At 37.7% G+C, this 113,315-nt stretch overlaps 3 protein-coding genes across 8 annotated transcripts; 2 read left to right on the top strand and 1 right to left on the bottom strand.

Annotated features, from left to right (window-relative positions):
- Positions 1-6,948: 6,948 nt before the first annotated feature.
- On the bottom strand, positions 6,949-94,961 carry LOC129246175 (45 kDa calcium-binding protein). 6 transcript variants are annotated; one of them, XM_054884761.1, is made up of 5 exons: positions 94,723-94,961; positions 26,274-27,915; positions 18,088-19,140; positions 9,196-9,880; positions 6,949-9,065 (listed from the first exon to the last, which is right to left on the bottom strand). In XM_054884761.1, exons 3-5 carry the CDS (start codon positions 18,738-18,740, stop codon positions 8,991-8,993), a joined length of 1,413 nt encoding a protein of 470 aa, XP_054740736.1. In that variant the 5' UTR covers positions 18,741-19,140; positions 26,274-27,915; positions 94,723-94,961; the 3' UTR covers positions 6,949-8,990. The 6 variants fall into 6 exon arrangements, with proteins under 6 accessions (XP_054740736.1, XP_054740760.1, XP_054740769.1 ...); XM_054884785.1 differs by having other exon boundaries at positions 26,421-27,915; XM_054884794.1 differs by having other exon boundaries at positions 26,471-27,915.
- On the top strand, positions 70,611-71,276 carry LOC129235595 (jerky protein homolog-like). Its single transcript, XM_054869512.1, has 2 exons — positions 70,611-70,925; positions 70,989-71,276. Exons 1-2 carry the CDS (start codon positions 70,611-70,613, stop codon positions 71,274-71,276), a joined length of 603 nt encoding a protein of 200 aa, XP_054725487.1.
- Positions 94,962-98,105: 3,144 nt separating the features above from the next.
- Positions 98,106-100,953, top strand: LOC129253515 (BRCA1-associated protein). Its single transcript, XM_054891925.1, has 6 exons — positions 98,106-98,427; positions 98,501-98,864; positions 98,929-99,099; positions 99,181-99,347; positions 99,409-100,027; positions 100,085-100,953. Exons 1-6 carry the CDS (start codon positions 98,361-98,363, stop codon positions 100,386-100,388), a joined length of 1,692 nt encoding a protein of 563 aa, XP_054747900.1. The 5' UTR covers positions 98,106-98,360; the 3' UTR covers positions 100,389-100,953.
- The last annotated feature ends 12,362 nt before the right edge of the window (positions 100,954-113,315 follow it).

Genomic DNA, 113,315 nt, shown 5'->3' with positions numbered 1-113,315 from the left:
ATTTTCCACAGTGGTATAGCCACAAAAATAGTATACAACGCTCTCAAATTATTTTTCGACATTACAGCTCATATACAAATCACTGAATGGGGGAAAAAATAAAATAAATAAATAATTGGCACGAACACTTCTGTTAGATGTTTGGCCGAGGTCCTCTCGTACTTTTGGCAAGCGTCTTGATGTTGTTCTACAAACGGAGGGGCCTACAGTTTTAAGCCGACTCCGAACGGCAAACGGTATTTTATGAAGAACTGTTTCATGACAGAAATACACTCGGAGGTTTGTCATTGCCTGCCGGGTGACCGCTATTAGAATTATTATTTACCTTTTATACGCATCAGATAAAGTTCTGCTACTATGCCTATCAAACTGCTGGTAAAAACTATGAAGATGTATGTGTTGATTTCGATCTTTTTCAGCAAGCCTAGCGTAAATTCGTTAGCCTACCGTTGTTGCTTAACAAGAGAAAGTGGTGACAGTAGAAGGCAGGAACTCTACGAGTCTAATTCATTTGAGATTTAGTGAGAGAAGCGTGAGTAAGAGTAGGTATTTAATTGACACCATATACACCGAATTTTCGCAAGCTTTTGACACGGTCTCGCACAAAATTCTCCAATGGAAACTTGAAAATCTAGGCTTCCACTTTCCTTTTATGGCTGAAATCATACCTGACAAATAGAATCCCATTTGTTGAAATTGAGAATACTAAATCTGAGCTTTACAGGTCCATGTCGGTGCAATAAATTTTAGAAATGATGCGTAAGAGAAGATTTTTGAACCGGAAAAATCGAATTAATATTGGGATATATACATTTTCTCTTGAGCATAAATTTACGAAGTTAGAACAGCTGAAAATTTGATGTTTAAAAGTGCAGCACGCAGGAGAGATGTTCTGAATTATAATTTCCTAAAAAAGTAATATAAAATAAATTTACCTTTAATCTCTGCTATTCAAAAGTGTGAAAGCTTATACGATTACTCATCGATTTCCAGCAAATCCATAATTCTCTTCTGCTATGGTTTCACTAAAACTATTCACCGAATTGATTTTTTCGCGTCGTATATTCAGTCACGTTTTATTGCATTCATATTACCGGAAAAGGAAAGGGATATACATCCTGCAACAGTGAAATGCAATTGCATATCTATGGAAATATCCATGGCTGATGTATGATTACCATTGTGTATATATGTACGTATGGATGTGTGTATGTAAATGTTGCTGCGTGCGTCAGTTGGTGAATCGTTGAGTGGAAGTTGATGTGCGTGTGTAAATTTTCATTTTTATAGTGGCACGTGTAAATTGCCTGCAGCTACAAAAGTAACAGTAAAAGCGATAGCAATACAAATGACAGTACAGCGCACAGTACAATACACATAAATGGCAATGCAGCGCAGCAGCAACGCTGGAAACAGCAGTAGCAGCAGCAGCAGCCAGAGCACTAGCGTCGGAAAGAAGGGGGGAAACGAGCAAGAAATAAAATGCAGCTTGCATTTTCGTCATCGCAATAAACTGACATTGGAGCGAAAAAGTAATATGCGCTGGTGGCATGGAGGGGGTTTGGTAGTTGGCGTCAGTGGCTGGTTGAGTGCTGAGTAAAGCTGAGTTTGAGTGCATTCGCTTTGGTTTGATCCCAAAATTGTGTGGGTGGCTGTCTGGTTTTGCTTTCTTTTCAACTCTTCCACATTCTGCATTTGCTTCTTCGCTCACGTTTTTTTCATCTCTCATTCGTCATTCATTGCTGATGAAATGACATTGAGCTGCGAATTGCATTTGATAGCTTCGGAATTGTTTGTGCACTATAAATTTTTCATGTATTCAATTTCGCTAAAACATGAGTAAGAAAATTGAAGCGCACCCCGTTGATGAATGGAAGAATTGTGTTTGTTGTTGTTGTTAATTGCTTGAACGAAATTGGCAAAGTTTTTAAAGGACTTTTAAACAGTGGTGGATCTTTTATTTAAAATTCAAATGGAAAATTGGCGTTTCGTGGCAAATCAGTGGCATTTCGGTACGCAGTTTATTTTATATTTCTACGAAAATATGTTTTGGTTTTAATTTCCTAAATTTAAATTGGCGCGTACACACTTTTTTGTGTGGTTTGCCGAGGAGCTCCTATTGTAGTGTGCGTTTTGATGTTGTTTCACGAATTTTAAAAATTTATAATTCATAACTTATTAACTCAGTAAGACGAAGTATTTTCCTTATGTTTAAAACTCAATTAACGCTCAATAATTTGCTTAATTAATGTAACTAATTTTCTATTTTTTTCTATGAATTTTTAAAGATTTGTTATTTAGATTTTTTATGAGAAAATAACAAATGTTAACGCCCAGAAAACCTGGTAAATTATAAAAAAATTCTCATTTTAAGGTTCTGTGCTTAACATTTTTATTATTGAAAACCTAGCTTCCTAACATATCGCACCCTAAATACAAAAGGGTCACAACTCAAAATGTTCCTTCTGCTCAAATATGAACGAGACGTTATCAATAAAACGGTCCGCGGGTGACATATGGCAAAAATAATTTTTTTGTTTTTTGCTAGGAATGTTATAAGCTTACATGGCAAATTTCAGCGTGATATGTCACATAGTTTGTTTTCTGTGCTACTGTAAACAAGTCAAGCTCGAGTGTGGAAAATTTTGAGTTGTGACCCTTTTGTATTTAGGGTGCGATATCATTTAAAATTTGAAATCTTTTTTTTAATAAAATGTGTTTATTTATTTATAGCAAAAAGCGCGAAAAATGTGCAAAATATATTTTTTTTCTATGAATTGGTAAAGATTAAAAATTATAAACTTTTCGAGAACTTGAAGATTATTAAAAATATTTTTTCATTGTCCAATGCAAAGAAATAGTTTTTAAAATTATGGTTTTAACATTTTTACTGTAGATAAATAGTTTTCCTATATATCATTTAAAATTTAAAAAAAATCTATTCAAAAAATATTTTTATTTACAATATTTATTTAGAAAGTTTTTTTTACAACTAGCAAGTGCAGCACTCAGACATGAATTAAGTCCATTGTACTACACTTGGATTCCCTTTTAATTTTCTTTAAATCTACCCGATCTCCGAAGAAATCTGAGTAGATCTTGTGGTGCCAAGGAACCAAGATGGTCGCTTCTTAACACATCAGTGCCAAAGATCTCAAACCTGATTCGAGCGAAGGCGGGGCAGACGCACAGGAAGTGGTCCGCCGTCTCATCCTCCTCTTCACAAGCTGGGCAGAGTACACTGTCTGAGATGCCCAACCTTTCCATGTGCTTCGCCCACAGAAAGTGGCCCGTCATCAGTCCAACCAGCCGTCTGCACTCCCCTCGCTTAATGGCAGAAGGGTTTGCGACATTCGATCGGACATGACAGGTACCATCAGTTTAGTCCATCTGCAGCCTCTCTCAGCCTGCCAAGCTCGCTTGTGTGTGATAGTTACCCATTTGCTAACCGTGGCTGTGATGGTTGCAGAAGGGAGTGGCAAAATGGGCTCTGGGCCAAAAAAGTTGGCCTCAGAGCCCATCTTAGCTAAGGGCCTGAAGTAGTCGGAAAAGCTCCGGTGCAACAGATGGCCACAGTGCGTTGTAGTCTCGATAAGGTCCTCCTGACTCCCACGAGAGAGAGTCTACTCATCCAGACCACTGATGCATAGGTGATAATAAGTCTTATCATAGCCGTGTAGATCCATAGGACCTTGCTAGGAGAAAGACCCCACGTTTTCCCAAAGACACCTTTGCACTGCCAGAAAGCTGTCAGTGCTTTGGATGTCTTTATTTCAACGTTTGATTTCCATAGGAGCTTAATATTGAGGATTACTCCAAGATATTTAATTTCCTGGATTGTGATTCCTTTTAGCTTAGGCAGAACGAGTCCATCAAGCTTCCTCCTTCTGGTGAAGAGGACAATACCAGTATTGGCGGGATTTGCCAATAGCCCATTCGCACAGCACCAAGTGTCAATCATATCCAGAGTTTTCTGCATCTTCCTGCTGATGTTCATAAGCGAAGGGGCGGTTACCAAACAAGCAACATCATCCGCATATGCTTGTGCGTAGACTCCCGAATCGTTTAAGGTGGTGAGTAGAGGATCGATTAGCATGCACCAGAGCAATGGATGACACCAGCAGATCTTCATCTGCTCGCACCGGGACGATTCTTTGGGCCAGCATCGAACGAATCCAATTTACTAGTACTCGGTCTACGTCGTGCCTACTACTAGCAGAGCTACCCATACTGTCAAAATTGGCATTATCAAACGCCCCCCCCCCTATGTATAAAAAGATGCCCATAGCGTAGTCCCTCCTGTCGATGGCCAGTTCTATCCTAGCAACAAGGTTTTGCAGTGCCGACTCGCAGGATTTTTCACTTTGATAGGCATGCTGAAATGGAGACAGAGATTATTGATTACTAAAGTAAAAGAAATAAATAATAATTAAATATCTAGAGAACTTGCCAAATTATGAATTCTTATCTTAAAAAAAAAAGTAATTTTATTAAGTTTTCAAAGTTAAATTAAGTTACTTTCACAATTTTGGATGGATCAAATTAATTTTATTGTAACCACAAAATGTCACCTGAAAACTGGCCCGTCGCAATTCTGTGCAATTTTATGCCATTAAAATGTTCTTTTTTTTAGAGTTCAGAGCCGATCTTAATTTGATGCGATTTTGAAAAGGCTTTTGACAACTTGCACAGAAACTGCCTGTGGGTTGCCCTGCGCTGCTTTTCCGCAAAAATCATTTCAATAATTAAAACAACTTATTTTGAGGCTAGATGCCATGTGCTGCCCAAGGGTAAGCTATCGGTTGCATTCGAAGTATCATTACATTAAAAAACAATATTTACATTAGTTGAATTATTTGAGTTATTAAATTACATTACATTTATGAATAATTAAAATTTTTGTGGCAGGTCAATGGGTACATATTTTTTAACCTACGTGGCATGTTGGCGTTGGGTAAGTTGGATGTGCGTGGATTTGGATGAGTAGCAAGCCGATTGTTGTATCTGCGACTAATAAAACTGATTTCCTCACTTATAGTTGGAACCCTTAGATCATGGTGTAAAATTTCTTTGTTGACAAACCAAGGTGCATTGGCACACATGCGTAGCACTTTCGACTGAAATTTTTGTAAGATTTCAAGGTTTGAGTTTGAAGTTGAACCCCATATTTGGATTCCATAAGTCCATATAGGTTTAAGTATTGACTTATATAGAAAACTTTTATTCTCCAGTGATACTGCTGATCTAGAGCAAGTTGCTTCCGATTTAGGAATATGTAGGAGCTCCGCGTAAATCGGCGATCACAGCGAACACCTAAGTATTTGGCTTGATCAGTTTGGGGTATTTGGCAACGATTTAGTGTTACTGGAGGGCAAGAGTCTCTGCGGAGTGTGCATGTGAATTGCATTGATTTTGTCTCGTTAGCTTTTATTCGCGATCTATTTAGGCAAGTGCAAATCTTATCAAGATTAGTTTGTAAATGCTTAGAAGCTACAGGAGCATGTATAATTTTGGCCATTATGACAGATCATCCGCGTACGTAGCTGCATATTCATCCTCAGTTGTTGGATGCAGGTGAAGTATCCAGTAATCGGACGAGATGGCGCAGTTGTTGTTGGTGCCCTATGCCCCGTTAGGGATTCACGAAAACAATGATGATGAAGAAATGTGTTCTAATTTTAACGGCGGATGCCCGTTACACAGCGGACTAGGCAAACGGTGACTAATTAAGATTTACGAAGAGAAAAACGTTGACAAATGAGAAAGATCCGTAGGCAGCCGAGATTAAGGCGTCAGAGCTTTTCAGGTTTAGTTAAAGAGTAAGAACCGAAATTCTTAAACCTATACTTTGCCAAATTTCGAGATGATTCCACTACATCATCCGTAATTTTTTTATCACGAAGATATTTATTTTACTAAAAACTATACAATACTTTGCCGACAGCTCTGCATTCGTTTGAGTTTCAGTGTGGGGTTTTCTTCTTACAATGACTCAGTTTAGAAATAAATGAAAGTAACCAAAAATATAGCTGAGAGCGATTCCAAAATTGGCTTATGAAAATGCTTTTGAATGCTGATGAATAGCTCAGAGAGAAAAACGAACCAAGGATAGCGGTAACTGAGCTCCCACTTTTGCTCGTAGGTTTGTTAGCGCACAGCCATGTGCTACAGCTGAACACCATTTGATATATTTGTTGAGCCTTATTGCTCGGAGACTTTTGGAAAGAGTTGCTCTTACTGCGAGGAGCTTCTTGATGCGAGACGTTTGTGCATGCCTGCAGTATACACGTAGTGCACGCTTTCCATTTATCCAAGCCCTTTGAGAGATGCAGGGATCTGCACGGCAAAAGTAATTAACAAAAACGCAGGTTCTTGCATCCTTACAGGCGTGAAGGAAATTAAAAGCAATTCGCTTAAATAAGAGGAATAAACGTTGGGATACGTGTATGAATAATTAAACCTTTTTTGCTTCATTTGCCAATTATGCGTACTTTTTGAAAGGAGATATTAATATTTATTTGCATAAATACAATAATTGAAACGCTTCTCTCTAGAACAGTGGTCGGCCATGCACAAGGCACATTCATTAAAGGTGGTATCACTACCAAAGTATTGGCAAAGTAGAAAACAAGTAATGAATTCGCATTGTTTCATGCTATACTGACAGCCACATGGACACGGCGAAAGAAAAAAACAATCAGATGATTTGCCAGTACCACCTTGAATAGATTCGCCTTGGCCATGCACAATATGAAGAAGTTGAAGGGTTGTGACAAGAAATTGGAAAAACAGATTAACTTGTTAATGTTATACATTTTGTTTATAATGAACAAATTATAATATTGAATTTTATTAAGTTAAAAACTCCTTTATTTAAAATAAAATATTCTTTACAATTGCAACTAAGTTCGAAGAACTTAAGTTTAATTTTATACTTATCGAGTATTATTCAGAATTGCAAATAAAAAAATGTATAACAAAATTGTCGCTCAATAATATTTTAGTTTACAATTATCTGCCAATTTTATTGAACTAATTTCTTAAAGCATAATATCACTAATAATGCCACATTTCTTGTAATATTTTTAATTTAGTAAAACTAGGTTAGCAAGAAAGTACTTTCTGGTTCGAAAAATACATAGCGAAAGATTTTTTTCAAGGCGCAACCATAAAATGCTTTTGAAGTTTTGGTATTTTGAATGTCAAAATTTCAATCAGAATGTGGATCTTCTTCATGGCAGAAATACACTCGGAGATGTCCGCAGTTGAGGATTTTCGAAGCCAAGATGAAGTCAGATTATCAGCGGGAGTCCGATTATGGGACCAAGAATATGGACAAAGCTATACAAATGGATGAAAAATTTGCGAGGGGATGGAAACAGGTACGTATGGCTACAGTGCTAAGCTCTCCTTTGGGAAGGACGTGTTGGCCCTTTTTGATTCCAGCTAAGACTCTAGAAATCTCAACCTGCGCCATTACAAACCCAGAAAGCCGATGATAAAATACACCTTTTCTAAATATCCGGTCTACACTGGTTGTAGATATATCTTTTTTAGGAAAAGTGTAGCTGATTCTATGAATTTATAGATGCGGCTACCAATTAGAGATGATGCTTTGAAAGTTGGAAGACATGGAATTTGATGTCGGGCTAAACAAATTTCCAAGACTGCAGCACTCCCTGTTTACGTTAATGCCAATATCTTATATTACCTTATCTACTTTCTGTAACCCCTTGTTATACACACATTTCACGGTGTCACCAAAGCATCAATCTGCTGATGAAATTCACCAGGTGCGTAATGTTTAACCCTGCTCTAACCGCAGGTGTGATGACTCCACCTCGTCCTACAAACAGTGTACCTGTATGCCCAGGGAATCCCAAGGCTTGCCGAATGGGCACCCTCCAAATTTGAGAGCTGCGACTTTGTTAGCCTCAGAATTTCCCTCGATCTAACCGTGACCAGAAGGATCTCGAGACTTTGCATGTCTGCGCACTAAGCCAGCGCTCACTGAGTAGACGTGAGGTTCCTCTTTCCAAGTGCAGACCACAGGTTCTCAAGGGAACCCCAATCCACTCATTTTGCGATGGAACCATTTCTAGGGTCCTCTGTCTAGCCAGTTTATCAGTGACCGAAACCCAAAAGAGTATAATTCCAATATTCCACGACTTATTCCGAACGCATAAGTAGTAAATTTCTATTTACTATTTTAGCCATTATATTTGTGATCCTGACCTGGACTCATCAGCTTACTGTTTATTCCGAAGTTTGCAAAACTCTTTGAGTGGCAGAGCTTTCGAATGATGAGAAACTGGTACCGAACTTAGTTCAGTTTTTTCTGCTGAAGACTCAGATTACTAACAACGCGGAAACTTTGATTTATCACAAGCATGACAAATATTCAACGCAGCAAATGGTGAATACGAAATTCGTTTTTTTATAAAATAATCCGTTTTATTTGACACTATAAACCCGAAATTACTTTCTTACCAACCCAATTTTTCCTTACAGAACAGTACACATTTTTTATACAAAACAAATGGTTTTTAATAAAACTATTATAATAACAAGATTTATTTAAACTTTTCCTATAATTTCATTTCGTTTTTTTAATATTAATTTGAGTATTTTTTCTTATTTGTGGTGCTAATGAATTTCAATTAAATTTTGGGTTTCTTCTTTGAAGCGACCACAAATTAAATTTTCAGTGTTTTTTGTTCTCCTTAAATAATCCATAGATAAAAATATACATTAAAAGCTAAAATTCATGATTAAGAAAAAAAAAAAAAATTAATCGACACTTTTTCATCTACAAGTAAATACTGTGCAATATACGAGTATAGTGCTTTTCGATTGCTACGAATTGACTTCTGTGAAAATCATTTGTGTTGTTGTATTGCAGTGTTGTATTTTCTTTACGCTCAGTTCTACGCTATGATCGCCTTTTTATAAATACAAATACTTATACAGTTTATGTATGTGTGGTGCACTTAGAATTCCGTATGAAAACTGTTAGCCGCGTCCATCATTTTGGATGTGAGGAAAATCTCCGCATTCTCAGTCAACTGAAAAAACAAAGAGCAATTAATTACAAAAACAAAAAATACAACAATAACTGAGAGAGTGATATGAAATCAACTTAACACTGAATCTTTTTTTCTCTTCTCAAACAAAACATCTCCCCAGCTCACTCACCTCATTCAAAGTCAGTCGCCCGTCCTTATTCTCATCACACAAACTGAAGAGTGTCGCTGCCTCTTGTAGCGCATAACGCGGCGTCTTCGGATTCACATAGTTGAGCAGCTCCTCTCTATCTGCCTTACCGTCGTTATTCTTATCAATGATGCGTTTAAACTCCTCTCTCCTCTCCACCACCGTCTGTGAGATAAGCGACTTTCTGCGCAAATCCTCATCATCGTCTACATTTACTTCGGAGAACTCCTCGATCGTCAGCTGATCATCACCATCCTGATCGAATTGTCGCAATAAATCATCAACTAATTCGAGTAAATTTGATATACTCGATTCGGGATGTCGAAACGAGAGATATTCATCGATCGTCAAGCTGAAGAGATCGGTGCGCGCCGCTTCCGACCAACGCGCTTTATCGCGCATCATATCTTCGCGCGCTTTCCTATTCAATGCAGTGTGTTTGATTTCATTGTGCTCATCGATGTCTGCGTCGGTCATGCCGTGCTCTTTGAGAAAGAAATGGTGGTACTCCTCCCAAGTTATTAATCCGTCTGCGGGCGCTATGTCTACGCGCTGAAATTCGCGTGGGTTATTCTGTATTGCCTCCTCAATGTGATCGATGATCCTTTGATTGATGTAGACGGCGAGTTCTTGTATTGACAGCTCAGAGTTGTGATCGCGGTCGGCACTAAGAGTAGAGGAGAAATAACGAACATTTAGGGGGGTTATTTTAATTTATTTAAGAAATGAGGTTGGATGTGTACGACTTCTTAGTACTTTATAACAACTGTAACGAGTTGCCAGTCACATAAATAAGAACATACACGAGAGAGAGAGGGTCAAAGTAACAGTGAGGTAACAGTTTAATCACAGTCATATTCATTGCACAGAATTAAATCAATCGCGTATTACCCTTTTATAATTACACCTACCTGCGGCCACTGCAGCCGAATGGTTGGTGCGTGACTACCGCGCGTAAATTCGAGTCTCCGTGCATGAAAAATCGAATAATAGAAAAGTTTAGCGATCGCATCACGGCAGGCAATGGCATACCTCGAAGTGTATTTCTGACATGAAAATGCTGCTCATAAAAATCATTTGCCATTTGGGGTCGGCTTAAAACTTTAGGTTCTTCCATTTGTAGAATAACGTCAAGACGCACACCCCAAACGGGAGGAGGTGCTCGGCCAAACAGAAGTGAACGCGCGAATTATTTATTTATTTATTTATTTTAGTTATTCCCACCCATCACTGCATCGAAAGATTCAGAAATTGAATTCCAGAGCCTCACATCACTCATAAAAACATTCTTGACGAGGACAAGTAGGAATATTTGTGGAAAATCAGACTTTAATCCCTATTAGATCTAACCAATCCTGATTTTTCGTAAAAGAAGGCAAGGACATATCCTTGCGGTACACCGGAGCCCTAAAAACGAGACGTGCAGGAGCTAGTCTTGCATAAATGTACCTTTTGAGTTCCTCTTTTAAGAAATCTAATCATAAGGTTGACAGAGCTATCAGAAAATCCAAAAAAGTGTTTAAGCTGTTTGCAACAAAAGTCGTGGTTTACCGAATCAAATAATCTACAGAAATCCAACAGCCAAAGGAGGAATATGTATGCCACAATTGTCAAGACGTCAAGTACTTTTAACATAGTCGTAGAGCAGCAATGCTTAGGTCTAAACCCTGTTATAAGAATAATAAATTATTTCCTGAACAAATGGTGAAATTTGCCTTGTCATCTGTGATTCGCTTACCTTGGAACTTTTCTGGAACTGGGAAATGCAGTTGAAGTGCTGAGGAATTATTATTTTTATTTAATTATGCTCGTTCACTTGCTGAAGTTGCCATAATCGGCAAAATTGTGTTTAGGTCTCGATTGCCCAAATAAAATTTGTCTACACCGCGGCAGTTAAATAAACTGTTTAAAGTTACAATATAAAATTTTTAATTTAAATATCTTTTTTTTAATAAATCTATTTTGATATTAAAGCTCATTTAAAAACCTTTCATCTGATATCTATATTAATCTATTAAATTCAAGTAAAATGTGTGTAAACTTTTTGGTTTTAAGATATAAACCATGTAGTAGCACTAAATAAAAATATTTTTTTATTAGAGCTTGTTTAAGCACTTTTCATCTGATGTTTATGTTTTAATATTCAAGTAAAATGTATCTCAGGTTACAGTTCTTAAATAAAAACCATGTGGCAACTCCAAATAAAAATATTTTCTTATTAAAGCTTGTTTAAACATTTTTAATCTGATATTTGTAATTTAATATTCAAGTAAAATGTGTCATAAGTTGCTGATTTTAAGAATAAAAATCATGTGGCAACACCTAATGAAAATAGCTTTTTATTAACGCTTGTTTAAAAATCTTCCTCTTGATATCTATTTTCCATATATCTTAATATGATATTTAAGTGAAATTTGGGATAATTTGCAAATTTTGCAATAAAATTCAGTTGGTAACGCTATTAAAAACATTTGTTTTTGGAACTGGACTTTTATTAATAATTGCTTTGATACCAATGCTGTAATACTTATGTTTATTTTTTATTAAATTACTTTTTACAATTTTAAATAGGTGGCAGCACGCTGCGAAATTCAGTGTATAAACAATTTTTAAGTCGAGGTACTCGTAATACGTTTTTTTATATTTGGAGATCCAAGGACTGAATTTTTAAATGTAAATATTTATTAAAAAGATCGATCTTCACTTATATATCGAGGGCTGAGTGGAAGATTGACTTATTTCGGCAGCCTATTCGAAAACACTCTATATTAGAAAATGGTCCAAGAACGCTCTATTTCAGAATTTAGTTGAAGACGGGCCTATCTCCAACCAATAAAATTCTTCCACTCTGCCAACGATATACGAAACGCGTATCCCGCGCCTTTTCCCTTACTTTTATTCTTTTTTGATAATAAGTACTAAGTACTTCAATTTAAACTGTTAATTGGGCTAGAGATACTCTTGTTTCCAAAGGTACTTTCCAAAAATTTAAGCTGACGTTGTACAGTCGCTTTAAAAATTGCAAATTTTCCATTCAATTAACGCAAAGTACCGTTTAAAACTTTTTAACTTGCCCACTAAAACACATTTAAAGCTCTGCTCTGCTGCTTACGAGTTCCTTCGGAAAACTTCATTCAACCGAAACTAACCTACAACTATGTAAGTATGTATGCCCCCACTATATATATAATATATATGCACATACATAGGCAACTATTTTCAAGCGCAAATCTTTAAGATTATCACAACTTTTTGGTAAAGAGCTCATTTCCCTCCCACACATTTCGTAACTTGGTATATTTCTACAAACATACATACCTACATACATACAGAGGGCATAGGTGTATATGTATCGGATTTATACAAGTATATTTACATACATAGGTACGGGTATGTATGTATTTGTGTGTATATGTAAATGCATGCATTGAGCAAAAATTGTAGAAAATAGAAACTTTTCATTTGCTTTTTAATGGTATCAAGACCATTGTTGTTGCTACTTTTTGCTCATTCATTTCTAACCCTGAGGTGTTGTGGGCAGGTTCTGCTCCAAATTCAGGCGCATAAAACGTTGTAAATTTACATTTTAAACGTCGCAGTGCAGAGTGGACCCGAGTAAATATAAGCAAAGCAAAAGTTTATTGCAATATAAATACATACAGATGTACTCGTATATATCAACGGGCATCACTGTGCTGAAGTGAACTAGTTAAAATGTGAAGCTTAGTGAAGAGATTTGCAGGATTCTCCTTTCATTAATTTTACGGCCAGGGCTTTGGAAGGCCAGGGCTTTGGAAGGTCGCTCGTTTAAGTAATCTGGACCACTGCGCTATTGCGACGGTTAGCATTATCTGATTATGTTTAGAACGAAACTGTATATTTTGTGGTAAATTGGTTTAAATGCCGGCCGCCTATACCATTGATAGACGTCACATCCATGAATCGGGTACACCTGATATGTCTAATTGGTCACTGTGAATACATAAGGCGAAACTATTAAAACTGTCTTAATAAGGAGGCCCTATATTATATTACTAAAATAATACCTAAGGTAGCAGTTAAATTTACGTTTATCTGCAATTTCCTATAACACAATTTAAGGGATTTTTCTAATAGCTGTAGCCCTTCGGCAGGTAATGACAAACCTACGAGTGTATTTCTGTCATCAAAAGGCTCCTCATAAAATAACCAATCTGCCGTTTGGAGCGCCCTCCATTTGTGGAACAACATCAAGACGTACATCACAAATAGGAAGAGGAGCCCAGCCAAACGCTCAACAAATGAAGTATGTGCCAATAATTATACGGGGTAGTCCTACAAACATAAGGAATTTAATTTAATTTAGCTATAAATAAAAGAGGCATAAAAAGTTATCAATTAATTTCTTCAAGCTCAGTTTCATTGAAATGACCGTTTCGGCTGAGTATTCGGTTGTCGTTGCCCGATATTCGTTTTCAAATTCTCTCACTTTGTTCAAGCGTAAACTATCCATCTCGGCTCTTACTCCAGCTACCAAAGCCAAAAAAATTGAAAATTCAAAATTCATACGCTCAACTGACTACCCTGTATGCATACCCTCATATGCAAATGTAGCGGAAGTAAAATTTGATTGATTTTTCTGTTGCAATAAATACTCTCTAAACTGGTGGTGATAGCAGAGAAAGAGGAAGTCCTCCTCTGTGTTGGAAAGATCAGGTGGAAAAGGACTTGGCTTCACTTGGTATTTCTAATGGGCGCCGGTTAGCACGAGGAGAAATGACTGGCGCATTTTATTAACTCGGCCAAAATCGCGTAACCGGTTATCCCACCAATAAAGAAGCAGAGGAATCCAGGAATACCATCTTGGTTAAAAGGTTCCCCGAAAAACCGCCAGGTGTTGTTTATTTGTTAGGTGACACATCTTTGTGTGATCATTGTAAGAGTTACGCCGCCTCGAGTAAATTTATCTCTTTTAAAGAAGAGTTTTAAAAATTGATTTGAATTCGAACCAACATCTTTGTATTAAACTTTGCGTTCAAAATGTGAAGCAATTCGCCAAAAATGAAAGAATTTGAGGGGATTCTGCTCTATGATAACGTACCGTCGCACAGTGCCATTATTTTCCGTGGATTTTTTACCAACAACGACACGAGACTTTCCTACCGTCATCGAATTCACCTGATATGATCGCCTGCGATTTTTTTCTGTTTGATCGAGTCAAAAAATCGCTCGTTTTAACAGCTGAGAGGAAATAATGGAAAGATCAAAAACGACTCTGTTGGCTATACCTAAAATAGAGTTTCAGAAATGTTTCGAGTGCTGCATGGAACGATGGCATAAGTGCATTGCAATTGATGGGGAGTACTTTGAAGCCAACTCGTTTTTGGAACTGCATGATTAAGACTTTGAGCGCCACCTTCAATATCTTTGAATCGAAAAGTGTCAACAATTTACCGCAAAAAGTAGCCAAAAAATTATTAAATTTTTTAAGCCACACAGGTGAGGATTTGACGCTTTTTCTCTGTCTAAAAATATTAAGGCGAATCTATTAAAATCGGTAAACCTACTGTTTTGTTCGTTTTCTTTCGCATGCCCATCTGGATATCAGCATAAAATAAAATGACTAAAAGCGTCTCCATTCGCACTATCGTCGTATGTTTCTAGTTTCAACTTCAGGCTGGCTGCGCAACATAGTTCGCCCTTTTCTTTTTCTTTTCTATTTTTTCTACTTTTCCGATAACAACAATCATGGACTTTTTTCATAAAAAATGGATACCGCGCCATTTAATTTTTCTTCGTTCTTATTTTGTATTATTATTTTGTACATTGCATGACGTCGATATCTGAGCCAATGAAAATTTCAAGTATCTACCATCTCATCAGAAAGTTAATTCAACAATGATTGCAGAACTAAGAAAAAATAAAACAAACCAGATAATGCAAAATGTGCATCGAACAAGAAAGTCAGTAAAAAGCGGTCGAATAAAAACTTTAGAAAAATTTTAGCTTACTTAATTTCTCTACAAGGATGTATTTTTAAGTGTAATGAAGCATTCGGATGCAGAAAAAGTAATACATATGTAAATAATTTCTGTTTATCCGCATAATCTACCGAAATACTGCGCCAAAATACTGCCAGAGGCGCATGTGGCAGGTGGCACATGAAAAATTATAAATACATGCTTTTCCCTTCGTATTCTTTTATTCACATTTTTAATAGCTTTTCCACCGCTCTCACACGCTATGAATGCTCAAATTGTAGAATTTGAACATGAATATTTTTAAATGTATGAAGCCCCACAGTACCTCCGCTAGGGTGCGGTTTTTGTGGAATAAATTAAAATTTTATTCCGTTTAGGATTTATTCAGCAGCAGAAGTAACAAGAAGGGAGGTCGGATGACGGTCGGACGAGTGCCACTGATGCTGTTGATTGTTCACGCAAAGCGAAAAATATAGAAAAGCCGAAAACCAAAAAGCAAATGCCAAATGGCAACAGCAAAGAAAGAAGAAAGGAAATGTTGAAAATGTGGTTGTGACGCGCAAATAATACTTTTGATAAGTAGGAATGCGGGACACTCATACGCCGTGTACGCTGAAAAGGAGCAAATGAAAATGCCAGCAAATATTCACACCACATGCACATACACACACGCGCATCCTCATGCAATTTTAGCTTTCATATATTTTTTGTGTAGCGGCTTTATTTACTTGCGCAATCACATTGTGTGCGTGTGTGAGTGTGCCCGTGAGAGAGTAAGTGCAAAAACGACATAATAATTATGTGCTCACACCCGCAGCGCCAAGCCGCAACACTCGATCACCCCCGTTGACACCGCCCGCTGTTTGCATAAGCGACTAAGTAATGCCAGTTGAGTGCAAGCTTGTTTGTGTGCCTGTGTAAAATGCAAAATCGTTTTGGGTACTTGTGTGCAACCGCAGATTGTAATACAGCAAAAAAACAGCAACAACAAAAAAACTGAAATAAGCGACTATCGGGAATACTCGCACTAACATCCACATGCATTCGTCATAACTCAAACCAATGGATGGGCTTGGGAATTTGAGTTCATCGATTTCAACTTGTCTTTGGCGATTTTGTAACCCTGAACAAAAGTAGTTCATATCGTTTGCTGCCCCCTAGCGTAATTTTTTCTGCAATACGATATTTGATGAAAGGATTAAAAAGCGAAATCCTATGGCTGAGTATTGGAGGCACATTCTGTGCAGAAGTCGATGGTTGGTGTTAGTACGGAATTAAAATATGAGGTTTAAACAATGGTGAGGATATCGTGAAAGTCCCAAAGACCGCAAAGCTTGGTCATATTACGCACATAATTGACGATCGCTCTCAGAAATCAATCGTATCAAACCAGCCCGTAGCACCTAAAGCCCGAAGGCGTCCAAGACTAAAATTCTTAGACACTGGGTGTTAGAAACTGGAGAACGGTTACCGAAGATCGAGATGCATGGAAATGAACTGTGAACGAATCTAAACCTCCCACCGTGCTGTAAAGCTGTCCGATGATGATGATGACCCCAATATAAAGGGGCTCTCAGTTTTTCCTTCATTTGAGATGGTTTGAGATTTTTACCTTTGGTAGGATTACCGAGATTTAACCGTTTTGCTCAAGATATTAAATGTAATCGAGTGAAATTTTTTACCTCGAAAGTATGGGACTTTGAGAGTACTTCTACGCGCACCAGTTCCACGCCAACCTAATCCCGTGTTCCAGAAAGCTTTTCGTCATCCTGATACTCGTAGCTTCTTAATAACCTCGTAATTGATTTGGAAGTACCTCTCCGAGTTTGATACCAAACGAGACAGACAGGCTGACTCGCTGTCGCTGTCCAACCTGATGTTGGAGAGATCGTGTGAGCCGCAAAACTTAATCACTGAGGCTCGATTTTTTATAAGAGCGTACAATTGTTGACGTATGCCGAATATATTGATATTGTCGCCTTAACAACCGCGCTTTTAGTTCTGCCTTTTCCTAACTAGATAAAGAAGTAAAGCGAATGGGTTTGGAGGTGAACGAGGACCAAACGAAGAACCTCCTGTCGTCGAACAAACAGTCGGCGCACTCGCGTATCGGCACTCACGCCACTATTGAGAGTTATGATTTCAAGGTTGTAAGATACTTTTTTATACCTGGGAACCAGGATTAACACCGATAATAATGTCAGTCTTGAAATCCAACGAAGAATCTCTCTCGCTAACAAATGGCTAATTTGGACTAAGTAGACAACTGAGTAGTAAAGTCCTCTCTCGAAAAACAAAAGTAACACTCTACAAGGCTCTCATCATGCCTGTCCTAAAGTATGGAGTAGAAGCGTGGCCGATGACAAGCGACGCTTGGAGTGCTTGAGAGAAAGATTCTGCGGAAGTTTTTTAGACCTTTGCAAGTTGGCAACGGCCGAAGATCGTTCGAGTGGACATAAACGCTCGGATTCTGAAATTATTCGATGCGTTACCAGCTGGTGTTAGCAGAGGAAGAGGAAGACCTCCTCTGCGTGGGAAATATCAGGTGGAGAAGGATTTAGCATCACTTGGTGTGTTCAACTGGCACCGGCTGGCCCAAGAAAGAAAATATTGCTTTTGTTAAATTCGGTCAAAATCGAATAAGCAGTTATCGCGCCAATTAAGAAGAAGAATTTATTGTCTTCCACTGCAAAATACTGTATGGCAATTTGCCCGGATTTGGCGACATTAGACCTAAATATATTAATGATAGCGTTTAATTACCACTAATAATTTTTTCCCCTCTCTGCTCGCTGCTCTCATTTGCTTTTGTGAAGCAGATAAAGAAAACAATTAATTAAAACAAAATTCTATTCATTAGTCCGCTTCGGTATTCTTGTGTGCAGGGATGGGTCACCCACAAGGCGATACTCACCGTTTGAATGCCTTCTCGAGAATTTGTTTCTCGTTTACGGAGCTCGCTGCTAAAATAACAGTTTCCGGTTCGCTAGATTTGCCGTCTCGCTGCCGCGTGCCACTTCGATCCACAGCGACAGCTGCGCTGTTACTCACAACGGTACCAACACCACCTGCCCCTGCATTGTCGTCGCCTTCGTCGTTTTGTTGCCGGAATGTTGTAGCCGGCACGGCTTCCGGCGGTGTATTCAGCACATTATTTCCGTTCGCTGCGCTCGACTGCTCCAGCATCACTAACGCCGCTGCTGCCATAGCCATCTTTTCCGACCTTGACTCTGAGTCCGTTGCCACCTTCCCCTCTTGACGATGCCGCAGCAACAGCATCTCTTTGGCTCGTTTGCTTTGCTGCTGCTGGTTTTCGTTTTCTACTTCTGCTTCCATTGGATACTTATATGAATATTCTTCTGTTTGTTGCTGTAGATGTTGTTCCGATGACTTGCCTCCCTGCAACGTGGTGCCGCTACTCCCCTCCGATTTGAGTGCATACTGCAATTTGTAGGTGGTGCTGTGCAATATCAGTCCAATGAAGAACATATAGAAGAGTATGGCACAAATGGTGGACCAGCGTAGCCAACGGAAAGTCTTGCTGAGTTTGCTGACAAGTGGTGACATGGTCGACTTAATGGCGTTGTTGTTGGAAGAGGACAATAGTCACCAGTATTGCCAGCCAGTTAGCTGTTGATGAGGTCGCAGCTGCGGTGGTGGGGTTTGTTGTTGTTTCTGTTGCTGTAGATACTTTATATTTTTGGTCTCTTTGTTTATAGTCAGTTTTTTTAATTTTCCAGGCGTGCAGTAGCACAGCTTGAGCGTTTTGTGTTTTTAATCGTTTTGTAGTATTGTTTTTGCTTTTTTTGTATCGCTTTTGATCGGTTTTTTACCATTGCGTCACTATTGTGGCCCGGCTGCACTTTTTGTTGGTGCTGGTAACACTGCCACTATTTTTCATATTTTTTGTCGAGTTTTTTTTTTCAGAAGTCTAGTGTTAGATTATGCGGGAGGCGCAAAAACGATGCTGTTTTGAGAAGAAAAGTGAGCCATAGAGCAGAATCATCATTAAAAAAACTATTGTAACAACAACAAAGCCGGCAAAAAATCACTGAATGTTGTCAGTCAAGCGACCTACGCGTATTGCAATTTTTCTTTTGTGTTATTGCAACAGTCATTTTTGGTATTTATTTTTGTAAATATAATATACATACAAGGGTCGCTATTTAAATTGTAAACTAATAGTAAAAACTTATGGGTTCATTAATTCGTCAGTTGTGTTGATCTTATAGACATAAGACAGATAAAAGTATGGCACTAAGGCAAGACCGGTGGTTTGGCGACGTCTCTATTTTGCATACCCTGAATAGTCACAAACAAGAAATGGACTACTCTATTCATAGACTCACCTTCGACAGACTCTTTAAGGCGGGCATACCGTCAAAAAGAGAGTGACCAAAACCAAGGTCATGGGAGAGGGGGGAATTAAATTTCTGAGCTAAACGATAGGTTGGCTATGTATTTTCGAAGGAATTACGGCCTATTAAATCAATGAATGCGGCTATACTAAGATCGAAGGTCGATCGAAGATCGATTAGCTAGTTAGGAAAAGTAATATACTACTTTTCAACTGCTTAGCGGTAGAAGGACCATTGGGAAAGCGAATAATTAAAAATAACTTTATCAAAGAGGCCAATTGTGGCCGCAAATATATACGAAAAAGGCAAAGAACTGCGTAGCTTTTCACGAGAGGATATCTCGAAGATCGTCTCTTGAAGCGGAACTAGGAGAATCGGTGCTCAGGAGATTGGTAAGTAGAGGTACACCGCAAGGTGGAGTCCTCTCACCGTTTCTATGGAACGCAGTTGTAAATAAACTTCTGTTAATACTGGAATCGGTAGGCTGTAAGGTGATAGCTTACGCCGATGATGTTGTCATTGCTGTCTCTGGTAAATTTGTATCTACATTAAGAGACCTATTACAAAATGCTCTAGAAATACTTTCTAGGTGGACAGGAAAGTGTGGTCTAGGAGTCAACCCAGACAAAACACAACTTATATTGTTCACTAGGAAACACAAAATCCCTCAACTAAGTCCAATTATGCTCAAGGGGGAAGCTCTTGTGATTTCGGAAGAAACCAAGTACTTGGGACTAATCATAGATAGGAAACTGACTTGGAAGTCAAACATCTTAGAAAGAGTCTGGAAAGCGAACCTAGCTTTTTATGTCTGTAAGAGAGCTTTAGGTAAGACCTGGGGAATTAAACCTAAGGCTGCTCATTGGCTTTACACTGCTGTCGTCAGACCCTTTCTTCTATATGGAAATGTTGTCTGGTGGTGTGCTATGCAGAATAAAACCTATTCTAATTTATTAAATAAGGTGCAGAGATCAGCGGAATTAGCAATATGTGGCGTCATGAAAACCACGCCATCCATGGCTTTGGATATCATACTACATCTGCCACCCCTAGATCTCTTCTGCAAACACTTAGCGGCCTGCTCCGCTGTAAGGCTCAAAGCGAGCTCACAATGGAAGACTGTCGGACAGGGACATTCAACCATCTTAGATTCCTACACGGATATACCCAGTGACTGCGATTATCATCCTCCCATTCTCTGCTTCGAAAGGAATTTCCTAATGAAAATCCCTTCTAGACTGGAATGGTCTGAAGAAGATCCAACACCCAACACACCCGTTAAGATCTACACGGACGGGTCTAAAATGGATACCGGTGTAGGATCAGGGTTATTTTGCGAAGAGCTTTCTATTAGTAAATCCTTTAAACTACCGGATCACTGTAGTGTTTTTCAAGCGGAAATAAACGCTATTCATGAAGCCTTAAAATGGCTAAAGATAAACAGAATATCATCAACGGATATCTGCATTCTATCAGACAGCCAAGCTGCCCTACGAGCCCTGGATGCATTCCAAACAACATCAAGGAGTGTCTTACGTTGTCGCCAATCTCTAAATGAGATGGCCAAACAATATCGTATAATCTTGTGCTGGGTTCCAGGCCACAGAGATATACCAGGGAACTGTAGGGCAGACCAACTTGCAAGAGAAGGTACCTGTTTGCCAGACATAAGTAATTTTATGGAGATACCTCTCGCAACTTGTAAGCTTCTCATTACGGACGCATTAATCAGGTCTACAAATCAGAGATGGATTAGCGTTAACACCTATGAAATTGCTAGGCAAACATGGCCAAGGCTAAACGTCTGTCCAAGAGCATTATAAAACTGAATAGACTTCAAATCAGGATCTTAGTAGGGGCCCTCACAGGACATTGTCTCATAGGAAATCATGCAAAGAGATTAGGCGTTTACACGCAAGATTTCTGTCGTAGCTGCAGAAATGAGGAGGAGTTGGAAACAATTCAACACCTTTTTTGCACATGCCCAGCTCTAGCCAGAAGCAGGAACCGATTTTTAAAATCCTACTTCTTAACGAATATAGATAATCTATACATTTTAGGTATCAACAACCTTTTACGCTTTGCCAAAAGCTCAGGATGGTTTAACATGGAGAGGGAAATGTAGCTCAGCCCCCGCGGCTTCACAACGGACCCATTTCGTGGTCTAAGTGGCATCGTTGTCTCTATGTGCGATGCGGCTGCCAAACCTAACCTAACCTAAGCTTTCTTACCCTGTCCTCTACCCTGTCAGAGTTGGGATAAAGAAAATATTTCTTCGGGATTACAATTGTGCTCTGTGTGTGTGAGTCCGTCTAAACTAATCAGACGATTAAGCTATTTTTTGCAAACAACAATACAATGTTTCGTTCCCACGTCAGTCGTTTCTATGTTACCGGAACGCCCCGGATTTATAACCGGCCAAGGACTGTCACACCAGCAGCATTCCCCGTATATGTATGGGAACATGTTTATGTTCCGGCCTCGGTAGTCCGCGTAAGTGCACTAGCCTGCTATCCCAGAGGTAGTGCTTTCGAATCCCACTTAAAGCACGGTCCTCACACTTTTCCAAACTTACCTACTATCCTAGTTTCTACACAAAAAAGAAAAAAATAATAATTTTATTCCTCAACCCCAAAAACCTTATCCTCCCAACCCTTACTCCCGCACAAAAGTCAGCGCATTACTTGCCTTACTTTACAAAGAAAAAGACACTGTTACATATTGCATCAGCGGCACCAGCAAGAGGAAGCGGGCAATCGCGGTAATAGCGCAGACGCACCAAATTTAGCGTAGTCCTCAACCATCTGTGTGATCTTTCTGTCAGAAAAATGTGACACACAGATGGCGGTTCAAGCAGTGAGAAGGCGTTTTTCCTAAGCAACGGCAGGTGGGCATTCCCACTAGTTATGACTGGTAGCGGCAGGCTGAGTCTTGTCGGGACCCTATGCTCCCGAGTGGAGTGAACAAGGAAAAAAAAATGAAAAATGTTTATGTTGTTACAACACGCAACAACAGCATACAATATTTAATGTGTGCTGGTGGTATGCCTTCAATCTCACTATATTGTGCTTGGGTAAATAGTTTTTGCAACGCATTACGTTTCAACTCTCAATTACGTTTCTGGAACAACTAATTTTGGACCTCGATCGAGGATGTCCGCGATTAAACTTGTTTCGATAGCGTTTTAAGGTGCTCAAGTATAGGATATCATCATCAGAAGTGGAGGGAAGTTCATCCCTGCTCACTTGACAGGATAACACAAACTTTTTTAAGAATTCGTTTTATGCTTACCGCCGTTGCCGAATGGGTTGGTGCGTGACTACCATTCGAAGATGCACAAATTCATCAAATAAAAAAAAAGTTTTTTGAAATAGTGGTCGCCCTTCGAGTGTATTTCTGCCATGAAAAAGCTCCTCATTAAAAATATCTGCCGTTCGGAGTCGGCTTTAAACTGTAGGTCCCTTCATTTGCGAAACAACCTCAAGACGCACAACATAAATAGGAGTAAGAGCTCGCCCAAACACCTAACAAAAGTAAGCACGCCAATTATTTGTCTTATTTTTAGTTCTATGTTTTTGCTGGCACATAACTATCAAGTAACTCAACTTTCCAGTGGAAATATCAACGAACAGCTAACAAGACTTAGAGGTGCAAAGGGTCATATAATAAATGGTGCCCCTCGTAAGGAAAGTTGCTGTGTGGCTAAATTTTGTAGTCTCTGTTGTTTTTATAAATGTAGTTGTATTGAAGCTGAGTTTATGGTAGTCTTATTCCACATTTCCTGCTGCGCGCCTAGCAATTATTTCTGCTATGGCTGCAGTAGTTTATAATTTTTTTTTTTCGAAAATAGTATACAGTCCTCACAATAGTTTAAGCAACGGCTGCAACATTTTCTTGTTCATGTTTTGCTGTTTTTGAATGTGTATTTATAGTTTATACTGGACCTACTATGATACAATTTGAATTTTTGTTTTGTTGATATGTTGGCTTGTGTTTAGCAATTTTGTTTTTAATGGTGATTTATTATTTTATTATTTGCTGTTCTTTCTGAAAAACATTGTAGTTGTCACTTGCAATTTATTTGAAGGAAGGTAAGATGAGCGACAATAAACGTGACTGTAACAACTGTAGGGGTATCTCTCTTCTAAGCCCGACCAATTATTCATCAACATACTCGTCGACAGAATTGATCCGGTGGTAGAGGATATTCTAGGTGAGTATCAATGCGCAGTTAGAACCAATAGATCAACCAAGGATCAATGCTTTGAAATTTTTCGGTGAATATTCTAGGTTTGTCCGTGAAAAAAAATTATATTAGCTTAAAAGTTTTTAAGTAGTTGGGGGATGATTTCACCTCTTAAGGGGGCTGGAAATTTGGGTACTTGCCGGGATCTATTACCGTTGATTACATACATACATACATGCATACATAATTGGGGTTAGGTGTTTGGCTGAGCTCCTCCTCCTATTTGTGGCGTGCGTCTTCATGTTGTTCCACAAATGGAGGGACCTACAATTTTAAGCCGACTCCGAACGGCAGTTATTTTTTTATTTTGTTTTTTATGAGGAGCTTTTTATTGCAAAAATACACTCGGAGGGGCGATCTCTATTAGAAAAAATTTTTCCTTCATGGAGATTCGAACCTACGTTCTCCGAATGGTAGTCATGCATCTGGCTACGGCCGCCGCTGTTAATTAGAACTACAATAAAAATATACCAAACCGAATTTGAATAAATACATTTTTTTTATTTTTAATGTTTTTCGGAATTTTTCACAAAGATATCCCTATTCAAAGGAGTGATTTGATATAATAACAAAAATTTTAAATTCGCGCCTAGAAAATCTCTTTCAAAATCACTTACGAGTATTTTAAGAAAAAAATTATTAAAATCAGTCAATGATTGCCTGCTCTAAATATAAATGCGATAAATTCCTATTATTCCCCGCGAAGTTTATAATAACGCGAACGATAGTAAGAACTAACATCATTTGCGAATGATTTATGGATATCTGTAATTTAGCGAACTTTTGACTTCGATTATTTCCGATTAGTTGTAGAAGTTTTATAGTGACGAAATTTAGTGAAATAAGATTCAGCGACTTCATTGGATATGGAGTTAATGATTTGGGTCTGCGTCGTGTTGCTGCAAAGTTGTTCCCTAAGAAACTGAATTTTATGCAAAAAAGGGAGCGCGTTGATATCGCCAAATACATGATTTGCAAGGCTGCATCCGACTCAACATTCACGAAACACGTCATTATTGGAGACGAGTTGTGGGTTTATGAGTACGGCACGTAACCCAGACATCAGGCGAGTGAGTGGAGAGCTCCGAATGCATAATGTCCAAAAAAGCTACGACGTTTTCAGCCAAAAAAGACATTGATGCTCACGGTTTTTATGGATTACAACGATATCGCACACCACGATCTTTTTCCAGAAGGTAAGGCAGTTAATAAAAACTATTATTTAGGCATTATGAGAGGTTTATGCGAAGCAATTCGAATGAGAAGATAGGATTTGTGGGAAAATAATTCGTGGATTTTGCACCATGATAAGGTACCGTCACACAGTGCCATCATTATCCGTGAATTTTTGACCAAGCACGACATTCACCAGACATCGAGTTCATCTGATATGACTCCATGCGATGTTTTTCTGATTGACTGAGGCAACGGGGAGCGCGTCTTAGCAGCTCAAAGGAAGTAATGGATAAATCGAAGACGGCTATGATGACAATACCGAAAATAGAGTTCCAGAAATGTTTCAAGCGCTGGATCAAACGCTGACATAAGTGCGTTGCAGTTGATGGGAAGTACTTTGAAGGCGACAGTATCACTTTTTAATGAATATTTTCAAAGAACTTTTTCAAATCATTCGTATCGTCATCTGCTTGTGGTGGGAAAGGCTTCACTGGGTATTTCAAATTGACGCCGGGCAGCGCGAGATGGAAATGAGAGGTTTGTTGTATCGAGTCTTTTATTGAAAAACAATGGAAAAATTTCAATAAAACTCCGATCATGCCCGCTGAAAGTACCGCACAGTTTCAAGCTGACCGTTTGCGCAACGCCTTTACCTTCGTCTTCGGCTTCGCTTCCACTCTGTCTACAAACTTAGAATGTTATTATTATTACTCGTATTAGGCTACTGCGCACTGCGGTCAAAATAGATCTATTGCTGATGTGCCCTATATTTTAAAGATTTTTAAAAATTTTAACACATTCTGGGGATTATTGTTCCATAATTTATATGTGGGCACGACAGTACCACCATGGGTTTCTCCCTAGTGCAGGTCCTGAATTTTCAATGTCCATTTCACCGAATCGGCAGATTTTGTTTAAGTGGTACCTTAGGCTACAGTGGCCTGTGAAGTAACCAGTTAGAAGTCTTAAATCTACACTGCTGAGTGAAAGTAGCTTATCAGAAATTCCTAAGTCCGACGTTAGAAATTGTTTCCCTTGTCGCTTGCCGATAGAATTTCGCCAGTGACCAACGAACTTCTTTTCTTCCGACCTCAGTCCACAGCAAGCCATTTAACTTAGATTGTTACGGCGTTAAGTAGACGAAAAAAACTAAAAAGAGTTGCCACAAGTAGGAAAATTTGCCTCAATAATAAAATGTGCTACAGAGCAATACGCGAAAGGTTGCTTAAGTTATGGATATCGAAAGGAGATAAGTTGAACAATATAAAAAAAAAAATATGTCAAAACTGGGTTTTAAAATGCGCTCGTGTTTTTTATTACCAAACTTTCTTTATTTGTTGTGTTTGTGAATTTATGGTTGCACTTAAATCACTTTTACAGTTACAATTGCTACAATCTTGCTGCTTGACTGCACTTTAGTCTTTGCTGTTGTTGTTGTTTTGTTATCACTTCTTTTTAAGTACGCACTTTTAAAATACTTTGAGAGCTTTTCGCAAATTGCGCCAACATTTCCCCACCTTTCACATTAAAAACTCTCGCCTGGCTGTATTGCCCCTGGCGCTTGCCACATTTACACATACACAGATATATCTGCAATTGTATATAAACGCCAGCAACTTGTTTGCTGTTATTATTACTGTTGTTGCTGCTGCTGCCTCGCATTTAAATATGCGCCCACCAGCAACCCTTTACATCTGCTTCAACGACAATTGTCGCCGCAATTCACTTTCAATGACTTAAAACACAAAAATTTAGTAATTTACTCAAAATGCTTTATAATTGTGTCTGACGATGAGTTGTTGTTATTATTGTGGCTGCGGCTGCTGCTATACACGCCATTCATTCACATTCACTCACTCCCTCAGTGTAACTGACAGACTTAAGTTATACCGCGACATTTGTATGCGCCCGCACGCTGACTCGCTCGATGACTTACTGACTGACTTTTTGGTGTGTGTGAGAGTTGTTTTGTTGTTTGTTTTTGTTTTTGTTTTTTGTGGCCGACCTCAATGGCGTTTGAGATGGTTGCTGCTATTGAGTTTTTGCTACTGCTATTGCGCTTGTGTTTATTTGTTGTTGTTGCTGTGGTGCTTGTTGCTGCTGGTTTAACTCTTGCTTTTTAGCTTTTTTGGTGGTGTGGCTGCTTGTAAAAGTCTTTGTTTTTGTGGTGGCCACTGCTGCTGCTTATGGTTGTTGCTTTTGTTGTTGTCCTCACCACTCACCTCTCGCCTTATTGTTGCTGTTTTTTACATCACGGCTGCTGCCTCGCAGATTTACGTTTCATGTAATTCTTGTTTCTCAACATTGCTTGTTATTGTTGTTGGCTGCCTTGCGTTTGCTTGGCGCTTAGTTAACGCCACTATTATTATGATTATTGCTCTTATTGTTTTCTTGTTTTTCCGCTCAAGTTGGCCATCCACTTGGAAAACCAGTTTGTTGTCACTGTTCGCTCTTCGCCTTTGCTGCACTGCGCCATAGAAACTTTAATCCACAAAACCCCAAAGCAGACAAACACAAGTCCACCTCAACGCTCATTTTTAACTCGTACTCTGATACATCTTGCCCGCCACACAGCCACTCACCTCTTGCCCCTTCCCCAAACGTTTGCTTTTGCCGTTTATACACTTTCAATTTTGTTGCTCTCTTTTTACTGCTTTTGACTTAAAATAATTTAAATGTTTACTTTTTCTTTTGTCTTTCTTCTCTTAGTTTTTAGATTTGTATTGGTTTTGCTAAATGTTGACTTTTGTTTTTCGTTTGCTGTTTAAGTCAACTTTCGGTTTTTTCTACAAGTACGTTGTTATTTTTGTTATACACGCATTGTATTGTTGTTTTTGCATTATTCGCTACTTTTTTATCGTTGGTAAATGCTTTTGCTAGTTTTGAACTTTTTCCTTTGACCAAAAATGGCTTGTTTTGCAACTGGTTTTAATTGTGCCCTCAGCGCTTACAGTGGGACGAGCTGCAAATATAAGATAGAAAAATATATATATGTAGAAACATTTTATGCTAAGTACTCGTGTTTAAGTAATATCAATGCAAGATTGCAAGAATATAAATACATATATTAGCAGTATTTTTTATTTCCCAAAATGCTTTGCTTGATTTAATATAATAAAAGATGGAGTAGGTTTTTGATTAAATTACGTTTGGAAATAGCTCGAAAGTGTAAGTGATGGTATTTAATTTAGACTTATGGGATTATTGGACGCTTACAGCCTATATTATAGCAAGCCTTCGAAAAACTTTTACTAAATCGGCTTAACCCTGTAATTGTACTAAGAAATCCGTACGCATCAGTTTGGATTCAGGAAACATCATTCCCCCATCGAGCAGATCAACTCTGATTACGATTTCGCCTGCTACACAAACTAAAATGAATGTTCCTCATAATTTCTTTCAAATACTCATGAAAATAGTTATACGTCTACTGCTTCTAATCACCTTCAGCAAAACCTTGACAGCTTTAGCCCAAGGCTGAACGAATGGCGTATAAATGTCAATGTAGCGAAATCTGCGCAAATAACTTTCATGAGGACGATTGTCTCCCAGTGCATCTTAACAACTGCGAGATACACCAAACGGACCTATGCTAAATACTTAGGCATTCATTTTGATCGACATCTTAGTTGGCGATATCAAATATTTTCAAAGCGGAAGCAGCTTACAAAAAACTTCATACCCTTTATTGGTTGCTTGACCATAAATCAGAGCTTTCGCTGCAACAATAAGCTGCTCGTATATAAAGCAATACTGAAACCAATATGGACATACTGAGTGAAAATCTGCGGCTCAACTTGAAAATCAAATCTTGACATCATACAGAGGTTCCAGTCTTTCCTTTCGCCTGCCAGTCCTTTACCATCTTCGACACAACCAGTTTTTTGAAATTTTTTCATCAACCTTTGAATTGTCGGCTCATTCAGACGATTATTTCCACCGAAAAAATCACGAATTTTGCGATATATTGTTCTTAAAGGTCGGCAATTTTCATAATGAGTTTTAGTAATTTTAACGACTTGTAGAGTAAAATTGCACGTCTGCCTACTTGACAAATGTGAAATATGAAATGAAAAAGGAATTATTCACCAGTGACGTCTAGGTGTCATTTTTGAAAGACCATTTGTTATTTACGTAGTACATTATTATTTTCTTCTATTATAATTAAAAAAATGTTTACGAGTAAATACAATTTTTACGCAATAAAAGTATTTCAAAAAAAAAATTCTTAAAAAAATTTAAGTTAAAATTTAAAGTTTTTTTTTTATTTAGTTCAAATTTTTTTTTAATTGACTTAAATATTTTCAAAACTTCTTATTCATTTACGTTTTGCCGTCAAGTGTCATATACCAGGAATTTAATTCAAAAAACAAATTTTTCCCAAATCAGTTTCGCTTGGGAACTGGCGAGTTTAATTAATAAAAAATTGTTTTTATTTATAAAACTAGGGAAAATTTGTAAGGGAATCTTTCAATGAAGTGATTAATTTTGTTTTATTCTGAACCGGGGGCTGTAACTGTTATGCTTTTTCAAAAAATTCATAAATAAATGAAATTTTCACCGATAGTTTTCAGTAAAAAAAAGTTAAAATCTAACTTTTATTTTTTCAGTCTTAGCCCATGTAGCACATGTAGCCAGGGCTACCAAATGGAGAATAAAGCTAAAGAAAAGCAAGTCAGGGCATATGAATAAAAAACGCTACTTACAAGTCAATATTCATCGATGAGTCGATAACCCGAGACGTTGACGAAACTCAATATCTGGGCATGACACTTCCAGCTTATGTCACGAAAAAAGGGAAGAGGTTGACTTGAAATTAAATAAGCCATATTACCTTATTGGTACGCTCTCAAGCTTATCAATCCGTAACAAATTACTTATTTACAAACAATTGCTAAGACCGGTTTGAACTTACGTTATACTATTTTGGTGATGCGCTAGCCAAAAGTACATCACCTCTATCCACCTCCTGCGGATCATAGTAAATGCGCCATATTGTATAAGGAATAGCGACCTTCATGGTGCTCTTGGCATACCAACTGTGACTGAAGTAGCGAAACAATTTGCCGTAGCTCACAATCAGCGAATAAAAAATCAATCATTTATTTATTTATTGTCTTTGAATGGATACATTCTTACAGACTATATTAAGCTAATGTACAATAGTTTAGTAGTTGCTAAGAAAATAACGATTTAAGATGATTGACTAAGATGCCATACGGCCATGTAAAATCAGCACCAGAAGAACTGAAAAACATATTTAAATCTGCACATGCCCTAGGAATCGGAGCATTCACCCCATAGTTGGTTCTTGAGAAGCCAATTTTAAAGGTTTCGTACTGTCGGAGCCTCATATTGGGTATATTAAATTGAATTTTACTTAAAAGGGAAGGACAATCAATAGATCCTGAAATGATACGAATAATAAATGAGCACGATAGAATAGGTCGTCTGCTATCAAGTGGTTTTAGGTCAATTAATAAACATCGAGAGCGGTACGATGGTACGTTAACGTTGCAGCATCCAGCTTACTTCGGCTGAATTCTTCTGAAATACGTTTAAAACCCATAACTGTAGCTCAAAATGCTTCTTAAAACAAATCCAATTATCAAATGGAAATTACTTATTAGCAAGTACACCTACTGGACGCAACTGTACAACACTTCTATGAAATAAATAATAATCGTTCATAAAAAACAAAAGGTGGTCATTGCTGGCAGTCTTTTGAGGGGGAATAACGCAAAGGCCTTCGTGGACTTTGTGCCGTAACTGCAAGACTGTCGGAAGTGCGACTATTCCTCCCCGTGGTGGCCACTGGAAACAGGATACCCCAGCACGGTCATGTCTCTGTTGGGGTCCTGGCTAATATAGTCGGGCGGGAAGAGTAAACTTCCTTGGATAAGTATAAATCCCCAATCCAAGGTGGAACAGCATACGCCGAGGGATGCTTGGCTAGAGGGGGATCTAGTCGCTAGTATGCGGACTTGGGGCGCCCTGGCGAGGCCCCATTTCAAAAATGCCTTCCTGCGCTACCGGGGCACTGGCGCAGGTGACCGATATACCCCTTTACTCGTGGGAACAAAAATGAATACAAGTAAACAAAAACAAAAAAATGGCGGAAGGGGCCAAGAAGGCTTCAACGAAGAGGCTAGCAAAAAACCTCAAAAACCAGAGGCGGTCACACCTCAACAGAAAGAGGCCACCAAGCCTCAAGCTAATAAGGAGGAACGGTCCGCAGTTGAAGGCGTGAGAACTGCCGAGACGACTCCAAACACCGATGGCGAAGGGCCGAAAACGGAACAGCCAAAAAGGCTCAGTGGTGCGGGCAAGAGAAGACTTGCACACTTTCTAAAAAAAGGGCTAACCAGAGAAGAAGCTTATGCTAAGGCTCTGGAGCCCATATTCAAAAACACAGAAAAACCAACGACGGGGCCGAAACGACTAAGGTCGGTTGAGGACACACCACCCGAAGCAACAGCAAAAAAGCGGCCTAAAGATGATGGTCCGTCCACATCGAAAGACGCAGCTCTAAAGAGCAAAAAGTGGCAGCCCACTGCCACATACAAAGACATAACAACAGGAGTCAGGTTGGCAGTACTTGCTAGGGACTACCCCAACACGGTACTGACAACCGAACAAATGGACTCCATCCAACAACTCCTGTTGGACAAAATACTGGCGGGAAAAAACATGGCCACAAAACCAGCGCTCTTGGGCACTACTTACAAGGCAGGATACCTTGTCCTGCATTGTAAGGAGAGCACCTCGGCGGAATGGGTCAAGGCGGCCATTTCTAATGCGTCGCCGTGGGAGGGTGCAACACTGTGGGCCACAGAGGAATCCAAAATTCCTCACTCTCGGATCGCAGTGGGGTACTTTCCCAACTCAGTCAAAGTCGAGACAGCCAAGATACTGGACTTTGTGCAGGGGCAGAATAAAGGCCTCAATGTTGATTCCTGGCGCCTGCTAAAAAGAGCCGAAAGAGGCTCCAACGTAACGCTAGTCATAGCAGTAGACCAAAAATCAGCCGCCAGCCTGAAGGAGTACAATGGTAGAGTAAACTACCGTTTCATACAAGTGAACCTCAGGCTGAAATCTGAAAATATAACAACCGAGGAGTTAGTGGACCAAATGGAGGCAGTGGAGTTACAAGAAGAGGATGAAAGTCCTCCCAAAGACTCCGAAAAACAACCGGCGAAATGAGGTGCCTCCAGGCAAATCTTCACCATGCTAAGGCTGCCACCACTGAGCTTAGCAGAAGACTTGCCGGAGGTATCAACATAGGGCTGATCCAAGAGCCCTGAATCTACAGAGGCCGTCCTCAAGGCCTCAATGTCCAAAACACACAGGTAATTTATGACAAAAGCGCTGTCAAACCTAGGGCTGCGATAATCATAGATACCAATATTAAATTCTTGCCATTTACAGAATTCATGGATGGCGACACATCAACAATACTGGTCGAAGCGGAGTCTGGCGGAAGCAAGAGAGAGGTCGTAATCGCCTCAGCTTATTTCCCCGGAGACGCCGACATAGTACCACCAGAAAAAAATCAGAGGCCTAGTGGAGTATTGCCAAACCCACAATCTAACCTTCGTAATTGGATGCGACGCCAACTCCCACAATGTGGCATGGGGAAGCACGAATACAAACAACAGAGGTGAGTCACTCCTTGAATTCTTATTACTTAGTAATATAACAATAGTAAACAGGGGCAATAAACCCACTTTTGTAAACGCAATACGACAAGAGGTACTCGACTTAACTCTAATTACTAACAAATCTTTGAATATGATCAGTAACTGGAGAGTCTCGGATGAGGACTCAATGTCTGACCACAAACACATACTCTTTGACCTAAATGGGGTGGTAAAGTTCTCCACATTTTACAGAAGCCCAAAAACAGCAAACTGGAAAAGATACAATGAATGTCTTTCAGCTAAGCTTAATAACAGCGTAAGCAAAATAACATCAACAGAGGAACTAGAAGAGGCAGTAACAGAAATGACTGACTCAATCATGGCCTCATATCAAGACTGTTGTCCACTAAAAATGAAATCCTCCACGAAGAGGGTCCCCTGGCGGAACAACGAACTTGACAAACTTCGGAAAGCAACGAGAAAACTATTCAACACTGCAAAGAAAACAAACAAATGGGACGAATATAGGAAATCCCTAACTAACTATAACAAAGAACTAAGGAAATCCAAACGAAACTCTTGGAAAAACTTCTGCGAGGATCTAAAAGATACTCCAGCAACAGCTAGAATCCAAAAATCACTTTCCAAGTCCCATAGGCACACTAAAAGGTCCAAACGGAACTATTACCAACACATTCGTAGAAACACTAGAGCTTCTTCTAAAGACTCACTTCCCAGATTGTAAAAGTCATGACCCATCAATCGACAATAGTCTAGACATGGTAACTCACCATCAACGGAGATCTACGGTCTCATTTGTCAATAAAATCGTAAACTTCGAAAGGGTAGAGTGGGCAATTAACTCCTTTAAACCCTTTAAATCACCAGGGCCGGATGGAATATTCCCAGCACTTCTATCCAAAGGCACTGTGGAACTGATCCGAGTCATGGTGAAAATCTTCAGAGCTAGCCTAATATTGGAATACATTCCAAAGATATGGAGGAAAGTGAAGGTAATATTTATTCCTAAGGGAGGTAACAAGCCCCCTGATTCTCCAAAATCTTACAGACCAATCAGTCTATCGTCGTTCATGCTAAAGACAATGGAAAAACTACTCGAATACCATCTAAGAGAAGAAGTAATCTTCAAAAAACCCCTTCATAAGCTGCAATTTGCTTACCAAAAAGGGAAATCCACAGTCACAGCACTGCACACACTCGTTGTCAATATAGAAAAGGCCCTAAATCAAAAAGAAATAGCCCTATGTTGCTTTATGGACATAGAGGGAGCCTTCGACAACGCAAATTACAAATCCATGGAAACAGCACTCGAAAAAAGAGGTGCAAACCCAATAATAACTCACTGGATAAGCCAAATGCTTAATCAGAGGATTATTAAAGCCTCGTTAGGCCAAGCTGAACTTAATGTCACAACAGTAAAGGGATGTCCGCAAGGAGGAGTTCTTTCTCCACTCCTATGGTCCCTACTAGTTGATGACTTGGTGCAGCACCTAAACAACAAGGGATTCATAACCATTGGTTATGCAGATGACATATCTGTTATAATAAAAGGCAACCATGAAAGGACACTAACGGACTTAATGCAAAATGCCTTGAACGCAACATGGGAATGGTGTAAAAAGGAGGGGCTGTTGATCAACCCTAACAAAACCACAATAATCCCCTTCACAAGAAAAAGAAAGTTAAAGTTTCCTGCATTGAAACTAAATGAAACAGTGATAGAACTAAAGGAAGAGGTCAAATATCTAGGTTTAACCTTAGATAAAAAACTCACTTGGGAATCACATATAAATAATATAACAAAAAAAGCCACGAAATCCTTGTGGACAACCAAACAATTACTAGGGAGATCCTGGGGCCTCAGCCCTAGTATGGCCCTCTGGATATACACCCAAATGGTTAGACCAATCATACTGTATGGGGCACTAGTATGGTGGAGCAAATCTATCCAACAAACAGCGATAACCAAACTGGGAAAAGTACAAAGGCTTGCTTGACTATGCATCACAGGGGTTATGAGAACTACCCCAACGGCTGGCATGGAAGCACTCCTTAATCTCCCACCAAGAGGAAGCAGCTACGCAAGCACTCATGCTACACATGAAAGTAAATTTCAAATTGGGCAACCTCACCGGTCACCTAAATATCCTAAACAAAATCAAAAACACCATAAGCATGGCTCAAGTTTCAGACCACATTGACCCAACCATCTGTTTCACAAAAGGATACTCAGTTACCTTTCCAGAGAGGATAGAGTGGAAAACAAACCCGAAATGGATGAATGATGATTCACAAAAATGGTACACTGATGGATCAAAAACACCTTACGGTGTAGGAGCAGGTGTAGTGGGGCCCAGAATCCACAAATCATACACTCTCACAAGGGACACCACTATCGTCCAAGCGGAACTATACGCAATAATGGAAGCAGTAAACATCATGCAACGCAGAAATCACAAGAGAGTAAGGATTAAAATACTCTCGGACAGCCAATCAGTCCTAAAAGCTCTAGATAGCTATACATACAACTCAAAAACCCTCTTAGAATGCCACAAGGCACTCAATAATCTGGCATCCAAAAACAATGTTTCATTAATTTGGGTACCGGGACATGAGGGATATGACGGCAACGAAAAGGCAGACGTTCAAGCCAAAAAAGGGGCGGATGAAAACTTCATCGGACCTAGTCCTATGTTCGGATTCAACAAAAACAACCTAAAACAAAAAATAAAACACTGGGCCAAAACTCTATTAAATCAGCATTGGAACAATGTAGAGGGTCTTAGACACTCCAAAAAGTTCCTAAGTTTCAACGCTAAAAGAGCCAACATGGCCCTCACGTTAAACAAAAAGAGCATTCGCACTCTCACAGGCGCCCTCACGGGTCACTTCACCTGCAACAAACACTTACATAAATTAGGCATAACTAACACCAGCACCTGCAGATTCTGCGGCGAAGATGAGGAGTCTATGGAACATCTCATTATCGAATGTCCGGGGTTGACGCATAGAAGGAAAAGGTTTTTAAACAAGTTCATGCTTACAGATGAAGACCTTCAATCACTCCCTCAGAAGGAGCTGGTACAATTCATAAGCATACTTAACAGTCAATAGACAGCATAGGGTGCACAATAGATCAATATGGTCGCAGTGCTAAAGGGCTACTCCTTAACCCTTTACAACCATTAACCATTAACCATTCAGTCAAATAGAAAAGTTAAAGATCAAAAATAAAAGATTGGCATTTACGAGAATTGTTCATCAAGTGCCAGCGACATAAATACGTGCAGAATGCGCGTTCTCAGTTTGTCCGAGCATAATTTTGTAGCTATATTATTTGTGAGGTGAATAACTTAATGTTCAAATTAAAGAAATTAAGTAATTGTCTCGGATATCTATTTACAGAAGATGGAAAACTGCAAACAACATTTTTTTGACTATTCATTTTTTTTTTGTATTTACTTATTCATGTAACTTAACAATTAGTAAAAAGTCATAATCACTGCACATCATTAAAAAAGAAAGTAAGTAAAAGCGGACCGGGGACAGATCCTTATCGAACACTAGCATGCCCCCTCCAAGGCTGGGATATTGATTTACTTGATTTGATTTTTGCGTTCTATACTCAAGATCGCTGGCTGTATGCTTAACCCAACTGTATAGTATTTCAGCTTCATACAAAGCAAGTTATGGTCCACTGAATCAAACACCTTAGAGAAATGAAGTAAACAAAGAAGTTTTAAGTCGTCACTTTCAAAATCAGTTCGAATATCATTGCTGTCGAGCAGCTATGTTTTGGTCTGAAGCCTGATTGTAATGGAGAGAGTAGGCTGTTATTCTGTATAAGTACAGAAATTAGTGTCGTCATTAAATTTTCACAAGGTTTTGAAAAGGTTGGCAATATACTTATAGGTCTATGTCACACTTTTGAGGAATATGCATTTTTCACCTTGATTTTTTTTTTAATTAAAACTGGCTTATTATTTTGGAAATGTGAACTGCTATTTTAGATCGAAAAAATATAAGTCAAATTTTAACTTTCATTTTTCAGCTGAATTATATTTTATATTTTTCGCCTGAGTTAAATTATAAAACTGCTATTTTCAATTGCAAAAATGTCGGTCAATTGATAAAAAAAAAATCTAAATCCTATGGGATTGGCATTCGTTGGCTAACAAGCGTCACATTGGTACAGTGGTGGCCTTATAATTAGAAACGATGTGCTAAGAAAAATAAAATCACTGTGCATATTTTTGGAAGACGTGCACTGTGAATTATGAGTACCGTTATTCTTAGAATAGGCGATGAACATTGTAATTAGAAAAACACGTTGATATTTGATGGTTGATTCCTGAAAAAATTCACATTGTTTCTCTGATTGTGTTTCTTGGCTGGCCACAAAATTAGAAACGCGCAGTTTTTTCTTAAATTTTCTATATTTATCTTGGAGTTAGTGTTAAAGTAAGTATACTGAAAAAATCCGTAGATTAGATTTTCTAATTTTAGTTCATCTCAATTGTTAGAATGGGTAAGAAAAAGTCATGCTCCCCGAAATTGAGGGAGCTAATTGTACAGTGTTACAAAAAGGAAAAAATTTCAATGTCGGCTATCGCACAAAGGTGTGGCTGCTGCAAAAAAATGGTATTCGGAGCAATTCATTTGTATAAAAAAACGAGGAACTTTGAAACCCCAGCCAGGAAGCCTAGACCTCGAAAAACAACTCCAGCGGATGATAGGCATATTTGTAGGACCAGCAAGAGCAACCCTTTTAAAAGCCGAAGCTGCAGAGCAATTAAACGTAGAAGTCTCCGCTCGGACGATAAGAAGGCGCTTACAAGAGGCGGGACTACGTGGGTGCATCGCACAAAAAAAACAGCATGTGTCAAAAGAAAATATTATGAAGCGGTTACGATTTGCTAAGGAAATGCTCAAAAAAGATTCAAGATTCTGGAATAGAGTTCTCTGGAGTGACGAATCGAAATTCAATTTATTCCAATCTGATGGAAAAACATATGTGAGGCGTCCTCCAGGCAAAGCTTTGGACCCCAGGTATACTGTGAAAACTGTGAAACACGGTGGCGGATCTATTATGGTCTGGGGAGCATTTTCTTTGCGTGGCGTGGGCCCAATTGTGCGCATTGACGGAATCATGGACCAACATCAATATAAAAGCATTCTGGAAAATGTAATGGAACCATATTCCTTTGAGAACATGCCGGTTCACTACATTTTCCAGCATTACAATGATCCAAAGCACACTTCACGGTTAGTAAAGCGTTGGCTTTTGGATCAAAATATTAATGTTTTGGACTGGCCACCGCAAAGTCCTGATCTCAACCCAATTGAGAACTTATGGGCAATTGTGAAACGAGATCTCAAGGACAAAAGTCCGAGAAATAATAATGAATTGTTTCAATTGGTGCAGCGAAGCTGGGAGAGCATATCTGTTGAAAGATGCCAAAATTTAATACAAAGCTTGCCGAGAAGACTGCAAAATGTTATAAAAAATAACGGTTATCCCACAAAATATTAAAATTATGCTAATTTTGTTGAACTTTTTGAAGATATTTTTAAGTTTTCCTTGTCGTTTCTAATTATTTGACCAAGATAAATTTGTGTTTAGTATTAAGTTTATTTGTTTTTTAGGATTGTAGTAATGGTGAACATTTTTTATGTTAAACTGAAAGACTACTTGTTTTTGTATTATTTCTAATAAAAAAAATGATGTGGCCAAATAAATTTTAAAATTGTATTAGTAAAATCAAATGCTGCTATATCGTTTCTAATTATAAGGCCACCACTGTATATATAAATGTTAAATAGACAAAGTCTTTTCGACTTTTTTAATTCTGAGCACAATTAGGCTGGCGAACAAACATACATTGAATTTTTATACATTAGATATATGAATGTATGCGCAAACGTCACTAACTTAACTTCATACGAAGGTTTTTATTAAAGATAGGCAAATAAATATAAAATAATAATTTTGTAATCAAAATTGGATTCCCTGCAGTTCAAAACATTGCAAATAAAGATCAATACACTTTTGCATGCGTTTGCACCAATCGCAACCAACTAAACTAAGAGTCATTCGCCGCGAGCCCGTTTGAAGCGATTGCCAAATTGTGATGTGTCCAATATGTAAATAAATCTTTATGGCGGCCAAATGCGTGAGTGGAGCTAATGCCCAAGCTTGCCTCAATCTCATTGTATGCCATAAGGCGAACTTGGAATATCAGTTCATGTCCAGCATCGTTTTTTTACACAACAATCAATTTTGGACGAAATTCGTAAATTCAAAATAAACACCCCTTTTATTTATATTAAAAGTTCGTTACCTCTCACCACTCCTTCTTTGCTTACTTAAACTAAACTTAAAATTCTTTCAACTCCAAACCTACAGTGCGCCCTCCCCTAGCAACAGTTCATTTGCACTACTTATTTAACTTAACTCATGGCGCGCGCATGTGTGCGTGCCTTAATAAATAAAAGGGGAGCAGTAGAGCGCTATTGATTTCAAATGCAGTCCTCTCTGTACGCGATCCTACCGATATAAATACCAAGCCACCCAACCGCAACCAATCGCTGTGCTATTGCTTTTGTGTTATTGGCGCCATTTTCATATCTATGCCAGTAAGTGTATTTGTTTTCGGTTTTACTCGTGTGCTTGATTGTATGGAAACGTGCGTGATAGCAGATGTGTATTTGTTGCTAGCAAGCAAATTACTTGCGCACACAGACCACGAACCGACCAACTGACCGACCGATCAACCGACAAACCGCTCCACCGCATTTGCAACAATTCGCATACCGCAACAGCAATACTAACAAGCAACAACAACGACAACAGTAGTTGAAATAACGTTACCTGAGCAGGCAAGTGTAACACTTGCAGCAAGCCACACAAAAGTTAACGAAATACAAAATAACAAAAGCAAATGGGCTAAAATGGTTGTTGGTGGTTCAATAGAATGAGTAGCAAAGGCAACTGTAGTCCAATGAGCAAAACAAATAACACAAACAAATAGCGTAATAGCAGCAATAACAACATACTGCATATAGCATAGAGTTAGCAGTGGCAACCAGCACCAACTGTTGGCTATAAAAATGAAAAGTGCAACAAAAAAGGAACAAAAAGAAAAGAGCAAACACCCAATGGCAGCAGCAAATGTAAATAAGAGTAAAATGAAGTGAGCCGTTGTAAAGGGGTGGTGAGAGCTGCATGACGATAAAGTTCAAAAGGTTGGCCAGCCGCTGCAGCTGCTATAACAACAGCATTAACAATTGTTGCTGTAATTGTAGATGAAGCGCAGTTAAGTGTGAATTGTGCTTTGCAGTACAGCCAGTTAACAAGCATAACTGTGAGTGAGATGTAGTGATGGAGCAAAGGAAGGAGAGTTTGCAAATAAGCGTTAAGTTAAGGAATGAGAGGTGCTTTTGTGCTGAGGTACGTACAGAGAGCGACGACTGAGGAGCGCAATAAATGCTGCTGTTATAGTTAAATGCCAAGTGTGTAAAAAACATACATGTGCATGCATAAGTGAACTTCTGCTTTTGAATTTACAAATATAGAAAAGCTTTTGTATATCGGAAAAATTAGAGTCACACAGCAGAAGAACTCAAAAGTTAGCCGAACATAAATGTGTACATATGTATATTTGTGCTGCCGCTGTGTACAAGTAAATTATGGATATTTCGAACAATTCTTGCAAGCAATTTTGTGCACAATTTCTTACTAAAACTTTTTGCAATAAATTCTTTTACTTTATTTTATTGAATTCTGCATCGAAGTTCAACGACAAAAGCGCCTAAAGTAGTTTAAAAGCTTGACTTAAACTTTAAAATTTGATTTTGTTGCCTGGAACAAATCAATGACTGCCGATTAACTTTCAAACACAGAAGAAACTGGATACTTCCGACACATTTTTTTTTCATACTTAGTACTTGCGACATTAGATATTTTTTCCTCGATACTTGCAACATATTTTGTTTTGCCTTTATCTTTTGCTCTTTTTACATTGTATTTTTGAGAATAAAGCTCGGGGAAGTACCGTCGATGACAATTTGGTAATGAGATTTTTTTAATTGAATCAGCTGAAGTTTCTTTTGCTGACAAAATGACAGTTTTGCGTTAATTTTTGCATGGTGTGGTGTGGCAAAGAGAAATTTACGCTGCTTACAATAAAAAAAATTGACATTTTGAAGAAATTCTATACGGGAGTTTCCATTAATGCATTAGCTAAGCATTTCACGTGCATAGAACAACAACAACTCGTATTAAAAAAATATTAATAGACCATAAAAAAGTTTGTTACGCGATCTGAATCCGGTCCCGGTAAAAGGAAAACTCTTAAAATTACCGAGTGTCCAAAAATGGAAAAGGCGTTGTTCAGTTGCCAAATAGGCCAATAAGTTACCAGTTACAAGTGATATGCTAAAAGAGAAACCTAAGTTATTACCTGCCAACATTCAGGAAAAGCCTGGAGGCTTCCATTGGTTGGGTTGCAAACTTTAAGAAGAGGCATGGAATTCGATGGCTAAAAATTTGCGGAGAAAAAGTATCAAATAAGAGTGACTCCCTCAGCGCATTTTTGGGCAAATTTAATGAAAAGTTATGGATTTAAGTTTCGCAAAAAATGCAATGGTTCTGCCAATTTTAACGTATGGTTAACTGGTTTGGTGGGAAGCTCTCCGGAGGGGCTATACAATCAATAAACTGGGAAGGGTGTAAAGGACTGCATACATTCATATCACTGGAGCATACAGAACTTGCCTCAGTGCTGCCCTGAATGTCGTTTTGCACTTACTTCCCATCGACTTTTCCAACAATATAATCAAGGAAAAGCTCAGGAGTGAAGATTAAGTTAAGGGATGGGGCTATGACAGACGAAATCTAGCGCGGAGAAGGTTGAGAAACCTCGGCCAATCGCAGCCAAAAGAAATGTACCAACGCACAATCCAACCCAGCAATTCTTCTTTCCTAGTAACGCAATGGGAATTCGTGTGAAAGTTAACGGCAGACCACTTACCCCATTACAATGCTAAATGTAAACACAATTGAGAAAACATATTTTGCATCTTACAAATCCGCCAGCTCAGCATTATGCTGCTGCGTAATAAAAATTAATTGAAAATGAAATTGATATCTTCTTTGACCAGGCTGATGCAATGCCAAACCATCATTGTGAAACACATAGATTTAAGTAAACAAATTGTAAAGATATAAATAAGGGAATTTATAGAATAAAGTTTAGTTTTTACTCCGTCTTCAACTGAAGCACGTCTTTTTTTAAAAAATGTTATTCCAGTAAGGAAAAACATAATTGGCGCCCAACGTAAAGGGCCTTGTTCTCCACTTCCAGAGCGTTTAAAAGTGATCGCAGTGCAGGCATCGAGCTCCGGTTCAACTAAGCAGCTTCAGCGAAGTTACCAACAGCGACTCAATAGCAAAGAACAATAACAGCAACAATTTTGCCATTAACACCAGCAGCGGCTTGGCTTGCAGCTTTTGCAGCAACTCCCCGTGATAGAAACGACAAGACATTTTTGCCCGATTTGGCAGCGCTCCTTGTAGCGAGCATTTTCCTGGCGCAGCACGTTCTTCGCAGAAGAGGAGACACAAATGCACCGAAGATAAAGAATTATATATGTAAGTTATACCATATACATATAATAAGTAAATGGGGAATACTCCCAGTGAAATAAAATATTCAAAATTATTATATTGTGAATATTGTAGTGGGGATCATAGAATTGAAAAGTGCCCTATATTATTTAAGAAAAATTTTAAGAAAAGTGAACAAAAGAATAAGATATAAAAATGGCTGATTTAACAGTTGATTTAATTACAAGATTGATTGCGGAGAGCACAATAAATTTAAGGCAGGAAGTTGAACGATTACGATCTCAAGTTGAGATAGATACTCGTAGGGTGACGGATTATGTGACTGAGTCTATTGACGAAAATATACAGTGCCAAGAATCTCTTGATGTTGTTAAATCCCTTCCAGATTTTTCAGGGAAATTAAATTCTTACGTTAGTTGGAGGGAGGCAGCACATAATACTATGAGCCTGTATATAAGGAAAAGTAGAAGATACTTTGCAGCCCTTACTATTTTGCGAAACAAGATCACACAAGATGCGAATGACACGCTCACCAATCATGGTACGGTGTTGAATTTTGATGCAATAATTGCGCGATTAGATTTTGCTTATTCAGACAAACGGCCGATACACATTATAGAACAGGAACTGAGTGTCTTACGCCAGGGATCAATGACAGTTGTCGAGTATTATAATTTGGTCAATAGAAAATTGACCTTACTCATAAATAAAACAATAATGACTCATAGTAGCTCATCCGATATAGCCAAAGAACTTAATAAAAAGAATAGGGATCATGCCTTAAGAATATTTGTAACTGGTCTCAATGCACCTTTAAGAGACATAATATTTTCTCTCAATCCTCAGGATTTGCCTAATGCTTTGGCAAAAGCACAGGAACTAGAATCAAACAACCAAAGGGCATTATTTGCTAAAAATTTTGCAAATGAAAGAAGCAGAGCTAGGACAACAAATTATCCCAATAATAATTTGAGGTTCCCAACAAGGAATAACGTACCAAAACCAGAACCAATGGACGTAGATCCATCAACTCCTAAAATAAACAATTTAAATGAAGAACATTTTTTAGGGAAAAGGTGAACGACCTCCCCTACATCATAGTTTATGATAAAAAACTCAATAAAGGATTGAAAGCACTGGTAGATACCGGAGCAACTTCTTGTTATATTAAGCAGGGAGTATATCAAAATAGAAATGAATTAGCCATTTATAAAAGAGTGAGAACTGTAAATGGTTATTCTATTATAAAATATTACCATATAATAAATTTATTCGGAGTTCGACAAGTATTCTATGAAATAGATAATTTGGATTCGGACATCATTTTAGGATATAATTTTTTAAAGAAAATAGAAGCACGTATCGATATACGTAGCACCAAATAATTTACAAAACAAAATATGAGAACGAAAAGGTGGATGAAAGTATGAATATTAACATCCATAAAGAAAGAGTAAACTCAGAGAAAAAAGAAAATGTTAACCCCTTGGGACAAAAAGGTCCTAAGGCGCCAGCAGATGATAGTACCTGCAACAAAAAAGAAAAGTATGAAAATAAAAATGAGAAAAAAGAAAATTTTAACCCCTTGGGATAAAAGGATCCTAAGGCGCCCGCCGAAGAAAATACCGGCAATAAGAAAAGAAAAAATATATTAATACAAAAATAAACACTGTGGATCAGAAAATTTCTACAGCATATACCGAGGGATTTACCGGTAAAAGTATGCCATATAAATGTTTGTCTTTGGCACCTGAAGATCCTAAAGCAATAGCTGATGAATATTCAGGTAATATAAGGGATAACTATTCCATGAAAATTGAAAAAGGTTCAGATCAGGCAGTCAATGAAAGTTTTGATGAAAACAGTGAAGACTCTCACTTAGTAAGAGCTTATAAAACTCCAGAAAGGAGAAATCAGGGTAAAAACCTTGAGGAATTTAGAATTTTAATAAAGCAGAGAATAGTGGAAAAACACGCAAATATTGATACAAGTTTTCCGTTTAGAACAGATGTAAGAGCGGAAATACGAACAGAAAATGAAAAGCCGATATGGAGTAAACAGTACCCATATCCTCTGTCTGTGAATTCTTTCGTAAATAAAGAAATTGGAAGATTATTGAATGAAAATATTGTAAGGCCTAGTAAAAGTCCTTATAATTCACCCATTTGGGTGGTATCAAAAAAAGGTACTAACGACGACGGTTCACCAAAATTTAGAATGGTGATAGATTATAAAAAATTGAATGCTCATACTATTCCCGATCGCTATCCCAATTGCAAAGCCGTTGACAAAATACTTATCCGCAGAAAATGGCAGAGTCTCTAAAAATATGTCAAAAAAGGTATTAGTGAAAATTGATGAAGCAGGGATATCTTCTTTTAAAAAGCTAAAGAAAAGTTTAGCATCAGCAATGGAATTGACGCAACCAGATTATTCAAAAAAGTTTGTGTTAACTACTGACGCATCGAATGTTGCAATAGGCGCAGTCCTTTCTCAAGAAAATAAACCCATTACTTTTGTTTCCAAAACTCTTAATAAGACAGAAAGAAATTATGCTACAAATGAAAAAGAGTTGTTTGCGATTGTATGGGCACTGAAGAATCTTCGTAATTATCTTTATGGAGTAACTAATCTTGAAATTCACACGGATCATCAACCGTTAACATTTGCATTATCTACGCGCAACCCGAATTCTAAAATGAAAAGATGGCATGCTTTAATTGAGGAGTTTTCTCCAAAATTTGTATATAGGCCAGGCAAAAGGAATGTTGTGGCTGATGCATTATCACGCCTTGAAATAAACAATTTGTCAAGTGAATCATAACATTCAGCGGAAAGTAGCGAAAATGATCAAATACAGGAAACATACAAACCTGTAAATCAATTTAAACAACAAATTATATTATGTAAAAATAGGTTCACTATACATGAAATGATAGAAATTTTTGGAAGAAAAAGACATTTGATTGAATATGATACAGTTGAGAATCTACTTACTATTTTAAAAGAATACATAAAACCTAAATTGGTAACAGCAATACACTGCACAGTAGAGGATTTGTATGAGATACAGCGGCCTCTAAAAGAAACATTTCAAAATAAATTTGTATATACTAAGCTATTTCCTATGGACATTCCCAATAGGGAAGATCAAGCAGGTATAATTGAGCAAACCCATAACAGAGCGCATCGAAATTACAATGAAAATATAAAACAGATAGAAAAACTATACTATTGGCCAGAAATGAGAAAGAAAATGAAGGAACAATAGGAACAAATATGATCGACATCCGAAAAAAATTCCAATAAAAGAGGCTCCAATTCCAGAAAAAGAGGGAGAGCAGCTTCACCTAGATATTTTTTATGCTCAGGGGTTGAAGTTTATCACATGTATTGATGCTTATTCAAAATTTTTAATATTAAAAAATATAGAAGACAAATCTAATATTGAGGAAAAGGTTTTAGAAATTCTTCAAACTTTCCCAGATGTGAAACGAATAACGTTAGATAATGAGCCAAGTTTTACAACACCTCAATTCAAATCGTTAATGCAGAGATTAAATATTGAAATATATTTTTGCAATCCAAGGCATAGTATTACTAATGGACAAATTGAAAGAGTTCATTCTACGATAATAGAGATAGCTAGATGTATAAAAGAGGAATACAACATAGTAAGTGATTTAGAAACAGTTCTAAGAGCTGCACAACAATATAATATTACAATACATTCCGTTACAAAATTCCGACCAACAGATATTTTTCATAATAAAATAGATCATGAAAAATTACATGATACTCTTGAGCAGGCGCAAAAGAAAATGCTTGCGATTCATAACAAAAATAGATTAAATAAGGAATACCACTCTGGTCAGGTAATATATGAAAAAATTGTAGGTGAAAGAAATAAGTTAAAGCCCAGATATAAGAGACAACAAGTAAAAGAGAACTTAGCAAATAAGGTAGTAATTAATAACAGAAACAGAATAATACATAAGGATAACATTAAAAGTTAAAATTTTTTATATATTATTTTACAAAATATTTTGCAAACTATTACATTAGCAAAAGGAGGAATATTAAACTCACATATACTTCATACAGATGAAACAAGAGAAATAATTCAGAACGAATTGCAAGCAGTAACCTTGACAGACTATTAGACGTTTCAACATTTAAAATCATACAAAAATCAGATCTAATTATATTGTATATTAAATATCCCAAAATAAATAATATTTGTACGTTATTTGAAACCAGACCAATATCACAAAATGATGGGAAATTAATAATTGAGAATGAAGTAGCATTATGTAATAACACATTTATATCTATTGAAGAATGTAAAATTGAAATAAGTAATATTTTTTGTAAGCAAAAATTACAAAATACATGTTTTATAAATTTGTTAAATAAAAAGCCAGCTAATTGCACTAAAATCAAAGAAAATAATAAACAAATAGATAAAATAAGAGATGGGGCTATATTAGTTTCAGGGAAACATACAGTTAATAAAATTGTAATAAATGGTACATATTTAATAACTTTTAATACAAGTGTGAATATAGATAACAAAACATATGAAAACCCCACAGGAAAAAAACAAAATCATTTTAAAAATTATGAAATACTTGAATTTGTAAACTCAAATGACGACACTTTAAAGTTCACTAACATAAATTTCTTAGAAAAAATTGGAAATTCGTATATTGAAAATCCCAAATCAATGTCATTATTGACCTTCATGTCACTGGCAATAATAGCATATACAGTTCATAAATTGATATTGTTTATACAAATGAAAAAGCAAGAAAAGTTCCAAAGAAATCAAGAAAAATTATATTTTGAGTTGCAAAATAAAATAAATATTCTATCAAAAGAAATCGTTGAATCAAGGACGATTCATTTTAGAGAAGGGGGAGTTAACGGCAGACCACTTACCCCATTACAATGCTAAATGTAAACACAATTGAGAAAACATATTTTGCATCTTACAAATCCGCCAGCTCAGCATTATGCTGCTGCGTAATAAAAATTAATTGAAAATGAAATTGATATCTTCTTTGACCAGGCTGATGCAATGCCAAACCATCATTGTGAAACACATAGATTTAAGTAAACAAATTGTAAAGATATAAATAAGGGAATTTATAGAATAAAGCTTAGTTTTTACTCCGTCTTCAACTGAAGCACGTCTTTTTTAAAAAAATGTTATTCCAGTAAGGAAAAACATAATTTGAACGCCTAACTTAATAAATAGTTTTCAAGCCTTGTTTCTGGTTAAAATTCCTCTACTACCTTCTAATACAAGGTGGCGCAAAATGAATCACTCTTTCAGAAGACTTATAATTTTTGCAAATGGCGTCGTATAGTACGTCAATCATATTTGACATTTGTGAACTGGGCAGCTGTAGTATACAAAGATACAAGCAATGCAGCGTAAAGGTCAAAATAAATTGTCTTATTTAGTAAAAAAGTTACTTAAAAACAAAACTGGATGATTAATTTCTAGCGTGGAACAAGTCCGTTAAGGTAGGAAAGTCATTTTAATGCTTTACTTTCCATTTCCTTTTTGAATATTTTTAAAAATAAAACTCGAAAATAATTTCCGAAGGCGGCAAAGGCTTTCGGTCAAAATTTATTTCTATCGAACGTAATTTTCAATGATTAAATACAGCGCCGTCAGAGCACAGTTTTTCATTTTTGTGTCTCTCTCGATATTTGGGTTTGGTGGGTGAAACTGCGTAGATCCATGCGTACGTGGAAGTGTGCTCGCTTGTCTATAGAGGATTTACAAATGCTAAACATGCACATTCCAGTCACTGAAGCTCTTGGTCTGGCAGGAATTGCATACTAAGTGCTAGCACAGTAACAATTTCGTTGCAAAAGCAACAACACCAAAGCAAATGTTAACTAGCAAAAGCTCGCTAAAAGTGTCTTAGCTAACAGCAAGCAGCAGAATGGCAACACAGTAAAGGATATAATGGAAGCAAAAACAACAGGAACAACAACAGCAATAACACGAAAAACATCAGCAACAGTAGGAAAAACAAGAACAAACGAAAAGTGCAACTTCGCCACTTTGGCACACTTCAAATGCCAAGTGGCATACGTGAGTGCAGGATTTCAAAAGTGTGACTGCAAACGTGCTTACATTCATACATACATACATTCATACACACATACACACAATGGCTAATACACCCGGAATGCATAGGGGACTTTCATTTTGTTACTATTTGTGATATATCCAAAAACGTCAGATGTTAAAAATTTGTGGTTAAGGCATTGGAAAATCTGCTTAATTAAAAATTTAGTTTACATGAGGGGGTACAATTGTATTACGAAAATGGACTCTCTGTGCAAAGTTTTCATCGAGCGATCAGGCCAACTTTTAGAGTATACAACTGTCCTACCGAACGCACTATTCGACAAACCATCAGCAAAATTGAGAATAATTTCCCTTTATTGGATTATACTGGATGGATTAGACCACGGGTTTTGCCGAAGGTCCGAAGAATCGATTCGGCGCCGATCTCAACAACTTGGCCTATTTTATGGCATTACTTGGCGGATTTTACGCCAAGATCATGGTTTGAAAGCATATAAAACAGCGCTAGTCCAAGATTTGAAACCGGTCGATCTTCCAAAGCGTCATAATTTCAGTCGTTGGGCTACTGAAAAAATTGCCGAAAATCCGCATTTTGGAACCCGAATTTTGCTCAGCGATGAGGCGCAGTTTTGACTTAATGGCTACATCAATAAGCAGAATTATCATATTTGGGCTGAAGAACACTCCAAGCCATTCAAGAACAGAAATTACATTCATTGAAAACAACCGTTTGGTGCGGATTATGGGCTGGAGGAATCATCGGCCAATTTCAAATACGAGACTGGTGCCAATGGTAAAGTAATTATCTCTAAAAATTAAATGTCATGAATGGTTCTACACAAAAATAATAAAGATTGCCCAATCAATTTGAATTTTCGTTCTTTTATTTCAATTTAAAATCCGATACTTCTAAATTGATCATTCATAATATGTACAATGAAAGCTATGGCTTTTAACATCAGACGGACAGAAATTTAGCGCACTACGAGCTTGTTTACACACCTAACACCTCTCTCTCTCTCTTGATCCAACTCGTCGAAACAGCATGGTTCCTGGGCCTACCCTTGGATGATATAGACGATGACGATTGGTTACTACACCGCACTGGTAAAGCTTGATGAGCTGCTACAACAACAACAACGAGACTACGTATCTACCGAGATATTCTTAATGCCAGAGAACCCCGGCTGCTCATTTTGAACTGAAGTGCTCATCCTCTAAAAGGGTATATAAAGTTCGGATCAGCCTGAATTTTAATACATATACATACATTCGCACATAAGTACATATGTACATGCACCTACGTGCTGCTAATAATATTGTAAAAAGGAAAAATTTGCAAGCGCATTTTAATGTTTTTTGCTACATACTTTGAGTCTGTAAAGAGAGTCACTGGGCTCTTGGTCCCCTAGGACCACGTCTAAGTAAATGCATATACCTGCATACGAGGTGTGTTCAAAAATTATCGCGAATTTTGAGTTTTCGCAGGTTACGTATATTCGAATTTCGGTTTTTTTGTGGCGATATGTTGGTACTCATGTCTCTTACTCATGCCGACGAGTTCGGCCATTTTGAAAGATGGATTAAAGAACCTGTATCAAATTTTGTGTGAAAAACGAAATAAAGTGCGCGGATGCATTCCGAATGTTGACTCAGTGCAGTGTCATACGGAGAAGCTACTTTGGACCAAACCAACGTTTATCGGTGGTAAAAAATGTTCTCAGACGGCCGAGAAGTTGTGAACGACGAAAAGCGTGTCGGACGCCCGAGCATTTCAACAACAGACGAAAAAATTGATGAAGTGAAAAAAATGGTATTGGCCAATCGTTGCATCACCGTTAGAGAAGTTGCTGAGGACCTAGACAAATCGATTGGCTCGTGCTATTCGATTTTTTTTTCAATGATTTGGGCATGATACGAGTCGCCGCAAAATTCGGAGCAAACTGCTCAATTTCGACCAAAAGCAGCATCGCATGAACATTGCTAATGAGATGTTGGACTCTGTTCACGCCAACCCAAATTTGCTCCAGAGGGTCATATCTGGTGACAAATCGTGTGTTTATGGTTATGACGTGGAAACCAAATCTCAATCATCTGAATGGCAGCTGCTGCACGAACCAAGACCGAAAAAGGCGCGCCAAGTTCGGTCGAATGTAAAAGTTTTGCTTACCGTTTTCTTCGATTGCAGGGGCGTTGTACACCATGAGTTCTTGCCACAGAGTAAAACGGTCAATAAGGAATATTACCTGCAAGTCATGCGCAATTTGCGCGAAGCAATCCGCCAGAAATGCCCGGATTTGTGGAAGAACGAAAATTGGCTCTTGCGTCACGATAACGCCTCTGCTCACACATCGTTCCTTGCGCCACCGTATTCTCCAGATCTGGCCCCTGTGACTTTTTCTTGTTCCCGAAACTGAAGAGGCCCATGAAAGGACGACGCTGCGCTCCGATTGACGAGATAAAGACGGCATCGAAAGAGGAGCTGACCAAGATAAAAAAATGATTTTTTGAAGTGCTTCGAAGATTGGAAACAACATTGGCACAAGTGCATAATATGTATCTCATGGGGATTACTTTGAAGGGGTCAAAATAGATATTAATGAATAACTAAATAATTTTTGAAAAAAACACGAAATTCGCGATACTTTTTGAACACACTTCGTACATTTGTACTGTGCATGTGCTATTGAAACAATATGTAAATGACACGCGTTGAGTGGAACAAGTACTCGCATTTATATAAATTTGTTTGTATGTATGTCGGTAGAGCTGCATATTTTCCTTTTTTTATTGTCGCATACTCGTATGTAAGTGCGTTTTATGCTGTAAGTAGTTGTTGGTGTTGTTAAGCTGTGCGAATGTTCTGTTTTTTGCTGTTCTACACTTTCACTTGTGACTCAAAGCTCCGTGTCTCTTTGCTGGTTAAACATTTCGCCTACTGCATACGAATGCATTTTTATTTTTTGTTACTTTTGCCAATTTTTTTGTTTTCGTACCCTCTGGCCGCACTTTGAGTTGCTTGGCATTTGATGTGCTTCATTTCATACTTGGTGTTTTTTCTGCTGCCGATTTTATTGTTGTAATCACTGCTGGCATTGCTGCAGCCAAGAGGCCGGTCGTTGCCTTTGGTGTGAAGTCATGAGTGTTGTTGTTGGTATATTTTTCTGTGTGTATGCATACATGGCAGTGCTTGTGCATGAAAGTGAAAGTGCATATTCGCTCATACTCATCGACACATTTTCCTTTCAACGTCGGCAAACCGTCACTGACGCTCAATTTATGCGAGTACTCACTATATGACAGGTGGTGTCTGTCGAAAAGTAGGCGCGGAATACCATTCACCTGTTTGACACATGAATATGTGCTCAATATGACAAGACTGATGGAATGTTCTGTCGGAGCTATTTTGTTTTTCGGTAAGAATATGGATATGAAAATCTGCTTCTTAGTTGCTGGGTGCCTAAAAAGTAATCTTTGCGACTGAGAAATCTCTAAACTATAATTCATTTAAAGTTGAGTTGGGTCTCGTAATTTTAAACGACTTAAGGGCTTAATTGCTTTACTTCGACAACTGCCATAAAAGAAAAGAAATGTACTGTAATGCGTGAAAATTGGCCAAAAGGCAGCTTTGCTTCTGGTGTTTGAATCGCTTAAAGCTTCGAATAGCGCAATGTTCTATTTGACAGGGGTTTTTCGGTCATTGACATTTAAAATTGTACGCGTCGAATTGCGTGAATGGTGGCTTGAATATTGTTAAGTGAGTTGTAAGGCAATTGGAAATAAGGATCGATGACACCGCTAGCTCTCTAAGAACTTCGCCAACAGATTTCTTTTTTTTTTTTTTTCAAAGTTAATTCCCACAATTCTGACGTTAAACGAATCGCAATAACTTGCCGAAACTTAAACTGAACACTGTTTTGCATCTATCAGCTGGCCAAACATAGTTATCGATATCGATAGTTCTCATGCAGTTAATAAAAACCTTGTATGTATATATTCTTCGCATATGCTTCCATACCTTCCAGTAAGGAAAATTTCTACGAGATCAGCGAGGCTTATAGTATGTATATGAGATCTGAACTGATTACCTCAGCTAACAAAATCTAACCAAAGTTTTTACTAAGAAGTAGGGATCAGAGTAGATCAGATATCAGATTTTGTCTTCCCTAAGGTTGAAGCGGTTGTCCTGTGGGACACACTCAGGCTCATAGCCCATTCCCTAAAGGAGAACATTATTTATGGGTGTGAACATTTGTATAAAAATCAATGCCATTAATCACAAAATTAATTTTAATAAAAATATAATATCATAGTACCACATTAGTTTTTGAATATAAATTCGTGTCTGTGCGCCCCGAACAACCCATGTGGTTCGTTGAGAATAATATTGATGATCGAGATGGTACGGAGGTCCCACGTGCAGCTGATCAAAGCTCACAAAGGCCTGTCCTGCCAAAGAATGATGATGATGATGATAATGAATTACTATGAATTTCGCTTCCAAATGGTCCAATGTTTACATATCTCTTGTTGCCCACTAAAAAATCAAAACTCTATAAAAAGATCGGCAATACGTATTCAGGAGTAATCAGTAAGTAGACAACATCTGAGAAATTTTCAATTTTATAAAATTAACGTTTTCGTAGGCCATCAAAAACGTAAAAAAATTAAAAAGTCGAAATAATTGGAAAGCCATTAGCAACGAATTAGAGAAACTAATTGCCCTCGCTTGGTGATTTAGATTATTCCCACGTTCTAGTTTAACAAAATTGTCCCACTGCGTCCCTCAATTTCATAACAAAAAACTTGTCTTTATGGAATAAATTTCATAGCACCAAAGCACTGCCTTCGAGTGAGTGGTTATTTCACGCACACAGACGGTCAGGTTGCTAACTGACTAGTTGTTTAGTCGGTTGGCAACGATAAGCTGTGCTGTTGTTGCTGTGCCGTGCTGTGCTGGCGACAATGACCACAACAGGTGATGCAAATGAGTTAAAAGAGCAAAAAGTCAACAAGACGAAGTAAACAAGGAAGGGTGTATAACAACACCAACATTAAGAATAGCAAAGTTAAAAACAAAAACCAACAAAAAGGCGACCAGAAATGAACATAGAAGCAACAAGAAGGAGTACTACCACTACAAAGCCAACAACAATCACAACAATAACTGGTAGTCGCTTTCGTTACATGAATATGAATGAAGAGAAAAAGGCTGCATTCCGATTTGAGAGTCAACGGAAAGGAAAACTGTGTATTGTTGTTGCTGTTATGCAGTTTCTGAGGAAGGTTTTGAACGATTTGAGGTGAAAGGAGCGTAGCAAAAAAGTTTTGCGAATTGATGTTCTATGAAAAACTTTGTTCAACATTTGTTCCATCTGCTATTTGTTGCCGTATTTCTCCCTCATTAGGCGTATTTACTGAAAAGTACTAATAAATGTTGGATTTTCGATTTTGTGATGAGTCTCTATACAGTCCGAAGGAGAGAACATGCAATGAACTTTCCTTTCTTCAATTGTAATTGGCCGACACAAACTCCATTTGCTAAATTTACTTAAAGCTTAAAAATAATATTTTTTGTCAATAAATTTTTTCAATAAACTGTAGCACCAAAAAAATTATTCTGAATGGTATAGAAGCAATAAAATCATTTTTGGAAAGACCTTTGCGCCAATCTTCTTCCAGAATTAAGGAACTGAACGATCTTTCACTGAAAGCTGAAAGAATTTACCGAGCAGAATAAAAGTCAGGAGGCATTAATCACATAATAAGTGGTCTTTCAAGAGTAAAAGAGCCCACCCTCTGCGAATGTGTAGGTCTTGCAAGACGAAGGTTGGCATATCTAGGTGGCGTAACTCTAAATACAAGGGGTAATATGATCTCTATCTTGTTATATGCCGCTTTCCTTTGGACCCAACCCCGAGAAACACAACTATGAGAGGCCAGGCAGGTTTATAGGGTGACTGCTTTGCGAATAACCTGTGATTACCGGACAGTATCGGAGGATGCATGATGCGTGATTGCGGGAAGAACTCTACTGGATATCCGAACACGTGAACTAAACCGTCTCTATCCAAGGCAAGGTGCAAAACCAACATGGGACCAAAATTTGGAACAGCGAATTACTTCACTTAATGAATGGCAGCGACGATAGGATCTTTCTTCTAAACTGGACACACGAACCTTTCTGCGTGGTTACGACGAAGACACGGAGACGTGGATTACTTCCTCTTTCAGATGCTGAGCGGACTGCTTCCATTGCATAGGTTTGGTCGCTCCGCTTCACCAGGACCTGCTCAGAGAAATTTTTTCAGACGCGCGACACCTACTCTTCTACTGTCCAAGATTCGCAAGAGAACGTGACGAGTTAGCCACGATTCTTGGAAGACAGTCAAGTGAGACAAATTTAACTGGCAGTATATGCATTTCAAAACATTGCTGGGACGCCCAATGCAAGTTGCCAAGCAAGTATTGCGTTGATATCCATAATAACGGCTCCACCCTCGATGTAGTGCAAATGCGGTCCCGAGGTGGAAGTCAGCCGAAGAGGGCAGGTCTGTTTTAGTGGGAGCATGCCTAACATATCATTGGCGCGACGGCATCAATCGAATGCTTCTGACATTTTTATTCTCCCCATCCCAAAAAACAAAAACAAAAAATGGGAATATGATGAAAAAAGCCTATTATATATATATTTGCTCCTTTTATTCCTGTATGGAAGATAGGGCATCCGGGATTACTAATGGGAGAGATATGCGTAAAACACAGCCACTGCGTCTATCTATCAATCTCGCCTGTACGTGACAGCCGAGAATAGGCGGTATAATATCTAACGCACAGAGGGAATGCTTAAGCAGAACCTATCTGAGCACGCAGACTCGGGCGTGGTAGGCCAATTACCTGCTCGCCTTAAACTCAATATTATTGCAACTGCAAAAGAGGCAAAAGGAATAAGAATAAAAACCGGTACCTGATACCGTTGACGAACTTTTGGAAAAAGCCTGAGGAAGTGCTCAAATGCATAAGAAGCATCCAGTTATAGGTTACAATCGACAATGGCACAATAGGCGTTATGACCCAATAATATAATAATAATAATATAATAAAACCTTCATCATTGTGCAGCTCTACAGCTCGGACTGAGCTTTAGCTTCGTTCACGCTTCGTTTTCATGCAGCTCGATCCTCGGTAACAGATCTCCAGTTTTTAATACCCAGTGTCCTCAGGTCCATTATAACTTCTACGTGGCTTAGGCGTTGCGGGGTTGTATGATACGATTGATTTTGTTAGTCTCTAGATTATTCAGACGATTTTCATCTTTATCTGATGCTACTTCGTTACGAAACTCTGCATCGGGAGCTGAAAAGAAATCGCTTTTTCGACTTCAGTGATCCAGCAGCATGAATATTAGGTTCATATTTTCTCTTTTTTCAACGATTACACATTGCGTCATCGCTTCTGCTGCCCTTTTGGCTACGTTTGCCAGGAGGTTCCATAAACCGTACCTTAGTTCTATCACACAGCGCCTTATAAACCTTTCAGAAAGAGTTTATTTTTTGGTTTACCTTGCCTTGTAAATTCATCGGCCATATCACTTTTCTCTATACTCGAAAGGCCTGGGACTCTTCTTTTCAGGCATCTCACTCATATAAAAAGACCTGTCTTCAGCTGATGTAAGTACACTGGTCTGCCACGAGGATATTTTCTCCGACACTTGCTTCTAAACTGTAGGCCCCTCCATTTGTGGAACAATATTAAGACGTACATCACAAAAAGAAGGAGGAGCTCGGTCAAACACCCAAAAAGGGTGTAAACGCCAATTATATATGTATATACATATTTAAATGGAGGGAAGCACCTCACGTATTAAGCCGCCTTTCCCGAATTCTGTTTACGAACAGTTTCCCCTTGAGTGTGCTTATGCGTAACCGAGTGAGTTTATGCGTGACTACTGTTTGGTTGCTCCCGGGCCCAATTTCCACTGTGGGCATAAATACTGTAGATTTTGTTGTATACCTTAGGTAAGACTAGATAAAAAACAAACCATAAAATTGTATTAAAAGTTTGGCTGAGCAACTAAACAAGTAAGTTTCTAGATGTATCAGTAGTCTCACAAAAAGTCGCCTCAGCTCCGGCCCCGGCTGTAAGACAACATCGCTCATCTCAACTGGTGAGACCAATGCTGCTGAGCTCCTTTCGAATATTTACTCCTACTACCGTCGTTAGAATCAAAGAATTCCAAGTTACCAAGATATCAAAACAACCATCTTCGTTCCTTGTCAGGTCTTCTTGTACTAATAAGCAACATCCATTTCTAAGAATGGTTTTTCACATCTTCCTCTTCTAACTTAAAACTTCTCTCTGCGTGCTCAGAGTGCCCAATTCTCCGTATTTTACCACCGAGCTTTTTTTTTAATTCTTACAATTAGAAACTCGAAACTAAAATTAACTTTTGTTTCTCTCCGACAATCAACGCAGCGAGAATTTCTATGCACGAATGTGCGCGTATGTGTATTTGTTCAAGTATGCACTCCCCGCCTATCCATGAATATGAGTTGAGGTGGAGGCGAACAATGCAAACTTTCATTCACAGAAATACTTCACCTACTAAGATTTATAGTTGTTGTTCTTTCCTTGTTAACAGGAAGCTTAGAATAAGTAAAACGCTAAGGATTGTTCGCATTTTTCCGTTGACTTCGAAATGAGTGTGTGAAGCAAAAGGAAAAGTAAGAAATAGACGTAGACGCTTGAGTTGATGAAAAGGAAAGAGGAAGGGGGCCTCATTAGGTCATCCGTGGAATGGAAGGCAAAGGAAAGGGAATGTGAAGGTAAAAAGTTAACTAAGAATGTCAATCAGGTGAAGTGGCGTCGTGCGTGCGAACGCATTCATTTGCGTGATGCGGGCGGAAACATACTCGTACAGCAAACAGTTAGCAACCCAACAGGTTAGAAGGCATTCATACACAGGCTCAGCTCGACCCCAAACATTGTTAAAGTAATTTAGAGATAAGACGAAAACGTGCCGGAGCATGGACGAGTGAGCGATAAGCGGCGGGAGGCAGGAGTAGTGAGTAAGACTTCACAAAGCCAAGATGGCTGTTGGGAATCATAAACGTTTGTTTGCTAAAGCCTATATATATGTGTATGTACATATATATTTGTGTTGAAAGTTGAAAGGCAATGGCTGCATGTTGCGATTTTTGTACACTGAAGCTGTAAGTTCACCGATTTATTTATATTTCTTGTTTTTGAAGTTCTTAGACGCCTGTATTTATACATTGTTTGGTTTTTATATTTTTTTTTTTTCTTTTATTGTATTAAGTCAGGCAGTCTGCACTTAAGAATGGTTGATTCGGTGGCCATAGGGGACCTCTGTCGTATCCAGGGCAGATTTTCACAATCTTGTCATTATAAGTTATTTAGCTCTCCCGTTCTTTTAGCGAATCCTGCTACTTCTCTCAACAAAACTATGGCCAGGTTCTGGAAGAACTTATCTGCAGAAATCTGAACAGCCTTCTTCAACTGCTCAAGTGCTCATCTTTATAGTACCTGAAAAAATATTTATTTAGGACTTACCATACCTACCGCCAAATGTCGCATGTCCCATAACCTGCGAGTAAAGAGCGATATACGTATTTGTTTTTGCGATACTCAGTAGGTTTCTATTTTTCGTTCGTTGCGTATCGGCCTAAGTGAAAGCAATACTCTGCAAGTGTGCAGATTCGTCCATTTGAGAGCAGCGGTTTTCTAGTCTTTTCCTCCTCCCAGAAGGTATTGAGTACTTGGACTCTTAGATTAGATTCTATATGAGGTTTGCACTTTGACTTAATGGTCTTTTATGACCTCTACTCTTAAGACATAGAACGAAATGAGAAAGCTGATGAATTGGCAAGACGAGTCCGAAGCGATAGAAATAGACTATCCCTAAGGCATGCGCAGAGGAGAGATCTTCTCGCTATTCCAGAAGTAGATCGTTGACAGATGGATTAACACGGATACCTACAAAATAACTGAACAAACGTGGCCCAATTAACACAAATCCAGAACTGACGAGTTGTTACGAAAGCCACGAGCAGAGATATTAAAAATTACGTCAGGCCTTTGGCAGACCATACTAGGAAGATGGGGTGGCGGTACAGCGATAGATGCAGGAGCTGCGATCGACAAGAATCTAAGGAAACAGTCTTTCACTATCTGTATGAGTGCCCAAGTCAGGGTGCTTTACGACACAGAGAAAGAAAGAATTGCATAAAGGAAAATAGATAACTTAGTAAGATTTTGGTTTGGCTAATAAAAAGAAGTGGTTCTACAAGTTGTGTAGCAAAATGGCATCTTTTGCATCAGACCTTTTGTTCCCGCACTAATCTGGTTCCTGGGTTTTTGCTTTTTTGGAACACCACCACGTTCGATGAGAGATTGTATGTCAAGCCAACTTTTTTAATTCCGAAAATCGTTCTTGGGCAAATAAATTTGGCTTACTCTTCTACCCAAATATTACAATCTGTCTATTTAAAAATTTGAAAGTTAAATGGATTACGCCCACCACAGCTGAGAGTTGCTGAAAGTAATCTAATATAGACATCTAATAAAATATACTCATCACTTATAGGGTGGTATAAATATTGGTATCTTATGGATCATAGGTTGTTTTAACACTCAAAATTTCTTTCCTTCACAAAATATCGTCTCCGCAGAGGGATCAAAACGGTTACGCTTGAAGAAATAATAGTCGGACTGAGTGCTTATTGAAAAGAAGTTCTGACCAAAATGAGGCATCCTTCACGCTTTTTGTACTAAAGTTTCTCCAAAACGTTCATTAGGTTGCTAAGTTAGGTTAGGTTAAAAGCTTGCCAGAAGAAATGCTGGATGTATACTCAGCAAAACTTACGACTGCCAACGTCGTCCAGCGTATTATTATTTAAGCTTCAGGACTCCACAAAACTTTCCAAACATTCTATTTCTCGACATAGGTCTCAATGCATTAAACGATTTCCAGTTTCACTGCGAGTAGTCCTATGCCAAGCCATCATCTATCATTCTTTGCGGGTTCCAGACGGAGTCAAGACGGTATGCAATATTTTATCGTCAGGCTTTCGCCGAGTATGCTCTGTACATTATTTCTTTGTTGAAGCTTTTTTGGTGTGTAAATCTCCAAAGCTCTTGGCCACCACATCTTAAGTATGTTACGCAGACACCAGTGCATATCGTTGAGACTTTATCCGCTGTGGCCGATAATGTGCAATCCAATCCAGAAACGCTGGCTTGCCACCCAACTGAACGATTCGCGCAACAAACTATTAAGAATTTTTGGCAATTACTGCTGAAGAGTTGCTTGCAAAATCCAATCGAAGGCTATGGACTATCCGCCCCAAATCACCTCTCGCTTCGGACTTCAGTAGGGAACTGCATTTGCATTTTCATCAGAAAATAAACTTTCCGCGTCTAGGATTGGAAGCCTTAAAGTTCTCCTCTATGATCGAAAGATTAGATGAAGAAGGACTTGGCTTCACTTGGTGTGTGTTCACTGGGGCGCTTTGTTAAACTCGGCCAAAATCACTTGAGCGGCTATCGCGCCAATCAAGAAGAAGAAGAAATATCACGCGCCCCCTCAAAAAATCGATCGTCAAGTTTAGTAATAATAATAACATATAACAAAAAAATGTAACGGTCAACAAGGAGCTCTACATTGCCCTGCTACGCCGTGGGAGTGAAGCTATTCGACTGAAACGACCTGATCGACATGTTCAAACCATACTCGTTCACGGCAACGCCAGGCCCTTGTTGGACAATTCGTCAAAGTCGCACTCCAAGAGTTCGAATGAGAGGTCCTTCAGCATCCACCGTATTCTCCGGACCTTACAGCGACCGTTTACCATCTCTTCTGCTCCCTGTCAAACCATATTAAGGGCGTTACCTTCGATAACAAAGAGGTCCTTAAAAACTGGCTCAACAACTTCTTTAACACCAGACCAAGCGATTTTAGGCGGAACGGCATCAACGAATTGGTTGAGAGGTGGGAAGAGGTTGTAAACAGCAACGCTGATTAACTTATTGATATATCATAATAATTCTTTTAAGTTTAAATGAAAGTCTTCGGTAAAAACGCTACGAACTTATGCCGCACCAGGTCCATATTTTGTTCTTGAGTTGGTAGAACTGTAAGACACACATCTGCGATATTTTACCGCCATCGGATCATTAGTGTCTGTCTGATGACTGTTCACATCAGTCAAACAATTCTTGGATTTTGCAGGATGATAATAATCGCATCGAGCCCAAATTGTGCTGGATTACTTGACGTGTGACTTCTTTTTATTTCCCAAGTTGAAGTTACCACTTCGTGGAAGCAGATTTTAGTCGATAGAGGAGATAAAAGAGAGTGCCACGAAGGAGCTGAAGGCCATCCCTTCGTCGGCGTACCCGGCGTGCATGGAGGACTGGGTTAAACGTTGGCACATGTGTGTTGCTTCAGACGGGTCATATTTTGAAGGAGATATAATAAATTTGCCATGTTTTATTTAAACATTCCCGGTACTTTCTGATCATAGGGTTTATATGTATATATTGTATATATGTATGTATATACTATATATTTTTATCAGTTCAAGTAATGCTTTCAGTTCTATCTCTTCAAGCCTTTCAGGTTGTTCAAGACATTTCTCACCTCTCACACCAAAATCACCACCTTTAAATTCTTTGATCTGCATATAAATGTATGTATGTATGTATATTTCCTAATTATAAATTTAATATGTTCTGAAAAGTTTTGTGAGAAATTGGGCACCCTATAATGACGGCTGCCTTGCGTTGGGATTTCTTTGTAAAAAAGGCATATCCTGATTTCAGGGGGTCACTTGAGGGTGGCTTCCCTCACAACATACAAAAACAAACAAAAAATATGTGTAAAACAAAGTATGTACATATGTGTGTGCGCTTTGTTGTTATACTCATGAAAATAGTTCAAAATATACGCAGAGTAATTTAGTGAGTTGTTTTTACTACATATCAGCTTTTATCGCATTCCACGCTCTTATTACTTTTCCGCGTAGCATTACGAGCAAAAACATTTGCACACGCGACCAACACATGCTCATTCATACATACATATAGTACATACAGTTTGTCGCATAATTATTTTCACAATGTAATATTGTAAAGTATCACTAGATATGTCCTTAGTAGATTCGAGCTGGCGTATTACTATGAATTCCCTTTTTATTATAATTACTCTAAAGATAAAAAACGCAAGAAAAAAATGTAAATTGCGTAGAAAACAAGAATTGGTTATAGTTAAAACACGACTGTGGCAGACCAAAAAAGCTCACTCCACTGATGGGAAGTTCAATAGTGAAACAAATTGACGAAAAACCGCAGTGCAGCCTTATAATGTGAGCATCAGATTTGGAAGACCACCAGGGTGTGAAAGGTGAAAGTAGGTCATGAAACAGTTCGAAAAGTTCTCGTAGGAAAGAAAAGAAAAATTACATAACTATTGTAAGCTAAGGTTGACAAATTACTTTCTTTTGCTCTAACTGCCGTTTCGCACTCAGTGGAATATTTGGCATGACGTTTGTCATTTTCTGATGAGACAGAAATAATGCCATATAACCTCGCTGGACGCAACAAAGTTTGGAGAAAGCCGTTACCAGCCCTTAATAACAAGAACATTAATCTCACAGTGAAAATTGGGAAGCTAAGTGTAATCGTTTGGGGTTGTATTTTTGTCAAAGATGATGGTGAAATAAAAATTATTCAAGACAACAAGATAAAATAAATCTATTTAGACATTTTACGTAACAATTTGAAACGAAGTGTGAAAAAATTTGGATTCACCGATCCAGAAAATCCAAATAAATTGTTGTTCAAATTATACCAAGGTAATGATTCTAGGCGCAAGTCTTACATATGCAGGTCTTGGTTGCTACATAATTGCTGAAAAGTGCCAGATACGCCTGCCGAATGCCCAGATATCAACCCAATTGAAAATTTATGGTCGCATTTGGAAAAGAAAGTGACATGTGTCCTACATGCAAAAATTTTTAAATACGGTGCATCGAAGAAGAATGGAAGAATATTCCATAGGAAGATGGTCTGAAAAACGATTTTCATCAATGTCCAGGAGCTTACAATCGGTGATAGTTGCAGCAAACTGTCGTCTCAAATAGGTATTAGCATAAAATTAGTCAAGTCTTTGCTCTTGTTTTGTTGATATGTGAAAAGAATTTGCGACAGTGCCGAGTATAACATCTTTTTAATTGCTTTTGTTCTAAATCGCTTTAAATAAATAATTACTTTTTTTCATAAATGGCGGAACAATTTAATAGGCTATGTTAGGGTAAATGGCAGCCCTTGCCTTGATTCCATATAGGGGGAGGGGGGGAAGAAGAAGGAAACGAACCAGACAGGGGAAAAAAGGAAGAAGGGACTTCGGATTAGAGGATGACGAACAAGAGTGGTTAATTACGTTCGTATTAGCCGCTTCTTTCTACTAATGAATTTCACGAGATGTGTGATATTTAAACCCGAAAGGATACCTACCATATTCGCAAGCTGCGGCTTTGTTAGACTTAGAAGTTCCCTCGAGCGCCCTCAATCTACTCGTGGCCCTAATGATATCGCATGTTTGCGCACTAACCCAGCCCTCGCTAGTTGCCGTGAGGCTCATCTTTCCAGTTGCAGACCACAGATTGCCAAGGGTAAAAACAGGTAACTCATTTTGCGATGAAACTGTCATCAGGATCCCCTACCTAGACAGCTCATCAGCCCAGCAGTTCCCCTTTAAGCCGCTGTGACCGGAAATCTAAATGAGCCTAATATCGATATACTCGAATGCAATCGAGAGGGAAACCATGCATTTCCCGACTAATTTCGAACGCATAAAAAACGAGTCCAAGGCCCTAATTGCCGCCTTGTTGTCGCAGTAGCTATTTATGTACCTCAGAACTAAGCAACCAATCCACTGCTTCCTTAATTGCGGCTACCTCCGCTTGGAAAACACTAGAGTGGTCCAGAAGCCCGAATTTGATGAGGAACTCATTGCAGATTACTCCCCAACCAATTCTTCCGTCCAACTTCGAGCCCTCCGTAAACTTGTTTGTCATGCCCTGCCTGCAAATGTTGCATTCCGCCCACTTTTCCCTTAAGGGAGTATGAATGGAAAAAGTTTCGCTCGGACTTAGCAAGGGTGTACAATAATACAAAATATAATAAATTTGTTTTGTTATAAAAATAAATAAATAAATACCTGCATTGCTTTCCTTGTAAAATATTTTCATATCAAAAACTCTATGAAACAAACTGTATTTGTATGTGTTTTATATATTATATGTTATTTACATATTTACATAATTTAAGTTTGCTTTTCTTTTTTCCACTTAACGCACCAACAACACTTGTATGTATCCAGTTGTTTATGTGTATTTTTATAGTTTTTTTTACCATTATACTCATCTACATTTACATTTTTTCCTACGTTCTCATATACGCATGTCTTTTCTCCGTATTCTCTTTCATGTTTTGCTTGCGTGCTGTGGAGCTCAATGTTTTCGGTCCTTTTTTATGGCTACTTATTTGTTGTTTTAATTATGTTTTACGCATACGCATCCGCACACACGAAACAGCTGGGCTTGTACCTAAGTTCATACACATTCATAGGCACGTAAACATTTATATGTATATGTATCATGGCTACCCTGTAAGATAATCCAACAGAAGCAAAAAGTGGGTTTACAGTTTACGTAATATTCAAGGGGAATCTTTCTTTTAGGCTAATGATTGCTCGGTCCTGATGATCTGCTGATAATTGACAACTTCAATGTACTGTTAAACATCCAGCTAAGGTTCATGTTTGGGGCTGTTTCTTCGAAAAAATTTGGTTGTTTTTTTATTTTTGTTTGCCGCCAATTTGAAAGCAGTTTTAATGAATAAAATTTACCAAAAATCATCATGGCCATCAAACCTATATAGCGAATTGTGGTGTCTATAAAAACTGAAACTGCGGGTAAAGAGAGTGAAAAACTATGTAAAGAAATCAAAACATTGGTAGCGGAAAAAAGCAAAAGCACATATGCAAACATGTTAAAACTCAACAGTGACCCAAACAAAACAAAGGATATACCAGAATTAAAAAAACGTATGCCTATTATAATAGAACCAAAAACAAAACAAACAAGTGATAAAACAAAACAAGACTTGAATAATAAAATTAACCCTAAAGAGCTAAACTTTGCTGACATAAAAACACGTCAAAATGGGACTATGATAATTAATAGAGTGAATAATGAGAAAAGAATAAAATTAAAGCAATAATGTAAAAAAAATAAGTGACCAATACGAGATTAAGATCCCCCGACCACTTAAGCCAAAACTGATGATAACAGGTATGTCTTTCGAAAAGAACAATGAAGATTTAGTAGAACGCTTGAAGAAGCAAAACAAATGTATGGAGCAAGGTGAAATAAAGGTCTTGAAACAATACGCGGTCCAAAAAAAATTCAATTTGGGTCTAGACGATACCCATGTGTATACAAGTAAACAATGCCAAGTGTATATAAGACATTTAACGGCAAAAACAACAAAAAAAGGGTATTAGCAGTCAAAAACTATTGAAATGAATAATCCTTCAGAAGGCAACGGGAAACCACTGAAGGTACACTCTCCCATGACAATTACATACAAACAACACACAAATAATAGGAGTAAAAATATTATAAAACACTTAAGGAACTTAAATATTGCGACATGGATTATTTAGACAACACAATCAGTGAATTTAACAGATTGGAACTTGACTTTCTTGGTATAAGCGAAACATGGTGGCAATCAAATGGCTGCATAAAAAAAGACGTAAACTTTTACTACTCAGGAAATGATTCTTCAAGACATAGAAGAGGAGTAGGCATTATGATCGCGAAAAAGCATTGTGGGGAAGTCCAGTTGATTTAAATATTATCCAAGTATATGCTCCCAATGCTGAATGTACTGATGACGAGATTGAAAGTTTTTATAATGACCTTAAAAAAATTCTAATGATGACTAAGAAACATGATATAAATATAATCATGGGCGATTTCAATGCAAAAGTAGGAAGAGAGGAGACAACAAATGTGACTGGAAAATTCGGTCTAGGAGACAGAAATGAAAGAGGAAATAGACTAGTGCAATTTTGTCAAGAAGAGGAATTTATAATTGGTAACACGTATTATAAATTACCAGAGATACGGCTGTACACATGGAAATCACCACAAGATGGAATGAGAAATATAAAATGTAATCAAATTGACTACATCTTGATTAACAAAAGATTTAAATCATCTATAATACGGGCAAAAACACTACCAGGCGCAGACGTTCCTTCTGATCATAACTTATTGCTGGCAACGATACGACCTCGATTAGCATCACGGAAAACAAAACGGAAAAAATCCCATATCGATATACAAAAATTGGAAAACGACGATATTAGAAATGACTTCCAAAACAAGCTAAATGAATTATTGACAAGTTGCAATACTGGCGAAAATCCGATTAAATGGTGGAATAAGATAATGCTGACAAGATAAGAATACTGAGAACTAATACACTAGGAACAAAAATTAAGTTAAGAAGAAAATGTATGAATGATGAAATTCTGAACTTGATGAATGAGAGAAGGAGATATCGGAACATAAACATTGACGAATATAAACGTAGAAACAAGGAAATCAGAGACAAAATAAGAGATACAAGAAACCAATGGATGGGCAGGCAATGTGAGGATATAGAGCGATTGGAAAAGTTACATGACAGTTTTAATTTACACAGCAAACTAAAGGAAATATGCAACCTGAGAAGATACAATGCAATTAATACATTATACGATACAAACGACAAAGTTATAACAGACGAAAACGAAAAACGCAATATTTGTGTACAATATGTCCATTAGGGTGGTCCAAAAAAAATTTGTATGCTGCCGCCCCCCAAAATAGTAAAGAATGAAAAATAAAAAGACCCGTATTTTTTTTTTTTTAATCAGACCATATTTAATGGTGCCGCCGGGGCTTTGAAATATCCCATGTATTTTGCATGGGGAAAAAAATACTTTTTCGTAGATTTCATGTAAAAACCTGGAAAATGAATATATTTTAACCGGATAACTCAGTTTCTCTTCATAATTGGTCAGGGAATAACAACCAATTATGAAATAATTAATTTTTTTTGTATTAACTATTTTCATAAAAGTAATAATACTAATATTGTTTTTCGATTTTTTCTTAGATTTTCGTTTTATGGGGGCTTTTTGGGGTTCTATAAAAAATAGTTAATACAAAAAAATTAATTATTTCATAATTGGTTGTTATTCCCTGACCAATTATGAAGAGAAACTGAGGTATCCGGTTAAAATATATTCATTTTCCAGGTTTTTACATGAATTCTACGAAAAAGTATTTTTTCCCATGCAAAATACATGGGATATTTCAAAGCCCCGGCGGCACCATTAAATATGGTCTGATTAAAAAAAAAAAAATACGGGTCTTTTTATTTTTCATTCTTTACCATTATGGGGGGCGGCAGCATAAAAATTTTAATATAAATTTTTTCCCATGCATTTTTGGACCACCCTAATGTCCATGAATTATTCAAAGACGATTCAAGAGATGTAAATATCAGCACAAACGACTCTACAGATGATCCAATACTTAAAATAACTATGTCTGAAATAAAATATGCGATAAAAATATCAAAACCAAAAAAAGCAACAGGCTGTGACGAAATCTCAGCTGATATTCTCAAACTTATAAATGAAAGTGGAAAGCCAACCCTAATGAAAGTGTTTAACTACATATATGAAACTGCTAATTATCCAAGCTCATGGTTAAAATCCACGTTTATTGTGATATAATAAGTCTAATGAGCTATACGCTAAAAATTTTTCTTAAAATCATTCACAACAGAATTTATCAGCAATGTGAGGCCGCTATAGGAACAACACAATTTGGCTTTAAGAAAGGGTTTGGGACCAGAGAAGCAATATTTAGTCTTCAAATGCTTACACAAAAATCACAGGACGCCAATCAAGATATATGCATGTGTTTTATAGACTACGAGAAAACCTTTGACAAAATACAACATAACGAGCTATTTGAAGTAATGAATGATTTGGACATAAACAAATATGACGTCAAATGTATACAAAACTTATATTGGAATCAGAGTGCAGAAATCAGAGTAAGAGACAGCACCACAAGAGAGACAAAAATCTACAGAGGAGTGAGACAAGGTTGCATTCTATCGCCACTATTATTTAATGTGTACGCAGAAAAAATATTTGAAGAAGCAATAAATGACGCAGAAGTAGGTATTAAAGTTAATGGGATATATATTATATAAATAACATTCGCTACGCAGACGATACAACGTTAGTAACAAACAATTTCCAGGATCTCCAAACTATTGTAAACAAAGTTGAAAAACACATCAAAGACTTCGGACTAAACATAAATATCGATAAAACCAAATTTATTATTATAAATAAAAGCAGCAGAGAGTATTCCCTAGCGAGACTAACCATAGGTGGCAAAACAATAGAAAGAGTAAAACGTTTCAGGTATCTGGGTGTATGGCTGAATGACCAATGGGATCATGATCAGGAGATAAGAGGTAGAATAGAAATGGCTAGAGCGGCCTTCATGAAGATCAAAAAGATACTGACACGCCGGGACATACCAATCGGGTTAAAGACAAGATTTTTAAAAGGTTATGTATGGTCAACACTCTTATATGGATGCGGGGCCTGGACATTGAAAACCGTAAGCATACACCGACTAGAATCTTTCGAAATGTGGTGTTACTGAAAAATGTTGAAAATAAGCTGGAATGACAAAATATCAAATGACGTAGTGCTAAATAGAATGCAAACCGCTAGGAATATGCTTACGGACATAAAAAGGAGGAAAGTCACTTATTTCGGACACATAACAAGAGGTGACAAGTATGATATTTTAAAACTGCTGATGCAAGGATAAATTGAAGGACAAAGAGGAATTGGTAGGAAGAAAATGACATGGCTAGACAACATCAAAGAGTGGACAGGCCTCAAAACAATCGGCGAACTAACAGCAGCAGCGAAAAACAGACAAAATATAATGACATCATTAATAATATGACTTGACAACCGTACGACTAAGTTTACAATGACGTTTGCATCGCGAACATCCTGCATGGATACGCCGATTAAGAAGATAAATTTTATTGAATATATTTCGTATTATAAAAATTATAAGCCCATACAATGCAGTTTGTTTGAATTGGATTGGTCAAATAGTTTCGAAGTTATGGCTGTCACGCTTTTGTTAGGCAGACTATAGAACCAATACTGACTCTTGCTCGATCCCCCTTTCTATATGTATACGTATAAATGTAAGTGTATGGACGGGTTTCATACGAGTTATTTAAATTATTAAATATAATTCTCCATCGGTTGCCTTGAACATTCAAGAGTCACACGAGTAGTCCGAACGAGTTGGATTACTTGTATGAAAGACTGGAAGGCACTGAAAAGGCACTTATGCCATCCTTATGCAGGTCATTGGATTCATTCCTTGAGGATGTGTAAGAAACTAATCGGCGACACTTCTTGTTACTTCAATACTTCGACTAAGAATAATGGGGCATTTTATGACAAAAATTGAGGCATTCCATTTAGACTTGCAATACAAAGTGGCACAAAATTAATCATCCACTTTTTTTGTTGAGCAACTTTTTTACTAAGTGAAAACTACAAAATTATTTTCAGTGATGGAAATCTTTATTTTTACCTCCATTGTTTGTGTGTTTGTATATTGCAGCTGTCTACTTCACAAGTGTCAAATGTAATGGGATTGACTTCAGACGTCACATGCAAAAATTATAATCTTTCGATAGAATGAATAATTTTGCACCACCTTATATATGACGCACCCTAAGTATGAAGAATAATATAACATCACTAAAGTCTCCCCTCCGCGTAAAAAGTCATAGTCAACTTTTGAATCAACGACCGTGCCGGCTGAACAGGTTTTGGCTTTTACTTGATAACTTTGCTTTGGCAAGCGAAGTGGCACTCTGAGCGAAATGGTTCGTAATTGACGAAAAACTGCTGTGGCTATGAGCGAATTTTTCTGAATTTTAATACCTACACCTATATTCCACGAGCGGTTTCCAGCAGTGATTTAAAAAGCAGCTACTAAACTGAGTTCGTTTGAGAACGTAAATTATTTGCTTTCAAATTTGAATTTGTTTGCTTTTATCAATTATAAAGAGTGATTAATTTGGAGGTATCGGCTTTTAAATTGAAATAAAACAACGAAAATTCAAATTGATTGGACAATATTTATTATTTTTGAGTAGAACCATTCATGACATTTACTTTGTAAAGATAATCGCTTTTAAATGTTGGCCGTAACTGCGCCGTAATTCTGCTTTCCGTAAACACCAATTTTGAATGACTCGCTGGAGGACTGCGGTCGGGATCTCGTGAATAGTTTTGGTAATGTTGGCTTCCAATGCCAAAGCATTTAAACTTTCCGGACTCCCACAAATAAAAGTCCAAAAGTGTGTATCACACGATCTTGACACCCAGTCCACTGGTTCGAGACGAGAGATAAACTGCTCACCGAAATGACGACGCAGAAAATCCATTGTTTCACGAATGTATGGCAAGTAGCGCCGTCCTCCTTCTTGTTGGAACCAATTGTTGTGGCATCAAAAAGTGGTGTATCATGGCGCGATAGCATTCGCCTTTCACTGTTACATTGGCGTCTCGTCTTTGAAGAAATATTGGCTGATGATGCATCCAGCTCATAGAACGTACCAAAAGGTTGTTTTCAATGGATGTAATTGCTGTTCTTGGATGGTTTCAGGTTGCTCTTCAGTTCGAATACGGCAATTCTGCTTATTGACGTAGCCATTAATCTGTAGCCACTTTTCACAATCTGATCACTCGTTACCATATGTATGTACAGTGCACTCGTGAAAACGTCAACACTAGTTTACGTCAACATCCCAAAACGTCAACCCTTAATTATCCGGTTAATGCATTAGCGCTCAAACAAAAGGCTAAAGAGATTCATCTAAAAATAAAAGAAAAGGAATGTTCTTTTAACTCAAGTGATGGATGGTTGCAAGGTTTTAAAAAAAGATATGGAGTTCGCCTGCTTAAAATAACTGGAGAAAAGCTATCTTCACAGCCTTTGCTGGTCGAACCATTTAAAATCAAACTTAAACAAAAAATTGAAGAAATGGGTCTTTGCCATGATCAATTGTACAATGCTGATGAGTCTGGCTTATTTTGGAAAATTTTGCCAGAAAAGTCTTACGTATCAAGTGCCGAAAAAACTGCTCCGGGCGTAAAGACAGAAAAACAACGCGTTACTTTTTTATGTTGTGCTAATGCTTCCGGAAATCATAAGCTTAAATTGTTGGTGATTGGGAAAGCAAAAAATCCACGCATTTTCAAAAACTTTAACTGCCCAACTGAGTACAAGAGTTCCAAGTCCTCATGGATGACATCAGCTATTTTCTACGATTGGTTTCACAAATCCTTTGTGCTACAGGTTAATATTTGTTCTGCTACAGAAAAAATATCGCTTTTAATAGCTAAGATTTTCTAATTTTAGGTAATAGATTTTCTTTTGAAAAAGGACTTGCCAGTTAAAGCGCTCCTTCTGATAGACAATGCTCCATCTCATCCAAGTGAATTAGAGCTTAAAACAGAAGATGGAAACATAGTTGCAATGTTCTTTCCTCCGAATCTAACCCCACTTATCCAACCAATGGATCAAAACGCAATTAAAATAACGAAGCTGTATTATAGAAACAGTCTTCTAGCCATGGTAACAGCAAAAAAATCAGATCTAGTAGATTATATGAAAGCTGTTACATTAAGGGATTGTGTATGCTTTTAGAAGCCGCATGGAGCAAAGTTAGCAAAGATACAATGGCAAAATGCTGGCAAAATGTTTTGCGTTTCACGGAAAATGAGACAGATCCGGAGGAAGATATTCCGTTAATCATATTGAAAGAAAAAATAAACTCGGAACTGCAACAACAAATGGAGCTCGCAGTTGATCTGCTTTATGAAATAAACCATCAGGTTTGTCGCTTTATAAAATTATTTTAACGACACGACCAGTAACTTTATACATTTTTTAAGGTTGACTATACAATATCATCCATTCAAAAGTGGAATGAAGATTTTCTACTGGGTAATGTTTCTAATTCGTGTGAAGCTGAGGAGTTAGAAGTGACCGATGATGATGACAACGATTTAGATACGAGTACAAATGTACAGACAATAAAACCAAACGAAGCTGTCGAAATATTTAACCGGGCTTTGGATTGGGCTCAATGCGAGAATGTTGAGCAAAATGACCTAAATGTATTAAGACGTTTACGAGAGAAAGCTCTCCTCCAAGTATTGGAAAGGAAAAAACAACAGAAAAAATAACCGATTTTTTTTAGATGCATAAGTATGTATGTGAAATGTGATCTCTTTTGAAATGCGTTCCTTTAGTTTTAGTTAGGCTGAAAGCCTTTTTTGTTCTTTTTTTGTTTAGTTTAAGTTTATAGTCAATAAAAACGTTTAAAGCACACTATCAATATGTTTTTTTATTAAAAGTTTCTACATTCATAAACGTCAACAATTTGTCAAACGTCAACACTCGTGGTTTTAATTAGTTGACGTTTTCCCGAGCGCACTGTATACTCGTATGCAAAAGAAATAATTTGGTGGAGTCTTTTTTACTGTTTTGGAAAGTATTAAATGTTGTGCCATTCCTTTACGACTACTACGAAAACTGCTAAAAAAAATTGGTGCAATTTTACGCTCACTCTAATAAATTTGCCAGTTCAATTCATGTTGAAAAGTATGCTAAAAAATAATTGAAATACTCGTATTGTATTTACTGCATGACCGACAATTTCCAGTGACTTAAAATTTTTCTCCATTTAGGTAGACATTTATAGGAAGTTGTACACAAGCCTAATCGTTTCACTATTGCTTGTTTTCTCTGCAGGGTACGCCTACGCATACATGTATGTATGTATGTATGTACTTGCATACTTATACAGATGTCGTGCTTGTAACCCCGACTCAAGAGGCCCTTCATTTAAGTTGATGATAAGTTTTTTTCTTGTGAAGTCAACAGGCTATGCATACATATGCGCACATACCCTACATTCATACATGTGTACATATTGTAAATAGGTACATGGTGCAAGTAAAGTATGAAGAATTTTAAGACAACCAAATCAGAAGAGAATATTCTCAAGAGACTGACAAGATTTATACCCATTTCGGTTGTTTTCATTTCATTGTATATAAAATGTTGGGGAAATATTTTCATCCAACTATGTATATTTCGTCATTTCTGCTTTTACTTTATCTGCATATGCATGTGTGTATAAGTACATATGTATGTATGTATATAAAATGGCTGTGTTGCAGAGGAGAACAATATTGCCAAGTAATTAATTGCAGGCAGTTAATAAATTAAAAACAAAAATTAAACTTGACAGTTCTCAGCTTTAGAATGTGTGACACTTTAAAGCCTTAAATCGAGATACCGGGTGCATGTGTGGGGATGTGTACATACATACATATATCCTGTACCTATACATTACCATACATTCACCATGCACACTAAAATTTCATGGGCTAGAAAGCTTATAAAAATTCTTGATTATATAAAATTAAAAACAAGTCTGGAACTATGACACTGTTTTTATTGCAATGTGAACCATATTTCAAGAAAAAAAGATGTAAGCCCTGAAGGCATTGCCAAATTTCGGTTTTCAGTACCAGTCTTTCTAAACGGCTGGACCGATTTTGATGAAACTGTGCGTGTGTGTTTGGATTGGCCCGTATATAATATAGCCCGTATATATAATTTTATTTTGTTCATAATATTATATTATCCTTCATATTATTTGGAATATGTTTTAGCAATAGAAATAGAAATATTCTGGAAAAACTTTACCGCTAGGTGGCACTGAAGTCGAGTTATAATTAAAATGCGTATTTATGGTGATTAATGCCAATTTGACTGGTATTTGGAATAGTAACAAACCAAAATAATTTTGCAGAAAACTTTACCACTTAGTGGCGCTGGAGTCAAGTCTGTTCATCTATGCAGCTGAGGCATTGACGAAAAACGTTGTTCATCAACTTGCATTAATATAAAAATAAAACATACATTCTGTCAAAAAAGTACCGGGAATTGTTCAATATAACGCAAAATAATTGTTTAATCGTCAAAATTTATTTTGTCGCCTTCAAAATAGGCTCCATTCGAAGCAATACACATTTGCCAACGATAAGTCCAGTCATCAAAGCTCCTTAAATCAAAGGTGGCTATTTCAGGGTATTTTATTCGAACTATAAAATACCCTGAAATAGCCTGAAATAGCGTAAATTTAACAGTACTCTAAGCTCGTGAAATTTAACGATTCATTTCCTTCCTCACCTTAAAGGACCCACGAGCCTTTTTGTAAAATATTTCTATCTAATAAATTTTGGCGGCGGCCGTGGCCGAATGGGTTGGTGCATGACTACCATCCGGAATTCAGAGTGAGATCGTCGGTTCGGTGAAAAATCAAAATTAAGAAAAAGTTTTTTCTAATAGAAATCGCCCCTCGGCAGGCAATGGCAAACCTCCGAGTGTATTTCTGCCATGAAAAAGCTTCTTATAAAAATATCTGCCGTTCAGAGTCAGCTTGAAACTATATGGAGGGATCCCATTTGTGGAACAACATCAAGGCGCACACCACAAATACGAGTAGGAGCTCGGCCAAACACCCAAAACGGGTGTACGCGCCAATTATATATGTATATATTATATATATAATAAATTTTAATTTATGACTCTTAGCTTTTCATTTTCTCTCGCCTGTACTTTCTTTTCTTTTCGTTTGTTTGTTTTCTGTACTGATGTCCCGGCCCTGAGATGGCGCAATCTTGTATTCTATCACTCTTGTGATTTACCTATACTTTCGAGTTGCAGTAGGTGTTTCATGTTTTCAACTTTAAGGAGTAAAAATTTAAAAATAACAAAAAAATTCCTATTGCAAATTAAAAGCTCGTTTTTGCCTATAAGTGTTATTTTTTGGAAGTCCCTTGAAATGTACTGAAGGAATGGAAGCCTCCAATTTACTAGTTCGGATTAAGAAACTTAGTCAAGCTTTCAATAATTCTAAAGACGAAGAATATACTGGTCAATGACCAGCTGCTTGATGTATTTAGGAATCATATTGCAACACAGCTGCATGGAATCTGAGAGAATATCAGCCTCCAATGACTTATTTACTTTACTTATATTGTATTATATTGACTGCTTGAGCTAAAACTCCCTTCTGACTAAGGTAGAAACGCTTGGCGTTCATTCAAATTCTCTTAAGTGGCTAAGAACCTGCCTAACAAATATGAAGTTGGATGTAAAAATCGATCAAAGGTTTTCCAAATCCTCAGCCAGCTCTGTTGCTTTTTTTCTATTTTTTAAATGCTATTCAATATAGTCAAAATTTTTGCAGCTACTTAATGTATTCAGATAACTTAAAGCTATTTTACAGAACTTGTGATCGCTGCGATTGCTTTAAATTGCTGCAAGTTACTCCTTAGTTGTTAGTTAAACAGCAACAGCATGCAATTGAATTTTTCGAAGTGCAACATCATAATTTCTCACGGAACAAGATTCTTATACTCCATGATTCTAATTAAAACTGCATATGTATTGGAAAATGCCTGGGTCATATGAGATTCAATCTTGAAACGCATTCAAGGAGATGCTATACCAGCTTATGAACTTAGATGTAGGCACCTTAGTTTTACAAATCTTGCACATTCGGCTGCACTTATGGCGCTCCACTTGAGTTGTTTATAAAAGGTGGCACAGAGTAAATCACCAATCGGAGTTATTTCAAATGGCATTGTGCGTCAATCATATTATGTTTGAGACTTGTGAAGTAGGCAGCTGCAGTGTAAAACAGACAAGCGATGGAGCGCTTGAAGGTCAAACTAAAGATTTCCATCACGGAAAATCATTTTTATTTAGTAAAAAGTTATTCAAAAACAAACCAAGTTGATTACCCTTTATAAATGTAGTATATCTATTTGGGCATATTCAAAGCTTTAAAGGCATCAAAGTGAAATCAAAGAAAGAATTCAATTAACTTTTCAACCTAAACTCACAATAAGCAATTATTTTTGTTATTAAATTATGCCAGCTTGGCTTGAGTTTTTGGCTCCTAAGCAAATACCGAAATACCGCAATGCGGTTATATAGTATATTATGTAAGTATGTATGTATGTATGTATGTATGTGATATTTCATTGTAAGCAGAAGGCAAATAAAAATCGATTATTGCGAAAAAAACGTAAACCTGATTTATTGGAGCACATACTCTGCACTCACTTATCTTCTGTATTCTGTGCTTCTAAATCTGACAAATAAAAAATGGAGTGCACATAAAAGTAAACATATGTATGTATGTATGTGCATATAAAAGTGCCCTCCAGTAAAAAGCCAAACTTGTATGAAGACATTCTAGTTCACTTGCTGATATTTAATAGAAGAAATTCTACTAGTTCTCCATTGACCAGAATAATACCAGTGGTAAATTTGTCTGAAAATGAGTTGGTTTTCTTTTAGATAAAAAAGTTCAAGGCTTGTCTATGGATGCAACGCAACTTTAAGGAAAAATATACTTTTATATGAAATTATTACTATTATTTCGTATGATTCCAGGGAGGAACAAAGGATTGTTTTTTATGAAATACTAGGTTGTTCAATAAGTTTCAGTTTCGATAAGAAAATACAATTTTGATATTTTGAAAATGGTTTGAATTACACTTTATTATTCAGTAGGTATAGTCTCCCTGAATATCAATACACTTGTTCCAATGTGATTCCAATTTATGAATTCCATCCCTGAAGTGAGAATCGGGAAAGGCTACAAACTATGCTTCCACAGCTATTATGTCCTGATCATTTGATGAAAAACGCTTTCCACGCATGAATTTTTTTTAAGTCTGGAAACAAATAGGTGTCGCTAGGGACCAAATCTGGTGAATACGGTAGATGCTCCAATAATTCGAACTTTAATTCATGGATTTTAGCTATTGTCAAAATGCTCTTGCGACACGGTGCATTGTCTTTATGAAAACGAATATTTTTCTTTGGCAAACTGGGTCTTTTTCACGAATTTTTTTCCTTTAACTGGCTTCAAAGATTACAATAAAATTCAGAATTTATTGTTTAACCATTTGCAAGTAATTCATCAACAAAATTTCTTTCGCATCCCAAAAAACTGGTGCGAACACTTTCTTCTTCTGGACACTCATTCATTTCGAAGCCGAAGAACCAGGTTGACAACACTCTTTAGCCTCTTGTTTAGGATCAAGGTAATAGACCGGGTGATGAGTCGTCACACAAAATCCACCTTATTCTTTCGAAAACGCTCGAAATGAGAAAGTCGCATTCGAATGTGTTTTTGTTCCGTTGGTAGCGAATGCGGCATCCATTATGCACAAAGCTTTCTGAAATACCTTTCTTCAGTCAAAATATTGCTTGCACTGCCCAATGAGAGGCATAGGGCTTCTACTAAATCTACCTCAGTCACTCGACTATTTTCCAATATGATATGCTGTATTTTTTCTACGATTTCTGGTGCTATTGCTACTCTTGGATGTCCTTGACGTGAATCATCTTCAAGGCTTGTACGACCACGTTTAAATCCGGCAACCCATCTCTCTACTGTACTAATTGATGGCGAAAAATACTTATACACTTTCGACATTCGTTCATAAATTTCCTTTGCTTTTAAACCTTCCAAAAATAAAATTTCAATCACTACTGATACTTGATTTTATCCATTGTAGAAAATGCGGCTTGTAAACAAAGGATGAATTGACATATTTAAATGAAACTGCACCTATATTCATAAGAACAGTTTACAAACATAATAAACAAAAATTTAGGTTAGTAGGAACGCCCTCTCTTATGGAACCGCAAAACTTATTGAATAACCTAGTAGGTGTAATATAAAATAGGATATTTTAAAACGTTGGAATGGAATGGAATGGATCTTTGTTTATTTTATATTTTAAATGGTCTCAAACTAGTTCTTTTAGAGATAAATATGTTCTAGGGGCATATTTCCCTAGAATTTTTCTTGGCCTGGTATGAACTGGTACTTTGCTGAGGCATCACAGGAAAATTAAAATAATTAAAAATACTACTGGCGAACTGGGGGGGGAAATAGAGCACGAACTGGTTGGGATGAAAAAAGAACTGGCAGAATTCTAATTCAAAACTAGTATTTTTCTTTACAGGGTAAATACGAGTATGTGTATGTAGGTATGTAATTATGTGGATTCAAAACCTCGAAATTGTAAGGCGAATTGTTCTCGAAACCAAAAAAACCAAAAAAAAAAACAAAAAAAAAAAAGGTTTGAAAACGATCAAAGTTATTGGCCAAATAGAAAAATGGTTTGTGGTAAAAATAGAATGGCGAAGCTATTCAGCAAACAAAACGAGATATTTTATGTTCACTAATTGGATGAATACATATCTGCGGACTTTTATTAAAACAAGCCACTTGACTGTGGTGGTTACGGTATGTGGACACAAAAAAATGGAAATAGGAGATTTTTATTATATTCGGCTCTGGCTGAAATAAATTTTTAAAATTTAGCTGTGAATGATACAAATTTCAAGTTTTGCAATAGAATAAATTAATTAACGTATTTTATAACATTTTATGACATTCGTGTTTTTATTTAAGAGTATATTGCGCCTTGATTATAACCAAGTGTTCGTTATTTTTATCAGGCCGAATACTTAAATTGGCACCCAAATGTCAATCTTTCAATAAAGCAACCATGAGCCTCTTCAATAATTCGATTCGAAAATAAATTTACTTTTGTACTTGCTAACTTAATTGTCGTATTTTCAATTTTTTTTTTTCGAATAGTTCATTCGAAAAACGAAAACTTACAACTATATTCTTCGAGTTTTCCAGACAATTTAAAAAATGCAAGTATTTTAATTACTTTTAATTAAATATTAGTTTGAGGGGAAAATCCATTATTTTCTCGGTAGATGACTGTAGTGATCGATATCTCGAGAAGTACTGGTCAAACAATTTACTCACAGTTTTTTTCACACTAAAAAAATTCTTTTGCTGTTTTTCATTCAATTGTTAGTTACAGGATGTTAACAATGGAAGTCAGCAAAGGGAAAATTCGTTACATTTTATACCATTTATTTGATAAAGGCGATCTTCATGGTGCTGATACTGTAAAAGCTATTTACGTGCAATTTTGGTTTCGCCGATTCCGTTTAGGCATTTTTGATGTTAAAGAAAATGCCGATGATGTCGATAAAATCACAGAGATGATCGAAGTTTACTGACACGTTACTAGTCGTAGCATCGTCCAGGAGCTAAGGATCAACCATAAAGCACCATTAGACCATTTGCGCAAATATTTTACGTAAAAATAATGGATGGGGGAACCCAAACTAATATATATGTACCTACATAAGTTAATAATACATATATATCGTACGTGTTATTGTATAGAATTAATGTTAAATATTTCTAACATTTCTAACAGGCGGCCGCCGTAGCCGAATGGGTTGTTGCGTGATTACCATTCGGAATTCACAGAGAGAACGTAGGTTCGAATCTCGGTGAAACACCAAAATTAAGAAAACATTTTTCTAATAGCGGTCGCTCCTCGGCAGGCAATGGCAAACCTCCGAGTGTATTTCTGCCATGAAAAAGGTCCTCATAAAAATATCTGCTGTTCGGAGTCGGCTTGAAACTGTAAGTCTCTCCATTTGTGGAACAACATCAAGAAGCACGCCACAAATAGGAGGAGGAGCTCGGCCAAACACCCAAAAAGGGCGTACGCACCAATTATATATATATTTCTAACATTTATTTGAAATATACCCCCCTGTGCATTTTTATCTTAGACGAGTACACCAATGCTCAAATATAATTCTCTACCATATGTGCGTTGGGTCTTTCCCAGTTGCGAATCTATGCGTTTATGCAGACATACATATGGATATATGTTAATTTTGTGCGTAAAGCCAACGAAAATGGAGCAATAATAGACTACTTGACTGCAAAGTACGCTAGGTCAGCCAAGACAGCCGTGGTAGGTAAGCAGGTGAGTGGTGCAATGCTGATGATAAGTGGAGCGACGACGTCGCTGAGTGGCGTTTGAATTATACACAGGCCTACAGACATATCAGCGCACACAGTATATAATCCACAGTCTGTTTGACTGTTTAACGGACTGACGAATTGCGAAGCACGTGTGTCAAATGATGACTAATACAAATGCAAAGAGAAAATACTTCTAAGTATAACGGCTCTCATGTAGTTTTAGATCTAGTGCTGATGGCATTGCAGTACTTCCGCTGCTAGCTCGACTATACTTGGCTGCTCTCCCTCCATTCTGTCGTCATGATGGAATGACTGCCTCACTTACTGACTGTGTTGCAATTTGTCTGTCGACCTGACTGTCCTTCTAAGCACCTAACTGTGCCCGGGAATATGTGCGTGGCAATTCAATGTTAAATGTTTTGGTTGAAGCCAGAAGTTATTACTCCTTAAAAGAAGACTGTGAAACGGCAAGTTAAATGAGTAGTGGAAAATATGCCATTACATAAATGTCAGAAAGTTCGAAATCAAATTTAATGAACACGCGCCGCATGTATATGAACTTTGCTGAATAGTTCATTCAATCAAGGATATTTACTTACAATGGTCAGTATGGATCTGGCTATCAACTTTCGCTGCTGAAACACTATGTTCTATAGTAGTTACCTTGATGCGAAAATATCTCGCGTTTCATAAAACATATTGTTTAGTTTAGGGAAAGTAGGAGAAACGGCGATTGAGGAAGTGTTACCCAAGATAATTTATTGGAGATTGAAAGCTCGTAAGGTTTGTTAACGCTTGCCGGTGGGCTGCGGCTAAAAACGTTTTGATAAATTTACTGAGCCTTGTGGCTCGCGAACGGGAAAGATTCACTCTTATTGGGAAAACTTTCATGATGCGACAAGGTTGTGCATGCCTGCGGATGTTTTTTGAAGAGCTTGAGAACTTTAAATGATAATAGAACGCACAAATATTGTTGGAATACATTTTTTTTATTATAATTTTGTAGATACAATAATTTCATGGCATTTATTTTTTCATATGACATCCAATACATGTATGTCCGCCTCAAACCGGTTTTTGACTCCTTTTTCCAATAAATATGATCGTATGGCGTTAATGGTGACTTGAATATTGCAATAAATCGAAGTTGCGCCGTCTTCTTGGAATCAAATGTCGTCGATGTTTAGCTGATTATTTTTTAGAAACACGAATTTAGTCAGCATGGCTCGATAGCGCTCGTTATTCACCGAAACGGGAGCTCCTCCATCGTTTCGAAAGAAATAAGAGCCGATGATGACGCTAATGCTCTATGAACTTCGCATACAGATTTATGTTTCAAAGTAGATTTCCACAATTTGGAAGAGTTGTTCTGGCGTTAAACTATTCATGATATCACTGAACAGAAATGTCAACACAACATAACAAAAATGGATGATTCATTTTGCGCTGTTCTTCAATTCTCAAAGCTTTTCTCTATTTTGTTTGCATTTTATTGTTGCGTTTAAGGGAAGCGAAAACTTAAATGTTTTGAGTCACTCATTGCTTATACTTTGTACTAAACTTAAAATTCACGCAGATAAGTACAAAACGAAAGTCAATTTTTGATACAAGAGTTTGAATTCAATTAAGTTTTTACATATCAACTCGTGCTTGAGCTAGAAAGAGTGGGACGCAGCGTATGCTGAACTTTTAAGCATGAGACCTATTATTATTATATTGTATTGAACAATTTTTAAAAAATATTTTTTGCCCAAGTACCAGACAACCCAATTCCTGTGTAAAATCAGGTGCTCAGTCCGAAAGTCTATATAAGTTTTTATCTGCCATGTATCATAGTTTTTTATATGTCACTAAGTAACGGCTTTGGATTAAAGAAAACCAAAAAAAAGAGCAAATACAGTGACAAGCTTCCAAGTATATTTCGTGCATAAAAAGCTTCTCATAAACGCCTACTGGAATTCAGAACCTACATATATACTATTTGTGGAATAAAATCAAAAGGCACACCGAAAATTGAAGATTGGGAAGATTGGAAAATTAAAATTGGCCGGGCTTCAAACGCTTATCACTTGATTTAAGACAGTTGATTATATATATATATATATAAGTGGCGCGTATACCCTTTTTGGGTGTTTGGCCGAGCTCCTCCTCCTATTTATGGCGTGAGTTTTGATATTGTTCCACAAATGGAGGACCTACAGTTTCAAGCCGACACCGAACGGCAGATATTTTTATGAGGAGGTTTTTGGCAGAAGTAACATCGGAGGTTTGCCATTGCCTGCCGAGGGGCGACCGCTATTAGAAAAAACTTTTTCTTAATTTTGGTTTTTTACCGAGATGCGAATCTACGTTCCTCTCTGAATTTCGGCCATTGATTATATACCTATTTTTACTGAGTGAGCCAATATCAATCACACAACATTTTGCAAAATAAGTTTTTCGAAATAAATTGAAATAAAATATTCATTATTAAAAACTTCACGGAAACCATTGTTTACATATAAACACTGTCTTACATCTATTTCTTTTGCACAAAGCTTCAATGATAAATCTTCCGACCGTCGACACCATAAATTTTCGACACGAAAGTAGAAGTGTTTTCGACATCGTCTCTATAATTTTCCTTTCCTTTAGTTAAAAACCTTTCTTGAAATCATTACTTGGGTGGACTCTTTATTGAATCTAAGCTTCAAGTTCGGTGGATGAATTTATATATGTCATGCCTTCCTCAATAATCAATTAAAAAGCCCTGCTTACCAAACCAAGCATAATATGCGTTTAGCATAGGCAGTTGGGCTTGAGACCTCTTTGAATACGGTATAACCCGGTAATCTACCTACATCTCTATATTTTTTTAATGTATTCCATAAAGTCCCGTCATCAGCTTTTTCGATGGAAATTTATTCATTGCAAGACATATCAATAGCATCTAATTCATTTCCAGAAATTATCTTCGCTTTTTTTATAAGGAACTACTTAACGAATATTCTCTTACTACTCACAAATTTAGTGCTATTGACTTCCTCCTCTATTTCATTTTCATTAACAAATAGTTCCATATCAGTGGCATCCGCTTCATTATCTGAGTGGTCTTTCCTTATTTTGGTTATTTTTTTTAGCAAAAGGCAATTTTTCCAATTTTATAGCAATATCAACCCTACTTAAATAGATGTAAAATATATGTATATAGATTGAAATACCTCTTTCAAATAAATATTGAAATTACCTTGGTGGATCAAATTTTTGTTGCAAAAAATGGATTCTATAAAATTATATTATTTCTCTAAAAAGTATGAACAGAACATACGATATCGTCCCCTTTCTGTGTTAACCTCGTAACTTCATTTTTTTCGAAATTGAGATTTTTGGTGAAAAACTCTCCTGTTTATAATGATTATAGAATTTTTTTCAGAGCGTTTCGATTTTCATCGTATCTACATGTTCGAATTCAAAAACCTCGTATCTACTATAAGTATCGTATAAAATATATTTTAAAATTTTTTAAGAAGTTAGTAACTCTATACATTTTTATCGATTTACTGAAAATTAAATGTTGTAGATACGAGGTTAACACAGAAAGTGGACGATATATAGAACGGAACGATGAAAGAGTTCGGTAAATAATCTGATGGAATGTATACATGCTTCGAGAGATATGGCTCACTAAACATTCAGAACTACTTACTTCATTTAATATTGGCCGTATTTACAAAATTTGAAAAGTCTTTAAATTTTTACTGAAGAAAAAATGTATATTTATAAGTTGCGAAATAGTTCTGTATTTCTGTCGCGTTACTTATAATAAATCTCTCATCCAAAGCGTAGCTCAATGTATATAACTCATACTCAATTTCACTTAAAATGTCTCTTATAATCGTTTTAAAAAATATCTGCATGTGTTTTAATAAACTAAAACCATATTTATGTTCATGAGGAAAATTTATGTTGCCCATAAATGTTATGCGGAATTTATGGAACAAAAGACCTACTACGAAACAAAAAGAAAATAACACAACCAAAAAAAAAACGAAGAGCAAAGAACTGCAGAGAGTATAATAAAAATGAAGGAGGCAAGAAATACCAGCCAATGAGTAAGATATTTGTATGCCATGGCGTATGAGTGACAGACAGCGCTAATAATAGCGAATGGGTTCATAACAGAGTATAACACCCAGCACAAATACATACCTGCTTACTCAAAGGCACAGATGACATGCTTGTGTATGTATTACGAGCTTATAGCATATACTGTATCACGCCAAATATTAGAAGATGGAGGTAGCAAAATGAAAAATAAACACGATTTTATCTTTTGCTACAATAGCAATTTTCACATTATATTTCTTGGCTAACGCTCGATAAGGCGAAAAATAATAAATATTTCAAAGTTTCAATGTGGTAGCAATTGGACTATTTTATTGCTTCTTGTCTACCCAAAGCATACAAAATAATAAAGATAGACTTTTATTGTCAGCGAAATGGGTGTATCTAAGGCCAGCAGGGCAAATGTCGTTATCCAGTGTTTTGATCAGGAACGAAATTACCTATCAGTAATCTCATAAGTTATTTTAAAATCAGCAGGTTTCTTCACCGATAGATCCTCTGAGTTTAGCGCATCATTTGTATAGCTTACCGTCTGCCCATCAGTGCATACTATTCAGAGCTAAGTCAAGATTCAGCCCACTTTTTTGAGTTCGGCCGCCGTAGCCGAATGGGTTGGTGCGTGACTACCATTTGGAATTCAGAGTGAGAACGTTGGTTCGAATCTCGGTGAAATATCAAAATTAAGAACACGTTTTTTCTAATAGAGATCGCCCCTTGGTAGGCAATGGCAAACCTCCGAGTGTATTTCTGCCATGAAAAAAGCTCCTCATAAAAAATATATCTGCCGTTCGGAGTCGGCTTGAAACTGTAGGTCCTTCCATTTGTGGAATAACATCAAGACGCATGCCACAAATAGGAGGAGCAGATCAGCCAAACACCCAGAATGAGTGCTCTACAGGTATCTAAATATAGACATAAAAAGACCTAAATAAAATTTAGATTAAGTTAGGTTTCTGTGACAGTCGGTTTAGAGTAGCCAACTCACTTGTACCATCTAGGTTCGTTGTGCTGCCACTATGTAACACGGGAACCTTATGGTTATTTATCACGGAACCATTTAGACGACCTTATGTAGCGCAGGATAGGATCTATCCCCATGCCCTCTAGTTCCGTAAAAGAGTCAAAATAGTAGTTTTCTAACAAACTTGCGCTACTCCTAGCAAGGACAATTACAGAGGAGGTGTTCTACTGATTCTTCCGCTTCCTCGCGTCTATAACATCTGCAGTATTCATGAGAAAATACTCCTAGCTTAGAAGAGTGCCTACATAACAGCCAATGACCAGTGACTCAAGCCACGGGCTTCGTGATGTTCTCTGTTGAGAGGTTAAGCAATTATCCTGACCTTTTTTTATCTGTTGCGCCCAAATTAGCCTGGTTGTAACACAAGTATTTTCATCACTCTATGACCTACTGACCTCCTAGAGAATATTATTTTTTATCCTTAGTTTGCAAGTTGCCAAAGGAATTGCAACATTGCTCTGTTTTCAATCAGTAGAGGATTAGTACCCTTTCAGGCTAACTCATCGGCATTGCAATTTTCTTCAATATCTCGCTGTCTCGGAACTCATATAAGATTGACCTTGAAGATAGCGCCAATATCATTTAGAGCTGCCAGGCATTCCTGAGCAACCTTTGAACTTAGTATAACTTCATATAATTATTTTATTTAATTAATTTTATAATAAATAATATGGTTAAAAAATTTCAGTATTTCAAAGTATTTCGCTTTTCTTCTGTGTTTATAATTATTGGACGTCATACTGTATTCTCTCTATATACAACATAAAATATGGTAGGAGCTGCGTTGCTAACAGGCTGCTGGTACTTCAAAGCTCAGAATTTCGCTTGCTAGCCCGCAAAGCGACTAGTTGGGTGTTTCCCTATTCTGACTTGATTGAGTGGCTGATATAGCGTCGAGTTTGTAGTAGGTAGTCTGTAGTTGGTAGTGGGTAGTGAGTGGCATCTGTTTGGCGGCTGATTAGGTGTGATATGCTGTTAAAAGTCATTTGTCAGGTCATTTTGGTTGGCCTTAGCTAAAGCTTACACAACGACGGGCGAAAAGGCATTGCAGAGAATGTTGATCGAAATAACCATTCAGTGTATGTAAATTTACGCAAACACACAAACACAGAGGCGTCAGAAGCATCAAGTTGCACTACAGTTAATCTTTCATTTACATAAATACATATTTACATACTTCACTTGTATAGTGTATTCGTGTGTATGTATTTTTTGCGCATACTGTAAATTTGTTTGTGTCGAAAGAAAATCAATTGCGGCGCCTGGCTAACCTCGACATGCTGCCTGCACCGACAAACTTCCCTTGGCGAAGGAAAGCTGTTCAAGCGCAAAATGGAAAAGGTAGGAAAATCCAGCGACAAACAGCGATGAACATTTGTTACAGGTGCCACCATATGCCGCCACTTGAATCATTGTGGCACTTCATACTTTCCAGTTCAGTCGAACAAGCTTTGCATATTTTTATTACACTGGCGAGGTTGAACGTACTTTTCTCGGCACAGACAGGAATAAGCACATATTATACAAGTATATGTGTGTATGTTTGTGTGAATTTATTTAAGTATGCCGTAATCATTCTAATGCAAGGGGTTTTAAACGGTTTTAGGCCGAACTTTCACTCTAGTTTTTTTTTCTACATTTAGATATCCTTGCTCCTTACGCCAGTCTTGAATGCGAAAATACACAAAAAATATATGAAAATACAATAGTTTGCGGTTGGCTCACAGAGTGCGATTGCTAAAGGTAATTTCTATAAATTTCCTGTTTTGTGGCCGCAATAGATCGAACTGAGTTCTTTATTTTACTCACAGATGTGGCCAAAACACACAATGAGCTTTGATAGCTGCATACACATACATACGTATATATGTACAATATTATACATACAATATAAAATATTTCTTTTACTACTACTACTCCACCATAATTTGCAGTTGCTGTGCTTGGTTTCTGTTATGACTCAATGTTGTTGTAACGACTACCGCATAACAGCCGCATTGTTACATGGTTGCCTGCTGCCTGCCGCTCGCTGGCCGGAGTGTAATTTTCAACATCGTAATAGCGATAAAGGAGGTTGCTTTGCACTGCTTCGCCATTTTCAGCAGCTTCCCCACTCTTCCTCCCTTTTGGCCTACACTTTAATGCCCCCCTTTTTGTCATTCTTATCTTGTTTTGTGGCTTGCCTTTTTATAGGCGCATTCGTTTGTGTTTTTACGCTAGAGATACCCCGATTCGAAGTTTCTATTTTGGAATCTTGATGTCATAACTTGACCCGGTTGTTATTTTTGCTTAATAAAATGTGTATGCATTGAATGTGTGTGCCTATGAATATGTATGCATTTGTATGTATATGTACTATATGAATTTTGAGAGGTCCCGGAATTCGCGCAGGTGTATAACTTTCTGAAAGCGATAATTGGTAATGCCGACGTATTCGGGATTTTTAAGTGTAGTCCTGAAATTTCAGGATTCATCCCCGGACTTAACTTTCAGCAGAGAGTATCTCACTTAAGTTTACTTCCAAAAACATAGGTCAGACGTAAGCATTTTTTCACTTTGAGCTAAAAACTAAAAGGCGTTAATCGGCCTTGACATTTTTACGTGACATGTGGCAGTTCTGTGTATTTAGCAAATTGCTGATTTTGTTTTCATTTGTTAAGCTAGAGCTTCATACCAATTCTTTCAGGGGCTTTGGTGCATATCCCGCTTGTGCCTCAAAAAATAAATTAGTGCATTTATATGAAAACACCTCCACAAGGGAGGTGCCTGAAGAGCTACGAAAGCAACAATGCCTTGAAGGACTAGTGTTCTTAGTGTTCCAACATACAAACATACAAACATACAATTAGAATTAAAAATAAAAAAAATTGTGTTAAATTATATTAGTCAATACCAATATAAAGTTTGCAATAAAAATATTGTAAAAAGATATACATTAAGGGCAGTGTTGTCATATTGGAATTGATAAATTCAGTTTAAGTCCTCATTGATTTCGTGCGTTTGCAGCAAAGTAAATACGCATTAGTAGGGGGGTTAAGCACGAGTTAATGCGCATTAAGGCTGTGACTTACCGTTTGTCTATCTTCCGTATTATAGTTTATTGGATTAAATTATTTAAATGTAAATATGTTCACAAGAAAGTTAAATCTCTAAACCACGATCTAAACATGTGACTTGCAATAAACACAGATTTTATATTAGGAATATTAAGGCTTTCCATTTCCATTACACTACAAATTTGAAACAAATCCTAAACACATTCAGTTTTCTTAAAACAAAGGGAAAAAACTAGTTTGAATTCATCCCAACTATGTGGGAAAGGTTTTGGATCCCTTCCCTTTCTTGCAAGTTTGTCCGAAATCTTATTTCCATTAACCCAAATGTCACACAGTATTCCGGAGTTCAAACTTGATTGGTCATGCTAAGTGTGCTTATCTTGCTAATGAACTCAATAACCACTTTATAGGGTATGTGGTTGAATGTGAGGGCTTTTGAGTTCCGGAGTTGCACTGAACTACTGGCATTGAAGTTAGCATATCTTTCTATTACAAATGCATATACATTTTTACTGGAAAATTGGTTTCAGAATATCTTAACCTTGTTCTAAATTCCACAATCTCTACACATTGGGATGCACGCACATAATACTTTTTATCACTAAATTCCCTTTTGAATGATTTTGTTCGCATAAAGTTAAATTCGGTACAGATATCTTCCAGTCACAGTGCACGAAATGGTGGCTTAGGCACGATTATGATGTTCTTTTTGAACAAAAAATCACAAATATACAGTGACGTACGAGTTGACAAATTATTATGATGCGATATCCATGATAGGTTGTCTACTCTTCTATTCTTCACCATAATATTCCTTGTGAAGCTTGTGATCCTTTGGCAAAAACTCACGATGTATTGTAGTTGCAGAAAATAGTGAACAAAAAAATTTGACATTTTAATTGAGCTTTTCACTTTTTTCGACATTCTGTGAAGAATTTGTACCACTTATAAACACCAGAAACTAAAAAAGGGTGTAATCGCCAATTATATTTATGTATATCATCATCGTCACCATCATAGTAATTACAGCTCGGTTCATTGTGCTGCTTCTCCTGGTATTTATAAGGCATAAATCTGCATCAGCATCGTTTGTCCATCTTCTTGGCGATCTTCCACGCTTTCTACTGCCCATAATATTATTTAAGAGAGTTTAAGATCTTTTTCGTAATTCAGCTGTCGTCCATCTTGAGTAAGTGTCCAAACCAACTCAGCCGCTGAGCTTTAGCGATCATTATTGTATATAATTCTGTCAGATCCATCAGCTTCTTTTACTGGTTCAAATATCCTTCTTAGGATTTTATGCTCAAAGCGGAGATGGTAGTTCTTTATCTTAGATGTCAACAACCATGCTACTGGCCTCATTAGTATCCTGTGGATTTGTAGTTTACACAACTTCGATAGTAATTCATTTTTGAGAAATTTCAGGTGAGCAAAATAACTTCTATAGGCTCCTTGTAGTCTATCATTCACGCCAATTCGGGGGTCTGCAGCGCTGCTAAGGTTTACACCCAGGTGTTTAAAACTCTCCCCTTTGCGAAAAATATAAGGGCCAACCTCCAGGTTACCATCGCGTGGGGCGCTTAAAGACCTAACGAGGTACTTCGGCACTCCTTGCCGATGGGTATTAAAGGCTATCAAAAGTTCCTTAAAATCCACAAATTGACAGTGCATGACAAGACCGTTTTCAGTAGTTGATCTGTTCGCTCTGAATTCTCATTGATACTCGCCCAGAACATCCTCTGCCCCCGGATATATAATATAATATATATGTATATACATATATATATATTAAGTATAACTAATAAATAGATGTTATGGGACTTTGGGCGTGGAATCCATCACTGGATCAGTAACAACGATTTAAAATTAAAAAAAAATATGAGTTAATAAGACGTTATATTGCCGTCGTAATCTTCAAATTTTTTTTTCATAATTTTGTTGTCTATAATTAGGAACCGAACACAAACTTCTATAAATAGAAAAAATGTCATTATCGGAGCACAGCGTCGTATTCTAACTGCTATATATTTCGTCCGCTCTATTACACCGCACTTCCGCCCCCTTGCTTCCATTATAAACAACGCTTTCCAAAGTTATTTACGCGCACCAAAAAAAAAGAAAAATTGCTTCAGGGCATTCGATAATGTTAAGACGGCACAGCCCCGCATATCGCGACATACTTCAGAAATTATAATGTGCCGCACATTTACAAACGCGCTATAACTAAATCGAATGCAGTCTCGAGTGCATCGAAACTTCAACAAGATTGCCATTCATTTCTTTTTTTTTTTTGTTTTTGATTGATTTTGTGCTTTTATTTTATTATTTGGCTTTATTCGCTTTCTATTTGTCATTGGCCAACTTTTCTCATTTTGCGCAGTTGTTTCGCTGCGTTACTTCTATATTAATTTTATTCCATTTTTGGCCTCCTCGTGTTGGCAGTTCGGCTTATTCTTTATTTATTTCTTTCAGTCTACAGAGAGATGCTTACGGACTGATACATTTTTGTTAAATTTTACAAAAAGATTACGTTCAAATCTCTTAATATTCACATTAAAATCTATAATTTGCTTTAATTATTACAAAATAGGCACAATAATTGGTTTTGTTAGTTGAATGAACAAATATGTGAATATTTCTAAGTGCGATTGGAAGCGATTGGTCTACTCATTGCAGTTAATGTTGCCATTGATAACATTATAAACAAAAATTAATGAGAAGTATGTAGATCCTTCTACGAGTATCAGTAAATGACTGTAGGCCTAACAATTTCCGTCTGCTGATATAATGAAGAGTTTCGTTTGGCCTAACAAACTTACTCAAACCGAATTTGGTAAACATTTGTGTGCCTTTCCGATCTTTTTAGAATGGACTTCGTAGGACGCATTCCATATTAATGAGCAATATTCGAGATGGCTTCTCACTAAGACAATATAAAGCGACTTCAATGTCTGAGGATCTTTGAGCAACTAGAGTTTCTTCTAATGAAACAGATCATTGCGAATGCTTTGGAGACAATAAAATTTAGTGATTGGAGAATGATAACCTGACTTCAAAAATAACACCAAGATCTTGCATCTCTTAACGGCGATTGAGTATACTGTGATTCATATTGAAATACAAATGTTTCATTGTACACCATTGCTCAAACGCACATATTTCGGATTGCAGATTACTGCTGTCACTTATATTTTCAATTCCTATTAAATCTTTAATCACTTTACTCTCATCCGTCCCCATGCAATTTCCATCGACTGGCATTTTAAATATTTTCTTGCTAGTAAGCAATCTATGCGCTACACTGGCATTCACCAATCACTTACTCATGCTTATAATCGTACACCCGTTGGCGAGGTTGCGAAGTGATGCGGCTCGGCAATCATCATAATCAGCAGCAATAACAACAGCCCCTTTATCATCAGCAGCAAAATATATCTACTCTCAGTCGTTGTTTGTCCACCCGGGGCTAAGGCTTCCATTAGGCCACTGTGTCACCTCCCATTTTTATTACTAACTTAACGTCGTTTTTGCTGTGGCTGTGGTTGTGGCCGTTGCTCTAACGTATTCGCCCTCGTCGCATCATTCACGTCCACCCACTTCCTTTAACCACAGTGCGCTGTCTAAATCCTTTTTCAGTGGGTAAATATGTACATATTTTGGCATTAAGCGAGTTAATTTGTGAATCCGTGCTGGAGCTGCGTTTGTACATTATCGGAATGTATGTATTTCTATAGTCTGCGTTTAGTGCTTTGCTCAATGCCTAATATCCGCCCAATGATGAGGCTCATTTGATTTTGTGAATACGCAAAATTGTCGCATGCGGGGTGGCACTAAATCACAGGTCAGTAACTAAGTACTGGTGCGCTCCAAAAAACGCACTGAACTCAACAGCTTTGTCGGCCAGGGACTTAAATATCTTCAAAAACATGGAAAAAATTCATGCTCAGTAATTTTAGTGTCCCAAAGTGAGTGTACTTCGTCTGGAAGACCGCTGGTTTCGGCAGGACGACGTAATATGCCATATTATGGGTAGAATAAGCAATTTATTTAATCACACGTGCAGTGGAAAAAATCTTAATTTTGTTGACGCAGTAGGTTCGAATCTCCGTGCACGAAATAGCAAAATGATAGAAAAAGTGGTTTCCAATAGCGATCGCCCCTCGATAAGCAAAGCTCCTTATAAAAAAAATCTGACATTCAGAGTTGGCGTAAAACTGCACCTCCCTCCATTTGTGGAGCAACATAGAGACGCACACCACGGCCAAAGTGTGTAAGAGCCAATTATACTTATATATGTATATAGACTCTGGTTTAAGTCAGGAGATACTTCTTCTTGTCTTCGTAAATTTTAACGCTCATTCGTCTACTGCGCCGTGTGGTGTGGCCACTAAAACGATCCCTCCTCTCCTTCTGGGAAGATACCATTCCCGGAACTGCTTTTTATATACTTCGGGAGGGCCCAGAACATGGATGAAAGGATCAATTCTAGTCACCCACCATATTTGTAGCCAGCTTTCATGCTATAGGCTCGTCTTTTTGTGTCTCTATCTGCGCGGCTTCGCTTTGTTGCACTGTGTCCGTAGTACATTCTCGAAGTATTTCTTTGCCGCCTTCCAGCTGTCCTCGCGTTCGAGAATTTTGCTGATTATGTTGCTCGGTGCGATGTCGCCAACCTGCTCCCTCAGAGCATTTCTTTCCGCGAGCCATCTGTTACAACTAAAAAAGGTGTGTTCAGCGTCATCTCTCACCGCGCCGCAGTATATGCACTTGGAATCGGTTACCTTGCCCATGCCTGGAGGTATCTCCGGAAGTATCCGTGGGCCGAGAGGAACTGAGTTAAGAAGTAGTTCACTTCCGAAGTTCCTTTGGACCCATTTGTCAATTGATGGAATAAGTTTCGCCGTCCATCTGCCACTCAGGAAAAAAAAACATATATATTCACTACTGAGGTGTTTTAACACAATATGTATCACAAATAATGAACTGCTATGGTTTATAACCTTTATTATAACCTTTAATTTTTTATAACTTAAAACAGTTAACAAAAGTATGCTTGTAAAATATCTCAAACTCAAATTCTATGTCCTTACCCACGCCTTTTAGCCGTAAAATATTCGCATATATAAAAATTTACAAACATAAGCCAACTCACAGTTTTCAATAAAATTAAATTTATATAAATATATTCATATATGTACTCAAGACGAATTAAAAGAAGACGCCGAAAAGGATATAGAAGCTTTGGAAAAGTCTAAAAACTAGCTTTAATTTAAATTATTACGCTTCAATTGAATTTATTTTGACATAAATATGCAATTACATATATTTAAATCGGGACATTTTTCCATTAACGCAAAAACGAACTGTTTTCTTCAGTTATTTTTGGTGCCTTACTTCTAGCAGCCCGCCATTTCGACTATCAGCTGTTCATCAGCCCAGGGATTAGTAATGCTGTCGAGCTCTTGCGCGGGCTCTCACACAAAATGAAAGAGTTTTGCATCTTATTATCTATGGTCTGAACAACGACTGACTGGAAGACTCGATGAATACGTGTGAAATGAACGAGTTGTCAAGTACAGACAAAATTCCCACAGCCGAGATTCCCTGATCCCGCATGTCCCTAGGTTCGAGATATGGTCCAGCTAATCACGCTTTTGTGACTCGCGCCTTGAGGCATGCATGAGGGGAAAAATATATAATAGTTCAGAAAAGCAGAAGAATACTTGGCCTGAAGAAAATATAATGCAGAGGAAAGGGTGCAAATGACCTTGAAGTCTTAGTGCTTCCCTGATAGGTACTAATGGTTTGGTCTTATCTCTTAACATTCGATATTTTATAGCCGCAATGGCCATCACATAGCCTGCTAAACACACACATGACATTATCTAAAAGTTAAAAAAAACGCCCATTTCTATCACATTTGTATTTCTAATTTCGCTCTATAATCCTATGTCTTTAAGAAACATATTCTCTCTACATACAGAGTATATTAATGCACATCGTAAATGCAAATATTTGCATGCGCCCTTACTGTGCCTTTCCCCTTGAGCCTTTTCGCTTGTTTGTTACTTCCTGTACCCTAGCTTTTTGTCATTTATTGCCTTCTTTCGTCCATGCCCCTTCTCCTTACCACCTTCACTTTTAATCCAAAGAACTGTATTTCTCAGCTTTCCTTCTCTTTTCAAACCCACTGCCTCTTGCCTGCCTCGCCTGCGCTCTTTTTCACTCAGCTAACTTTGCCTCAACTACACTTGTTTCCTTCACCTTTCAGCTGCCACCGTTGCGCGTTCTTTCCCCACTTTTCCTGCTTCTACTTTTGCGCTGCCATCACCTGCCTGCCATGGCCTTCCGTTTTCCATTTTTCCGCTTGCTCCACTTGCTCGCTCTCGTTCGGTGGTTTGTTTGCTTTACTGCTGTGTGAATTTCTAATTTTCTTTTGTAATTAGTTAATAAACTAATTAATGAAGTTTGTGTTTGAAATAATTTGCGCTTCACTATGAAGCAAAGCAAAACAAGTGAAAAAACAGAACTGAATGTGAATTCTAAAATTGAGTACTACCGTTTATTTAAATCACCCCTGGCACTGCAACATTTTCCAGAATTCACTACATTTCACAGCTTTTTTGCATAAATGACTTTTTACTTGTTGGTTGTCTGTCTTGGCTGTCGTGCATATAATTCCTTGCTGTTTTTAGTTTTAATTTGCTTCGCCTTTGTTGTTGTTAAATTGTTTCTGCTGCCAAGCTAATTAAATGCAGCAATACAAAAGAGAAGCACAAATGGGAATCCTTCGGAGTAGTTGTTTTCGTGTAGTTGTTGTTTTCTCTCATTCACTGTTACTTTTTTTTGCCTTTGTTTTTTGTTTTCATTTAACTGTTTTTCTTTTGCTTCCCACTCTTCCGTTGTTGCAAATCAGACATAGTACAAATTTACTACACAAATCACTCATTCACAACACACAGACACACACCCACCCATTTACGCAAATACACTTACGTGTGCTTGTATGTATGTATTTGCCAACGGCATCTACGCGACGCGCCAGCAACCTATAAACTCGTAAACAAACAAAAAATCGCACAACAAAAACACAACTACAACAAACTCACTACAAGCGCAACAAATTCTGGCACTACGTTTCGTCCTCCGCACACTGCTGCCAACAAATGACTACACTTCGTCATTTCACGCACGTCATCCGCCATCCGTAGAAGCAACATTTATGTCCAAAAACAATGCCGTACCAACAGTCACTGCCAGTTATGCACGTTGCTGGAGCAGCGTAAGGCCACTGAAACAGACCAGTTGATGTTGGCTCTGTTGCTGCTGTTACTGCGTCTGCTGCGTCGCAGTCGCCGTTGAACCGAACCTTACTGGACATGTGTCGGTATTCAACAAGAAGCAGCGCGACAACATACGAACGATTCACTATGGCTATACAAGCATGAAGGATATGCGAAACAGAGGGGACGGGAAGAAGAAGAAAACGAAAACAAGCCACCACTGTTGCGGAAAATGTTGTCGAGCATAGAGGAGCAACAGCAACAGCAACAGCAACTAAGCTATGCAAGGCCAGCTTACGAAAGGCAATTGGCACAACAACAATAGGTTGATAGCTGTAGAGATGGCAACAACAATGCCGACAACATGTAAAACGAATCCGACCGATGGACGACGGAAGGACGAGGTCGCCGACAGCAGCGATGGCGGCAGCGATAGGAATGGCGATTGTCGTTCAGGATTTTAACAGTGGGGCACCGTAAACATTATAACAGTATGCGGCAATGGCGACACGTGCTGGAGCTACAATCAACTGAATGAGGGGATTGCATAAAAGTTTAAAGTACATTTAATATTTTCTTCACAAAATCTTGAATTGATGTTTATCCGATTTTAAATTAATGAATTACTTCTGTAACAGAAAATAATGATATAGTGCATGATATGATAGTAGTACGAGTAGTAGTCATAGCTCTAGCCTGCTTTACAATTTTAATTATAAGGTTATGGTTAATAATAAATAATATTAAAATATAAAATTAAAAGTAATTATTAAAAATAAAATTAGCATATATTTGTAGTAACATAATCGTAGGTGAGTTGTGTAAGAGAAGTAAAAAAAACTGTTTCTCATTATAAAGTCTCTATGGTGTACTTTCGTAAACAGAAATGAAAAGTTAGGTTAGGTGAACGTAAACAAAAAAAGAATACAAAGAAAAAAGTGGTTTATGGACAAAAAAGTTGTTAAAAACTCTACAACTGCGCTGACATCAGCAGCTGATTATGTTCAATTACCTCAACCTTACGTAGACCGTTCATTCAATTGGAATTGAGATGTTGTAACACAATTTATAGTAAGTCATTTGGGTAAAGTAGGAATTGAATTATGCGATTCGCTTTTTATTTTTTGAAAGATTGAAAAGCACAAAAAAAAAACAAAAAAATATAGAAGTATCACTCTGGCACTTAGAAAAAAATCATATAGAAAGCGTGATGAAAATGAATTAATTTTTTTTAGTACAAGGTCATGTAGGTATATCCGGAATATTTAACTTAAAATTAAGACTATTGGATATGCTCCCCCACATGTTATAATCGAAAAACTTTAAATTTAATTTCCGTCAACTGCAATAACCTGATCTAGACTGACCCTGAGGCATTTAAATACTCGTAATCGAATCTCTTCGATCTCCATTATAGTAATCATATTGGTGGTCGCCCCTTAGTGTTAAGAGGCTTCGTTTCAACTGCGTCCAACAATAATCAAGCGAATTGCAGTCTGGGTTTGAAGGTGGCCACAGATCTCAAATCTAGTGGGGAAGACTGATGTGCTGAGCTGAACTTCAGCCTCCCTTGACTTGCCAGATCAGACGACACATCATTATTTCGGTTGCCTCCCAGTAAACTTTGGCAATGTCGTATGCCAAATGTTGCAGTCAAACACGACACGAATCAATTCCTGTAATGCGCGTAATTTGCCATGAAAAAATTTCTCTGAAAAATTCATCTGCCAGCTAACATATTCCACAGAAATCATTCAATGCTTGCTTCGGTGAATAACGGTACATGCTATTGCGACTTGTGTACTCTTGTTAGAAGTTTCTATCGTTGTTATTCAGTGCATTTTTTTTTTTACTTTTCAAGAATGAACACCTCAAAATGGAAAGTTGGCGACTAAAACGCACTCCGGATGACCGGTTGATGTAAAAAAATTAATTATAAGGTTAAAAATCGAAGGAAATAGTTAGGGTGTTACCATCCAATCGGTCTTGAATACGTATGAAACGAATGGAACATTTCAAATGGCAAAAGGTTGAGTACGGAAAAAAATTTAATGGAAAGGACGTGCGAGTAATCGAACGAATGGTTAAAGCTGACCCAAAAATCGGAGCAATCGGAGATGAAAAGATTGGTGTGAGGAAAAGCGAATACTGCGTTGAGGTGGGAGATCAAACAGGGTGGCGGCATCGCAATGGTTTGGGGCACAATAGTAGACAACGGAGTAGGAAATCTTTCATTGATGGAAAGTACTTTGGATAGATTTCAATATTTATCAAAACTAGATCTCGGCTCGGATTTTAAGGTGGTGCAAGACAAAGACCCCAAACAAAATTCTAAACTTATAAGAACTTATTTAATTTACAATTGCAAATCTGTGCTGAGCGAAAAAATTAAATTTTCACGAAAAAAACTGTGCTAGAGCCGCTTACTTTAAATGAAAGTGCGGAACTGGATTATTTAAATTAACACTTGAGCAAAATTGCAAGCTTAACTCAGATGACACTGTCTTGAAAATTGCTACCTGGCAAACTCTGGTACATTCAAAATTTCAAGCACTTAGCATTAAAATAAATTATGATTGCGTTAATAATACAAATTTGAAAAAAAAAAACATTTCTAAGTCAAGTTTTTATAAATTAAAAAAACAAAAACTTTTTTTTTCAAAAATTTAAAATAAGTACTAAAACAACTTATACAGTGTAACCTCTCCTAACGGACGCTTCTTATGCATTATGCATCGGAAGAAGTTACACTTGGTGTAACTGCACAGTCGTACTTAGTTTTTCTCTCGGATAATTATTTTTAGAGTTATTAAAATTGTTCGTTAGTCAAATTTAAATTTCGAGCGGTCACTGCTTCGATGCAACAGGCAGCGTTCAGAGAAAGTTAATGTATACATTAACGTTCTCTGAAACGCATTTTAGTGCATCACTTGGAAAACCAAAATTACTGAGGAATGACAAACTGCGCCGAGTGCCATCTAGCTACTGACGCGAGCAACTGTGGTCTTTTCACTTCTCTTTCTCATTAACTGGCCACAAAATTTGACGTTTTAAAAATTATCTGATTTATCTTGTTTGTTTATTTGCGAAATTTCTAAACAAAAGAAAACATAAATGCGTTTTACATTGAAAAATTTACAAAATAAAAGAAAAATTAATTAAATTCTCACGAACAATAAATAAAAAACAAAAAAAGTGCTAAGTTTTAGAAGCCCCCCCGATAGGTGTTTAATATCCCACACAAAGAACTGGACGAACCGAAGTATATTTCGGTTAAAAAGACTTTGTGTTCCTTCAGAAGGATAAAGGAAGTACATAGAAACAGCAACACCACTCTAACAATAACAACAAATGCCAAATCAGGTATCGCTGTGCGTCATCAAAATCGAATTTGACCCTACACTTAGTGAGGACTTAGGTGCGTAAGCATACGGGTGAAAAAAATTATATCACTTCTCATAAGCAATTATGCATATGTGTGTACCTTACAGAACCTGGTGCCACCTCTGCTGAACATCCTACAAATCCGCGCATGCTAAAGGAGCGAGAACGCGATCGTGGTCTACGTCAATCCAGTGAAATTGTAATAGAAACCTACACAAATCGATTGTGGGCAATCGAAGAAGAGCTGCAGGCAGCAGCGGCAACGCAGCAACAGGCAGTAGTTGAAGAAGGAGCTGCAGCGATGGAATTGAGTGGCGAACGTAAACGCGATTTGCGCGCGACAGCTAGTGGCTCACGTGAAGCTACACCACTCGAGGAGGGACAGTGTGCGCCGGAGTTTCCGAAAGAAATTGGTTTCTTCTCCGGCAATCCGGAAGTGACCAATGGTATTGTGCATTTGTACAAGAAAAAGTGAGTGCCGCTGTGTGAATGCGAATGTAGCAATTGCCAATTAATTGTTTGTGGGTTTGTTTAGTGAACGTAAGGAGCTTAAGGAGGGCCCATCCGATATGCTGTGCCTTCTTGCAGTGCCTGCCAGTGTCAGCTGTCATGACCTAATGGGCTTTGTGGCGCCTTGTCAGTCAGCGATACGTCACATTCGTATTGTGCGTGACGGCAGTCCCAATCAGTTTATGGTGATATTAGAGTAAGTGAAATAATATCTAAAAATAATGGAAGTTATAACTTTAATTTCTTTTTTGTTTGAAACTTTCTAACTTCGCAATAGATTTCGCTCAAACGGCGCCGCTTTGGAGTTCTATCAGTCCTATAATGGCGCTGCCTATAATTTGCTTGAACCCGATTCACTATGCCACGCAGTTTGGGTGTCGGAAATCGAACGCGGTTGCAATGGTGGGCCACCAACTGGGCATACCGAACTGCCCAATTGCCCAGGTATTAACTTTGCTTAATTCATCTGTTAATAACACTAATTACTCATCTTCCTTAACGCCAGTTTGTCTAGAGCGCATGGACGAGAGCGTCGATGGAGTTCTGACCATACTTTGCAATCATGCCTTTCATGCAAACTGCCTTATCAAATGGGGCGACTCCACCTGCCCTGTTTGCCGTCATGTACAGACGCCGGAATTGCTTGAGAACTCTGTTTGTATGGAGTGTGAGGGCACAGATTCGCTATGGATTTGCTTGATTTGCGGACATGTTGGTTGTGGGCGCTATCAAGGAGGTCACGCTGCTGCGCATTATCGCGCCACCAATCACACTTTCGCCATGCAGTTGGGTACTTCGAGTGTTTGGGATTATGCAGGCGACAATTTCGTGCACCGCCTCTTTCAAAATAAGACTGATGGCAAGTTGGTGGCTACTGCCAATGATGAGGGTGAAGAGAAAATCGATTCAATGCAATTAGAGTTCACATATTTACTCACCTCACAGTTGGATACGCAGCGCAAGTACTACGAAGATCGTTTGGATCGCTTAGAAAAGGAGTGGCGTGACTTTAAGTCGGGTGCCGACAATGCCAGCAGCAAAGTAGGCGCCCTGGAGCAGAAAGTGCAAACGCTAACTAAGGAAAAACAGGCATTGGAGCGCAAGTTGGCGCAAAATAATACGAAGTAAATATATTTTTTCTCGCAGTCAATGCAGTCTGTAAAAATGTTACTAACTTACAGATTAAAAGAACTACAAAAGCAGCTCGCCGAGGAGAGTGAATTCTCAAAAACGCTGCAAATCAATCACAGCTCCTGGCAGACTAAATATGCAACATTGGAAAATCAATACAAAGAATACAAGGAAGCGCGTGAGGCTGAGCTGAATGATGTCAAGGAGCAGCTGCGCGATATAATGTTTTATATGCAGGCGCAGAGCAAGATTGCGGAATCCGACATGAAAGATGATATTGTGGGAGGCACGGTGGTGGTGCCTGAAGTAGACGCGGCCAGCACTTCTACAGGCAGGCGCAGGAAGAAACATTAAAATAATAAAACAAAAATATTTTTTAACGATAATTTGCCGAGCTTCTCTTAAGGTTTTTGTGAACTGCATTATTCGATTCGTGTTTGCTTTTTCACGGGTCCTCACCACAACTTTCATAAGGATGCTGCAAATGCACATACTTTCATATACAAATTAACTAAAGTAAATGCTATTATTAGCGTGTAAGTAAGCATCTTAGAAATACATTTTTTTCATGTGATTACTAATTAAATACAACAGCTTTAAATATATATACAAACTAATATTAAAAATAGCAAAAGTGGGTTTAAGAGGGCATGTGAATCCGTAGTATCGCGCGGGATACCGTCACATGCTGGACATATTTTGATTATGTCGGGGTCGATTCGACTGCCGTAGTTACGCGGATCTCAGAGGCAGATGAAGCTCGTCGTCTGGGATGGGTGGTGGTTGAACTCCGATGACGGCATTCGGAGATCGGAAGCTTATTTTATGTTTTACTAGCTGACCCGCCGAACTTTGTTCCACCCTAGAGGCAATAAAAAAACAGATTTTTGATTTTATTAAGTTAATTTTTTTATTAATCAAGTATTTCAATAAAGCTTTAATAGATTGCACCCCTCAGTTAAGCACCTTGTGATACACGACATTTTTTGTTTTATTATCAGGTGCAAGAAAAAACAACGCAGATGGTTTTTCGACCCGTGAACATGCCACATATAATTGAATATGTGAAAAACATTGATTTTCTAGATTCAGATCACAAACTTTCAAGGATTGGCCTTGTGTTAATGGTCATGGCGAATGCAAGACGGTTCGGTTCATCTTTTAAACTCAAACGGAAGATCGGTTGGGATCCTCGGAATGAGAACTTCTTCACCTGCGAATTTTCCTTTGGGTATCGTCGCGTAAATCACATTGTTCATCAATTTATTTACCACCAAACGCGTACCGTTGCAAAGTTTTGGTGGGTTTATGTTTCGAAGCATGATTACTACGAAACGCAGCTCGATTCAAATCAGCACTTGGTAATTCTCTTCTTGTGCGTCGAAAATGATCTACTTGTTGATCTCTGTTATTCGCTCGACGATTTCGCATTGCCAACCGAGCCGTTTCACGGGCTGCCGCGCTTTGCTCTTTTGATTGAGAAGCACGAAGTCGAGCCATACTAACGCGGCGCTCTTCACGGGCAATTTCGTTTCGGGCAGTCGTTTCATTCGCAATGTTTCGTATCCTTTTTGCATTACGGCTTTGTCGAAACAGATTTGATCGTCTTGGTCGCAGCAAAGAGAATAAAAATTACTGTGATTATATATTTGTGACAAAATTTATATCACCAAATTTTCTACTTAACCATAGACAAAATTACATTTAGCTGTCATTTGCGTTTTGTTATTCCACATCAGATACATTTTTGTTATACCACATTTTATAGTGACTTCACGGAAACGCGTTCGAATGGGATAAAAAGTATCCTATAACCGTCTCCTGGTTCTAAGCTAACCCTCCACCAATTTTCAGCCAAATCGGTTCAGCCGCTCTCGAGTTATAAATAGTGTAACTAACATAGCTTTCTTTTCTATATATATAAAAATTCAGCCGTTTTTCGCGTTGTGATGAACTTTACGGAGAATGGCTCAACCGATTTTAACCAAACTTTGCCAAATTGAAGAGACACATGTGGAGAAGGTTTGTGTTTTAAAATTTTAAGAATCGGATACCAGGGTCTCGAGAAATAGGCCAAAACGTGGACCCGGGTAACCCTAGGATGTGTTTGTACAATATGGGTATCAAATGAAAGCTGTTGATAAGTGCTTTAATACGGGTAATTTTCATACCTATTGATGACGAGGGTCTCGAAATATATGCCAAAACGTGGACCCGCCGTGTCTTTGCATCCAATTAAACCAAACTTACACACATTGTTAAGTAAGTATTGAAAATGGGTTTCGTAAAGTTTGGTTGTAATTCGAAACACCGGCAACGCGTACAGCGTTCTTTTGAACCAGCCATAATGTCGTTTACTTTTTTAACGCTTGGGGCGGAACTGAACTGTCAAATTGACAGGTGTGAGTTACAATGTGTCAATATTTCTTTCTGATTTGGACGCCATAAGGAGAAGACGTAAGTGCAAAGTGTAAACATTTTTTGTGAATTTTTCTGTAGTGGATTTTGGAACAGTGAATAATTTCTTACGAAATTTGAGAATTTAATGTGAAATCCGAATGTTCAAATGAAATTATGTTTTGTGGATTTATTTTTTCGGTTCATATGCGATAAGCTACGATACACCGTGGGTGAAAAAAGTGGTAAAAAAATGAAAAAACAAAAGAAATTGTTAAAGTATGCAACTTTGATGAAAAAATTAATAGTCTTATCATGCAAATTGTCAACAATTTTCAGAAGAAAAGAGATGATTTAAGAAAATCACAACAAAATAAAATAATCCTGACCATGTGGACTTGGGCTTTTAAACACATATGCATCGAAAATATAATCCACAAAATTGAAAAAAAAACATGTTTTAAAATCTCAGAATACCATAATTACAATCATGTTTATTACAGTACAAATGCCATAAATAACGTATGAGAAATGCCCTGAATAACGCGACATCAGAAGAACGTCAAGAACAAAATGAAGTAGTCAAACGATTGATGAATAATGTTATCCAAGCAACTATTTTAATTGGCAAATTCAAGAATGAAGACGTTCTAATACCAAGAATGCCAATGAATTGCCATTTGAATTCAAGTGTTTGCAACTGCCCATTCGTTTAGCATTGCAATAACTATCAATAAATCACAAGGGCAAACTTTACAAATATGCGGGATGAATTTAGAAGAACCAGTATTCACCCATGGTCAACTATACGTTGGCTGTTCACGTGTTGGGAAGCCAACAACATTATACATATATTTATTCAAAAACAAATAGAAAAACAAAAATATTGTTTATGCCAAAGCGCTTGAATAAAGAATAAAGAAATAAATAATATGAAAACCATATCTTTTCTGTTCTAAACCATATCTATTCGATTTTAGTGTGCCCAGCGAAGCGGGCCGGGTTTGGTTGTCAAAAAAGTCTTGCGGTATTTTTATTGAATTTTCAATTGTTCATAAAATTGGTTATAATAATGCGATTTAAGTCAAATATGCGCCGGTTTGTTCGATGACGAGTTCCCAACGAGATACCAACTTCATAATGTCCCTCTTATAGAAGCTCGCTTCCCTATTGTCAAAAAACTCGGAGAGCCAATTTTCACAGGACTCTCTTGTGGACAACTTCCGACTACCAAGCTCGTTCGCCATGGACAGAAATAGGTGGTAATCACTTGGTGCGAGATCCGGACTATACGGTGGATGCAAAAGAACCTCCCATCCGAGCTCCCGGATCTTCTGGCGCGTCACCAAAGATGTGTGTGGCCTGGCGTTGTCCTGATGGAAGACAATTCGGCCTCTGTTGATCAAAGATGGCCTCTTCTGCATGAGTGCTGCATTCAAGCGGTCCAGTTGTTGGCAGTACAGGTCCGAATTGAGCCTTTGGCCATAGGGGAGCAGCTCATAGTGGATGGTTCCTTGCTAATCCCACCAAACGCACAGAAGAACCTTCCTGGCCGTCAATCCAGGCTTGGCCACCGTCTGGGCAGCTTCACCGCTTTTCGACCACGACCGTTTGCGCTTCACGCTGTCGTAAGTGACCCACTTTTCATCGCCAGTCACCATCCGCTTCAAAAACGGGTCGATTTTGTTGCGATTCAGAAGCGATTCGCTGCATCCATACGGGCAAAAATGTTTTTTTGCGTCAAGTCGTGTGGCACCCATACATCGAGCTTCTTTTTGAATCCAAGCTTCTTCAAATGGTTTATAACGGTTTGATGACTCATGCTCAGCTCTTGGCCGATGCTACGGCTGCTACTATGCCGGTCTCTTTCGATCAATTCAGCGATTTTATCGCAATTTTCGACGACAGGCCTTCCGGACCTTGGCGCATCTTCGATCACCTCTGCACCAGAACGAAAACGTTGAAACCATCGTTGTGCGGTGGAAATGGAAACTGTATCGGGTCTATAAACTGCACAAATTTTATTGGCAGCATGAGATGCATTTTTGGCTTTATCGTAGTAGTACTGTAAAATATGCCGTATTTTCTCTTTATTTTGCTCCATATTTGCGACGCTATAACTCACGAACGACTAAAAGCAAACAACAATTAATCAAACACGTGTTAGCACGTGAAAAGAGCTTTCCCAAAAGCTCTAGCGTGAACCGATGCGACGAATACAACTAGAACTACACGTTTGCAAAGAAATACCGCAAGACTTGTTGGCCAACCTTATATTATATAATATATAGATTTGTTTTGACTGTATACTGTTCGATCCAATAATTATAGTCTAGTCTGGTCCTGGATATCGTCGAATAGATAGATCATAGTCTCCTGACTTGCCTGGGAGGTAGCTCAGTCTCAAGCAAGTGCCTGCAGGGGGTGTTCTGCGATCTATAATATCTCCTCATGGATAAGCCAGTGCTTCCTTCACAATACCCCTCCATACTTCTCGGTTCATTGTAACGCTCCTTCTAGCATTTATGCAACGTAGGTCTTCCTGGACATCATCAATCCATCTTCTTGGGGGTTTTCCGTGTTCTCTACTGCCCATCACAAGAGTTGAAGGTCTTTGTCGTTATGCTGTTGTCGTCCATTCTGAGTAGAGGTTCATACCATTGTAACCTCTGCGCCTTAGCAAAGCGCACAATGTTTTGGCCCGTTATCAGTTGTTCGCTTTCGTTATTACTCGTACTTTGAAATTTTTTAATCATATTATATATGCAAGGTGGCGCAAAATTAATTAAATAAAATAATTATATGAAGTTATACTAAGTTCAAAGGTTGCTCAGGAATGCCCGGCAGCTCTGAATGATATTGGCGCTATCTTCAAGGTCAATCTTATATTATGAGTTCCGAGACAGAGAGATATTGAAGAAAATTGCAATGCCGGTGAGTTAGCCTGAAAGGGTACTAATCCTCTACTGATTGAAAACAGAGCAATGTTGGAATTCTTATGGCAACTTGCAAACTGAGGATAAAAAATAAGGTTTATACCCAGGACTTTAAGGTTTCCAGACGCTGAAGATATGCAAAGTCGCATGCCTGCCTGTGTGAGAATGGGACCCCCAACACATGCTCGAAAGCAATGTCAAATAAAGTTTATTTTTCTTTTTTTATTTTCATCCAAGCTTCTTAGCCTCTTTAAAACCCCGCTTTATTAGTGTTATCCTTATAATCTCTGAATTCTGTAAGCTACAGGCGATAAGCGCTCGATAGAAATTTCAAACCCAAACATAAATGAAAGGATTAATCTTTTGTCGTGTAACCAAACCTCAATTAGTCAGGGGAATATTACTGAAAAATGCTTTCTGGTATGTCCAGCACTTTTTTACCAACTTAGCTCCTATGGTAGATACTTCAGAATATGTTAGCAGTGCAATTTGTTATTTCTTCGTAGGAAAAGTTCTTCACTGTGACTATACTGGATACATCAAAAGAAATTACCTGGCAGTTTCAAGTGCGGTATTTTGTTGTCTACGGTTCAAGCGCCTTCACCTCTTGCTTTCCACTGGCGACCAATTTGACGCTTACAATCGACGAACTGATAGATTACCTTGGCTTTGTACGTTTTTAGCAATATTTCTTTTTTTTGCTACTGATTTGAGAACTTGTGGCGGTTTAGTAAACTTGGCAAGACTTATATTTTCCCATAGTTCTGCCATTGTTGTACAATTATCTTCATCTTTTTCTTGATGCTACAGAATAAAGCAGGTTTATCTTTAAGAAGTAAATCCGAGAAATTGAAAGTTACTGTTAGACATCGCAATCTCTAATCTAAAAAATTAAATGTGAGTCTCTACTCTCGTTTGTGATACAAGACAATACTTCGGAGGTAATCCAAATTGGCATTAAACCCTTTCAAGGAAAGTTGACGGAATCCAAACGTTCCACAGATTTGACTGGCTGGTTGTTTGCTTATACACGCTGAATTTGAGAGCAGAACGACATATCGGGTGTGTTTTTTAAGAACTTGAGAACTTTTTTTAATCTGGTAGATAATTTTGTGACATTTATTTTTTGAATATAACATCCGGCATATGTCCGTCGGAGCTACGAGTTATATGGTCTATTGGCTAGTCCTGACGTAAAACTTTCCACGTAGTCGAAAGACAAAGGCCAACAAGTTGAGAACGACGACAATTTAAATAAACTACCTCCTGATATTATACTAGTACAATTAACCTTATATTCAACAACATTAATCGCTAGTCTTATTTTCATTCAAATAAATCATCCATTAGCAAGCCATGGCTCAAGAGGGTATCCAGGATCCCCTAAAAATATACATATTTATTCCCGTCACTTAATTTTTTCCTATTTAATTGCTCACCTAATAGCCACGAACTTGTATCTCCATTATTATAGCGCCGCTCCATTACCTGCCTCTCATTTGAGGCTTTCCAAACAAAGGAATCGTGCGCAACCCCTCCGTACTGTGAGCATATAGCTTTTATTCTTAATTTATGGTCACATATCTGCAATAAAAAATGTAGAGTACGATAACTCCAAGAAAAAAGGATTATGTGCTAGTGTAAGTATATATTTACAATCATCGCGTTTATACTATGCTTTCCTTTCCTGTTGAAGTATATATGTATGTTCGTTCTCAATAGGTCTCAACAGCATTAAATGAGTACCATCTACGGCACCATCAACTGCAATGAATGAAAATAGTAAAAAATTTAAATTTCGTTAATATTGCACTACTTACTTCCAGGACAGTTATATTTTTCATGGAACCACAATTTGCACGACTGGAAGTTTTTTTCTAAAGATATCCATTGGTTGCATAGAGTTTCTTCCATCGACGATAATGTGCTGCGAAATATCTTCGACGGAGTACTGTGCCCCATTGCTGCTGTGTGTGCGCCGCCAGTTTGCCACTGGTAACCGCCACCTGCTAATATCTCCAGCGTTGCAGCTAGCCTCAAAATTAGAGGTATATATGTACTCCTAAGTCCTTCTCTAAGGTGTATTTCACAAAGAACGTACATAAAAACCTCCTTGGTCAGTCGGTATTTTGTTTGGAAGCTGTGAAATAGAAATACTTTGATATTTACTTAATGAAATTTGTATTAATCTTACTATAAATCGGGCAATTCCATTGGATTCTTCTATTTATTGAAGAGTTTTCTTCATTAAAATCTTCCAAAATTAAAAAATAACGCCAATTGTACATATTTACTTTTAATTTGTATTGCTTTCATGCATTTTTTGACAGCTATAAACCACTTTTCAAACACTTCCGAAAATATGAAAACGATAGTACAAATATCGAAATACGGGAACCAAAATGGGATCGTCGCGCATTCGATATCGAATGAAAGTATCGAGCAAACGAGTGTCGGCTATCGAATTACAGAAAGTCACCCCTGTATTCCAGAACAGATTTATTTTTTCAAAGTTAATATCCACAATTCTGGCGTTAAAGGTTCACGATGGCTCTTCAAACCTTAAACAAAAATAATAATAATTGTTGCATACATTTATGTTAAGGGATTAGGGGTAGTCAGAAAAACTGATGATTTTCAATATTTTTGTTTTGCTAGTCAATTTTACAAAAATAAAAACATATCATTAATACATCATGTTTCGACTTGAAAGCAAAATTTCAAAAAAACAAAAAATTATAATTGTAAAAGTTATCGCTGTTTGTGTGAAGCCCGTTTCTCCCGAAGTCGCTTGCGGTGATCATCACATGTGCTTAGAGATTTACCTAAAATCAATCGGGCAAGAGAAATTAGTTTTATTAATAGATAATCTTGTGCCTGATCGAAGCTTTTTTTTCAAAATTAACAACATGACGGCCTCAGGAAATATTTTCCAGATTTTCGAGAAAAAACTCGACAATGAATTATTAAAAAAAAACCGAAATTTCGAAAAAAAAAATCCTTTGAAGCAGTATAAATTTTATTGAAATCTACCAAGCGGTTTTTAAGTTCGAGTGATCACCAGTTTTAAAATCATAGTTTTGAGAAAACGCATTTAAAGTTTTGCTATCGAGCTCCGGAGCGCCTGAGCGCCCTTTGTTAATTGTTGAATAACTCGAAAAGTATTTGTCAGATTCACTTCAAATTTTCACACAATATTTTAAGATATTATACTTTAATAATATCCAAAAACAAAATACAATTTTTTGAAAATTCTGACTACCCCTAACCCCTTAAGTGTTTGGCCGAGCTCCTCCTCCTATTTGTGGTGTTCGTCTTAATGTTGTTCCACAAATGCAGGGAAATACAGTTTTAAGCCGATTTTTTTGATTCCTCGATTCATGAAATTTAGAGGGTCGCTTCTTCGTCCGTGCTTTAGAGAGAATGGAAAAATATAGTCAAAGTAATTTTAAATATTGTATAAAGATCCCGAATCCAATCCGTGTGCCAATCCGTTCTGCGGCAGTCACTTCAATCTGACCCTCCAGAACGTAAACTATTAAATTTCTTAATTGCGTTTATTGTTAAAATCTTTTGTTATATATTTCCGAAATGCCTATTCCTATATCCAAAAACCAGTCAGAGCGCATATATTCTTCTAAATAATCATCATTCAGGCCACAATGGGCGCAAGTAACGCATACACACATACATATTTACATACATACATCCACACAAACATATGCACATCCATCTAGTAACTTTTAGACAAAGCTCGACCAAATGTCTTATTTCGTATTTACTTGGATGCCTGACACGGGTAAAAATCACACATACGTGCATACACATACTTATATAAATATACTTATTTTTTCGCTAATCATCGTGGAGTCTATTCTAAATTCTCAAATTTATTTGACTGACCTTGACCCTCATGATTTAAATAAGACTTATTTTTGAGTGTACATATTGGCATGCACAAATATTTAAGTATATAAAAGTGTGTAAATACACACAGCCAAAGGAAAATACACAATGTTCTTGCGCCCAAATGTACATATAATTACTCATACATACATATGTATGTACATACATGCATGCAGTAATATGACTAATTTCTTAGCTTGTTGATGGCCTGCTATGTGTGCGTGTATGTATGTATAATGTTGTGTAATTAAAATTTTGGTGAAAAATTTACACAAAAGAATGAAATAATACCTGGCCAAATGACGGCGAATAACTTCTCATCTACGGGTCTATGTACAGTGAGAGACATTAAAAATGCAATAGGCGGGTAGGTGAAATGGTTGAAGTGCCAGTCTGGCACTCCCCAAGTAGCGCTAAAGCGCCGTTTTGATAGCATTATGAGACCTCCAACAGGCAGATACCTACAGTCAGTCAGAGCTTTTGATGAAATGGAGAAGATTGGTGGGATTTAGATTGTGACTTAATCGTCTAGCTGCCAACCCGGACATGGCGACTTCAGAGCCTTGGTCGCGGTTTGACTTGAGCAAATGTTAACATCTCCCGTGCTCCCATTTGCCCTAGGCATTTGGTATGCCTGCAGGATCACAAAGACTTCTGCCTGAAAAACACTAGCATTATTTGGTAGTTTTAAGGAATTATATAAGCTGGCTGATTTAGAGAAAACCCCTGCTCCGACTCCTGATTCCACCTTGGAGCTATCAGCGAAGACAGAGGTGTCTACTTCGGTGCCAATTGTCCTAGATTGCTTTAGCACGACCCTCAAACTTCAGTTTGCTGATAGAGAGATATGTACGACGTTCAGAGAAATGCGGTGTTAACTGTCTGAAAAAACCAACATGTCCCTTAAGAGATTGTCTCCAGAGGCTAGCATCCTTTAAACTGATTACGCTTTGAGCAGCGATGGAACTAACGTAAAAATGCACTACTCTTGAAGGAAATTCTAAGTAAAAAGTTGCAACGAAAGATAGTACTACTACAAGTTCACTTACAAACTGGCGTTGAATGTGGCATTCCTGGGTACTATAGTCCGCTCAGTCGCAGTTGCTAAAACTGCTATCTTCGAGTAACTTTTTTCACTTATCGATGTCTAAGCTACACCACTTACATATTGACGATATTTTCGCCTGGACTTCAAAACACTAGCTGGTGATAAAGAATGACGTTAACGCTCTCATTATCCCCCGTTCCACTTCTTCTTCTACAGCTTCTACGAACTTCAGAATACTCTGCCTCATATTTAGTTGCGTATTTGCCAAGGTATACTCGCAGATACAGAATTATCTCTACTGTCGTACCACAAATGGGATTAAAATATTCACCATCAAACTCCTGTTATATGGTATTAAGGCTTCATTCCATCTTTCCTTATTATTTGGTTCACCCCGTGCTCCATGTCCACTGTGAAATATCATATCAAATGATAGAAGAATTTTCCTATATGCTGCGATGTTTGAATTTGATATTTCCGCAAAACTAATACGACTATGCAAAATAACGTTGTCCAATATCAGCAGCGCTACCAGAATTTGGACGGCCCTATCCGAGCCGTTTGATACCAAACGAGGTTGCTGGAAAAAATTCGAGGGAACCGCAGAACTTAATTGCTCATGCACATTTTTTTATAAGAGCGTACAATTGTTGGCATGTGCAGATGATATTGACATAATCGCCTTAACAACCGCGCTGTTAGTTCTGCCTTTTCCACACTGGGTAAAGAAGCAAAGCGAACGAAATCTGGTGATGAACGAAGATAAAACGAAGTACTTTCTGCATTAAACAAACAGTCGGCGCACTCGCGTATCGGCACCCGCGTCGCTGCTGACAGTTATGATTTCGAGGTTACAAGAGACTTATTTTTATCAGAACCAGGATTAACACCGATAATAATGTTAGTCTTGAAATCCATCGAAGAATCTCTTTTGCCAACAGGTGCTAAGTATACAATTGAGAAGTAAAGTCCTCTCTCGACGTATAAAACTAACACTCTATATGGCTCTCATCATGCCCGTCCTAACTTAAGGCGCAGAAGCGTGGACTATGACAATATCCAATGAGGCATCCCTGGGAGTGTTTTAGACAAAGATTCTGCGGAGGATTTTTAGACCTTTGCACATTGGTGACGGCGAGTATCGCAGGCGATGGAACGATGCTGTATGAGCTTTACGACGACATATACATAGCACAGCGAATAAAGATCCAGCGGCTACGCGGGCTGGGACATGTGGCCCGAATGGATACAAACGCTCCGGCGTTTTCGATGCGGTACCAGCTGGTGGTAGAAAGATCAGATGGAGAATTACTTGACTTCACTAGGTGTTTCTAACTGGCGTCGGTTAGCACGAGAAAGAAACGTCTGGCGCGGTTTGTTAAACTCTGCCAAAATCGCTTAAGCGGTTATGGCGCCAATCAAGAAGAGAGAAGTACATATGTCGACCCAAAAGTACACTAGCTTAGCTAGTAAGTTTGTGAATGTTAATGTACATCTTGCCCGCTATGGAATTTATGGCAGCTTGCAGATAGTATTCATAAACAAAAACACCATAATTCGACAAATTTTAAAAACATGCTGGGGGCGGAGTGCGAGAAAATCTCCATGAAAAGAGTAGAGGCATTTATTGAGATTAAAATATTTTATTTGGAAGTTCACTGACATTTTGCATTTACTAGAATTTTGAAGAGTAAATTTCTTGTTTATTTAATTTTCAATTTTTCCCGTTACTTTAATAAATAGAACAGATAAAAACCTGCATATACAAGGAAAACATTCATAATCTCCTTAACCAGCTGCAATTTATTGCTCGCTAGTGTATGTACCACAAACATATAAGCGAAAAACAGCATTTGGCAAATACAATACATGGAATTAAAATCTTCACATTAAACGTTGTGACTTGGCTAATAAGAACAGCAAAGTAAAGCCAACAACAACAATAATATGTACACATAGCCATAATAATAATTATATTAATAAAGCGCAGCCCTCGTGCAAAAATAGAATTAAAAAAACGCCAAATTTGAAGTGTGGAACCGGTTCGACTACTGTACAGAACGTGCGATTTACTGCTGGAGTGGTGATTGTGATGATTACTTGGACGGCTGTGGCGTTGCCTGTCGTCGGTGAGACCGGCTGGAATCGAGCTATACGCGCTGCACAGTATTCCGCAGCAGTTGAATGAGCTTGTTTGATTTTTGGAAATTGGCTATGGAATGGTAAATAGCAGAATGATTTCATGTCTCCCGAAAATTGCCTAACAATTTTGCTACACAGTTGCTTTCCTGAAGTTAACCCGCTACAGCTTCCCTAACCTCCAAGATGGCTTCAATCGATGTGAGACATTATTTTTGGGTTTAAGAAAAAGTCGTGCAAGCCCATAACGAGGCTATAGGGCAGAAGTTTCTTATCGACAAAAGCGCCAGCACGTTGTTGCAGTGCGAGTTCAGTGGTTTTCGGCCATATGTAACTGCCTGTCCGGAGGGCAGGAATATATAGGAATGACATTCGCCTCAGTATAAGAAGTGATGCGGATCGTCATCTAGCGATTCAGGCTCTTCTCTATTCATTTCGCTCACTCATATCTCTGCATTTTCGATATGCATTCGCCTTCGTACATCGTCAGCAATTTTTGGAGATTTCAGCTTGTATTGCGATCACTCATTTACAAACCGAACGTGCTAACGGCATTAAACTTCGTCTGAAAGTAAAAGAAAGTCTACTATTCTTAAGTATATGATGCAGTTATAACTAAATAAATCTACGGAACTCAATTGCCACCTCGTATTCCAAGTGTTAGGTGTTTGTCCGAGCTCCTGCTGCCATTTGTGGCCTGCGTCTTGATGTACTTACAAGTTGTCCAAGATAAATCTTTAACTGAAATGAATGAATTTAAGTGTGGTTTTAGTCGGAATTTCCTAATGGACTCCCTTTCTTCAGTACAGATATCAGGAAGTAAATAATGTTAGGTAATTTCAGACTGCTAAGACC

This window comes from Anastrepha obliqua, chromosome 1 (genome assembly GCF_027943255.1).
Source record: "Anastrepha obliqua isolate idAnaObli1 chromosome 1, idAnaObli1_1.0, whole genome shotgun sequence".
NCBI lineage: Eukaryota > Metazoa > Arthropoda > Insecta > Diptera > Tephritidae > Anastrepha > Anastrepha obliqua.
Note: the sequence above shows the minus strand (reverse complement) of the source record. Positions and strands in the feature narration are given on the sequence as shown.

Coding starts and splice junctions, on each gene's coding strand:
- LOC129235595 (XM_054869512.1), top strand. CDS start 70,611: ATGGGTCTTTGCCATGATCAATTGTACAATGCTGATGAGTCTGGCTTA. Junction 70,926..70,988: donor ACAAATCCTTTGTGCTACAG/GTTAATATTTGT, acceptor TTCTAATTTTAG/GTAATAGATTTTCTTTTGAA.
- LOC129253515 (XM_054891925.1), top strand. CDS start 98,361: ATGCCAAATCAGGTATCGCTGTGCGTCATCAAAATCGAATTTGACCCT. Junction 99,100..99,180: donor CAGTTTATGGTGATATTAGA/GTAAGTGAAATA, acceptor ACTTCGCAATAG/ATTTCGCTCAAACGGCGCCG. Junction 99,348..99,408: donor CGAACTGCCCAATTGCCCAG/GTATTAACTTTG, acceptor CCTTAACGCCAG/TTTGTCTAGAGCGCATGGAC.
- LOC129246175 (XM_054884761.1), bottom strand. CDS start 18,740: ATGTCACCACTTGTCAGCAAACTCAGCAAGACTTTCCGTTGGCTACGC. Junction 9,881..18,087: donor CTCGAGAAGGCATTCAAACG/GTGAGTATCGCC, acceptor CTCTACTCTTAG/TGCCGACCGCGATCACAACT. Junction 9,066..9,195: donor GGCGACTGACTTTGAATGAG/GTGAGTGAGCTG, acceptor TTGTTTTTTCAG/TTGACTGAGAATGCGGAGAT.